We start from the raw sequence: 141,464 nt of genomic DNA on the forward strand, positions 1-141,464 counted from the left end.
AGGTACAGAGCTAAGTTCCCTCTAAGCTGCGTGGCTATCAAGGGCTGTGGGGAGAGGCACCTCTCCCCCAGCCCCGGGCTGCTGAGGTGAGAGAGAGCTGGGGGGAGTCCTCTCTTCCTGCAGCAGCCCCAGGGCGACCTGTACCCCAAACCCTCATGTCCAGCCCCACCCCAGAGCCTGCATCCACAGCCAGAGCTCTTACCTCCCCCACACCCCAAATCTCTGCCCCAGCCCCTCCCACTCTGAACTCCTCGGCCCCACCCCCGCCACACATCCCCTCCATATCGGTGCACATCACAAAATTCATTCAGCACATGGATGTAAAAAAATTAGAGGGAACATTGGTCAGGCAGATAGTTCATAACATCCGCCTTTGTGGCAGGCCCCTGTCAGGTTAGCCTGGCATCAGCCTGTCTGAGCATTGATACAAGAGCTCTCACTTGTGTTACAAAACTGGAAGCCTCCCACCAACCTCAGGGCCCTGCTGTGCCGTGAGCCTTGTGTTGAACAGACATGTGCGGTGGGAGCTTTGGACAGGTTGACTGGACCTTGCTGCCAGGGGTTTCAGTACAGACATCAACACTGAGCTCTTGCGGAAATCACACCCATTACGAGAGACAATCCCTGTCTCAGCAGTGGGAGGGGAAACTGAGGCACCTAGCAGTCAAGATTCATTCAGCAGAGCTGGGGCTAGAACCCAGGTCTCCTGAATTCCAGTCTAGCCCCCTGCCCATCTCAGAAGGAAAACAGCTCTAAGCAACCATGGCTGCTGCCATATTGGGGATTGAATGAAGGACCCCTAGAACTGAAAGCTTTTAAGCTCCCTAGCTGGGGCTGTAATAGGCTCCTTCCCAGTCACGTAGTGCTAAATGTTACAGCGCAGGAGCCCTGCAGAAATTATCTCAAGTGAGTAATTGTCACATGAGCAATTCTCCAAAATCGATCTTGTGTGTGACATTCCCAGAAGATAAAGCACCCACATTCGAAACCAAGCTAATATCTTACCCATCAGATTTATCTAACTGAGAAGTCGTGCAACAGCAGTTATGAGACTTCAACCCAGTTTTAACAAACACATCTCGTATCCATAGCACCATGATAAAGTTTGCCCTGTGGACATGTGACTGTTTAGAAATGTGATCTCATCAAGTTTTCAATTTTATGTGATATCAGTGGGGGTGATTTAGATTTAAAGGCTCTTTTAAACTCGATCCATATTCCTAAAGTGAGAAATCATCATATCCGTTCAATGAAACTATTTAAGTATAGCTGGTGGCCATCCAGTATTTATTTACGATGCTGCAGTGGTCTCCATTCAGGTGTAAATATTTGTCAACAGAAATCGGTACCTGAAAGAGAGATCATGTAGCATTATCAGAGCACTTTAGCAATACTCTTTGTAGCTCAGAATGCTGAATAGCTACTTCTTCATAGACTAGGGAATAAATGTGATTCTTAGATAGCCTCGTGTGGTGACTATTAGGAAGTGTTGATTTTTTTAACACGTGTTCTATACCCTGATGCCAATAATATCACTGAAAATATTATGAGACAGGCACTGTGAGTTACAGCAGACACAATTCAGCCACAGAACATATGACTTTTGGAACATGGCTTTCCAAATTGCTTTATTGCTGGGAATTAGTTTAATAGACCAGAGAGAGAGAGTGAGACGGGGTCCCTGGGGTGCAAACTGGACTGAGGCCGTGGAGCCTTCTGACACATCACCCTGCGCTGACATTCACACTGATGCGGATGCCAAGTTACAAACCTCTGATAAGTATCAGAGGGGTAGCTGTGTTAGTCTGGATCTGTAAAAGCAGCAAAGAATCCTGTGGCACCTTATAGACTAACAGACGTTTTGCAGCATGAGCTTTCGTGGGTGAATACCCACTTCATCGGATGCAAGACTTGCATCCGATGAAGTGGGTATTCACCCATGAAAGCTCATGCTGCAAAACGTCTGTTAGTCTATAAGGTGCCACAGGATTCTTTGCTGCTTTTACAAACCTCTGATAGACACTTCAATTACACAGACATCCACATGGAGGGACACACCCAGCTGAGTTACATGGATGATCTCCCAGCCACTCATGACTAAGGCTATGTTTTAATTAAGAATATTTTTAGCAAAAGTCATGGATAGGTTACAGGCGGTAAACAAAAATTCATGGCCTGTGACCTGTCCATGACTTGTTTGAATTAGGGGTATATAGTACTTGTGCTGGGGGGCCACGGGTGTTCTTGGGGTGGCCCAGAGGCACCACAGATGTTGATGAGCCAGTAACAGTGTCTGGTTACTCCATTGTTGTACCTGAAAGACTGAGTGTGAGTGTTTCCAACCACAAAGTATTTCAATAACATATACAGCATTACTTCATAACCTCACATACAATGTGAGCACACACAATCAGGGCCAGATTAATGCAGGGGCTTTGAAGGCTAGACTTTGGCCACTAGGCACCAACACACTTTCCTCAGAAGAGAGACTGTTTACTATCAACACTGGCCCATTAAGAGTCAATGGAAAAAATTTCTTTTCAAAGATTTCACCAAGAAATTCTTTCCTTTTGCAATATCATTCACTGCAACAGGTTCTTTCTGAGCTTTATTTATGTCCAGAACCAACTTTGGCACAAACAGACAAGTCACCAAACTTCTTCTGAGTTTCACATACATCCAGAATCACCTCTGGCCCATCAGGAGGATTTTCATACAACCCCCTTTCAGGTAAACTGCTAGACTGCCTACAAGCTCCCACGCTACAGCCAATTCTTATGAACTAAACTAAAATTTATTAAAACACAAAAGAGAGTTAAGAGATCAATATACGTACAGACATGAGTTCAATCCACTGAGGTTCAGATTCATAGCAGAGCTGGTGAGCTTTGTAGTTGCAAAGAGTTCCTTTAGAATTCAGTTCATGGGTCATAGGCCAATGCCCAAAACACACATTTAGCATAACTGGGACCTCAGTCTTGCGACTCAAACTTCCTCTGATGAAGCCTAAACAGATGTGAGATGACAGAATCAGGACCCAAGGATCTTTTATACAATTTCAGGTCTTTTGACAAGTTGGGATTTCCTTTTGGGGGAAAAAAAACGGTAATTAGGATGACTTTGAAGGAGGTCAGGGCCGGTGCAAGGATGTTTCGCACCCTAGACAAATCTTCCACCTTGCGCCCTCCCCTGTCTCTGAGCCCCCGCACTGAGGTGCTTCCCCGTGGCAGCTCCCCCCCTCTGCCCTGAGGCCCCCCCCGTGGCAGCTCCCCACCTCCCACCCTCCGCCCTGAGGCACCCCCTGCCCCAGCTCACCCCTGCTCCGCCTCCCACCCCGAGCACGCCGTGGCTGCTTCACTTCTCCCACCTCCCAGGCTTGCAGCGCCAATCAGCTTAGACGCCGCACGCCTGGGTGGCTGTTTAAGTGACGCAGCCACGGGATGCTCGGGGAGGAGGAGGCGGGGCAGGGGTGAGCTGGGGCGGGGAGTTCCCCTGTGTGCCATCCCCCCCTTACTTGCTGCAGGCGACCCTCCCCGTGCTCCCCTGCCCCAGCTCCCTCTGCCTAAATGCCGGCGGTGACCAGGGTGGCCGAAGCTCCTGCCGCCGCGGTCGCTGCCGAAGAAAATGCCGACCCCAAATCCTAGCACCCTAGGCGACCGCCTAGGTCACCTAAATGGTTGCACCAGCCCTGAAGGAGGTCCATCATTGGTACTTAGTTATACACATTAACATACGGCCATTTGCTTGTTCCTTCATCATTCACAGTACATTTCAAAGAGAGATTAATACCAAGATATCCCGTGTTTACAATTCATTTAAATGCTAGGCTGTTCTTTTGACCTCTGAATTATCAGAATACAGCATAGACAGGGACTGTTGATTACATTGCTGACCCTTACTCATACATAACATCACAAAAATGCAAACATTATCTCCCCACTTGTCTTTTGAGGGTTATTTAGTTTGCAGGATGTTTAACCCTTGTTGCAGAGTTGCATCGCCGGTATGAAGCATACAAAGAGGTATGCAGCTACTTCAGATTTATGAACAATCTGCATCTCCTTTCTGCATCAGAACTACGTGATTCAGCTGTTAAACTACAAAACAAATAGAGTACCAACTTACAAGAGAAGCAGCAAAGAATCCTGTGGCACCTTATAGACTAACAGACGTTTTGCAGCATGAGCTTTCGTGGGTGAATACCCACTTCTTCGGATGCAAGAAGTCTTGCATCCGAAGAAGTGGGTATTCACCCACGAAAGCTCATGCTGCAAAACGTCTGTTAGTCTATAAGGTGCCACAGGATTCTTTGCTGCTTCTACAGAACCAGACTAACACGGCTACCCCTCTGATAACTTACAAGAGGATTTTGCAGATGAATTGGTTCCATTTAGGGAGTTCACAAAAAATGAAATGTCAAAGACACTACTTCAGGTTTTAAGACCACGGAGTCTGCAGTCTGTATTTCCCAATGTAGACATTGCCTTATAGATTTTTTTTGACACTGCCAGTAACTAACGCTGGAGGGGAAGATGTTTTTTATTAGCACCAATTTTGAAAACTAAGCTGAGGTCAAGCATGGATCAGATGAGCCTGAATAATTTGGCTTTAATGTCAATAGAGTACGACTTGATGTAACTGAAATCCAGTTGACTAAGCATCAAGGATTTCTCAGCCCTGAAGACCAGAAAGAAACTAATATAGCAGCTGTTTTAGGTAAGAAGTAGGATATTTTGAATTAACTTAATATTCTACATGTTTTAAGACTGAAATGTAACCACACAGAACCGCTTTATGGTAATTAAAAGGCAAGTTTAGTAGAGCGTTAATACCCTCGATGCCATAATTGTGATCATTTTCTTTTAAATTAGGAAAAAGACTTGTATAAAGGAGGGCCCCACACACAAAAAAAAATCTAGTAGCCCGGGGCCCACAGGAGAGTTAATCTGGCCCTGCACACAATCCAACAGGATATTAGTGCTCAACAGATCAAGATTTTGAAAGTGATGCCCCACAAGGCATGCATTGTATAAAGCATATCATAATTATAGGAAAGTGGTGAATATGAGGGAACCGCCGAGGGACAGTGTCACAGTGAGGTTTCATTGAGATCAAATGGAAAGCTCTGAGAACAGCCAATATAATTTTCAAAAGCTTTGGCTCGTTAAGAAATATTAAAATGATTTCTCAGACCATTAAAGAAGCCTGGAGTACCCATCAAAGCCAAGAAAGCTGCCGGACGTGTGATGGAACTGTTTCCTGTGATCTTAGCTGAGGGGTGGGCGGTGTTCCACTGAGACTTTACGGGACACATGGTTATTGAAAACGAATTTAACTAGCGGTATAGACAAATCAGAACCAAGCCTCCCTCATGACTTCTCATCCCAGTCCAAATGCCCACTGCATAGCTCCATTTCCTCTTCCTGGGCCCTGGTTTGAACAGAAAACTGCTTCTCTTGCTTGCCAAAAGTCACAGGCCCAGCAGCTGAAATTCATTCTATACGCAGCAGATCTACCAAGCAGACACTGACCTGACATCGCACGGCTATGCTGTTTCAAGGGTTCTGGGCTGTATTTTAGAAATGGCCCTAAAATACGGCTTTATCGCGGCTGATTCTGTTTTTATCTGGGACCTGTTTCTTTTGCTTGGGCTGTCTGGTGTTTGTTTTTTTTTCTTTTCAGTGCTTAAAAACTGCTAAGGCTAATTACAGAAAATATATTCAAATGTTTGCAAACTACAGCATATGCTGGTGCATGTCGGCAGGTAGACACTTCAGTCAGTCAGCTTTGTCACATGTTTTGGTAAGTGAAATAAATCAAGTTACATCCACAAATGTGCTTTCTGCATCACTGACATTTTTCCAAACCATGATGGGCTGACTCCAACCTCTGCGGTCCACCACAGCCAGCCTCCCTAACCAGACTGGATTCCAGTGGTAGGGGAAGATTGGCACAAATTGACCCACAATCCCACAGAGGAGTCCGAATTCAGCTAATGGAGTTCACGAGTGGGCAGGGCCAGATGGGAAAAGCCCAGGGAGCTGATTTCATTCACAACATCTGTTGGAAAGACCTCAGCTAGGCAGGTTCCTGGGAATGCCCAGCTGGGATGTCAGCCTTCCCTTCCCAGTGGCTGTACTGCATCTGTCCTCCCTCACAATATAACTGACCCAAGAGGTATTTGAGTCTCTCATGCTCCAGGAAATGAATGTGACTAACTCAAGAGTTGTAAGTTTGAAAACTTTCCTTCAACCAAGGGCTAAATCATCCTTGCTCCAATTACAGCATCCTGAAAAAGCCAAAGGCATTCAGACAACTCCAGTTCTTTGTATACTTTAATAAGAATCAGCGCATCTGTGATAAATAAAGTGGGGGTAGAGCTCCCTTTGATGGACACCCAGCCAGCTAGCTGTAAAATCCCTCTCAGTAGCTGTTCTTTACTTGCTTTACCTGTAAAGGGTTAAAAAGTCCCCCAGGTAAAGAAAAAAAAAGTGGGCACCTGACCAAAAGAGCCAATGAGAAGGCTAGAACTTTTTAAAATGGGGAAAGAAACTTTCCCTTTGTCTGTTGTTCTCTGGCCTGGAGGGACAGAGCAGCCATGTTATAAGCAGCTTAAGGCTTTGGCTACACTTACACTTCAAAGCGCTGCCGCAGCAGCGCTTTGAAGCGCTAAGTGTAGTCAAAGCACCAGCGCTGGGAGAGAGCTCTCCCAGCACTGTCCGTACTCCACCTCCCTGTGGGGAATAATGTACAGCGCTGGGAGCCGCGCTCCCAGCGCTGGGGCTTTGACCACACTGGCACTTTGCAGCGCCGCAATTTGCAATGCTGGAGAGGGTGTGTTTTCACACCCTGCTGCAGCGCTGCAAATTTGTAAGTGTAGCCAAGCCCTAAGCCAAGTATGATCATAAGCCATCAGATCGTGCCTAAAACTACTTATCTTAACTCCAAATGTGTAAGTAGATCAGAATGTTTAGCTAGATGCGATCAGGTTTATTTTCTTTATTTTGGCTTGTGGCTCTCTTCTGTGCTAACCCCTAATGCTTTTGTTTGCTTGTAACCTTTAAGCTGAACCTCCAGGAAAGCTGTTTTGGGTGCTTGATTTTTGTAATTTGTTTTTTGAGATCTAGCAAAAAGCCTAAGTTCCAGATGTATTTTTTCCTTTTTATTTTTAATAAAATTTAAGAACAGGATTGGATTTTTTGGTGTCCTCAGACATTTGTGCCTGTTTGATTAGCTGATAGAAAACGAAGGAAATTAGCTGTGGCTTTCTCAGCTCTTCCCCAGAAGAAGGGCTTGAGGGTACCCCACAGGGAGGACTTATCAAGTGCTCCTTCCTGGGTTCAAAAGGGGTTTTTTTGCATTTGGGTGGTGGCAGCATTTACCAAGCTAAGGTCAGAGGAAAGCTGTAACCTTGGGAGTTTAATACAAGCCCGGAGTGGCCAGTATTAATTTTTTTAAATCCTTGCGGGCCCCCACCTTCTGCACTCGAAGTGCCAGAGTGGGGATTCAGCCCTGACAGCATCCAAGATTGGGATCAAAAAAGGATTTGTAAATTCTAAGGCCAGAAGGGACCCTTGTGATTGCGCAAACCCCCTGGATAACCCTGTCCAGAAACCTGCCCCACAATAATTCCTACAGCAAAGCCTTTAGAAACCAAGCCCACCTCGATTTAAGCATTGTCACCAATGGAGAATTCACCACCCCTCTCAGTAAATTGTTCCCATGTTAATTTACACCCTTTTTTCCAGTGTGAATTTGTCCAGCTTCAACTCCCAGCCATTAGATTGTGTTAGACCAGTGGTTCTCAACCTGCAGCCCAGTCAGCACACAGCTGTGGTCCATGTGACATCCCCAGGGCTCTACAGGTTGGGTACTGTGTGGATGCGGCCCCCGTAACACATGGGGAGCTGCATAGAGAACCACTGTGTTAGATCTGTCTCTGCCAGATTGAAGATCCCATTATTAAATATTTGGGCCCCATGGTGACGGGGTGCTCAGCTGGCGCCTCCTCCTGGCCGTTCAGGGGGAGACTACCACATCCCATGGCTGCACACGCTGTCTCTCTGCCTCTCTGGGTCTGCTGCTGCCTCTGCATGACTCAGCCTCCCCCTCCCCCCCGCCTAGGTCTCTACACGCGTCTTCCCTTGCCAGGGTGCCAAAGTCTTCCTTCAGCAGTGCCCGCCAATCATCCCCTCCATTCCCTCAGCAGCTGGCAGGGGAACCTGGGCGTCCCCTCGATTCCGGGTCCCAGCTCAGGGATCCCCTGGCTTGCAGGCAAGGTTTGGTCCCTTCTAGAATGTTCTGACTTCCCCCGAGCCCTTCCCTTGCCATCTGGCACCTCCCCTCACTGGGGTTCGCCAGCCTCCTAAGGGAGTAACGCTGGGCTACCCATCTCTGCAGCCCCCAAACCCTACTCCCTTCTCCCAGGGAGCACCCACAGCCTTCCCCAGCAGCCAATTTCCCAGGTGGGGGGCCGGGAGCAGCCTGCAGCCCTTGTCTCTGCCTGCCCAGGGCGCGCTGCCCAGGGCAGGTGGAGGGTCCGGGGCTCCCCACAGCGGCCCAGACTCCCTGAGTGGCTCTTACCACAGCCTGGCTCTGTAGGGTGACCAGACAGCAAATGTGAAAAGTCGGGACAGGGTGGGGGTGGGGGGGTAATAGGAGCCTATATAAGAAAGAGACCCAAAATCAGGCCTATGAAGTCAGGACATCTGGTCACCCTACGGCTCTGGCTTCTGGCCTGGCCAGGGGCGGGGCCTCAGGGACGAGGATGACCAGGGGGTGGGGCCTTATATCAAGGAGGGGCTGACCTCAGCCCCCCACACCGGGAAATGGCGCTGCCCCTGAGCCTCAGGCAGGGGTGGAGCAGCACCACAGGGAATCCGGGGGCTGGGATTTGAACTCTGCCCCACCCAATTTGGGACAGGTGGTCACCCTAGGCCCAACAGGTGGAGCGGGACCAGCTGTTGTCAGGCTCCATCCCAGCTGGGTTCCCGGCCTCCCCTACCCCTGCTCTGCTCCTTACCCCTCCCGGCTGGCTCACTGCTTCCCATCGGTCCCCGGCGCCGAGAGGGGCCTGGCAGACAAAGCAGGACCCCGCTGCCGGCCACGCTCAAAGCCACACGAGGTGGTTACTGTTGCACCACCTGTAGGGGTCTGTCGCCATCCCTCCCTGTCAGTCTTGGAGGAAGGCCACGCCCCCTTGCTACCACGTGTCTCTAACGGCAATCGTTAATAAGGAATTAGCAGTCTCAGCATCTGATCCTCTGGGCAGGGCAACATGCAGTCTATAGGGCTCTGGCCTTCTGGGCAGGGCAGAGCAGTGGCCAAATGCGGGCCTCTTGGTCTAAGGTGGGTAGGCAGCTGCAGGGGGTAGGGGGACCCGGGCCCTCCCTACTCCAACGGGTCCCAGCCCAGGGCCCTAACAGTGGTGGATGGTCCCGCCAGTGGGCCACCCAACTCTGTCCGCATATCTATTCAAGGGACACCATCATAGGGCCTAACCACATCAGCCACACCATCAGGGGCTCGTTCACCTGCACATCTACCAATGTGATATATGCCATCATGTGCCAGCAATGCCCCTCTGCCATGTACGTTGGCCAAACTGGACAGTCTCTATGCAAAAGAATAAATGGACACAAATCTGACATCAAGAAGTATAACATTCAAAAACCAGTAGGAGAACACTTCAGTCTCCCTGGACACTCAACAACAAACTTAAAAGTGGCAATTCTTCAACAAAAAACCTTCAAAAACAGACTCAAACGAGAAACTGCAGAACTGGAATTAATTTGCAAACTGGACCCCATCAAATTAGGCCTGAATAAAGACTGGGAGTGGCTGGGTGTAGCAGGGTGGACCCTGCTCCTGCCCTGAAGGGGTTAAAAACAGCCCTGGGATAGGGCTCTGGCAGGAGAAGACAGCCTTTAGCCTGGGCTGATTGAAGAAGTGGCTGCAGCTGGGGCCACGCCCCAAACTGAACAAGGCCTTATAAAAAGGCCAGGGAAGCCAGAAGCCCAGACAGTCTCTCTCTCTGGCCATAGAGAGAGATGGGCCTAGCTGCTGGGAAATAGAGACCAGATACCTGAGTGCAGCAGGGCTGGGGAAGGCTGAGGAGCCAGGGAGCTCCAGCCTAGAAAGCCCCAGGCTGTGGCCTAGCAGTGGGCCAACAGGTACTGGGGGTTGCAGGGGGCAACCTAGGGGTAGGCCAAGGCAGCAGGTCCAAACCCTCCTTGCCAGTGCTGAGTGGCTGATACTGCAGTCTGCCCCAGAGTGTGGGGCTAGACAATGACTGGCAGTAGCCAAATACTGAGGCAAGGTGGGGATAGAGGGTGAGGGTTCCCTGAGGAGAGGGGAGACCCAGAGAGAAAGGGGTTACTGCCAGGGGGCAGCACCCCATGTCAAAGGGCACCGGGTCCAGGGAGGGACACGGGGGCCTGAAGACAGGTGGATCACCAGCCTGTAGAGGGCGCTCCGAATGCTGGAACAGAGCTAATTCCCGGAGTCACCAGCAGGAGGCGCCGCGGAGAGTGAGTCAACCCGTTACACTGGGTCACTACAAAAACTAATTTCCCCCCTGCTGATACACACACTGTCTTGTCAACTGTTTGAAATGGCCACCTTGATTCCATTGAACTCATTAGCATGACAAAAGCGATTTTCCTCCCTCTTGTCAGCTGTTGAGAATAGCTCACTTCCACCCGGTAAGGCAGCTCCCATCTTTTCATGCGCTGTGTATTTATACCTGCCTACTGTATTTTCCATTCCATGCATCCGATGAAGTGGGTTTGAGCCCACGAAAGCTTAACCAATTTATTTGGGCATAGTGTCTAAGGTGCCACAAGGACTCCTTGTTGTTTTTGCTGATACAGACTAACACAGCTACCTCTCTGAAAACAGGTCCTGAGCTCCTTCATACGAGCCTTTGTTTTGGGTCATGTGTGCGCCTAGGTTTTGGGTGGAGGTCGCTTTTATTTCAGCCACCTGGCTTCAGAAAGGAGCTTTAATGGCTTCATGCAACTATCTTAACCGTAGGGCAGTGGGGTGACATCTCCAGTTTCAAAGGGATTCACGCTAACTTGTAAAACTCCCATCTGAACTTAGCCCATCATCCCCATACCGCCTACAATGGTAACTGTCTAAAGAACAGAGACAGGAAGAAACAAAGAGAGTTTAACGAGTTGCAGATGATACAGTCAGCTACCTAATCTCTCATGAGGTTTTTTTACATCACACAACAAAACCGCTCCCTGCCTGATTTCCTGTCGGCCACTGCCAGATCTGATGGTGCAATAAATTCTCTCCTGAGAACTTAGACTTGTGCTATAAATAACTACTTTCTTTTCCAGTCCATGTCCTTGGGCCAGTGCCACCTCCAAATCATAAGCACTAGTATCTGTTCCCAATATGGAAGGGGCTTGACACGTGGACAGGGCAGGACAGAAGCAGTCCCCAGAGCCATTTTTAACTCTGAAAATGCTGCGTCACACTCTGCTGACCCCTGGAATGGTGACCCCGTCTCACCCGACCTATGCACTGGTTTTGCACTACTGGCACATCCACAAATAAACCTTCTATTATGGGAGCAGAGGCCTACAAAACCCAGCACATCTTTAAGAGTCTGTTGGAATTGGCCAGCTCTGTTCAGCCTCAGCTTCCTTTCCATCCGTGGAAATTCCCTCCTCACTGATTGTGAGCCTGTGACAATCAGGGTCCAGATGCCCCAGTGGGAGAACAGGGAGTCTGAAACCCCCCAAATAAGCAATTGAATCAACTGATAATATACAACAGGGGTAGGCAACCTATGGCACAGGTGCTGAAGGTGGCACGCGAGCTGATTTGCAGTGGCACTCACACTGCCTGGGTCCTGGCCACCTGTCGGGGGGGCGGGGTGCGGGAGGGGGGCTCTGCATTTTCTTTAATTTTAAATGAAGCTTCTTGAACATTTAAAAAACCTTATTTACATACAACAATAGTTTAGTTATATATTATAGACTTACAGAGAGCGACCTTCTAAAAATGTTAAAATGCATTACTGGCATGCAAAACCTTAAATTAGAGTGAATGAATGAAGACTCGGCACAGCACTTCTGAAAGGTTGCTGACCCCTGATATACAATATTCCTGTACAGTAAAAGTATATCGAGAAAGGTACTGTAAGCATGCAGACTCACCCCTGCCGTGCCTCCTGCTGGTGACTTCTGGGAATTAGCTTGTTCCAGCTCCGAAGCGCCCTCTGCAGGCTGGTGATCCGCCTGTCCTCTGGCCCCGTGTCCCTCCCAGGACCCCAGTGCCCCATTTACCTGGGGTGCTGCCCCCTGGCAGTAACCCCTTTCTCTCAGGGTCTCCCCTCCCCAGGGAACCCCCACTCACTAACCCCACCTCACCTCAGTATCAGGCTACTGCCAGTCATCGTCTAGCCCCCGCGCCCTGGGGCAACGGCAGTATCAGCCACTCAGCACTGGCAAGGAGGGTTTGGACCTGTCGCCTTGGCCTACCCCTGGGCTGCCCTCTGCAACCCCCAGTACCTGTTAGCCCAATGCTAGGCCACAGCCTGGGGCTTTCTAGGCTGGAGCTCCCCAGCCTGTCCCCAGCCCTGCTCCAGTCATGTACCCTGTCTCTAGCTCTCTACAGCCAGGCCCTTCTCCCTCTACAGCTAGAGACTGCTGGGCTCCTGGCTCACAGCCTTTATAGGGCCAGTTGAGTCTGTTTGGGGCATGGCCCCAGCTGCAGCCACTTCCCCCAATCAGCCCAGCCTAAAAGCTGCTTTCTCCAGCCACAGCCCCCTCCCAGGGCTGTTTTTTAACCCCTCTGGACCCGAGCAGGGTGATCACCCCACTACAGGTACCATATAAAAACTGGTGACACACTGGCTATGCATGTGGTGGATTCTCCTTCCTTAGAGGTTTTCAAGGCCAGGCTTGACAAAGCCCTGGCTGGGATGATTTAGTTGGGGATTGGTCCTGCTCTGAGCAGGGGGTTGGACTAGATACCTCCTGAGGTCCCTTCCAGCCCTGATATTCTATGATTCTATGTCATTGCGGGATGTGTGTGTGGGCTGTGTACAAAGAGTTATGTCTGTGTGCTGGAAATATGTTCTTAAAGTGTGTTTTTGAGGTCGGGTGTGAACCTAGCCTGCCCTAGACATACGAAAGTAGATTCCCCATCTGCCCAGCTCACAGGCAAAGGGCAATGACAGGAGATTGATGGGTCAGGTGAACAAAGCCATTGGAACGAGACCTGTCTCTTTTTTTGCTTGGTATCACCGACATCTCTGTTTTCTGACACGATGATGAGTGGTTTATAGGCTGCAGTCCGCCCCAGTGAACGGGAGCTAGATAGTGACTGGCAGTAACCACTGAGGGTCTGGGAAGGACTCGGGGGGCCAGCGGCAGGCAAGACACCAGCCAGCAGATAGTGCCTGTGACTCTTAGGCGGAGCCCACCCCACCAAGCAAAACACCTGTGCCCCACCCTCTCTCTCTTCACTAGGATCTGGCATCCAAACTTCCTGCTTAGGGAGTGCTGGTCAGTTGAGGGTGACCAGTGCTTAATTTGTAATGAAAGAGGTGCCGGGGCTCAAGCAAGTTTCTTACTTTCATAGCTGATGTGACAAGCCCAGAGGTCCCAGGGCTCTGAACTGCCCTGCCTAGAGGTGCCGGGGCTCAGCCCAAGCACAAATTAAGCACTGAGGGAGACCCCCTCATTCAGGCAGGCCAAGGACAGTTCTGCGGCCCTTTACTCACACAATAAGGATGAGAACATTTCATGATCCCCACATTTAATACTTCGGTGATTTGTAACCCAACAGTCTGGTCCTGAAGCCGTCCCCTCTCCCCTGGCTCATCACTAGCTGTCAGGGGAGAGAGCATTCAGGCCTTGCTTACAAATCATCATTTGGAATGATTGGTTAGGCCCATATAGCCGAGACGAATGTGCCGAGATTGTCATAAACAACAGCTGTATGAGGAAGCTAGTCTTTGTTCATACTTTTCAAACCCATTCTGCTTTCCCAGGGACAAGTCTTTTCTCATATACTGTGTACGCCTTTAAAGTAAGAACATAACAACGGCCGCACTAGGTCAGACCAAAGGGCCATCCAGCCTAGTATCCTGTCTACCAACAGTGGCTAATGCCAGGTGCCCCAGAGGGAGTGAACCTAACAGGCAATGATCAAGTGATCTCTCTCCTGCCATCCATCTCCACCCTCTGACAGACAGAGGCTAGGGACACAAAGCGTGGATTAATGTTTGAATTTCAATTCAAATTTCCAACCAACAACTAAATTGGCAACACTGCATGTAACTGGGGGGGAGTGTTGGGGAAATTCTGTGTGTGTGTGGTGGGGCGGGGGGGGGGTGTCATTGTCAGTCCAGACTGGGAGTTTTGTGGCTGGCTTTCCAACCTGCCTGGACTCTGCAGCTGAGGCAAGAGCAAAAGATTTGATCTCTGACCAAAGGTCTCTCTCATCCCCTGCCAAGAAATGTCCAGATGTTTTTTGCAAACGCCCAAGCTCCTCTTTTAGGTCTTGTGTAAATCCCTTGTGGCCATCGGTGATTTCTGAGAGCACCTCCATTATTTGTTCCCTTAGGGGCAAACGAAACACCAGCTCACAATTTTTTTCCCTTGAAAACAGGATCCCAGTGTTACCAATGTTTTTACCTCAGTGGCTAGGCACAATTCAGGACCCTGCGGGTTGTTTCCACTAGGCGGAGAAATTGGTGGTGGAGTCAGGGGTTTCTCTGGTGCAATCATGTTTATTTTACAAAGTCCTGTTTCCCTGAACACAGAAGAAATCAGACAACAGGAGAAAGTTTCTTTGCTCAGAGCTCCACGCCTCTTTTCAGCCAGCACTTTTCCCCAAGAGCTCTCTCTTTCTCTTAGCTTTTTCTCAGGGCCATGATACCAGAGCTTCTGTGGTTGTGTCTGGTGCTTCCTTCTTTGTTTCCTTCTGCGGTGTTTGTTTCCTGGGCAGCCTCACTTGTGCCTGCATTTTGGGTGGTGACATGTTCTCATGCATTGCAATGAGGTTTAACACAGCCCATAACACATAAGTCAGCACAGAAGCCAGCCCTGTGTTGCCCTGGCACTCTGCAAACTCTACTGTTTCGCTGCCTGATCCTGCTCTGAATTAGAAGCATGGGTCCTACCGCGCTCCCAGACCCTGAGCAGGTGGATAGGAATGTCCCTGCAGACTGCCTCTGAGATCTGCCCTTTGAAACTTTTCCAAAGCCGTGGTACCACCCACTCCCCTCTGCTGTGACACTGACACAAAACTGAACCCTCTGTGGGCCCCTGCTGGGCTGGACTGGCTGAGCAGAACTGTTTTTTTCTTCCCATGTTTTCCCTCATCCTGTGTGTATCTGCCTCTTGCCTCATGCTGAGGTTGTCAGCTCTCCAGGGCAAGGACTGTCTCTTTGTGGTGTGTTTGCACAACGCCTGGCCCAATGCAGTCTACCATAATACTCCTAATAGCCATAAAAATGTACAGCACCTTGCACCATGGGATTGTGGGCCATGAGTGGGGCTCCTAGGTGCTACCATAATACATCTATCAGTAGGGCCAGGGTTGTCTGGAAATTGCTGCGATTGCCGCTCCCTCTTGCCCCCTTAAATCACCCTCCATTTCTGGAATCGCCAGCCAGAGGCGACGTGTGAGTGGAGCCCCCCAGATTTCTTCCAGGAGACACCTGACTCCTCCCCAGGGCGCAGGGCAGAGGCTAGGGGTTAGCTGATATTCAGATTCGCCACCAACGTCTCCCACACAGGCCTGGGCTCAGCAAAACTGCCCCGGAGTTTCCCTTGGGCTGGCAGGGCGCTTGGCAGCAGGAGGCCAGAGCTCCCTCGCCACGCTGCAGAGTGGACGGCACTCACACCTGCTCTCGGCAGCATCCCCAGCACCTCTCCCCCCTCCTCATCTTCCCTGCACACAGCCGGCCTGGCCCTAGCTAGGGGGGCATTGACTAGCATCTCCCTGTTTATAATTCATGAGTGGCTTAGAGGGCATTCATGCAACTCAGCTGGGTGTGTGTCTCCACATGGTGACGGCTGAGCGATCACAGCACCTGGAGGGGTTTGCGGCTTGTCACTAGCATAGTATTGTGAGAGACAGCCCAGGCTGAAGAGTTTAAAGGGACTTCACGGACCTACAGGCTAGGTTGTACCCCGGGGGGATGGCACACCGACCAGTACACATTTTTTCCCCCTATTGATCTTGTTCCAGTCCAGCTACTGTGGAAGCGAAGATGTTTGAAAGACAACCGTCGCAATTCCAGAAAGTAACATAATTACAAGAAATAATCCTAACCTGAGGTAAAATGACTCCATTATTAAGAACTTTAAATTTCAGATAATGGTGAAAACAAAGTTTGCAACGGGTCACGTAAGCTCTGAAAAAGACTCTGATGGGTGCCAAACCGATGCTTCTGGCTTTCTGCCAAAGGTTATTCACATCGAACCATGAGAAAGTTGACATTTTACCAATTCAGTTTTAGAACTAACTATCTCAGCTAATCAGAAACTAGCTTATACGTATACATTAAATCCTACTTTTAAGAGGCCAGGTACGGAGTAGCCAGAGCACACGACAGCGTGTTCGGTCATTACTAAACCAATGAGAATATACTTTTTCCAATAATACTGCAGGGGGGGAATATTCATGGCTCCAGTCTACCAATGCCTCATCGGCGGTACATTAGGATGGGGTTAAATAAAGCTGCCCTGAGGGATGCAGGGATAGAGGCAGCCAAAGGTCTCGCAACCGCAAATGGAAGCATAAAAAAACAAAACAAAGCCTGTGTGTCACCACATATTTTGCAAACACCAAAAGACACGGGGGGGAAGGGGGAGGACTGGAAGAGGAGGGGAGAGACCAGGTCATGTTCCGGGGGAGAGAAGTGATTGAACACTAAGAGGCGAGGAAGGGTTATGGGGCCTCCCACAATGTGTGTGTGGTGAGCGGGGAGGGCTGGGGGTTTCCAAGTTTCCTGCCTTTAGCAGGACAGCAGAGAATCCTCCCATTTGGCTCCCGTGTGCATGGGGGGGTGCATTTCCCTGGAGGCTGTCCCTGGGGGTTGAGGTCGTGGGGATTTTCCAAGCCTATGGGGGGCGGGATAGGGGCTGTGGGGGGATTTCCCCCCTTATGTTCTCCCTCTTGCTGACATGCAGCAGGTTTCAGCCTGTGCCCTGGCCACTCGGCTCGGGGCGGTAGGACTGCAGCCAAGAGGGGGCATATCCCGCGCAGCTTGGGGCTGGAGGAGACGCGGCGAGAGGGGTTGTTCCCCCTCTTCCTTCGCCGCCTAGCCCCGGCCGCTCGGCCCGAGGCAGGGGGAGCCCGTCACCAGGCGAGGAAGAGGCAGCGGAGCAGAGGGCGCAGCCGCTAAATCATCCTGCCCTACATGCTCCCTACAAGGGGGGGGGGCCACCAGAGCCCATACCGTGGCCCTGCCCCCTCCCTCCCTCCAAGCCTCCGCCCTCTCGCCGCCCCCTTCTCCACAAGCCCTTGCGCCGCCCCTCCCCGAGGCCCCCCCATGCTGCCCCTTCCCCTGATGCCCTACCCCCGCCACGCGCTGCCCTTCCCCCCGAAGCCCCAACCTCATGCAACCTCTCCCCCCCCCAGACCCCGCCCTCTCACTTGCTCCCCTTTGCCCCCTCCCCCCCGTCACTCACCCTTATGGCCAGTAATAAGTGATGTGGCCCCTGCTGCCCTAGCAGCGTGAGATTTTTCCAGGGGCCCCCCAACGGGCTGGGGACCTTGGGCACGGCCCCGTGGGCCTGTGTGTTAATCGACTCCCCCGCTCTAGCCCTCAGGGCCCAGCTAGGGTTGGCACCTGTCTAATCACACAAACCCAAACACCCTTGCCCCGCCCCCTGCCCCGAGGCCACACCCCTGTCCCGCCCCCTCTCCGATGCTCCACCTCCCCCCTCACTCCAGCCCCCTCCCTCCGTCGCTCGCTCTCCCCCACCCTCACTCACTTTCACCAGGCTGGGGCAGGGGGTTGGGGTTCGGGAGGGAGTGAGGGAGGGGGCTCTGGGCTGAGCCTGGGGCAGGGGGTTGGGGTGCGGGAGGGGCTGAGGGGTGCAGGCTCCGGCTAGGCGGCACTTACCTCAGGCAGCTCCTGGAAGCGATGGCATGTCCGGCAGCAGTTCTGCGTGCTGCCCCCGCAGCTCCCACTGGCCATGGGTCCCTGTTCCCAGCCAATGAGAGCTGCAGAGTCGGCGCTCGGGGCAGGGGCTGCAGAGACCTGCTAGCCGCACCGCTGCTTAGGAGCTGCTGCCAGACAGGCCAGTTGCTTCTGGCAGCGGCACGGAGCCAGGGCAGGCAGGGAGCCTGCCTTAGCCCCGCTGCGCCACCAGACTTTTAGTGGCCTAAAATCTCCCAGATTGGCTTCAGTAGCCTCTGGGCCATTGAGCCCGATTCCAGGAGACTCCTGGCCAAACCGGGAGGGTTGGAAACCCTCTGCCTAACATCTGCCTCCCTTCCCCTGCACGCAGCTGTCTCTTGTCCTTCCCAGCAGTACACTGCTGGCTCGAGGCACCTGGCCATCTCGCTCCCGCTTGCAGGCTCAGTGAAGTTCCCTCACGGCTAGAGCCTCTCCCCACCCCTCCTGCAAGCCGATTCCGTCCTGTTTTTCCACCTTGTGCTTCGGCTCTTCAAAGCCGCTTCCTACCAATGCCGAGGGGAGAGTTAAAGAATTCAGCAAAGATGTGCTCCATGTGGGCGGAGGGACGTTATTTTGTACCGTTTTGCAGCCAAGGGCTTGACCATGTGAAAAAAGGACCACACAGGCAGGCACAGGAAAGGTCCACGGCGGGATGTAGCAACGGAAAACAGAAAACGAAGGGCGACGTGACAGCAGCAAAGCCCCAGCTCACAATTGCTGGTGTGCGTACGCGGCAAAAGGAAAACCAGAAATACAGGGAAAAGATAGCACGAGATCGGGTGGAGGCTGGTGGCAGGGCAAATATCCCTTTAGAAAAAAACAACAGACTATCCCAAAATGCGAGAATTCCTAAACGAAATGGGGGCTTTATCCCACAAGCGAGTCCATCTTCCCCACCCGCCCATCTTTGAAGAAAACAAGCAACAACTGAGCGCTGAACAGAAGGATCAGACAGTAGCTGTCATTCTGGATGACTATACAGACAGCCTACACTGGCACGTTGCAAATATTCGAATACAGCGCATGCAGGTTTCAGATGGTTGCCCAGCTGCCACCAAGCTCGTCGAAACAGTGGAAGTAGGACATGTTAACTACGCTCCAGTTGCACAAGCTGTTACAAAGACTCTGGTACAACATGAAATTGACTTGTCAAATGCAGGGGCTTATGGGGCAGGTAATGCAAAATCCCTGCGGCCGTCGTTCAAAGACAGGTTAAGTGGCGTTTTAACCAACGGCATTCCTGTGACCTTCTGGGCACACGTTACAGCTTTGCCAGGCGAGTGCTAGCACCGTTTCTATACAGAAGTGGATGCTCTGTGTGCTCTAATAAACCTTCCACTCAGACCTGCTCGCTTTAGAGACTGCCTTATCATCCAAGAAGTTGAAAGCCCGACACTACCTCTGGAACCAGTTGCAACAAGGTGGAATACTCGGTTTAAAGCCATAGACTATGACAACCATAGTGTGGAGTACGACAAGGGGTTCATTGCTCAGAAAATCGACATGGAGGACATGACGGCCGTTTTAGAGGAGCTACGGGTTTTATTGCAGAGTGAATCACTTGTGGCAAATTTAATTTATCCAGCTCCACTTGTTCAGACACAACTTACGTTTGAATCACAGTCGACATTATCAAGAGCAGTGTACAACCTTGCATCTGATTTGCCGGCAATGCTTCTGTTCAAAGGACGGCATGCACTGGACAATCCCAAGTGTCATGTTTTTCAAAGCTGTGCCGAGTAACTGCAGGGTACATAAACACAGACAAACAGCCAGCATAGGTTGGCCACAATGTGAAAATCCTCGATCTCAAGCAAGTTTGTGTACTCTCCCACCACTGCAGTGACTGGGAACGGAGTATTTCACTGCTGCGCTTTGTACCTGTGGGTGAGTGGGCAGTTTATTTGAGCATTGTAAATGAACTTCCTCGTCCCAATGACATTTCTCTCTCCAGTTTTTGGTAAAAGCACAGACAAACGTTTGCCAAAACTTAGCCAGATTGCTCGTGGTCTTTTCGTGATCCCGTGCAATTCAGTTGACGCTGAATGTGGTTTCTCCAAATTTGGAGAACGGCTAACCCCACCATGTCATTGGAAAGTGCGACGATGTATGGCCAAATGAGCGGTAATGTGCCCTAAGCGTGTGTCAATGAATATTTGTATGCCAATACGGGCGATAAACAATAGAACGTTAGTTTACTTTAAGCAGAAATGTAATTATGGCAAATTTCCCTGTGCTGTTAGATTATTTTAATTGCATAATCTTGCACGGCAAGAATGTCGTTTTGTGTTTATAGTGATGAAGATGATCACTTAATAAATTCGTTATGTTCTAAAACTGACAATTTCGGTTGTCAAAAACAATTTCAAAAGCGTCTGTAAACATTGTGACGCAGGCTATTGCATTTTGGTGCTATCAAGGGTTACATGTTGCTCGGGTTTGCCGATCCGTATATTTTCTGTATTAATATAATGCTTAGCTGATATTTCCAAAATATACAGCTTTGAAAAGCTGAAATTCCTTTGTTTTCATTGCTGCAAAAACCCTGGGCCCTACCTCTCAGCAACGAAAACGTACAGCACTGTTGTATTAATTTAGATGGAACATATGGGCCAAGGGTATCAACACAACCCAGTCACTGTCCAACATTAAACAGTGTCCGACAAGGTTTGGAGTTTGGTATACAGAAATGTCAGCCTGCTTCGTCCCATGGCAAACACGTCATTCAAAACTCTTGTAACCTTTTATTAAAGATAAAGAAAAGAAGGAAAAGCAGTGATGGCAGTTGCAATGTCAGATATTAAATAAGGCTTTCGTTTTAACAATATTCCTAGTTCCCCTTAGCAGGAGAGAGTTTTAGAAGGAAAAACTCCCTTCTTTGACAGTTTTAGATTGTTTGGAGTCTTGTTATAACTTCTTGGTTCCAGGATGAGAGAGAAACAGAGTGGGTGAGGTCATATCTTCTGTTGGTCCGATAAAAGATATTACTTCACCCACCTTGTCAGTCACTTGGACGGTGTTGAGGATTCAGCTGGCACCAGCAGAGGTCACGGTGTCAGCTGGGTCCCTCCCTCTGGCCCTGTTTGCTCAGAACATAGATTTAGGGTGACGAAAGTCCAGAATCCCAGGAAACAGTGGGGAGGGGGGGGAGGAGAGTGGCTGCTGTGATGGTCTTCAAATATTTGAAAGGCTGCCATAAAAAAAGATGGAGAAAAGTTGTTCTCTCCTGCCACAGAGGGCAGGACAAGGGGCAGTAGGTTCAAACGACAGCCCAGCAGATTTAGATGAAATCTCAGGAAAAACTCCCTCGCTGAAAGAGCAGTAGGAGAATGGAACAGATGCCCAGGGAGGCTGTGGAAGCTCTTTCACTGGAGACTTTCACAAGAGGCCGTCTTGGATGATTTAGGGTATGGCTACACTTACGGTTTGCAGCGCTTGTAGTTTGCAGCGCTGGTCATCCAGCTATGCAGGGCCAGCGCTGGTGTGTGGCCACACTCACAGCTACCAGCGCTGGTGTGTGGCCACATTTGCAGCGCTGTTGGGAGTGATGCATTATGGGCAGCTATCCCAGCGTTCAAGTGGCCACAACGTGCTTTTCAAAAGAGGGGGGTGGAGTGGGGTCTAGTGTGACAGGGAGCGGGGGGCAAGAGAGAGGGGATTTTTGGAGCCAACACTGTGTGTTTAGCTTCCTGCATTGAAAAATCAGAACATGTTTCCGACCCCTTAGTCTTAACTCTTAATTGCAAACAGCCTGCAGCCAACATGACTCCCCGCTGTTTCACTCCCTCCCTGCCTCTCATTTGATTGTTTACAGCCAGGTACAGATGATCACAGCAAACAGGAGCTCTGTTTGTTTTTTAGATAAGCAACGGAGCTCCGATCGGAGCTCGTTCATAACAAAACAAAGAGAGGCTGCATAACAAAACAAAGAGAGTAATTTATAAAAGCATTCTGGGATACATCCTTATACCCTGGAGGCCAATCACAGCGCTGGTGTGTGGCCACACTTGATGACCAGCGCTGCAGCACCAGCGCTGGAATCCTTATTCCCCATGCTGAGTGAGGTGTACGACCAGCGCTGCAGCCAGGGAGTTGCAGCGCTGGAAGTGCCCTGCAGGTGTGGCCACTTACTAATTGCAGCGCTGGTGGAGGCTTTCCAGCGCTGCAACTCGCCAGTGTAGCCATACCCAAAGACGCAACAAATCCTGCATCTTAGACTAGATGACCTTGGCCGCCCCTTCGAACTCTGTGTGACACTCACTCCAGTAGCATCCATCTATGCTTCCGTATCTGCCCTCAAAAAGTGTTTAATAGTCCCGCCCCTCATTATTTTGTCCACCAATCAGGCAAGGGCACCCCGGCAGACTGGCACGGCGTGGCTTCGGCTGGGGGTGGAGAGGCAGCTGGCAGAATTTCTGACCCACCAATTTCAGTTCATTGGCTTCCGGATTTACATTTTCTTGGGCGTCGGGCACGGACTTAACCCAGTCCCGGAGTTCTATCAGGAGCTGTTTTGTGTCGGCTAATTCCGGTTTTCTGTCCCCGGGGTGTGCCTCTTCCCACCAGCTTTTGTGATGGTAAATTATTGGAACGTCTTAGGAACGTCCTCGAGCTTTTTACAGCTGAGCTCACAACCGGAATAAATACGCAGGCTCAATGATGACAACAGTGGGGCCCACGCCTGGGGAATAGGCGCCGACCCCGTGGGTGCTTCGGGGCTGGAGCACCCATGGGGGAAAATTAGTGAGTGCTCCGCACCCACCGGCAGCCAAGCTCCCCCGCGCCCCACCTCCTCCTCCTCCTCTGTCTCCTCCCCTGAGCGTGCCGCGTCCCCGCTCCTCCACCTACCTCCCAGCGCTTGCCACCACCAAACAGCTGTTTGGTGGCATAGCAAGCTCCAGGAGGGAGGGAACACGGCAGGCTCAGGGGTGGGGGGAGCAGGGCCGGGATTTGGGGAAGGATTCGGAATAGGCGCAGGGAGGGGGCGGAGTTGGGGCGGGGACTTTGGGGAAGGGGCAGGGCTGGGGTGGAGTTGGGGCAGGGCCGGGGGCAGAGGGGAGTCAAGCACCTGCCGGCGTGAGCGGAAGTTGACGCCTGTGGCCTGGGGTGCTACCGTAATACACCTAAGAACAATAAAAATGTACAGGGCCTAGCACAATGGGTTGCAGGGCCATGACCTGGGTTCCTAGGCGCTACCATAATACACCTAATAAGCAATACTCACCACATCGGCACGGAAAAAGAAATGTAACTTGGCTGCTGCCAGCTGCCTCTCCAGCCCGGGAGAAGCCGGGCCGGGCCAGTTTGCTGCCATGCCCTTGCCTCTGAGCACGAGGTGTCGGGGGAACTGAACTGTGGGCAAAAAAATCAGAATCGGCCATTTTGTCTGCAATTCCCGAAGGCATTTCCCGCCCCTCCAGGACTCCTGCAAGACCCTCACAGCTCAGTTGAGTTCTCTTTGGCCTGCGTAAGGGCCAGGTGCTTTCAAGCCATCCCCGAGCCGTAGCCCCACGCCCTCAGCTGGGAGGCAGCCAAGCAGTCACGGGAGGGGCTGGGACCCTCTCCCCTTAAAGGGCCGGTCAGCCTGTGATATACCCGCCTCCCCCACCAGTGCCTTCCTCACCCCCAGGGGACGCTCTCCCACCCACACCGTGAGCCAGGGCTCAGTGTGCCCCCAGATCCTCCTCCTTTCCTACCCGGCTGGGGATTTGAGTGCCGAGCTTAGCCAGAGGCTGCTGCTGCTCCCAGCCCCCAGTGTGCCCCCCCCAGCTCCAGTCTGGAGTGGGTCTGCCCGCTCCAGCTGTGGACAGGGAGCAGAGGGGAAGGGGATGAGGGGCTCATGCGCCGAGTGGGGCTGCTGGTATTCGGGCAGGTATCCTGGGTCACTCATCTCCCCCCGTCCAGCCTGGGGATACCCACTCCCCCTCTCCATCCCAGCTCAGGGAGACCCCTGCCCACTACACAGGACCCAGGGAGAGCCCCACGGACCATCCCGCCTCCCCCCGGCTCCAAGCCCCCGGGGGCTGCAGGACATCCTGTCTGTCGCCAGCACTGCCAGAAGGAGCCCCGGGTCGACCCAGCGCTGCTGCTGGGATGCAGAGCCGGCAGACGGGTGCTGGGGTGTGAGAGGCCCTGGGGCTGGCGGATGGGTGGGGGGGTGTCAGGGCTTGGGGGCAGGGGTGTGGGGTAGATTAGGGAGACGAAGGGCCTTAAAGCCTGTCGTGGATTCTGCATGGCAAACACCCGGCCAGCAGCATCTCCCGCCACGGGACCCTGGCTCACAACCCCCTGACCCCAGCCGGGCAGGATGGCCCAGGGGGAGACGCCGTCTCCCAGGGAGATCCCAAGCCACTTGGGCCTTTGTAGGTCCAAACTACCACCTGAGCTTTCACCCCAAATGGCAGAGAGCTGCTAGCCCAGAGGCCTCTATTTACCCACGGAGCAGGTCCAGCCCAGGCCGTGCACGTCGCTCGCAGGCAGCTCCAAGCCCGAACGTTGTCCACAGCATGTCCCCCGGTTAACACTGTCTGGCCCCTCGGCCTGCCATGGGCTGGGTGTCTCTAGACTGCCGCGTGGGCCGGCAAGCTGGCTGGCTTCCACGGTTTCCTGCAGCACGCACGAATCTGTCTCCATCTGCTCCAGCCACGGCTGGAATGTGCTGAAGCCCAGCCAAGAACCACAGTGCCCTACGGAACAGGCCGGGGGTAGGGGCCGGTCCCTTTCCATAGCGTGACGACAGCCAGAGGGCTCAGCTGAGATCAGGGGCCCACGGAGCCGGGCGCTGCCCAGACCCCGACCGAGAGCGGGGGCCCCATCGCGCGGGTGCTGCCCAGACCCAGAGTCTGAGACAGTCCCTGCCCCAGAACACTCACAAACAGATCTGATGGCAGAGGGTGGGGGACAGATGGGGTCTTCTCCTCACTCACGTGGGTGTCACAGGAATAAACCAATAGTGCTTGCGAGGTGCTTAGCTACCGCTCCGCTGGGAGCCCACCAAACCACGACAAGAACGCTAGGCAAGCCGGTGAGCTGTTCCGCTTCGGGCTGTTTTCCTGGCTTCCGGCTCGACGCTGGGTGTGGTCACCTACTCGTGGGATGGGGAGGTGAGCCCGACACCGTATCTGATCTGGCTGGGGTGCTGCCAGCCTCCCTCCAGGGTGGCAGACGCCAGTGCTGCGATCTGACCTCCTGCCTGGGCTGTCTTCACCTTCTCTCCCCAGGGGCATTTTTTGTTTCCCACCTTATAACAGGGGCGTGGCCTCGTCCCGCTTCGGCGCCTCCTACTGGCCCATCTGGGGATTAGCTCGCCCCCTGGTCTGATGCCCCGTCCTGCAGTCACTGAGCTTGTCGTGCATCCTAGCTCCCTTCCAGGTGCAACCTCTGGCTAATTGGTCTCTCTTGCCTATATTAACTCCTCCAGGACTAGCGTGGGGGTGAATGGCACCTGTTCCCTGACAGCACCTGTTCCCTGACTGTGGGGTGGCTGCCTCACATCACCCATGACAGGCGTGGAAGAGGAAGCTAAGCAGAGAAGAGGCCATCACCACCACGTCAGAGACAGGGCAACCGAAGCCAAGAGAGAGGCAGCGATTGAGCCCCAGACGGCATGAAGCCAGGACTTCCCCAGCCATTTCCAGCCCCACCAGACCAGCCTTGGAAACCTCATCACAGGAGCTCCTTCAAAGCCGGTGGAAGAACTGGTGGCTCACTGGGCACTCACAACCTCCCCGGTCTTTGCTCCTCACCGGTAACGCTTCTCCAGCCGTTGGCCTAATGACCTATGGCCCAAAGTCAACACTAGAGACTTGGGCGTGGACACCTGCTGTTACCCACACACTCTGGAACACCCCACCTTTACCCTGCCATGGGCTCAAGGCGTACCCCAATTAATTTAAGCACCTTGAGGTGTACCCAATTCCTAGGGCTCAGGGCGTACTCGCCTGTGGGTTTGCAGGGCCTTTTCCCAGTGAAAGAGCCTTACACAGTAATATCCTTAACCTCTATTTATTAACAATCACCACACGCTAAGCATACAATGCTCACCCAGCCTGAGCACGCAGGCGGACTTTCCTTGTTGGCCAGGCGAGGTCGGGCTCATCTGGGTTCTGGTCACGGTCGTGCAGAGGATTCTAGCAGTTCTGATCTTGGGCTGTGTCTTGGAGATGAGTTTTTCTTCTTCATCGTCTTCCAGCTCTTCCCTTCTTTTCCTTTCTTTCCCAGCTGGTCTCCTTCTTGGACCCCAGTTTATATCGTGAAACTCGAGTCCCGCTCAGCTCTCCCTGAACCATTTTCCAAAACTATTACAAAATAATTCTTTGACCAATCCTACCCCACTCCCTTAGGTTATTTAAATCTGGCAAAATTATTTATGCAACAGACAAACAGTGAAAAAAACCAGACGGAAACCTTTCAGATCAATGACAGTGAAGTAGGGACCCTAAAGAAGGAGAGATTTCACATTCACACTGTTGATAAGTGATTCCTTGCCAGACAGAATGTCGTCAAACCAAGTTTTCTTTAAACATCTTAAGATCTGTTTCCAGAGGCGTCAACTTCCCCAGTTCACGGAGGGGCTCGACCACCGCTCTGCCCCAGGCCCTGCTCCCACTCCACCCCTTCCCCCAAGCCCTCACCCCACCACACCTCTTCCCGCCCCTGCCTGGCCCCCTCCTCTCCCTCGGCCCCAGCGACTCCTGCCCACCGCTGAACAGCTGAACACTGGCAGGCAAAAGACGCTGGAGGAGAAGCTGATCTGCAGGGCTGCCGGTGGATGTTGAGCACCCACTAATTTTATTGCATGTTGGCACCAACGTCTGCTTCTTCGTCTGGTGATGGTGGGCATCGTTAGGACAGGAGCCTTCGAAACAGGCCCATTCTACATTGGTTTAATGGAATTTAGGTAGACTGTGAGGATGTGACTTTCTGCTTTTTAGCTCATGGCTGCTGCTGTCCTACTGTAGCTGCAGAAAAAGGCCTCAGGCCTTACATCTGAGACTGTTTGGGTGACTCTGGGTGACCATCTCAGAGGGACATCAGCCAGCGCCTGGTCGTGTTTGGGGCACCCAGCTGAAGACACCTGATGTTCCAGAAGCGCTGAGCACCCACCACTCTGGGAATCAGGCCCAGGGCCACCCGGGGGGGGGCAAGAGGGGCAATTTGCCCCAGGCCCCCAGGGTCCCCCACGAGAGTTTTTCGGGGCCCCTGGAGCAGGGTCCTTCACAGGCTCCGGGGGCCCAGGAAAACTCTCGCAGGGCCCAGGCCCCCGGAGCTTCTTCCGCTCCAGGTCGTCGTTGGCAATTCGGCAGCAGGGGGTCCTTCCACTCCGGGACCCGCCACCGAAGTGCCCCGAAGACCCGCGGCGGGGGGTCCTTCCAGCACTTCGACGGCGGGTCCTGGGGTGGGTCTTTGGCAGCGGAGGGGCCTTCCGCCCCCGGATCCGCCGCCGAATTGCCGGGTCTTCAGCAGCGGAGGCCCCCTGCTGCTGAAGACCCCAGGCCCCCCTGAATCCTCTGGGCAGCCCTGATCAGGCCCTTTTCAGGCAGCTCAAGCGGGAAACCTGCATAGACTGGATACACCCAACCTCACAAGCTGCCTGTTGAGAATCTTGGCTGCTGTTAGCATCACAAAGCCCTGGGATGCAGCAGTGGAAAAGTCCTGTTAAGCCATCTTGCTCCTGCCCCTGTCTGGGATTGCTCTCTGCAGTACACTTGCTCCAGATTTCCCCAGGGGAAGGCCGCCCCCACGGTAAACGGCGTCTCATGTGCTGTTTACCGTGGGGGCGGCCTTCCCCTGGGAAAATCTGGAGCAACTGTGGGGAACGTTCCTCTGGCACTCAGCGAACATTCTCCCAATTCTGCCGTGCATTCTTCAGTTCCCACTAGCTCTGAACCACCCATGAGTCTTCCTTCCAGCCTTCCTGGAATTTGCAGATGCATTTCCATCACCTCCCCAAAATACCACACAGGATTCCTCTACACTCTGTTTTTCCCCCACCCCAGCGGTGACAAAGTGGGGATTTTCCCTTGTTAGGTTGTACGTGAGTCTTACTGTTTGAGTTTTACTGTTCTGCATGAATAAGGTGTGTGCCTCAGTTTCCCTGTGTGCTGCACCAATACCCCGGTGGTGGGAATAGGAGTGTGTGATTTTGGCTGAGACCTCTGGGGTGGGTGAGGCTGCTCCAGCTGTCTGCATGGATGGTATGACTGGGGCCCTTCGTAACCCGAGACCCAGGAGGGGGACGCAACCAGGTGATGACCAGGTGCGTCTTTGCCCAGGAAACGAGACAAAGCCAAGGAGGAGGAGCAATGAGGGTGTCTGAGGTCGGGTTGCTGGAAGCTGGGCAGTCTGCTTGGGGGGACTGGAAGAGGGGGAGGCCATGCCGCCTGGCCCAGGACTTCCCAAGATGGACTTAGCTGAAAGTCACTGATTTCTATGCTAACGAGTTCTGTTCTACACTGTGTTCCTGTCGACTAATAAACCTTCGGAGGGGTACCGAAAGAAATGACACCATCTGCTCAAGAAACTCCCTGCTATAGCACAGGAACAAATCTACAGGGACACCCCCCTAGAACCCCAAGCAGGGGTATTCTATCTGCTACCAAGATCCACAAACCTGGAAACCCTGGACGCCCCATCATCTCGGGCGTCGGCACTCTCACAGCAGGATTATCTGGCTATTTGGACTCTCTCCTAAAACCCTACACTCCCAGCTATCTTCGAGACACCCCTGACTTCCTGAGGAAACTACAATGCATTGTTGAGCTTCCTGAAAACACCAACCTGGCCACCCTGGATGTAGAAGCTCTTTACACCAATATTCCACATGAGGATGGACTACAAGCTGTCAGGAACAGTGTCCCTGATGAGGCCACGGCACACCTGGTGGCTGAGCTTTGTGACTTTGTCGTCACCCACAGCCATTTCAGATTTGGAGACAACTTATACCTTGAAGTCAGTGGCACTGCTATGGGTACCCGCATGGCCCCACAGTACACCAACCTTTGTATGGTTGTTTTAAGTCAGCGCTTCCTCAGCTCTCGTCCCCTAGCGCCCCTCCTCTACTTGCGCTACATTGAGGACATCTTCATCATATGGACCCACGGGAAGGAGGCCCTTGAAGAATTCCACCTGGATTTCAACAATTTCCACCCCACCACCAACCTCAGCCTGGACCAGTCCACATAAGAGATCCACTTCCTGGACACTAAAGTGCAAATAAGTGATGGTCACATAAACACCACCCTATACCGGAAACCTACTGACCGCTGTACTTACCTACATGCCTCCAGCTTCCATCCAGACCACATCATACGATCCACTGTCTACAGCCAAGCTCTAAGATACAACCGCATTTGCTCTAATCCCTCAGACAGAGACAAACACCTATAAGATCTCTATCAAGCATTCTTAAAACTACAATACCCACTTGGAGAAGTGAGGAAACAGATTGATAGGGCAAGACAGGTATCCAGAAGTCACCTACTACAGGACAAGCCCAACAAGGAAACTAACAGAACACCACCTCGCCATCGCGAACAGCCCCCAGCTAAAACCTCTCCAGAACGTCATCAACAATCTACAGCCTACCCTGGAAAACGATCCCTCACTCTCACAGACCTTGGGAAACAGGCCAGTCCTTGCTTACAGACATCCCCCCAACTGGAAGCAAATACTCACCAGCAACTACACACCACACCACAGAAACACTAACCCAGGAACCAATCCCTGTAACAAACCCCGTTGCCTACTCCATCCCCATATCTACTTTGGCGACACCATCATAGGACCCAACCACATCAGCCACACCATCAGGAGCTCATTCACCTGCACATCTACCAATGTGATCTATGCCATCATGTGCCAGCAATGCCCCTCTGCCATGTACATTGGCCAAACCGGACAGTCTCTACGCCAAAGGAGAAATGGACACAAATCAGACATCAGGAATGGTAACATACAAAAGCCAGTAGGAGAACACTTCAGTCCCCCTGGATATTCAAACACAGATTTAAAAGTAGCCATCCTTCAACAACAAAAAATTCAAAAACAGACTTCAAAGAGAAACTGCAGAGCTACAATTCATTTGCAAACTTAACACCATCAATTTAGGCTTGAATAAAGTGGCTGGCTCACTACAAAAGCAGTTTTCCCTCTCTTGGTATTGACACCTTCTCCTCAGTTTTTGGGAGTGAGCCACATCCACCCTCACTGAACTGGCCTTGTGAACGCTGGCTCTCCACTTGTGAGGTAACCCCCTTCTCTCCATGTATCAGTATATTTATGCCTGTATCTGTAATTTTCACTCCATGCATCTGAAGTGGGTTTTTTGCCAAGGAAAACTTATGCCCAAATAAACCTGTTAGTCTTTAAGGTGCCGCCGGACTCCTCGTTGTTTTTGCAGATACAGACTAACATGGCTACCCCCTCTGATGATAAACCTTCCGTTTTACCGGCTGGCTCAAAGTCACATTTGATTGCGGAACTGGGGCGCAGGGCCCTCGGGCTTCCCCAGGAGCCCCGCACGGGAGGACTCACTGCAGGAAGCGCACGGTGGGGAAGCGCCAGAGAGGTGGCCAAGGCTCAGGAGAAAAGCAGTGAGGTGGAGAGGTAGTGGAGAGGGAGCCTGGAGCACAGGACCTGGGGCAAGACAGCAAAGCCAGGCCATGCTAGGAGCCAAAGTCAGGCCCTGTCTAGAGCAGACGCTTGCTTAGAAGTTCACCGTCTGGCACATGAACTTGGCGAAGGCACGGCTAGCAGGGCTGGGAGCCAGGAGCTCCTTAGGACTAGGCCCTAGGTGTTCGTGTAACCTCATCCCAGAAGGTTAGCCCAGGTTCACCCCGGTCCAGAGTGCAGTCATAGGCGGCAGGTTTGTATAATTTTTGGTGGGGCCCAAAATGGTGGTGCCCCCCCCCCCGCTCCCGCCCTGTAAGCTGATATAAAATGAAGCTACAACACGTCAGCGCCACAAGATTACAAGGGTCAATTAAAAGTGGAAAGTCAGAAGCAGCACTTGCCTACTTCAATAGACGGTATTATATTTTGTTGCACCTGTTGTGATGAAGTGGGAATGTTCTTAATATTTTCTCTGAATACTGTGTGGGTGCCTCAGTTTCCCCTGCAAGATGCTACCTGAAGGTGTTGGGGACAAAGAGATCAGGTGGCCTCCCTGTCCGGAAGAGACACAGAGGCCAGAGGAGGGAGTGTCAGTTTGGAGCTGGCTGGGGAAATGGGGAGAGACCCAGAACTTGGTTCTGGGCTCCCACCCCGCAAGATGGACCTGACAGAGGGGTTCTGTTTTCTGTACCAACAAGCTCTGTTTAAACTGTGTTCCCGTCATCTAATAAACCTTTTACAGTCTGGCTGAGAGTCACATCTGACTGCGGAGTTGGGGTGCAGGGACCTCTGGCTGCCCCAGGACCCCGCCTGGGCGGACTCACTGCGGAAAGTGCATGGTGTGGAAGGGCATGCTGAATGCTCTGAGGTCAGACCCAGGAAGGTGTAAGCTTCTTGCCCTGGAGACAGTCTGCTCAGAGAGGAGGCTCCCCCAGAGTCCTGACTGGCTTTGAAGGAGTGGTTCCAGAGCATCCCAGCATCCCCTTCCACCCCATGCACTTCCCAGAAGTCTGCACAGGCACTAACACTCCCTCCTCTGGCCTTTGTCAAGAAGGCTAACAGCATTTTGGGCTGTATAAGTAGGGGCATTGCCAGCAGATCGAGGGAATGATCATTCTCCTCTATTCAACACTGGTGAGGCCTCATCTAGAGTACTACGTGCAGTTTTGGGCCCCACATTGCAAGAAGGATGTGGAAAAATTGGAAAATCCAGTGGAGGGCAACAAAAATGATTAGGGGGCTGGAGCACATGACTTCTGAGGAGAGGCTGAGGGAACTGGGATGGTTTAGTCTGCAGAAGAGAAGAATGAGGGAGGATTTGATAGCTGCTTTCAACTACCTGAAAGGGGGTTCCAAAGAGGATGGATCTAGACTGTTCTCAGTGGTAGCAGAGGACAGAACAAGGAGTAATGGTCTCAAGTTGCAGTGGGGGAGGTTTAGGTTGGATATTAAGAAAAACTTTTTCACTAGGAGGGTGGTGAAACACTGGAATGGGTTACCTAGGGAGGTGGTGGAATCTCCTTCCTTAGAGGTTTTTAAGGCCTGGCTTGACAAAGCCCTGGCTGGGATGATTTAGTTGGGAATTGATCCTGCTTTGAGCAGGGGGTTGGACTAGATACCTCCCGAGGCCCCTTCCAACCCTGATATTCTATGATACTCTAAACTGACCACCAAATTTAAGTTGCGTGTTTTTCCCGTCAGGTGAGGACTCTGGGGCAGGGCTGGGGATAAGGAACTTGGGGTGCAGACAGGCTGCCCCAGGGCTAGGGCTAAAGAGGACTCCCCTCCACCCTCCCTGGCAGCAGCAAGCTCCAGGGGAGGGACCCCTCCTCTCCCCCGCAGTTCACTGCACATGCTCCTAGGGTCCCTCTCAGGTCCAGAAAGCCCACTCGCCTCCCCTATGGTGGGTACCAAGGGGGGAGGTTGCCATCACATATGGCCTCCCCTGCTGCCACCCCTCACCAAGCCTCACTGGGGATGGGGCTGCCCCTTGCCCAGCATGGTGCAGGAGTGGGGACTGCAGGGTGGTAGCTGGGGAGGGGCAGAGTATCACAAAATTCACCCAAGCCCCAGCTGCACAGGTCTAGGAAGCTCCCCTCCCCAGTGGTGTAGCCAGGTTCTAACATCAGGGGGAGCGAACACGTAAAAAAGATGCCAGCCAACATATCCAATTACTAATCAGGTAGTTATATAACAGGCTATAACAGGCTGCCCTGGACCCCATCACCCCCTGAAGCACAAGGTAGGGGTAGGCACCACCATGTTGTGCGACAAACACTTGACAAAATTACTGGACTTAGTGATGGACAATGCGGGCAGGTGGGTATTATGTCATTCAATCATTCAACCCATAAAATTGCATACATTTTGCCTCAGTGAAATTAAATATCCAGAGAATTACTGGGCCTGTGATGATGATGATGACCAGGGCTTGCTCACCTGTGGCTCCCTGTCCCTGTGCTGTGGAGGCACAGCCAGGCAGGTCTGCATCTGCAAGCAGGCACCCTGCCTCAGGTGCAGCTCCCATGGGCCCTGATAGCCACTAGACTGGGAGCCTCCCGGCCCATGGAATGGGCTGGGCTGGGAGGCGGAAGGCAAAGTGGGAGATTGTAGGGAGCTTTGGAGGAGGGGAGGCAGTGGGGGAGGGGAGTGGTCTGGCACAAAGGGGAGGGCTCTCTGGAGAGGAGTGACAGGGGCACAGGGGTCATTGGGAGTCTCTCGAGGGGGCAGAGGGTTGTGTGGGTCTCTGTGGGGCAGGGGGCTGTGATGGGCGGAGCCAGCTGCAACCTGGGTCTGCTCTGCGGGGGGTGTTGCTATAGTCCCCTCAGGAAGCCACCCCCCCCGCGTCCTGTGTATTTTATACCAGCCCCGGGGTGCCCATTGCTGCTCCTTTCCCCGCCCACGGCTCCATCTGTCTGTCCCCACAACCCCCCAGCTGTGTCCTGGTGTGTGTCTGTCCCACAACCCCCTGGCTGTGTCCTTGTGTCTGTCTGTCCCACAACCCCCGGCTGTTTCTGTCTGTCTGCCCCCACCACCCCCGGCTGTGTGTGTCTGTCCCACAACCCCCTGGCTGTGTCCTTGTGTCTGTCTGTCTGTCCCACATCCCCCCGGCTGTGTCCGTGTGTCTGGCTGCCCCCACCACCCCCGGCTGTGTCTGTCTGTCTGTCCCCACCACCCCCGGCTGTGTCTGTCTGTCCCACAACCCCCCGGCTGTGTCGGTGTGTCTGGCTGCCCCCACCACCCCCAGCTGTGTGTGTCTGTCCCAGAACCCCCCAGCTGTGTCTGTTTGTCCCCACCAACTCCCCCCCCGGCAGTGTCCTTGTGTCTGTCTGTCCCCACCACCCCCGGCTGTGTCTGTCTGTCTGTCCCCACCACCCCCGGCTGTGTGTGTCTGTCCCACAACCCCCCTGGCTGTGTCCTTGTGTCTGTCTGTCTGTCCCACATCCCCCCGGCTGTGTCCGTGTGTCTGGCTGCCCCCACCACCCCCGGCTGTGTCTGTCTGTCTGTCCCCACCACCCCCGGCTGTGTGTGTCTGTCCCACAACCCCCCTGGCTGTGTCCTTGTGTCTGTCTGTCTGTCCCACAACCCCCCGGCTGTGTCCGTGTGTCTGGCTGCCCCCACCACCCCTGGCTGTGTCTGTCTGTCCCACCACCACCCCGGCTGTGTCCTTGTGTCTGTCTGTCCCACATCCCCTGGCTGTGTCCGTGTGTCTGGCTGCCCCCACCACCCCCGGCTGTGTCTGTCTGTCCCCCCCCCCCCCGCTGTGTGTGTCTGTCCCACAACCCCCTGGCTGTGTCCTTGTGTCTGTCTGTCCCACAATCCCCGGCTGTGTCTGTCTGTCTGTCTGCCCCCACCACCCCCGGCTGTGTCTGTCTGTCCCACAACCCCCAGCTGTGTCTGTTTGTCCCCACCAACCCCCCCTCCCCGGCTGTGTCTCTGTGTCTGGCTGCCCCCACAGCTCACCGGCTGAGTCAGTCTGACAGGCACAGACTCTGCTGCTGCTCTGCCCAGGGCTCAGCCGCTGCCGGTGGCTCGCTCCCCCTCCCTGCTGTGGAGGCGCGGCCAGGCAGCTCCGGCACCGCCCCGGCAGCTCCCATTGGCTGGGGTTCTCGGCCAATGGGCTGTGAGCCCAGTTGCTGCTGGGGCCTCTCCCGGGAGCTGCCGCTGCGGTGAGAGCGCCCGGCATTGCGACGCGGGGACCCCCCCAAAGCACAGGGCCTGGGGCCCAAACATTGGTGGAGTTGGGCCCAGCTTCAGGATTATTGGTGGGGCCTGGGCCCCACGGGCCCATAGAACTCGCCGCCTATGGGTGCAGTGCAAACACACTCCTGGGAGGTGGCACAGGGACACAGCGTCCCCAGGTCAGACCAGGATGGGAGGACAGGACGGTGCACCCGGAGGTTTGGTACGAGGCCTCAGGTTGGAAACTAACCTCCGGAGTGTAATATGCGACGTGTTTGTAGCAACGGGTACAAGGAGAAGTCATGGGAGAGACACCTTTGTCCAGCGGCGAGGGGGCAGCTGCGGACTGAGCTGGTACCAGTGTCGTGGGCACACATGCGTTGGCGTACCTGAGTGCTCGGGCTGTGCTTCGTCGGCATTAAACCTGGCCGAGCGCCTTCACCGCCCAACCGAGGCCGCAGCCTTTCTGTGTAGTGCTATGGAGGTCTGCTGGGCCGGCACCCGGAGACAACTGACAGCGCAGAGTAGGTCAAACCTTGGCTGCCAAGGAGAGGGCTCCAAGCCTTGCTTACCTCTCCGTCTCTCCCCCTTCTCCGGGCCTGCCAAGCCCCAATCCCTCCTCCCAGGCCCAGACACCGCACCCATCCCTCCAGACCCTTCTGTGGCCAGTTTCCCCTGGCTTCTCTAGGCCCCTCCCGTGGAGTCTGTTTCCAGTCAGTTCCTGGCTGTCTCCTTCTCCAGATGCAGCCTGTGGTGTTAATTGGCCCATCTGGCCATTTTAACCCCTTCCAGTCCTGTGGGTGGGGTGGACACCCCATCGCACCCCCCTGATAAAACGGGGGACTCTATCCTGGAGCGCCGTGACTCGGGAAAAGACCCCGGGGGCCGGGGAGGACAATGAGAGGAGCGGATAGCGGAGGTGCCGGCTGAAAGCAATAAGAGCTGGCCAAGAGAAATGAAATCATGAGCTGGAGACATCTCAAGAGACATCGGGTGGCTTCTCAGAAGACGACTCGCCGGCAGACATAAAATCTTCGATGCAACAGACGCTACAAAGTCTCTGGCTAGACCTGGAAAGTCCAGCTGCAACGTTCCCAGCCTGGCCTGGCAGGACAGATCGACAAGGAAACCGGCTGGACTGCTGGGAGTTATCCAGGAAATAGGGGTGGCTATGAAAGCGTTGATCATCTGGGTACTTGCTAACAGGCCAGGGCATCATCTGTGCCTTTCCTAGCCCCTAGGACACGTACAGTAGCCAGACTCCTGCTGGGATCGTTGGACTGCTCAGATCCAGGCCGTGGGTTGAGGGGAGAAGGCTGGGGCCAGGCTGCTGTACTGCTTGCAGGGTTAAGGAAGCCACCCCAAGGAGTGGGCCATGTACAGCGTGTGTGTGGGGGGGTAAGGTTTCTGCCACAGGCTGGGAGTGGTAACTTCTCACAGGCAAGCCCAAAACCACAACCGATCCGGATTGTTACCAACCAAAGGGATGGGGAGAGGGTGAGCCTCTATGGGGAACATCCTTAATAATAATAATCCGCTCTTACAGCCACAGATCTCAACATGCTTTACAAAGGAGATTGGTACCATCACCCCCATTTGATACCTGGGGAAACTAAGGCAGAAAGCAGGGACGTGACTTGCCCAAGGTCAGCTAAGCCAGGAGTCCTGAGTATCAGACTGTTGCACTACCCACTAGGCTCCTGTAACAAAAAGGAGACTTTTGCTGTAATATTTTTATGAACTGTCTGTCTGACTCTGTGCCTAACCCCTTGGCATCGCTACCCCTTGGGGCAGGGAGCAATGGATTTACTCCCTGGGACATGAGAGATCAGGACTAGGTGTTTGAGGCATGTAGCCACTGGGGGTACGTCTACAAAGCAATCACACACCCGCGGCTGGCCCGAATCAGCTGACTCCAGCTTGGGCTGCGGGGCAATGAAATTGCAGGGTAGACATTTGGGCTTGGGCTGGAGCCCGGGCTCTGGGACTCTCCCGCCTCATGGGATTTCAGAGCCCCGGCTCCGCTGCAATTACACAGCCCCAGAGCATGTGCCCCACAAGCCCAAGTCTGGAGAACCAGGCTCGGAGACAGTCGTGGAGCCCATGTGGCCTGCCCTGGTGGGACCACGTGGCTGCTTCAGGTCCAGCACGCGGCGGGGGCTAACCCCCAGAGACCGGACACAGATCAGGCACTTAGCAGCGACTCCTGGCTCTTGCGTCAGCTAGGGCTGTCCAGGTCAGGGCTTGCGCTGCTCTCAGCTGTGCATGGCTGGGACGGGAGGCGGGAGGGGACTGGCTTGGCAGCTCTCATTTAAGGCTGGATGGTACCTGGCAGATTCCTGGGCTGGATCCTAAAACTCTGGCTCTTGTCTTCACCCCTCCCTCTCCCCCGGCCTCAACAGCTCTAGGGCTGGGGGGTTGAAGGTGAGATCTGGCCTGAATCGTGCAGCCCTCGATGGAGCCCGTGCGCAGGGCCTGGGCGGGAAACGGGAGTGGGGACAGGTGTTCTGTGGAGAGGAGCAATTGGGAGGGAACAATCACACAGCCAGGAGTCTCCTTGGTCACACATGCACACACAGCCCCAATTCTCCCCTGGTCTCTCACTCACACACACACACAGCCCCAATTCTCCCCTGGTCTCTCACTCACACTCACACAGCCCCAATTCTCCCCTGGTCTCTCTCTCTCTCACACACACACACACACACACACAAAGCCAGGAGTATCCCCGGTCTCTCTCTCTCTCTCACACACACCCACCCACCCCGATTCTCCCCTGGTCTCTCTCACACACACACAGAGCCCCGATTCTCCCCTGGTCTCACACACACACACACACACACACACACACACACACACACACACACACACAGAGCCAAGAGTCTCCCCCGTCTCTCCCACACACACACTCCTGCCCACTGCATGCCAAGGTGAGAGGCATGAGTGGGCAGGAATGTGTGTGTGAGAGACCGGGGAGATTCCTGGCTCTGTGTGTGTGAGAGACCAAGGGAGAATCGTGTGTGTGTGTGTGTGTGTGTGTGTGTGTGTGTGTGTGTGTGTGTGTGTGTGTGTGAGAGAGAGAGAGAGAGAGAGAGAGAGAGAGAGAGAGAGAGAGAGAGCGCGACCAGTGGAGAATCGGGGCTCTGTGTGTGAGAGAGAGAGACCGGGGAGAATCAGGGCTGTGTGTGCGTGTGTTTAGAAAGCAGGACCGGTGCATGTTAGGCACGTGGCTCCCACTGCAAGAGGAAGAGTATGTTGACGTGTGTGCAAACAGTGTGTGCGATGGAGCCTGGCCATGTGGCGCACAGCTGGACAGTTTTGCTGAGTCAGCCTGCTGCTCAGCATCCAAGATCACTGACAGCCTCTCCGCTGCCCCGCGGGCACAGGCACCTCCGGGGGTGGGTAGCGCAGTGAGGTTGGCACTGGGTGGCAAGGGGGGGAAATCAGGGGCGAGCTATCAGGGCGCACTGGGGTCGGTTTGGTGTAGAAAATGCAGTGGGGTTTCTTAACTTGGGTTGGTGTCAGTCAGTCAGGCCCCGCCCCCGGTTCTGTCTCCAGCTCTGGGAGGGGAGTGGGGTCTAGTGGTTAGAGAGGGGAGCTAGACGCCAGGCTCCTCTGGTATGCCCACCTCTGGGAGAGGAGTGGGGGTGGGGGGGCTGGGAATCAGGACCCCTGGGCTCTATTCCTGGCCATGATGGGTGACCTTGTCCCCTGCGTATGTCTCAGTTTCCCCAGCTACCAACTGAGGCTCTGTGGTCAGCATGGGCCGTTCCTCCTGCCTCGGGCCACCTGCGTGTGACCATCCCTGACCCCGAGGTGGCATCCAGATTCCAGCAGTGGCTCCTAGGTCGCTTGCCAGCAGGCAGGACCCAACAGCTGTTCTCAGCTTCATCTGGACTCTGAAGAGCACCCCACCCCCAGAATCACTGATAGGAAACCAGGCAGCTTCCAGACAGAAAGAGTTGCATTATATAGAGTAAAAAAACCACCGCAACCACCAGCCAGCCCCAACCCCTTCTTGTGTAACCCCATTCCCTTCGCAAGCTCCGTGGGCAGCAGAGCCAGAGATGACGCACGACAAGGGCCAGATGGTTCTGATAATGCAGCTGCACGTGGCCAGAATGCAACATCAGCCAGGGAGTTTGGGGGCTCAGGGAGAACCCCTCCCCCTCTCTTTGCCATCTTCAGCCAGGGGCCCTTTTCTTTGTTTCTTAAGGGACGGGAAACCAAGGAAGAAATTGAGCCCCATGAACTAGCCAGCTGTGGGAGAGGGAGTCTTGCTGAGTAGGGAGAGCAAGGGGGGTTGAGAATCAGGACTCCTGGGTTCTTTTCCCTGCTGATCAGAGCAACAGGTTGGGATTCAGGATGCCTGAGTTCCAGCCCCCGCTCTAGGGCGACAGTCTAGTGGTTAGAGCAGAGAGATCAGCTGTCAGGACTCTAAAAATGTACAGCACCTTGCACCATGAAGGCCTGGGATAGGACTGCTCTGGGGCTCCTTGGTGCTACCGTAATACATCTAATAGCAATAAAAACATACAGCGCCGGGCACCATGGGAGCTGCCCCGTGCTTGGGACCTGTAGAGGTGCAGACTCACCCCCTGCGGCGCCTCCTGCTGGTCGTTGTCAGGAATTAGCGCTTCCAGCTCTGGAGCGCCCTCTGCAGGCCGGTGATTCACCTGTCCTCTGGCCCCCATGTCCCTCCCTGGCCCTGGTGCCCTTTTACCTGGGGTGCTGCCCCTCCCTGGGAAACCCCCACCCTCTATCCCCACCTCGCCTCAGTATCAGGCTACTGCCAGTCATCGTCTAGCCCCACGCCCTGGGGCAGACTGCAGTATCAGCCACTCAGCACTGGCAAGGAGGGTTTGGACCTGCTGCCTTGGCCTACCCCTGGGCTTCCCTCTGCAACCCCCAGTACCTGTTAGCCCAATGCTAGGCCGCAGCCTGGGGCTTTCCAGGCTGGAGCTCCCCAGCTCCTCTGCCTTTCCCCAGCCCTGCTCCAGTCAAGTACCCTGTCTCTAGCTCCCTTCAGCCAGGCCCTTCTCCCTCTACAGGCAGAGGGAGACTTCTGAGCACCTGGCTCCCAGCCTCTTTATACAGGCCAGCTGCGGCCTGACTGGGGCATGGCCCAGCTGCAGCAACTTCCCAATCAGCCCAGCTTAGCCGCTCCCACCCACAACCTTCCCCCAGGGCTGTTTTAAGCCCTTCAGGGCAGGAGCAGGGTAAGCACCCTGCTACAGGGCCCCTCGTGTGACTGTGGGGCTTGGTTCCGATCCTTAGTCCGTTCACGTCTCCGGGCGGAGTTCCTCTGGGCAGCATCCGCTGGCTCCCTTGACGCCTTCGAGGAGCAGTGGGCGCTGTCCGGGGTTCTCTGCTCGGTGTCCCTGTCAGGCTCCCTTCTTATGACCCTTTGACCGCACTCCTGTCCCTGTTCTTTTATTAGTTGTCCCCCGCAATTAGTGGGTTTCTGAGGCTCTGTGGCACCTCCCCTTAGGCTGGGGGGGGTTCCGTTAGCATGGGGCGGGCTCGCCCGCCCCATTTCCTGGAAACCCAATAGATACAGGGCCCCTCGTGTGACTGTGGGGCTTGTTTCCGATCCTTAGTCCGTTCACGTCTCCGGGCGGAGTTCCTCTGGGCGGCGTCCGCTGGCTCCCTTGACGCCTTCGAGGAGCAGTGGGCGCTGTCCGGAGTGTTCTGCTCGGTGTCCCTGTCAGGCTCCCTTCTTATGACCCTTTGACCGCACTCCGTCCCTGTTCTTTTATTAGTTGTCCCCCGCAATTAGTGGGTTTCTGAGGTCCTGTAGATCCTCCCCTTAGGCTGGGGGGGGGGGATCCTTTAGCATTGGGCGAGCTTCCGCCCGCCTGGTTCCCAGAAACCCAATAGATACAGGGCCCCTCGGCGCCATTCCAATACAAATCAGTCATAGCAACGGTCGTTTCTGAATCTCGGCTGCGGTTTGGGCAGGCCCTGCCCTGTGCAGCGACGAGGATGATGATGGCCCACGATGAAGATCTTGAGCAGCAGCCGTCCTCCGCGACTCGGCGCAGGCATCTCCCCGGTGGCAATGGGGCTGCAGCGGCTGCTTTGCGACCAAGGGGCACAGGTTGGTCCTTCAACAGAAAAGCCTCAGGGCAAAAGGAAAAAGCAGGTCCACTGCCCGTCACAGGCTGCTACCCCCAGCCCCGGAGCTCATCACCCACCCGCAGTGGAGATCAGGAGTTACTGAGTGCTGCAAAAAGCAGCAAGAAATACCCCTGGCCAGTGGCCACTGTGACCGCATTTGAGAAGCGCCACACTAGGTCATGTTTCAGGCTACGATTTAGTCACGGGTATTTTTAGGAAAAGTCATGGAGAGGTCACGGACCAGAAACGAAAATTCACGCCCCGTGACTGGTCCATGATTGGTACTATAAATACCCCTGACTAAACCTTAGCTGCCCCCAGGGCGCTGCTGCTCTGCTGCAGCTGCGGAAGTGTCACAGAATCCGTGACTTCAGCAACCCTGCATAACAGACCTGCCGCCTTAATTGGGATGGTCCCGTGGGACTTTAAAGTTCATGTGTCATGACCCCTGGGGCATGAACCCAGCCCCACAACGTTCATAGGAGCACCCGCCCACCAGCCGCCGGCCTGCTAGCCGTGGCTTCTGGGCCCCTCGAAGCCCAGCCCTCCCCGATTGGTGGAATCCCACCCGACTGATGCCAGCAGATGTGCTGGAACCTGTGTGAACAACTGGGCTCCACCCTGCTCCTTGATTTCCTGGCATCCAGAGCTGGCTTGACGCCTGGCTTCTGACTGTAGCTCCCGATATCCAGTTTGCCTCCTGCTTCTGATGTGCCAGTGTCCTAATCTGAGACTATGGTCTCTGGCTCTGAGGGTGATGGCTGGCTGCCCACAACCCAGCCATGCACGAGGAGTCTATGAGCTGAAAAATTCTGTTTTGCAGCTGAGCCTCAAATAAATTATATTCCCGGATTTTTCAGACTAGCAGCCAATGAACCAATCAGTCCGTTAGTCTCCTGGTTCTAGTTAGAGCGAGGGTGGGAAATCTGCCCTCGGGGACACAGACAAGACAGACAGACACAGATGCCTGCTAGCGTGTCTCCTGTAATTAGGGGTTCCTAAATACAGATGTGTGTTTAAGCCTCTTGTTCTTTTAAGATCCTTTTCTCTTATATTCCCCCTGGCTACTAAATTCACTGCTAGAGACATAGCTTAAGTTTCATAGTGTATACGGCCGGAAGGCACGCCGTTACGGCCCAGGAGCAGCAGAGGGGGGTTTTGTCAGGGAGCTCACCCGGTGAAGGAGGAGCTGTTACGTGACCGTGGGGGTGAGTTTTTAGTTTTCGTGTTGCTGGGTGCTTGTTTGCTTGCCAGGTGTCTGCTCGAGATGAAATTCAGTGTCAATAAATGCACAGTAATGCACACAGGGGAAAACATAATCCCAGCTTTACATACGAAATGATGGGGTCTAAATTAGCTGCTACCACCCAAGAAAGATCTTGGAGTCACTGTGGATAGTTCTCTGAAAATATCTGCTCAACCTGCAGCGGCAGCCAAAGAAGCGAACAAATGGAAAGAGACAGATAAGAAGACAGTAAATATCATATTGCCACTAGATAAATCCATGGCACGCCCACACTTTGAATCCTGCGGGCAGTTCTGGTCACCCCATCTCGAAAAAGATATATTAGAATTGGAAAAGGTACAGAGACGGGCACCAAAAATGATGAGGGGGATGGAACAGCTTCCATATGCAGAGACATTAAAAAGCCTGGGACTGTTCAGCTTGGAAAAGAGACAAGTAAGCGGGGATATGAGAGAGACCTATAAAATCATTATTGATGTGGAGAAGATGAATAAGGAAGTGTTATTTACCCCTTCACATAAGACAAGAACCAGGGGTCACCCAATGAAATTAACAGGCAGCTGGTTTAAAACAAACAGAAGGAAATACTTCTTCACCCAATGAACTGTAAACCTGTGGAACTCATTGCCAGGGGATGTTGTGAAGGCCAAAAGGATCACTGGATTCAAAAAAGAACTGGATCAGTTCCTGGAGGACAGGTCCACCAGTGGCTATTAGCCAAGATGGTCAGGGACGGAACCCCGTGCTCTGGGTGTCCCTAAACCTTGAACGTGCCGAACCTGGGACTGGACAACAGGGGATGGATCACTTGATAATCACCCTGTTCTGTTAATTGCCTTTGACGCCCCTGGCACCAACCACTGCCGGAAGACAGGACACTTGGCGAGATGGACCATTACTCTGAGCCAGGAGAGTTATGTTCTAGATTACATCACATCCATTAAATTAACCTCTTGTCCAAAGACAGTCAATGAGTAAGTTGCAACGCTGGGAAGTGAACTCAGGCTCCCCAAGTCTGCAGCCTTAACCACAAGCCTTCCCTTCCTTCCGTCGGGTCTGGGAACAGCCTCCCAGGCTCTGCCCCTCTCTGGGAAGAGGTGTGTGGGATCACATCCAGCTGCACTCGGGGCTTTCTCAGCAGAGGGGAACCTGCTCTGAAGGACGTCTGGGTCTCCCGGAACCGGTCGGCGTCACACTCAGACCAAAGGAGCTGGCTAGCAGGGGGGGGGGGGTCTTGAGATTAAGGCCCCGGCCTGGAATGCCGATGACTCATTTTCCCTTTGTGTCTCCGTCACTCACCACATAACCTGGGGCATGTCCCTTCAGCCCAGATCCCAGGACCTGGTTCTTAATTATTAGTATTTTTATCTCTATTGCCCAGGAACACCAGGCAGGGACCATGACCCCATTGTGCCAGGCACTGTACATTTCTATTGCTTTCACAGCTCACGAGGGGATATTGACCCCAGCTCAGGAAATCACAGCCTCTGCAGCTCAGCTCCCCTGCTGGGAAAGGGAGACTCCCACCCTTTCCCCCACCTGGCCCGGTTAGGCTGGAAGAGCTTGTCTGCAGGGGGAAGGTGTCCTGGCAGGAGGGAGGGAGGGAATTTAAAGTGCTGGAGCTATTCTGAGATAAGTGTGTCCGGGGCGGGGGTGGGGTGACTATTTCGGAATAGCTACTCTAGGCAAGGCCTCAGCGCCCTCCTCTGGGGATGGGCAAGGGTGCTAAATTGATTGGTATCCTTAAAATGCTTTGTGAGAACATAAGAACGGCCGTACTGGGTCAGACCAAAGGTCCATCTAGCCCAGTGTCCTGTCTTCCCACAGCGACCAATGCCAGGTGCCCCAGAGGGAATGAACAGAACAGGTGATCATCGGTGATCCATCCCCTGTCGCCAGTGGTGCAACTGGAAATCATTTCTTGCTGGTACTGCATTCATGGGAGGGACACGAGGGGCAGTACGTGACCTCCCCACATGACCATCCATGTAGCACCTCCCTGTTCCCCCCAGCCTGGGTCCCCCATGCTCTCCCGTCCCTCCAACACCCCTCTTTGTATATACAAACATCAACATGCTTAACTGCTTACTTTCCCCCCACATATGTAGTATTCAGTCTGTTTATACGGAATATGGGCGTTGGGTGAGGCGCCATTTCCGCGTATGTCTGACTTATTCAAAGACAAATTTTAAGTACAGCTGTATCCCAAACCGCATTATGACATTGCACCCAAACATTGCATTTCAATGGGCGATTCAACTTCCTTTATAAGAACAGAACAGACTCCGGAAACTCTTACCAGTCCACAAAAGTGGTACATACTCATGCAAATAATCCCATTGTCTACAGGACTAGGTCCCAAGTTTGTAAATTGTTCTCGGTGAAACTGACAATGCCTGAGCTGTCAGCTCAGAAGGAGCGTCATTCGAATAAAGGTGGGCAGATGTGTGATAAGTCTTAGCTCCGTTGTTAAGATGAGGAACATATTTTCAGCAAAGTTCTTGGCAGATTCCTGAGGTTTAAGGCTGTCAGTGTGCAGCATTATAATCTTCACTTATAGTTCTCTCACCCACAATGCTGGAAAATGAGGCATTTGTTTTCTTTGTTTTGCTGCTCCAGTTCCAGTTAACAAAATGTATGTTAGATTAGACTGGCTGCAAAGAAGAATTCTGTGTACACTGGGGACAACACATAATTCCCATCAGGCTGCAGAACTGGGCTGACGTCAGAATCCAAACATCCTCTGGTCAGCGTAAGCAGAGCTGAGCCGGACTCGATGTGATGCAGTATGGATGTCATGTCAATGGTGAGAAACAGAATCAAAAACATTCTTTAAACAGCTTCCACCCCCACACCCTCCCCCTCTTGAGGTCTCCCGACCCAAGCCTTTGTTTAAGTTTGTTGGCATATGTATTGTGCTGCTAAAGCCATTTAAAGAATGAATGTCCTCCCTAGCCATATTCTGTTCCTTTAAGGAGCAGAGAGCAGCCCCTCACCCTCCAAAGGGGCAGGTGGACTAGCCCCAAGTCTTTCCGGTACTCCATACCTGCTAAAAATTTATTGCCGGTACTGCATACTGGAGGGTACTTGCACTCCTGCCTGTCACCCATTCCCAGCTTCTGGCAAAGAGAGGATAGGGCAGGGATGGGCAAACTTTTTGGGCCGAGGGCCACAGCTGGGTATGGAAATTGCATGGCGGGCCATGAATGCTCACACAATTGGGGGTTAGGGTGCGGGAGGGGCTGAGGGCTCCGGCTGGGGGTGCGGGCTCTGGGATGGGGCCAGATATGAAGAGTTCAGGGTTTGGGAAGGGGCTCTGGGCTGGGGCAGGGGATTTGGATGCGGGAGAGGGTGACAGCTCTGGCTGGAGGTGCAGGGTCTGGGGTGGGGGGGCAGGGATGAGGGGCTTGGAGTATGGGAGGGGGATCAGGGCTGCGGAAGGGGATTGAGGCATGGGGGGGAGTGAGGGCTCTGACTGGGGGTGCGGGCTCTGGGGTGGGGCTGGGGATGAGGGGTTTGGGTTGCAGGAGGGTGCTCAAACCACTGTGCTATTCCTCCCCCCTCCAAGGTAGAGGAAATGGCCAACATTCTCCAGTGCCACTCCATTGATTTTGATAGCTGGGGCACGTAACACCTCATTTGGAGAGGGCTGATAGAGCACTTTAGTCTTCTTGATATTACGAGCGAGACCAACACATGTGTAAGCATCGGCAAACACATTCAGGATAGTTTGAAGATCTTTCTCAGAGTGGGCAAAGATTGCGTTGTCCTCTGCATACTGAAGTTCCACAATAGATGTTGTGGAAATCTTACTCTTGGCTTTCAGCCTAAGCCTGAAACACTTTCCATCCCTCCTGTAAGTGATTTCAACGCCAGCTGTAAACTTCCCAGCAATTAGGTACAGAATGACAGCAATAAAAGCCGCAGACATGGTTGGAGCGATGCTACAGCCCTGTTTGACTCCAGTTTGTGCTTTGAAAGGTTCACTCTGGGAGCCAGTGCTGCCCAGAACAGTCGCTTTCATGTTATCATGAAGCAATTTTAGGACATGGATGTATTTATCAGGACATCCAATCTCAGAGAGTCCAGTCCAGAGGGCACGGCGATTCACTGCGTCAAAAGCTTTAGTTAGATCAATAAAAGCCATGTACAGTGATCGGTTTTGCTCCTCACACTTTTCTGGCAGCTGCCGTGCTGTGAAGATCATATTTGCAGTTCCACGACATGGTCGGAAACCACTCTGTGACTCCAGTAAAATTTCTTCTGACAGGGGCAGAAGGCGGGTTGCAAGGATCCACGCCAGAACTTTGCCTGCAGTGGCTAGGAGGGAGATATCATGATAATTTCCACAATCCACTTTATCCCCTTTCTTGAAGAGGGTGACAATCAAGGCACCCCTCATTTCACTGGGTATCTCCTCCTTTATCCAGAGTTTAAGGATAAGCAGGTAAAACTGCTGAGTTTGCTCTGGTCCACCGGTTTTGAAGATTTCAGTGGGGATCCCAGCTAGACCTGCTGCCTTGTTGTTCTTCATCTGCATGGTGGCATTGTGCACCTCATACAAATTGGGAGGGTCTCCAAGCTTGTCCCTAAATGGTCATTGAGCGATTTGCTCAAGGACTTCATCTGCCACCATAGAATTACGGTTAAGGAGATCTTCAAAATGTTCTTTCCAGCGAGAATTGATGGCTTTGTTGTCCTTCAGAAGTGTGCTTCCGTAATTAAGATACATTATAGCTCAAAGATATAGGAATAGGGATTATAAATTCTAATTCTGTAGTATGAGACAATATATTCATGTCATGTTTAAGAAAAGTTTTGTACATGAGTTCCAATAGTTCATGGATTAGGGACCCATCTTATGGGGTTCTAGGGGCTTCTGTAGAGATTATTTAGGTTAATCTTTCTATCTACCCAATGGGACTCAGTGCTCAGTCTAGAAGATACCATCAGAGATGCTTAGTTTTGCAGTTCTCAGACTGTGGATTTGTGTCTCCAGAGATAACATGCTTGTTAACGGCAAAAATGTTTTTAAATAAATAATATATAGAAATGAGAAATAACAGACCTCAACCCTATGAATAGAAGATTGTTGGGGGCAGAATAGTTCTGCACAAGGAGAAGAAGTCTGGAGATAAATGTGAGAAGGGAGGGACATCTGCTTGTTTTGTTAAAATATTATGTGTTTGCTGCTGAAGAAAAAAATCCCAAATACATAACGTTGTTGTTTTAGTTAAATAAAACAAGTTAAATGTCTGTCTGGTGATGTTCTCCTGATACAGCCTGGCAAGAAAATCCTCCAAATATTAATGATTAACCTGTTGAATTGGCGATAGTTCACCTCCCAGTGACTTCATAAATATCGGCGTCAGTTACCTTTGGTAAGAGAAATAGCCAAATAATCATTCGTTTTCTGATATAGCTGTAAAACGAATCTGAAAAGTTTTCAAAATAAACCACTGCTTAAGGTACTGTGTGTACCTTCTAAAAACGAAACTACATCTATCTCTGAGTTGTGAAGACTATGTATTAAGGTTATAACAACCAACAAGAATGCACTTGTATGTAGAAATCCATGATTAAATCGAGGCTCCCTGACTTGTGATTTAAATCAAATCCACCCGCTTTTTCGCTGTCTCCAATTATGTGATGTAAATAAATGGGCCTCTTTTTCATGTGACTGTTTCTCATCAGACTCTACCCGTACTTTATCATCTTCCATCCTCTCCTCCTTACTAGGACACAGAGAATCTCCATTAATAGATCCTCCCCTAAGGGATGTCGATGTCGGCTTTCCCCCAGACCTTAGTTTAAAAACTGTTCTACCAACTTTTTAATTTTACGTGCCAACAATCTGGTTCCATTTTGGTTGAGGTGGAGCCCATCCTGCCTATCAGCGGCGGCTCCAGGAACCAGCACACAAAGCGCGTGCCTGGGGCGGCAAGCTGCGGGGGGGCGCCTTGCCGGTCCCTGTGAAGGCGGTAGTCAGGCAGCCTTCGGCGGCGCGCCTGCGGGAGGTCCCCAGTCCTGCGGATTCAGCGGCGCGCCTGCGGGAGGTCCTCTGGTCCCGTGGATTCTGTGGCAATTTGGCGGTGGGTACGCCAAATTCGCAGGACCGGGGACCTCCCGCAGGCGCACAGCCAAATCTGCAGGACTTGGGACCTCCTGCAGACAAGCCACCGAATCCGCGGGATCAGGGACCTCCCGCAGGCAAGCCGCCAAAGCTGCAGGACTGGGGACCTCCCGCAGGCAAGCCACCGAATCCGTGGGACTGGGGATCTCCTGCAGGCAAGCCGCTGAATCCGCGGGATCGGGGACCTCCCACAGGCAAGCTGCCGAATCCGCGGGACCAGGGACCTCCCGCAGGTGCGCCGCCGAAGGCAGCCTGCCTGCCGTGCTTGGGGCGGCAAAAAAGCCAGAGCCGCCCCTGCTTCCTGTATAGACTCCTCCTTTCTTAAAAGGTTCCCCCAGTTCCTAATAAATCTAAACCCTCCTCCCTACCCCATGGTCTCATCCACGCATTGAGACCCTGCAGTTCTGCCTGTCTAACTGGCCCTGCGCATGGACCTGGGAGCATTTCAGCGAACGCCACCATGGAGGTCCTGGACTTCAATCTCGTACATGGGCAGTGGGTGAAGCTTCCCCTGGGGGAGGTTAGCTCCCTGTCCCGCCTCTTCCGCCCCCAGCCACACTCCAGGCACCCCCGCTTGGCCCCTCCCTGCTCAGCCCCCCCCCCACTGCCATGTTCCTCCTCACCCCCCCACCTGTGGCGAGTTCCCCCCAGCCTGCCATTTGCCACGTCCCTCCTGACTCCCCCGCCAGACCCTCCCCCTGCTGCGAGACATCCCCCACCGCTCGCGGGGGTGGAGAGTGAGGAGGGACGCTGCGAGCGGCAGGGACCTCCGGAGGTCAGGGGTGGAGTAGAAGACGACTTACCAGGCAGGCAGCAGCAGGCGGTGGGGGGCTCGGCGAAGAGCCAGAGCAGGGAGGGGAAGAGGCACGGCCATCACGGTCCTGGTGTCCACCGGTGGCTGCACCTTCCCTGGCCTATTATACCCACCGCCCATGATCAATTACCCTGAATATCTTAGAGCATCATCATGGCAGGCTTTCGTATTGGGCCATGCCTGGTGCCCGGACTCATGTCTCTCCATGGAGCACAGGGTGGGGTTGTATCCACCGCCCCATCTCATAGCTGGCCCACTAGAAGATAACAGCCTACTGCAGCCACCGGCGATGGGAGCCGCTCCTTTAGCTTCGGCAGCAGACCTGCTCTGCTGGAGATTCAACGGCTGCCGAAATCCCACGCAGGGACTAGTGAACCTGGGTGATAAAGCACAGGTGGGCCCCACCCCAGAGGCAGCATCCGGCAGCAGGCACTGGAGGCGGAGAATGGTTTCTGGCTCAGCCACTGAAGGGACCCGCCAGGAGTCCTCTTCATTTCTCCCTCCTGCCCTTTAGTGCCCTCGCTCTGTTTGTCTGTGCAGCACGTGGTGGGTTCCCACGGGCTAACATCACATCATAATAGCAGCTGACTTCTTGCTTGAGAATAACTCCGGGAAGGCAGGCAGGGAGCGGTGGGAGTAGGTGGGTGGGCAGGGACAATCCTCTTGAAATCAAAAGGGCACCGAATACTCTCAGGCGAGCGCTGGGTGCTGAGGAGCTGATGACAGGCTAAAGGGGACGAATATGCTGCCATTGCAAGGGCGGCTGCTGGGTTAAATTTAGGGTGGCGGCGAAAGCAGGAATGTTCCCAGGGTTTTGTTTCTTTCTCACGTTGCTTTGCTTTTCCCCCACTCAGAACAGGTTTGGGGGTTTTTCCCCCCTCCCTTCCTCCTTTATGGGAAGTCACTTCCCTCCTTGCTGCAGCTGGAAAGGCAAACATCTGGCCGGCTCGGGAAAGTGGCGAACGAACAGGACGCCCAGCGGCCGGTTTTCATCATCCCCCCAAGGGAGGAGCGGAGCTTCCTCTCCAGTGCGGTGGATTTCTGCACCGCTTAAGCGGAGGAGGAAATTCATATGATTGTTCCGGGCACTGCACAGACCCCAACCAAGAGCAGGGCCAGGGGGAGGTGGAGCCTTCTCAAAAGTGGGGGGCCAGGAGCCCCACCCCCTCCATGGCCCCGCCTCCTCCTCTTCCGCCCATAACCCTGCCAAGCCGGAAGCCGGAGCGGGCCAGGAGCGGTGGATCCTCCACCTGCCCAGGGCGGGGGGCCCGAGAGCAGACCCTGCCCGTGTCCCCACCCTACGGGCCCCCCGCCCTGGGCAGGTGGAGGGTTTGCGGCTCCCCACAGCTGCCCACGCGGTTCTTACCTCAGAGCCGCAGCCTGGCCATGGTAAGAGCCACCCGAGCAGCTGTGGGGAGCTGCAGACCCTCCACCTGCCCAGGGTAGGGGGCCCGCGGGGCAGGGACACGGGCCTGGGGCTGCTCTAAGCCCCCCACCCTGGGCAGGTGGAGGGTATGTGGCTCCCCACAGCTGCCCGGGCTCCCTGGCTAGGCTCCTGCTGCCGGCCTAGCCATGGGGTGGGAGGGGGGATTTGGGGTGGAGAGGAGGAGCAGGGGCGGGGCCCATGCCGAAAAGTGGACAGGCCAGGCCCATCCACTTTCAAAAACTGGGAGGGCCAGGGCCCCCCTGCCCTGCTCAGGGCCCCCATTGTGGCAGGGGACCCGACCGAGATCAGGGCCCGGTGATGGGGGGGTCCACCCCACACAGGACTGGAAAGGGTTAAGATGGCCAGGCCAACCAGTTAGCTCCACGGGCTGCACCTGGAGGAGCCAATTGGCAGCAGGAACAGCTGGGGCCTGTATAAAGCCAGGACGCTGGCAACCGACGGCGGCTGCAGGGAAGTAGGCTGCAGTCACCCCCTGGGAGGCTGGCAACCCAGGAAGGCAGGAGAAGGCTCAGGGGAATAGCAGTGCAGCCCCTGAGCTGGAACCCGGAGTACAGGGCAGGCCTGGGTGCCCCTACCAGCCACTGGAGACGCGGCACAAGCCAGGCAGAGGCGGCAGACTGCCTGGGAGGCCTGGAAAGCCTGTGTTAGGGCTTCCCTGGAAAGGGGGAGTACGTAGGGTGACCTGGCCGGAGGGCCGAGGAGGCTGCCGTTCCTGGAGTGAGAGGGGTCCACGGAGTGGGAGAGATCCTGCCGGAGGGGCCGGGGGCACAAAGGCTGGCCAGAGCTAATCCCCAGGATGGCCAGCAGGAGGCGCCACTAGCAGTGAGTGCACCCCGAGGCCAGGGCACTGTACCGGGCACGGGGCTCCCCCCCGAGGCCCGGGCCCCCCCGACACAGGACGTGAGACAGTCCCGGCCCAAATTGCTTCCAGTCCGAGTAAACAGGCAAGAGAGAAATACCAGCCCCATTTCACCGCTGGGGGAACCGAAGCTCGGAGAAGGGGAGGGACGTGCCTGGGCCGCACGAGGCGTCCGTGGTAGAGCTCAGCCTTGAGCCTACAGCTCCCGAGGCCTCGCGGGACGGCACTGCCTCTCGTCGCTCCTTCCACCTGGAGCAGCTGCTCCACAGATGGGGTCAGCGCGTGTGGGGCAGGTGACCGCTCGGGTGGGGGGGCACTTCTGATTCTAACGCCCCTGCCTTTGGCACCAGGGGGGCCGGTGATGCCAGGAGTAAAGAGGGACGTGTCAAAGGGACCCACTCTGCTCAGGAGCAGGCAGGGTCCTCTCCCCCCTTTCAGCTGCTGGCCATACGGCTTCTGCTTTAACACGGGATTCTTTTTTAAACCCAGCCGTGTCCCATTAAGGCCAGGCTCTGTGCCAGCAACGCCGCCCCAAGCCACCGGGTGCTCTGTCTCCTGCAGCTAGACGCTGCCTCTGTATTTACCCCCAGCATCTCCGACAGCAGTGCTGCCTCACTCCAGCCTCAGCGAAAGGTCTGGGTTTGGAGGGCCCGTCCCCGCCCGGGAGCAGGCGAACAGAGCCAGCCGATCTGGTTCGCAGCTGGCACAGCTTGTGCTGCTCTAGTGATTTCGAGGAAGTCACTCCGATGCCTTCAGTGGGTTCCTACTAGTTTGTACATGTGTATTTTATTAAAGAACCAAGGATCAGAGCAGCAATGCTGTGGGGTCGAGCGGCTAGAGCAAAGGACTGGTTTTCAGCTAGGGTGACCAGACGTCCCGATATTTGGGGCTTTTTCTTATATAGACTCCTATTACCCCCCAACCCCTGTCCCGATTTTTCACACTTGCTGTCTGGTCACCCTATTTTCAGACATCTGGGTTTTTCCTGTCCCCAGTTTTGGGCTAGAAGGGGCGTGGGGTCGAGTGGTTTAGAGCGAGGGGAAGGGGAATCAGGACTCCTGGGTTCTATGCCTGGCTTGCTTTGTGGCCGTGGCCGAATCCTTTCCCCACCTGTAGTAAAGCAGCGCTAATGGTCTGACCCCTCGGTTTGGAAGTGTGTCAAATCCTCTCCGGCCAGCTGCAGTCTGGGAATGTGCTGAACGCGCTTTGCCAGCTCCGGTACACACCCAGGGGAAGCCCTGCTCCTGATCCACGAGTAAGCCCCATTCCTGGGAACCAAATTCCCAGCTCCCACATGCAGCTAGGGCTACAGCTGGGCAGCTTATCAAGGCACTTAGCCGCAAGAGCCCATCTGCTGGGACCGCAAGTAAAGACCTCTGGATCTCGGGAATTGGCTTCCGTCAGTTATGACGTCCCTTCACTTTCATGCACTGAGGGTGCCATTGACACATTTAGGGTTATATTTTTCTAAAAGGGCTCATGATTTTGGGGGCCCAACCGAAGACCTCCGAAAGGGGCCTGATTTTTAGATATTTGGAATAACCCCTAGCCCTCAGAATCGGTTGATCTCAAAGAGGGAGAAATTCAGAGATGCTGTGGAGGCAGGAGCGGCGCCAGAGTTTCTGGCGCCCTAGGCAGAATTCGGGGGGTGGCATTTTGTGCGTGCCCCATGGGGCGCGCGGGAGCTTCCGGTTCCACTCCCATCACGCCGCCGAAGGACCCTCCGCCAAAATGCCGCAGGCGACAGCGGCAGTCATTGAGCTGCTCAATTGCCTGCCGCTGTTTTCCGCGGCACAACGTCGGCAGAAAGTCCTTCTTCGGCGGCGCGACGGGAGCGGAAGTGGACGCTCCCATGTGCCCTGTGGGGAGCGCACAAAATGCCACCCCCCGAATCCTGGCACCCTAGGCAACCGCCTAGAGTCGCCTAATGGAAGCGCTGGCCCTATGTGGAGGAGAAGGGCAAGTTGGTTCCTACGGTAGGAGACCTGGAGCACGAACAGGACGACTTTGTGGGCCCAGCTATGACCGCTCGGGGGGAGAAGGTACCTGCCCACTCAAGGGTTGCAGTCTTGAGGGGAGGGTTCGTGAGGGGGTGTCCACCCCACACAGGACGGGAAGGTGGCTAGGTAGGCCTTAACGCCACAGGCTGCACCTGGAGAAGCCAGGGAGTAGATCGCAAACAGGTCCTGCTGGGCAGGAACAGGCAGGGCCTATAAAGCCAGGAAGCTGGCAACAGACAGAAGCTGCAGTGCCTGGAAAGGGCAGCCACTCCCTGGGTGTTGGAAGATGGAGGGGGTACACCCAGAGAAGATGGGGGGATGAGGAGTGGCGGGAAGGAGCAGGGAGGGCAGAGAGACTACAGCCCAGAACTGCTGGGTTGAGGGGTCCGGGTTCCCCTACCCGCCCCTGGGGAAGTGGCACTGGCGGGGCAGTGAATGGGAAGACTGGAGGATTCTCTGCAGCTTGAAGTCCTCAAACCACAATTTGAGGACTTCAGTAACTCAGACATAGGTTAGGGGTTTGTTATAGAAGTGGATGGGTGAGATTCTGTGGCCTGCGTTGTGCAGGTCAGACTAGAGCATCATAATGGTCCCTTCTGACCTTAAAGTCTATGAGTCTATGAGACCGCCTGGGTTACTGTGGGAGCGACAGAGAACGTGAAGGACCCCGGAAGGGGAAACCATGGCCGTGATCGAGCCGGAGGGCTAAGTCATAGAGGTGGCTGCGGTTCCTGGAGGGAGCGAGGGGCTGCAGAGAGACGGCATGACGACGGGCGAACTGTGGGAAGGGGTGTAGCACCTGGCAGAGCTAATCCCCAGGACAGCTAGGGGGAGGCGCTAGCCAGTGGTGAATAGAGCACCCCATGACACTGGCTCAGACCAATGGTCCATCTAGCCCAGTGTCCTGTCTTCCGACAAGGCCCACTGCCAGATACTTCAGAGGGAATGAACAGAGCACAGAAATTACCGAGTGATCCATCCCGTCATCCATTCCCAGCTTCTGGTCAGCAGTTTAGGAACACCCAGAGCAAGGAGTTGCGTCCCTGAGCATCTTGGCTAATAGCCATTGATGGACCTGTCCTCCAGGAACTGATCCAGTTTTTTTTTGAACCCAGTGATACTTTTGGCCTTCACACTATCCCCTGGCAAGGAGTTCCACAGGTTGACTGTGCGCTGGGTGAAGAAATACGTCCTTCTGCTTGGTTTAAACCTGCTGCCTATTAATTTCATTGGCTGACCCCCGGTCCTCATGTTATGTGAAGGGATAAATAACACTTCCCTGGTTACTTTCTCCACACTGTTCATGATTTTCTAGATCTCTGGCCTATCCCCTTTGTTGTCTTTTTTTCCAAGCTGAACAGTCCCAGGCTTTTAAATCTCTCCGCATATGGAAGCTGTTCCATCCCCAGCTGCAAAAAATAACTCTTCATACTATAACTTTTATGGTGCTACTATAACTTAGCTGGTCCGCTCTCTTGGGACATCTTTCTGCTCTGTCTTTGTACATCACCTGGCGCAATAGGGGCTGGCTCCTCGGTGCTAACACAAAATTAGGAATAATGGACTACAGCGTCAGGAAAAGGAAGAGACCCCAGATGTGCTGAACCCCTGTCCTCTCCTCTAACCACTAGTCTCCATTCCCATCCAGCCCCAGAAGGGGAACCCAGGCATCCCGCATGCCAGCTGGCTCCTCTCACTGCTCGTTCTCTCCTGTTGAGTCTCTTCTGGCTGCACATTGCGCAGAGCGACCAGGCTGCAGTGTGTTTCCTGATGGCTTCACGCGCCCCAGGGACAGAGCGAATGGAAAAGCGTGACCAGCTGAGCCTGGTTTGTAGCTTGCTTGTGATCTCAACCCTGGCGTGTGCTGACAGATCTGTGGCGATATCTCTGTGTGTGCATCACTCACATAGGCGGAGCTGAATGGTTCATTCATAGACCTAAGGGACTTTGATAAGCTCGGGGACTTCCTTGCTTAACGAGATCCTAATCAAAGCTCAGACAAATGGCTAAAAGCCAAGGACATTTACAGGAAACAAACCCCAAAGAGTTCATTAGACTGGGCCGTGGCTGCTATGAGGTTAAAAGGTGGCGGCACTGCACTGAGAATTCGAACTGGGCTGAAAATCCTCATCCACCCACCCTGGAAAAGGTCAACAAAAACAATTATTTTTGAACAAGCTTCTCAAACCCCCAAAATGTTCTTTTTGCAGCAGCCAAAAGGCAACATTTGTTCAGTTTAAAACAGATACCACAAACTCAGCTATTTTCAATGGCAAAAAAATAACACACTGAGGAAACAGAAGTGGCTTTCCCAAGGTCAGCCAATGGCAGACCCTGGAATAGAACCCTGGGTTCTTGAGTCTCAGGCCACTAGGCTACGCTGCCTCTCAAACAGCATATGATAAAGACTGCTCCCAATGATGCACACAAGGTGGGGCAGCATTAAGGTTATGGGGACATCCTTAAACCTAGGGCCTGGTAACAGCTGTCTTTGCAAGCTCGATAAGGTTCTTTTAGTGTCACTTTTGGGGGATGTGATTAACTACAACAAAAGGAAAGGGGGGGGCAGAGAGGAGGGACTAAGACTCCCCCACCTGCCAAGCAGGAGATATCCAAGAGGCAGGTTAGAGGGTGAGGCGGCCATGTTTGTTGTGGGCATGGGGTTCTGAAGCCAGGAGCTAGGTGGGAAGATTAGAGGGTGAGGCAGCCATGTTTGTTGTGGGCGAGGGGTTCTGAAGTTTTTCTGAAGCCGATATGCTGAGGAACTAAATGCAAAGGCCATATTCATGGCAGAACCAGAGTATGGATCTGGGGTATCAAGCCAGTGAGTCTAGAGCTGGACAAACAACAGATTTTTTTTCAGTCCACTGGCAATTTCAAAAGGTCAGGAGGAAAAAATCATTTGGAGTCAAACCAAACATGAACATTTTCAACCAATTGAAAAGTTGGGGGAAAAATGAGGTTTGGGTCAAATGCCACATTTCACTTGGACAAAATGTAATTTTTTTTTGCAAACTCTGACTGAGTTGGCAACTCTCCCCGTTGCACAGAGCCCAGCTAAAGTCTCTTCAGGGGCCCCTTTGCATCCTGTTCTATTATCTCCAAGCCCCTCCACCAACACGAACGCCAGCAGCAGTTGTGTGATCAGTTGCTGGCTGATGATATCCAGGGCAGGGCCTGGCTGTCAGCTCTGGGCTGAACTGCAAGCCAGCGCCCAGCAAGGAAAAAGCCCCATCATTCCTTCTGCAGATCCACCCAGTCCCTTTCATAGACAAATTAGAGGATTGGGCCAAAAGAAATATGATGAGGTTCAACAAGGACAAGTGCAGATTCCTGCACTTAGGACGGAAGAATCCCATGCACTGCTACAGACTAGGGACCGAATGGCTGGGCAGCAGTTCTGCAGAAAAGGACCTAGGGGTTACGGTGGACGAAAAGCTGAATATGAGTCGACACTGTGCCCTTGTTGCCAAGAAGGCTAATGGCATTTTGGGTTGTATAAGTAGGGGCATTTCCAGCAGATCGAGGGATGTGATCATTCCCCTCTACTCAGCACTGGTGAGGCCTCATTTGGAGTAGTGTGTCCAGTTTTGGGCCCCACACTACAAGAAGGATGTGGATAAATTGGAGAGTCCAGCGGAGGGCAACAAAAATGATTAGGGGGCTGGAGCACATGACTTATGAGGAGAGGCTGAGGGAACTGGGATTGTTTAGTCTGCAGAAGAGAAGAATGAGGGGGGATTTGATAGCTGTTTTCAACTACCTGAAAGGGGGTTCCAAAGAGGATGGATCTAGACTGTTCTCAGTGGTAGAAGATGACACAACAAGGAGTAATGGTCTCAAGTTGCAGAGAGGGAGGTTTAGGTTGGACATTAGGAAAAACTTTTTCACTAGTAGGGTGGTGAAGCACTGGAATGGGTTACCTAGGGAGCTGGTGGAATCTCCTTCCTTAGAGGTTTTTAAGGTCAGGCTTGACAAAGCCCTGGCTGGGAGGATTTAGTTGGGTTTGGTCCTGCTTTGAGCAGGGGGTTGGACTAGATGACCTCCTGAGGTCCCTTCCAACCCTGAGATTCTATGATTCTATGATAGCAGCTGATCAGGAGCCCTGAGCACCATCCTGCAAAACCCCACTGCTCCGCCAATGCACAGCCTGAGGAGCAGGAGATAAGCTATGAAATGGCTTGGGGAAATTGATTGGCATAACTAGGGAAGTAGAGACATTCTGCTCTAGCTCCACGGGTCAATTTCTGTGTGTAAACGGGGGCCTTTGGCAGCCCAGGCAGGAGAACAGCAGGGGGCGCTACAGCCACTCGGGACAAGCGATCTGCTTGCGGGCAGGCCCGGGACACAGGAGTGGCCAGTTAGCCCGCAAGGCTTATAATAATTATTTTATTTTAACATCTTTAATTACAGACAGTAAAATAGCTCGAGAGGCGGCGGTGGGGGGCGGGCTCCTGGATCCGGTGGTGCGCACGGAGACACCCAAGTGCTTTGGACGCATCTGCTGTTGGCTTGCGCATGTGGCACAAAAGGCCGGTCGCGCTTCCTCGAGGAGGTGCCCGACGCTCCCCAGGCTGAGAGAAGGGGGCAAAGGTGGGGGTGGGCAACTGGGGTAAAGCACCCCACAAAATCCAGTCTGGTGCCCCCCCCCCACTGCCCCTGCTACACACACACACCCACACACTCCTGGCATGAGTTGGAGGCTGGGCCTCTGCCAGCCCAACACCCGCACACCTATTGCTTATCTGTAAGGCTAAGATTAGGTCACAGATTCCAGGACTTCCCGAGACCTCCGGGACATTTTCCGCTTCAGCCCTTGGGCGGTGGGACTTCAGCTGTCAGCCAGCAGAAGGCCCCCTGGAGCTCTGAGCCACCATGGGGGGGGGGTCCCACATCTCCCAGCCGCCGCAGACCTCCCCCCTGACCTCCCCCGCAGCAGGGCTCGGACCCTCATCCCACCCGTCAGCCCCATTTTGTCACAGTTCTGTTGAGCGAAAGCCAGGGCCGGGTCACGGGCTTCTGTGAATTTGTGTTTATTGCCTGTGACCGGTCCCTGGCTTTTACTAAACAAACTGTGACAAACTCTTAACCTTACTTCTTTGTGGTGGAGGGCTAGAGGCAGATGCCCAGGGAGGAGGAATGTCTCATGGGAAGGGAGGGGCGTATGCTGCCCCTGTCCTCTGTAGCCGGGAGCTGCGATGAGAGACCTCACAGGGGACCTAGATGAGGGGGACCCCGGGGTGAGAGCGCTCTTGTGAGATTGGCAGCTGGTGGTCCTGGGACCAAGACCCCGGCACCCAGGGGTCCAGGATCCAGATCCTGGCAGCCAGGGGTCGTGGGACTCAGATCCCAGTATTAGGGAGGTCCTGTGAGACTGGCAGCCAGCAGTCCCGTGGCCCAGATCTCAGCAACCAGAGGTCCCGGGGCCCAGGTCTTGGTATTAGAAACCTCTTGTCAGACTGGCAGCTGGGGGCCCTGGGACCCATATCCCAGCAGCCAGGGGTTCCAGCCCCACAGATCAGGGGTCCTGGGGCCCAGATGCCAGCAACCAGGGGTCCCGGGGCCCAGGTCTCGGCATTAGAGACCTCTTGTCAGACTGGCACCTGGGGGTCCCAGGCCCAGCTCCACCGAGCACTGAATGCCTCCAGGGATGCGCTCAGGGATCCCTACTGTGCCCAGCTCTCGCCCCACCTCTCTGAGCTGACACAGGGAGTGCCTCCGAAGCTGGTGACAGCAGAGCCCTGCCTGCCCACCCTGGGTTTCTGATGCAGAGGGAGAGGATGACTACGGATGGGACCACCCCCCCACGCCGACACCTTGCTTCTGCTCGTGACCTGATCCTAACCTCTGACCCCACCAAGCCCCCTCACCTCTCCTGAAACCCCCAAGCCTAGAGACCACCCAACAGAGACACGCCTCAAAGCCAGAGCACTTGGGGAAGGGAGGGGAAGCCTCCGCGCTCCACCCTGCAAGCCAATACCGTCTGTCGGGCGAGATCGGGCCGCAGACAGAGACTGGCTTGGGCCCAGCGGCCTCTCTGCTCCGGGCCGGAGGCTGAGCGAGCCCTGGGAATAAATACAATCTTTCCAATATATTAAAAAAAAAAAAAAAAATACTCCTGCCTCTCGGCTGTGCGGCACCAGCTCACGGCAACACTACAAATGGGCTCGGCGTGGGGGGAAGAGAACCACAGCAACCCCCCCTCCCCGCCCTCGTGATGGACGCTCCGGCACCTGGGCAGTCCGGGCTGATGGTGGAAGAATGTAAAAAGGCCGAGGGGCCATCTCTGCCTAACATGAGGGGCCTCCAGGCGGGGGCGGCGGCGACAGGGCAAGTTACATCATCCCCAGCTGGAGGAGGGTGTTGGCATAGGCCATCGGTTTGACGTTCGGGTGAGGCTGAAAGAGAAGAGGTGGCCAGGTTAGGGCCCGGCGGGGCTCTGGGGGTAGCCCTGTCCCCCCTCCCATGGTATCTGCAGATTCCCCCACCCACTCGGGGAGCAGAAGCACAAACCAAGAGGCTGTAGGGAGACTGCGACGGGGGCGCTGTCCTCTCTCAAGCAATGTCCCAGTGTGGCACTAAGGGGCGCCATGCTGCAGAAAGCAGGGTGGGGGGCGCTCTCCCCAGCAGTCAGTGCTGGCCCCAATCGCCTGGAGCAGCAGTAGGGGTTGCTGTGCTGCACGGAGTGTTTTTTGGGGTAAATCGGTAATATCAAGGTCTTGATTGCTTGTGGTTGTCAGAGGCGAAATGGGATCTTCCCTCCACACACAAGCTGGGGCATCTGCCTCTTCCCAGATACATTCTAATTGGATAAATATGTCAGGCCCAGGGTTTCTGTTCACTTCCAGCCCTGAACGGGTGTGGTTTTGCTGACAGCTGTTGGCAAACTTCTGTGCTTGACCCCAAACACAACTGTGCTTCTGCGCTGGGGGAAGTGATTGTGACGCGCACACACGCTGAGCCATTAAGCACTTAGGAATCTCAGATGCTCCAGATGGGTAGTAAATTAATGATTACAGGGGCTCACCAAGGCCCCAGTGCAGAGCCAGGGGGCGCTGGGCAGATGCCAATGCCCAGGAAGGGTGTCAGGAGGCACTGGGGGGGGGGAAGGATTGCCCATGCCGCTGGTCAAAATGTAACTGGGGGCACCACCACAGACACGTGGATCACGACTCTCGACTGGGGATTAGAGCTGGGTGACACATTGATTTTCCCGTTCAGCAGCTGAACCAAAAAAATCCAAAACCACTTCCGTTCAGATTGACCAAAACGAAAAGGGGGGGGGGGGGCGTGGAAGGAAGGAGGGGAGAATTCCATTTTGGGCAGAATTAAAGGGTCCGTTTTCTGGTGGGTTAATGGATGTTTTCACTCTATGTTTCTGAGGGTATGTCTACACTACCCCCCGGATCGGCGGGCAGCAATCGATCCAGCGGGCGGGGGTCGATTTATCACATCTAGTTTAGACACGATAAATCGACCCCCGAGTGCTCTCCTGTCGACTCCTGTACTCCGCCGCCGCCAGAGGCGCAGGCAGAGTTGACGCAGGCGGTTATTCACGTAGCTGAAGTCACGTAACTTAGCTCAACACCCCTCCCCCCAGCGTAGACCAGGCCTAAACTATTCAACTTTCTGGAATATTTTTTACCTGTTATTCTTTTCAGCTGAAACTAGTAACCAAATTTGACCTCAATTTGCAAACAGTTTCGCTCCACCTGAAACTGCATTTTTCACGCAGAACTGCCCATCTCTCTTAGCCAGGGCCAGGGCTCCTGCCCCTTCTCGAAATCAGACCCTTTGGGAGTCTCAGATTGGGCCTTGAATCACTAGGCACCTTGGCAAACATAACCCCGGAGGGCCTGTTCCCCCCACAGTTATGGGACACTTGTCTGCCCAGCTATTCTGAGAATCGGGTCCTGTCCCTTTAAGACCCCTCAGCCCCCACTGCCCCACAGGAGGGGTTTAAGTGCATCCTAGCCTTTGTCTCCCATGGTTCATTCCCCTCAGGAGCCTTGCTGCCAATGGCTGACTCCCCCCTCAGGCAGCAGGGCTGGAAAACTCCCTTTAGCCCAGAGATCCTGTGGCTGGGATGAGGGGACCCCACGCCAGTGCAATGATTTCATTGCAGCGAGCAGCAGAGACAGGAGAAGGGTAAACATCCCCTCACAGCCAAGGGCTGATGAAACTTCAGCACAATTCCTCCTCCCAGGGAGGAGGGTTAACACTGCAGCTCCCAAGCAGCTGGCGCCTGGCTGCTGATCGGCCTGTGTCCAGAGCATCCGAGGGAGGCTGACTCCATGGGCTGGGAGATTCGGAGGGGCACGTGGTGGGCACGTTTTTCCAGGATCCGGCCTCGTTCCAGTGACAGTGGGCCCCATTCCCAGCTCCCCTGTCCCTGTCCCTGGGGAGAGGGGCAGGGGGCAGCTTTAAGCCCTCTCTGCGCTCCCCATATTCTGGGCCCCTGGTGTAAGACCAGCCCTGAAGCTGCTGTAATTAACTCACGTGCTTTGCCCCTATGGGCCCTGGAGGGCAGAAAACAGCAAGTGCGCCGTGTGCTCTGAGCATAAACCTGATCTCCCTCTTCCGCACTCCACACCTGCTGGGGAGGCCCCTTGAGCGGGGGAGGTGGGGGGTGTTTCTGCCCCCCTCAAAGGCCTCTTCATGTTGCCAGAGCGGCCTATAGGGCCCCGGTCTGTCTGCACACTGCAGCACAGGGTGGTACGGGACAGGACAAGCTCAGAGATTTCACCACTGCCCCCACCCCGCCGCCCTGCTGCCCCAGGTCTGGTTGCTAGGAGCTGGGTCTGGACGGGCAGGGAACCCCAAGAGGCAGACGGAAGGAGCAGGGGAAGGCCTGGGATTGTCTGCCTAGCCACGGAAACAGGCCATGCCCATGAAACCGCACCCTTGGGCAGCGCGACGGCCGGAGGGAGTTGCCCCAGGCGGGCAGGCCCACAGGGGCGGGTGCAGTCAGTGCCCAGAGGCCCCGACGGGACAATCCAATCACTCACCACGGCTGTGAACTGGTGGAATTCGGGGCGCAGGTCCGACCCCCGCAGGTGGATGTATGAACCTTTATTCCCCATCTGGTCGCTGGGGAGAGAACGCACAGAGGGCTGGTCACGTCCAGCCAAGGAAAGGGGAATCCCATCCCCCGCCCACAGAGACCTCCCTGACCTTTACCCAGTGGGCCCGGACCACCCCTGACTCTGCTGCTTCGTGGGAGAAAACCACCAGACCTGTCTGCTGCATCTGCTTCAGGAGTAGGGCGAGCAGCGCTCAGCACTTCCATTGAAACCTCAGAGGCTTCACCTGCAGGGCTGGGACCCCCAGGGGGAAACCGAGGCACAGAGCAGTACCGTGCCCAAGCACTTGCTGAGTTGGAAATAGAACCCTTGAGTCTGACTCCCAGCCGCCTCCCCTGCTCTAACCACTAGACCACACTTCCCTCCCAGCTCTAAATACTAGGTACCGCTGCCTTTTACAACACGTGCGCACAGCCTGTTAGCTGCTTGCTGGCCGCTCTGCTCCCCTTTCCCAGGCAATGCGCCCTCCCCGGGGGCGGAGGTGGGAGATGCAGACGTTAACCAGGCTGGCTTTGCTCCTGCACAGAAAAGAGCAGCCTGGAGCCCTGTGCTGTCACCCCTGCAGCTGGGCTAGGTCAGTACCGTACCATGACTTGAGACCTCCTGGAGAAAGCCAGAAACTGCCGGGAGCAGGGCAGACGGCTCAGCAGGGGGTGCGCTCCCTGCTGGCCACACTGTCCCAGTGCGGAGCTGCAGGGGGCGGGGACTCACCCGGGGGTGCTCTCCCCTCACGCTCAGTGCTGGCCAGTGGTGCTAGGGGGTGTAGGAAGCGTGGACAAGATTGAAACCTGAGATCCTGACCTCCTGGGGGTTGTTAAGAGTCGACAGCACTTCTCACAGGAGCTCAAAACTCGGCTTCCTGGGAAAATCTAGCAAATTCCCTCTGGCCCTAGGATTCTTTACTTCCTGACCTAACCTTGTCGTGTCGTGTTACTGCTGTTAAACAACCGCCACGCCCCAGAGGTGGCTGCATCTCAGCAGCAGGTGAGCCATCCCTATACAAGCAGTGGCCATGTTCCACCTCAGAGGTGGCTGCATCTCAGCGGAGGGGGAGAGGGAGCAGTGATCCCTGGGGTTGAGACTTCACGATCCGAATGCAGCAGGCTGGACAAGCGGCAGGGGCCCATACAGGCCAGGCCCTGAAGAAAACAGAGACGTACCCTGCTCATTCCATGGCGTGGCCAGCCAGGGGTCCCCAGGGCACGGCCCGGAGCACTCACCAGTAGTTGGGTGCCGAAAAGACGGTGATGCACTTGCCCTCGTGCGTCACCTCGTAGCCCTCGGGCTTGACCTCGTGGCTCCGGATGATGTAATCTAGCTGGTTCCGTTCCAGGAAGCTTTTCGTGACGTCGGGCCCGAACTGACAGCTCACGCCGCGCTTGCTGACCGACCGGCCGTTCTGGAAAGGCGGGGGGAGGGGATCCCGACGGAGTCACCGAACATGTCCTGACGCGGCTGGGCGGGGGGAGGGGTCTGCACGTGGTGTGGGGAGCAGAGATCCCACAGACGCAGGCTCACAATGCAGTGTGGATGCCCTCACCGACTCCCAGATGCAGCTTAACTCCCTCCTGCCTGCCAGAGATTTGGGCTGGCGCCAGGTGCTGCAGACAGCCCTGGGCAATCTCCTTTTCACCTCCGCACCGATAAATCTCTAAGGGGCGACGGGGATTCAATTTCCACGTCCCTCAGCCTCACAGCAAACGCGCTTGTGCCAGCAGAGACGGGCAAGCCCCTGCCACACCTCTGAGCTGAGCCCACCAAACTTACCTACCCCAGCCACTGCCAGAGCAGCAGATGGTCCCTCCTCCCCCCGCAGTGAGCTGTCAGCTGGGGCGGAGAACCAGCATCAGCTGCCAGGCGGTGGGGGGCCCCACCCAGCTCCCTGGATGCCCCACGCCGGTGAGGGCCAGCAGAGGCCGCTCTGAGTGAGCCCACCCGGAGCAGTGACCCGCTCGGCCTGTGATCGGCGCTTCCGTGCAGATGTGGGGGCAGAGGACAGCGGCTCGGCGCAGAGCCCGCACCGGGAGCTGAACTAGCCGCACGCCCGCAGTGCGGAGGATTTCACTGGCACTCACCTGAGGCTGCGGGTCGGACCAGAGCAAGTCGCACATGGGACCTGCCAATGAGGAGAAAGCACACGTCACTCCACGCAGGGTGCGCTGGGGAAGCGCCACCCTCGTGCGAATCCTACACCAGCTATCGGCTGTGACTGAGTGAGCCTTCCTCCCCCCGCCCTCCCCGGCTCAGTCCCCTGGGCCCCTCCAGCCCGGACCCTCCCCCCACCCTCCCCAGCTCAGTCCCCTGGGCCCCTCCAGCCCAGACCCTCCCCGGCTCAGTCCCCAGGGCCCCTCCAGCCCACACCTCCCTCTCCCTTAGGGGAGGATTTATTAAAGTGGACACTCTGTATCAATGGTTCTCAACCTTTCCACATTGCTGAACCCTCTTCAGGAGTCTGGTTTGTCTCGCGTACCCCAAGCTTCCCCTCACTCACAAAAATCAGACATCAAAATACACAGGTGCCCCAGCGCACAGTTACTGACCAATTGCCGGCGTTCTCGTTTTTACTATCTAATGATAAACGAAGGCGACTGGACTATGAATACGGCACTTTCATTTCAAATGTGATACCTGAGCCTGGTTTCCCCTCGTGAGCCTGGTCACTTCCGGAGGCGGTGGAGCGACACCAACAATTAGGGTTTTCTCCCCACTGAGTCTCTTCCTGCTCTTTGGCTTGGCTGGCAGTCAGGGCAGAACACGAGACTTCACTGATATGTTAACCCGGAAGGTAACAGACCATCCGAAGCCTGGTTCCCACGGTCAGTGTCCTCTCTCTGTACTAAACACCAGAACTGGGCGAGTGAGGAGTCATTAAACATCATTCGCAGACCACGGCCTGAGGCTAGCTCAAGAAGATTTTCTTGCTGGCCGGCAGAGCGCTAACATCTGACAAAAGGAATGGGTTTTTTACCAACCTGAGCCGAGTTGTGTTGAATGTTGGGGAAATGACTTGAATGCAGATGTTTACTATTATTTCTTTAATTTTGTTCTGCTCAAATTTCCCCTGTGCAGACACCAGTGACATATGCGTGACGCGGTGGAAAACAGGTACAGTCGCTGCCTCCACATCTGGACTTCCAGAATTTCTTGATAAAAGCATTCATTTTGCCATAGAGAGTCAGAATGTTAGTGTCACGGCCTAGCGTGGACAAATTTAGATCATTCCGCTTGCTGAATATATCTGTGAGGCAGGCAAGTTGCGCTAACCACACATGTTGTCAAACACAGAAGCAAGAGGGGATGAATGATCAGAAAGAAATGTGAGCTTCCGTGCGTAATTCAAACAATCTGTTAAGTACTTTTTCTCTTGAAAGCCAGTAAACCTCTGGGTGAAGCAACAGTTGCTGATGTTCGGACTCCACCTCTTTGCAAAGAATGGGAAACAGGCGAGCATTGAGTGGCCTGGACAGGAGAAAGTTGACAAGTTTTGCCAGACTCATTTAAAACCTCATGCAGCTCAGAACTCATCTCTTTTGAAGCAAGCAGATGGCACAGTGCAGGCTATGCAAGGAAGGTTTTTTTTGTCCTGATTCTAGCTTATTAAGTCTGTTCACCCTCCGGGTCAATGCAGCAGCCCCGTCAGGGCAGATGAATCTGCATAAATTCCAACTCAATTTGTGTGCAGAAAAAACAAGTCAATTAAACACGTCCTCTCCAGTTGAGCGGGCCCTGGGCGGTGTGTGAACACCCCTGCCCCCTTTTGGGGAAGCTAGCCCCCCCAGCCTTGCCCCTTTCGCCGGAGGCCCTGCTCCCCCTCGCCCGCTGAAGCCCCAAGTCCCTCTCCCCCATGGCAGGAGGAGCCCCGGCCGGCTCGCCCGAGCACTGCCCCGGCCTGCCGGCCAGCCCAGACAGCTCCGAGCCACCAGCCGTTTTGAGCCCCGAGCTCCAGGCTGCCAGCTGGAGCTGTGCCCCCACCAGCTTCAGGGGAGGGGGGGCGGGGCCTCAGGGCGGAGTGTGGGTGGGGCCACGGCCTAGGTTAGAGGAGGCATAGCCTCCCCTGGCCTCTAATACCCATCAACACCCATGGAGTTGGCCTTTATCCTTTTGCAAAACGGTACGTGCTCATTGATATCAGTGGTTTCAAGTATCGAATGTGAGCAGCTGAACTTCTCCGCTGATATCCGTGGACTCATCAAGCTGAAGAGCAAATGTTTTTGCCATTTTAAGTTTCCCTATAAGCTGAGAGACAATATCCTCAGCCACTTCTTCACTTCTACAGCACATGGTGTCATTTCATCAGGGTACTTTCTTGAGTGTATCGGCTGCTTTTTTTTAAAATCAAGCATGTTTTCTGCAGGCGCCACAGCGGCAGGCAGAATCAGATTTCCCGCAATTGTGTACATCATCTTTGATTTTGCTACAAGAAGGGAGACCGCAGATGAAGCTTTGAGTGCATCTGTGGAAGCAGTTGAAGCTTTTTTCATTTTAAGCTGGTAAGTCTGGACCTCAGAAAGCTTTCTTTGAAAAAAATTCTACTGACTTACCCGCATGCACAGGGTGTATCTTCAAACGCCATTGCAAATGCACCGGCTTCATACTGTTAACTGATAGTTTCTCCGCAAACGAAACACAAAGCTTGAGGTGGATCGTTATGTGTAGATGTGCATCCAAAAGCAATATACTCCTCGCAGATCTGAGGATGGCGTTTTTGCAGTCATTTTCAATTTCCTACAATTTTCACCATCGCAACTTCCAGCTCATCATTTAAAAAAAAAAAAATCTATGCACTTTTACATCACAGCCGCATACACACCATGACAACTTCAGCCTCATTAACGTGCCTGAATGCCTCAGTGACATAAAACGCATGTCTAATACAGTGCGGATACACAGGTTACGTTATAGAAAGCAGTCTAAACAAGTCATTGTCTGTATGAAACTTTAGTTTGCATTGACTTCGCCAGTGCTTTTTATGCAGCCTATTGTAAAACTAGGCAAATATCTACACGAGTTGACGTAACCCCTGGGAGACCTCTCTGTACCCCTGGCTGAGAAGCACTGCTCTGCACCCTAGTAAAGAGGAGAGGGCAGAAGTTGGTAAAGTACAGGCAGGAGCTGAATAGAAACAATCAAATGAAAGAGAGTCCCATTGAATTACGTCAGAGGAAGGCAGACAATTATATACTAACGCATTCTATAAGTAATTGTGTACCTGTGCTAGAAGTCTAAACACTAAGATGGGAGAACTAAGGGGTGGCCTTAAATGAGGATATTGCTATAACAGGCATCAGAGAAACTTGGTGGAACAATGCTAACCAATGGGACACAGTCATAACAGGGTACAAAATACACAGGAATGATGAAGTAAGTCGCGCTGCTGGGAGAGTGGTACTGTATGTGAAAAGAAGCAGAGTCCAACATAGTAAAAATCTTCAATGAATCAGACTGTGCCACAGGATCTCTACAGACAAATTCCATGCTTGAACAGTAAGAGCATCGCTTCAGGAATATACACCAACCATGTGACCAGGATGGTGATGGCGAAATGCTCAGGGAGATTAGAGAAGCCCCAAAACCAACAAATAAGGGGGGATTCCAATAACCCCCCATACGGACTGGGTACGTGTCACTTCAGGACATGATGCAGCTAGTCCCGGAACCCACAAGTGGAGAGGCAATTCCTGATTTAGTCCTCAACAGAGTTAGCGGAACCATCCAGTAACAGCAACCAGAAAATTATTACATGAACATCCTTCTAGGGGGGAAATACCAAAAACCCCACATTTCAATAGCATTTGACTTCAAAAAGGGGAACTAAACAAAAATGAGAAAGTTATTTAAATGGCCATTAAGACAGAGAAATGCCTGCAAGCTGCAAGGAAACTATTTAAAAACACCATAACTAAATGTAAACAATCAATCAATCCACACAACATACATACATACAAACTGTAAAAGCAGCAAAAAAAACAAAGGCCACTATGGCTAAACAGCAGAGTGAAATGGCCATTAGAAGCAAAAGGACATCCCCTTTGGGAGTCAAATCCTAGTGAGAAAAATAGAAAGGAGCATAAACTCTGGCAAGTCAAGTACAGAAGTATAATTAGGTCGGCCAAAACAGAATTTGAAGAGCAACTAGCAAAAGGCACAAAAATTGGCAGCAAGTTTGTTGTTGTTGTTGTTGTTGTTTTAAGTACATCAGAAGCAAGGAAGTGGGCCGAACAATGAGTGGGGCCTCTGGACAATTAAGATGCTAAAGGAGCACTCATGAAAGACGAGGTCATTGCGGAGACGCTAGTTGGATCCTTTGCATCGGTCTTCACCACAGAGGATTTCAGGGAGATTCCCACACCTGAGACATTCTTTTGAGGTGACAAATCTGAGGAACTGTCCCAGATGGAGGTGTCGATAGAGGAAGTTTTGGAACAAACTGATAAATTAAGCAGTAATAAGTCACCAGGACCAGGTGATATTCACCCACAACATCTGAACGAACTCAACTATGAAATGGCAGAACTACTAACTGTGGGATGTAACCTATCGCTTAAATCAGCCTCTGTACCAGATGACTGGAGGGGAGCTAATGTAATGCCAATTTTTTAACAAGGCTCCGGAAGCAATCTTGGCAATTACAGACCAGTAAGTCTGACTTCAAGACAAATTTCCTAATTTTCAGGCAAATTAGTTGAAACTATAGTAAAGAGCAGAATTATGAGACACACAGATGAACATGACATGGTGAAGAAGAGTCAGCATGGCTTTTGCAAAGGGAAATCACGCCTCAATCTATGAGAATTCTTTGAGGGTGTCAACAAGCATATGGACAAGGCTGATAGAGTGGCTATAACGTACTTGGAGTTTCAGAAAGCCTTTGACAAGGTCCCTCCCCAGAGGTTCTTAAGCAAAGTAAGCAGTCCTGGGATAAGAGGGAAGGGCCTTTCATGGATCAGTAACTGGTTAAAAGACAGGAACCAAAGAGTAGGAATAAATGGTCAGTTTTCACAGAGAAGAGAGGTAAACAGCCAGGTCCCCCAAAGATCTGTAAGGGACCAGTGCTGTTCAACATAGTCATACATAATCTGGAAAAGGAGGTAAATATTGAGGCGGGGAAAGTTTGCAGATGATACTAAGGTATTCAAGACAGTCAAGTCCAAAGCAGGCCATAAGGGATCTCACCAAACTGGGGGACTGGGCACAAAATGGCAGATGAAATGCAATGTTGATAAATGCAAAATAATGCACATTGGAAAAAAAAAATAATCCCAACTATTCATACAAAATGATGGGCTCCGAATTAACTGTTACCACGCAAGAAAAGAGATCTTGGAATCATTGTGATTAGTCCTCGGAAAACATCTGCTCAACACGCAGCGGCAGTCAAAAAAGCGAACAGAATGTTGAGAACCATTAGGAAAGAGATAGATAATAAGACAGTAAATATTATAATATCGCTCTATAAATCCATGGTACGACCACCCCCAGAATGCTGCCTGCAGTTCTGGTCACCCCATCTCGAAAAAGATTTCTTAGAATTGGCAAATGAGGAGAGATTAAAAAGCCTGGAACTGTTCATCTTAGAAAAGAGACAACTAAGGGTGGGATTTGATAGTGGTCTATAAAATCATGGAGAAAATGAATAAGGAAGTGTTATTTACCCCTTCACGTAACATAGGAATCAAGGGTCACTCAATGAAATGAATAGGCAGCTGGTTTAAAACAAACATAAGGAAAGTACTTTACATAAAGCACAGTCAACCTGTGGAACTCATTGCCAGGGGATGTTGTGAGGGCCAAATGTATAATTGGGTTAAAAAAAAAAGAGAGAGAAGTTCCTGGAGGACAGGTCTATCAATGGCTATTAGCCAAGATGTCCAGGGACGCAGCCCCATGCTCCAGGTGTCCCTAAACTTTTGACTGCTAGAAGCTGGGACTGGATAACAGGGGATGGAACGCTATATTATTGCTCTGGTTGTGTTCATCTAGCACCAGCTACTGTCGGAAGAGAGGGTACTGGGCTAGACAGACCACTGGGATGCCCCAATATGGCCACTCTTATGTTCATTCCCTCCCCAAAAAATATTGGCATTTCATCCAAAAAAAAAAAAGAGCTTTTTGGTTTCCCAATGGAGATCAGAAGATTTCCCAAGTCACTTCACCTCTCCTGGTACATAAGAATGGCCATAGTGGGTCAGACCAATGGTTCATTCAGCCCAGTCTTCTGACAGTGGCCGATGCCAGATGCTTCGGGGGTATACACAGAACAGGGCAGCTGGAGTGATGCACCCGTCTGCCCCCTCCCATCCTCCAGCAGCTGGCAGTCAGAGGTTTAGGGTTGTGTTCCTGACCATCTTGGTGGAGAGGAAGGAGGGACCAGTGGTTAGAGCACTAACCTAGTACTTGGGCTACGTGGCCAATTCACTGCTCTGCCACAGACTGGTCTAAGCACCTTATCGCCATCTGTAAAACGGGATTACAGCACTGCCCTGCCTCTCTGGACGGTTATGAGGATAAATATGGTAAATATTGTGGGGTGATGAGATGAGACAAAAACCTGAACGAGGCGGAGTGACTCCCCGGGACTTAGGATCACAGAGAGTTGTAGTGCTTTAGAGACAGGCTGGGCACTGAGGCCTTTTCAGGCTAAACGTAGGACGTGGCAGGCGGTGAAACTACAGGAGGGTGAAGGATCCAAGTGGGCCCCCGAACGTGCTTTTAAAGTGCGCCTCACTCTCGAAGGAAAAGTTAACAAAAAGAAACAAAGCTTCCGGCGGGTGGGAGAGGAGAAAGCGGTGGCATGAGACATGGGGCTCAGGGAGCCTGTTCTAAGCACACCCAGCCCCTGGGGATACGAACAGATAAGGATCCATCACTCAGGCCATGGCTACACTTGCAAATTTGCAGCGCTGCAGCAGGGTGTGAAAACACACCCTCTCCAGTGCTGCAAATTGCGGCGCTGCAAAGCGCCAGTGTGGTCAAAGCCCCAGCGCTGGGAGCGCGGCTCCCAGCGCTGTCCGTTATTCCCCACAGGGAGGTGGAGTACGGACAGCGCTGGGAGAGCTCTCTCCCAGCGCTGGCGCTTTGACTACACTTAGCGCTTCAAAGCGCGGCCGCGGCAGCGCTTTGAAGTGCAAGTATAGCCATAGCCTCAGCATGGAAAGCTGCCAATTGGGAGGGGAGGGGTGTGACTATGTAACAGTGCATAGTAACAGTGGCTGGAACAGTGGAGCTAATTGAAACTGCTGGTGAAACTGTTACCAGAGCTGAATCTGAGCCAGGACACCCCTGGTTAAATAAGCCAGTCTTGGGAAAAGCAGTCGGTAACCAGTTTGTTTTGTCCTTAAAACAGCATTTCCTGCAGTACAGTGCCCCCTAGAGCGCTGGTGCTGTATTGACTCAGGGCAGCTACCTACCAGCCCCACTTCCTGCAGCACGGCGCCCCCTAGGGCACTGCTCCTGTACTGATTTACAGGGGCAGCTACCTAACACCCAGCCCCACTTCCTGCAGCACAGCACCCCCTAGGGCACTGCTCCTGTACTGATTTACAGGGGCAGCTACCTAACACCCAGCCCCACTTCCTGCAGCACGGCGCCCCCTAGGGCACTGCTCCTGTACTGATTTACAGGGGCAGCTACCTAACACCCAGCCCCACTTCCTGCAGCACAGCACCCCCTAGGGCACTGCTCCTGTACTGATTTACAGGGGCAGCTACCTAACACCCAGCCCCACTTCCTGCAGCACGGCGCCCCCTAGGGCACTGCTCCTGTACTGATTTACAGGGGCAGCTACCTAACACCCAGCCCCACTTCCTGCAGCACGGCGCCCCCTAGGGCACTGCTCCTGTACTGATTTACAGGGGCAGCTACCTAACACCCAGCCCCACTTCCTGCAGCACAGCACCCCCTAGGGCACTGCTCCTGTACTGATTTACAGGGGCAGCTACCTAACACCCAGCCCCACTTCCTGCAGCACGGTGCCCCCTAGTGCACTGCTCCTGTACTGATTTACAGGGGCAGCTACCTAACACCCAGCCCCACTTCCTGCAGCACGGCGCCCCCTAGGGCACTGCTCCTGTACTGATTTACAGGGGCAGCTACCTAACACCCAGCCCCACTTCCTGCAGCACGGCGCCCCCTAGGGCACTGCTCCTGTACTGATTTACAGGGGCAGCTACCTAACACCCAGCCCCACTTCCTGCAGCACGGCGCCCCCTAGGGCACTGCTCCTGTACTGATTTACAGGGGCAGCTACCTAACACCCAGCCCCACTTCCTGCAGCACAGCACCCCCTAGGGCACTGCTCCTGTACTGATTTACAGGGGCAGCTACCTAACACCCAGCCCCACTTCCTGCAGCACAGCACCCCCTAGGGCACTGCTCCTGTACTGATTTACAGGGGCAGCTACCTAACACCCAGCCCCACTTCCTGCAGCACGGTGCCCCCTAGTGCACTGCTCCTGTATTGACTTACAGAGACAGTTACCTAACACCCAGCCCCACTTCCTGCAGCACGGTGCCCCCTAGTGCACTGCTCCTGTATTGACTTACAGAGACAGTTACCTACCACCAGCCCCACTTCCTGCAGCATGGCAGGGCTCCCTTCCCCTTGGTCTCCCATCCAAGCACTGACACGGCCTGGCTCTCCTTAGCTGGGGGTGGGATGAGACATATTACAGCATGCGACATAAATCTACAATACCAGCTCCCTGACCCTTTTCTCTGATGTTTCTATCCAGCTGAAACTGCACCACCCTCCGGACTCCCACGCAGGGTGCGTCACAAGCGCCGTGGACTGGAGGCAGCCCCGGGTGACTTTACCGAAGCTGGTGGGTTGACAGCAGCGATCAGTTTGCCCCAGTGCGTGACTACAGAGCTGAACATTAACTCAGTCCAGTTTCCAAAGGAAAACACTCCACTCTGCAAGCCAAGCAGTCCCTCATGGAAATGAGCAATGGAAAGTCTGCAACACATGTGATCACTTTCCATTCAGTGCAGAGTCCGTCCTTAGTCTGTGTTCTCTAAGTTGTTTCAAAGACCCAAGCTGCCAGATTTCCCTCAGCTCCCTAGGAAAGGGGCCATGTTATCTGGCCAAAACGTAATTCCTTTACATTCCTCTACATTCCTCAGTCCTGCCTCTTTAAACAGCACATGTTACTTCCTCCAGATTTACACCCTTCGATTGGGTTCGAGGCAACTGATCCAGGGGATCCCTCAGTGGTTTCCACACCTTGCTGCATCACTGACACCAGCAGGCCTCTGATAAGCCCGGTCCCATGTCAAAAGCAGCAGGGGAGGAGGATCTGGTGCGAGATGGCCAAGCTGGGGACAGGGGTACGGTCATGCCCAGCCCCCGAGCGTTATGCAGGCCAGTTCCCCACTGACGTAAACCAGCACAGAGCCATTGTAGTCACTGAGGCGACACGGATTAGCACCAGCAGAAGTGCCCATGTACTACAGGGACGGGTGCTTCACAAAAACAGGAGACTCTGCTGTACCGTGCGATCCAAGGGGTCTTCCCGTCACTCCCCATGGGCCAGGATCTGTGCACCCAGAGGACCGTCCCACCCCACCAGTGCAACCTCTAGCAGCAGGAAAAGCCCGGCCCGAGACAACACCCACCCCGCGCATGGCGCGCCTTCCTATCCTCACCTGAATCCGGAGGCTGCCGATTCCTCTCGATCTTCCGGATGTCGTCCAACGTGACCCCGTCTTCACTGAAGAGCCCGCCGTGCATTATCTGGCAGGGAGCACAGCACAGGTCAGGGGTGGGGAGAGGGCGCTCGGATAGGTCAGGCCCTAGCAACGAGTTGGCCTTAAGCTTCCACACCGCCCAATGGGAGTGGGGCAGGAACAGCGGGGAAGGGGAGTAAACGGCAAGGGGGCCCATCGGAACCCTAACACACTCAGTGCCCTCCCAGACCAGCGCCGAGGGAGGTAACGGAGGGGCTACAGCAGGGATAGGCAAACTTTTTGGCCCAAGGGACACACCTAGGTATGGAAATTGCATAGTGGGCCATGAATGCTCACAAAACTGGGGGTTGGGGTGCGGGAGGGGGTGAGGGCTCCATCTGGAGGTGTGGGCTCTGGGGTGGAGCCAGAAATGAGGAGTTCAGAGTGCGGGAGGGTACTCCAGTCTGGGACTGAGGGCTTCAGAGCGCGGGAAGGGGATCAGGGCTGGGGTAGAGGGTTGGGGCATGGGAGGGTGTCAGGGGTGCAGGCTTTGGGCAGTGATTAGCTCAAGCAGCAGCATTTCCCCCCTCCGGCTCCTACGCAGAGGTGCGGCCAGGCGGCTCTGTACACTGCCCTGTCCGCAGGTGCCACCCTGCAGCTCCCATTGGCCGCAGTTCCCGGCCAATGGGAGCTGCAGGGGCAGTGCTTAGGACAGGGGCAGCATGCAGAGCCCCCTGGCTGCCCTTATGCATAGGAGCCAGAGGGGGGACATGCCACTTCTTCCGGAAGCTCGAGGGCCAAATTCAAACGTCTGGGAGGCTGGATGTGGCCCCCGGGCCGTAGTTTGCCCACCCTTGGGCTACAGGTAGATCCAAGCTATGGAGGTGCATAGGATTACACATAGGGCCTTGGCTACTCTCCATGCCCACTGCCAGTACGGACATGTGTGTGTCCCCCCCCGCAGTGCTGCATTCTGCTCTCACCAACACTTTGCCATTGATGCATTGCGCCAGGGGCAGCCACTCAAAGACCTCGCTGAAAAGCGCAAACATCTGGGCTGTGTATTTGGCTTTCACTTCCCCCTCGAACCCGTAGATCTGGTTCATGTTATCCGTCTCGTGATTCCCTGGGGGCCAAAGAGATGGGGGAAGGAGGAAAAAAAACAAAAAATCAATCAATCAACGGGGGACCAGCTGGAGAAAGGAGAGCCGCTGTCACCCCTTTCCCAGGGCAGAGGGAGGGATGGGGTGTGAGGAGTTCACTGCAGCAGTGTATTAATAAAGGTCAGTGTGGCTGATCCCCAAGGAAGGCCCCTGGTTACTGGGCTGATTTGACAGCTCTGCCATTCCCAGGCTTCGCGAATGGGCCGCTCACAGCCAGCGGTAACAAGGGGGAAGGGGTGAGTTTTACTGCTTTAGAGATTCACCGATGCCAAGGCCAGACGAGAGCATCTAGTCTGACTCCTGCATAGCACAAGCCAGAGAACTGCCCCCAAACAATTCCTTGGAGAGCTTAGCCATTGGAACTGGGCCCACTGGAGCGAGACGGAGGGGGAAAGGAGGTGTCACCTCATTAACCCTGCACTACCTGGCTCCCTCATGCACTTCTGAGTGAAAGTCAAGCGGTGGCTTTTAACCTGAAGTTAAACCTGGCCTCCCACACTCTAGTATCTAAGCACCTCTTAATCCTTAATGCATTTATCCTCCCAGCTCTGCGGTGAGGCCAGGGAGGACTAATATCCCCATTTGAGAGATGGGGAAATGGAGACGCAGAAGGCCTAGGGGACTTGCCCCAGGTCACACAGGGAATCTGTGGCAGAGCTGGGACTTGAACTATTGCGCCATAACTACTGGGCCATCCTTCCTTCCTCTCTGGATGCTCTACCGAGCCCCAACTGGCTTGTGAGCTGGGACGCTTTCCTGTGTTCATACAGGACTGGAAAGCAGCTCCCACACCTCCATCTGTTTAGCTGAAAGAGAAGGTGAAGGGGTGACGATCACAGTCTGTAAGTACCCACATATGGGATCACAGGCTCCTCGATCTAACAGACAACAGTCTAACAAGAACCAATGGCTGGGAGTTGAAGTGAGACAAATTCCGACCAGAAATAAGGAGCTAATTTTTAACCGTGAAGAGAATCAGCCCATTGCACCAGTTTACCAAGGGCTGGGCTGGATTCGCCATCAGTGGCCATTTTAAAATCAAGACGGATGGTTTTTCTAAGGGCAGGTCTACATTACGGCGACGCTCTGAGATTGATCCACAGGGCGGTCGATTTAGCGGGTCTAGTAAAGACCCGCCAAATCGACTGCAGATCGCTCTCCAGTCGATCCCTGTACTCTACCCCCAAGGAGAAGAGTAAGGTAGGTTGACGGGAAGTTTTCTCCCGTCGACGTCCCCGCGGTAACTCGACCTAAGATACGTTATTCACGTAGCTGAAGCTGCGTCGCGTAGCTCGACTTATCGTGGTAGCGTAGACATAGCCTAAGATACTGGCTCCAACAGGAATTGCTTCAGGGCAGCTCTCTGGCCCGTGCTATAAGGGGGGGCAGACCAGATGATGCCTTGCAGGAAGCGATCAATGAAACAAAGCACTCTGGGACTGGCAGCCCTTAAATGTGGATCTCGCGGCTGCTGCTCAGTGGAGGGCCTCTAGCTGGGGTAACTGCTCCTCTCACAAGAGTCACCCAGAGCCTGGGTTGGTTGGCAAAGTTCAGCTTCTCAAGCATGCGGAAGGGTGAGAGTGGTGGCACCTTTCTCTCGTTCCTGGCAGGGAAGAGGTTAATATTGCTGCCCAAGGGGAGTGGCGATAGCTGCTATACAGGAGCGATCGCCCTGAGAAACTTGGTTCTTTTGTGGACGGGGGTGTCAATTTCGCTGGGTTTAGCTCGAAGCAGATTTTGCGATTGGGCTGGTGAATTTTCATGGCCGTTTGGTTCAGCTGAGTTAGCTTTAGGGGAGGGGTGCACCCAGGTCTTTTCAGATACGCAGGCTTAGATAGAACCATGAAATATCAATGGTTCGGAGACTGTGACCCACCCAGAGACCGACTGAAAGGGCGCGAGATAGCTGGGAAAGGAAAGGAAAGGAGCGAAAGCCGGAGCATCCAGGAAATTCTGCATTTCCATGATGATCCCCTGCAGCTGGGGAATCCTAGAGACAGCAGGTGGATTTGGAGAAGCCAGTTTTGCTAAGAAGGGGAACTCCAACTCTGGGTCTCAGCTGCAGGCTGGGGAAGCACCAGGAAAACAGTCAGCGGAGGGGACAGTTTGGGGAGTTCTTGCCCCGCCTTGAGTACAAAGCAGGGCTCTCCAGTGGCTTATTCCCCCTTCCCCACCCCCAAGGTGGGATGGGACTGCACTTACCACGGAGTAAGTGGAAATGATCCGGATACAGCAGCTTAAAACCGAACAGCGTTAATATCACTTCCACGGAGAAGGAGCCGCGGTCGACGAAATCCCCATTGAATATCTGCCGAGGGGGCTGCGCTCAGGAAAAAGGGCCCAGGCATCACTCTGGGATGAAGAACACTGCGATCCACCTTAGGTACTCCTGTGCCCCCCACACACACCCTCCACACTACTGCAGTACTGGAGCAAGCAACCCTGGGAATTGCCATTTTACAGAACCAAAGCACGGAGAGGCTAACGGATTGGCTCAAGATCACACAAGGACTTAAACCCTGGTCTCCAAGCCCTAGGCTGGCAGCCCTAGCCACTGGGCCGGGCTTCCTTCCCGCCCTTCCAGCACCTTTCCTCTCCCCAATGCTGCTTTTCTGGAGCCTCTTTCCCAGCCCCACCCAAAGGCCTGACAGATGGTGGGTGGCCCTCCTCCAGCTTCTCTCCCCGGAACGCATCTCAGAGGCATCCCAGCACACCCCAGCACCAGTGTTGCCTCTAATTTTTCCCACCCATGTGCGGAATGAATTTTGTTATGTACACCAATATGGAGGTGATGTGTGACACACCACAATTCATGTGGTGGGGGTGGAGCCAAGGGGTTCGGAGTGTGGGAGGCACCTCAAGGCTGGGGCAGAGAGCTGGGGCACTGGGGCTGTGGGCTCTGGGGTGGGCCCGGGAATGAGGAGTTTGGGGTGCAGGCTGTCTCGGGGCTACAGCGGGGAGAGAGGACTCCCCCAGCTCTCTCTCCCCGCAGCAGCACCTGGGCTACGGGGGAGAGGTGCCTCTCCTGCAGCAGGTCTGGGGCTGGGCTGGGGTCAGGGCACCTCTCCCCCGGCCGTGGCAGGTCTGGGGCTGGGCTGGGGTCAGGCTGCCTCTCCCCAGGCCGCGGCAAGTCCAGGGCTGGGCTGGGGCCAGCGGGGAGAGGCGCCTCTCCCCACCACGACAGGTCCAGGGCTGGGGGAGAGGCATCTCTCCACGCCGCAGCCCTGAGTACCTGCGTGGCACTTAACAGGCTGCTGAGCGACTGTGCAGGTTAGAAGGAATTTAGCCCAGCACCACCAAGATGTAGTTTTAACTCATTCCCGACTCGTGCTCTGTTGTCAAACTCAACAAAGAAATTACCTGCCCCAGCACGGCAGTCAGGAATGGGAAACAATGGGAGAATAACCTCTATGCCGGTCAGGACTGTTTCCCGCACAGTACAAATGTGGAAACCGAGGCACAGGGAGGGGAAGCGATACATCCCAACGCTGGAACAGAACCCAGGTCTGTCTCCTAGCCCTGTCACCTCCTGTTCTTACAGAGCGCCTCCATCCGCACACGTCACATGCTGGATCAAAGGGGGAACCAGCAAAGGATACATATGGGTTCGTTTCAGACGGCAGCCCGTTGAGTTCAAATATATTCAGCAAGTCGTAATACTGCCCGTGGGTGTCTCCGCACACGGTGACCTTCTCTGTCTGGAAGAAGAAAGGCCGAGAGAGGAGAAGAGGAAAAGGAGACAGAAGACAAGTAAAACTCAAGCCAGACAGAGCTCCTCTCCGCCTGCAGAATCCCAAAGCACTTTGCAAGAGTGGCTTCAGCCCACCGTGGACACACGGCCACCTCTGAGGTGGGACTTGGCAGCTGTTTACACTGGGATCCCTCACCCAGCACAGAAACTCAACCACATGTGGGGTGGAGCGTGGCAGCTATTCATACAGTGATCACTTCCCCATCCACCTCTGGAGGGGGCATGGCAGGTGTTTAAACAGAGACTGCTCACTGTTCTAATAATTGGGCCTATAAATTTACCCTAATTGCAAGGTCAATTCTAAAAAGTGAGTATATGTTTAATAACCTATAACGATGACTGTTGATGGGAAAAGGTGCCAAAGGAAGACAAAAAGTCTGAATCAGTCTAAACCAAAGGCCTACTGACATAATTCAATGATTGTGTTACGATAGTGCCTGGTAAACAAGTGTGGGACTAGAAATCAATGAACCAAAATTGGTGTGTCGGAAAACAGGCTGAATGGCAGATAAAATAATGAGAAGTCGGGTTATTCCAGCCATCACGCCCTTCCAGGGTCCTCCAAAAGAGACTTCAGGGGAGGAGAAAGCTGGCAGACATGGGAACAATTTACCAAGAGTTGTGGTGGATTCTCCATCACCGACAAGTTTTAAATCCAGAGCGGCTGGTTTCCCAAAACATCTGCTCTAAGAATGACTGTGGGGAAGTTTGCTGGCCTGGGTTATGCAGGAGGTCAGACTAGATGACCACAATGGTCCCTTTTGGCCTTGGAATCTATGAAACCATGAGGCTGGCTGACTCAGACACATGCTTCACCATCATCTCCGCTACACCCATCATCTCCTGGGACCCTGGAACATCTTCATCCCAATCCTGAGACATATCCTGACCAGCCCGGACCAGAGAGAGGACGTCAGACGACATCGTCACCTCCAGCAGCTCCGGCTAAACCCTGAATGCCACCTTGGATGTGAGACTTTGTCTCCTTCCTCCAATGTGCCCTTTTCCTTTCCTACTTTATTTCTTCTCTTTCCTGTGTCTCTCCATTTTCCTTCTGTCTAAGGGTATGTCTATATCACCCGCCAGATCGACGGGCAGCGATTGATCCAGCGGGGATTGATTTATCGTGTCTAGTCTAGACGCGATAAATCGACCCCCGAGAGCTTTCCCCTTGACTCCTGTACTCCTGCGCCACGAGAGGTGCAGGCAGAGTCGACAGGGGAGCAGCAGCAGTCAGCTCACTGCAGTGAAGACACCACGGTAAGTCAATCTAAGTACGCTGACTTCAGCTACGTTATTCACGTAGCTGAAGTTGCGTAACTTAGATCGATCCCCCACTAGTGTAGACCAGGGCTAATGAGAGTCTGGCTTAGCCAGCCAACACTGCTGTAAGCCTGGGACCAGAAAGAGGCAGCCCAGGGCAAGGCCCTAAACAGCCCGATGCTAGTACAAGTTTGCCAGGTCTCAGAGTGGCTGATCAGACCGGGGGCTGGGCCTGAGTTTTTCCAGCAGCGAGCCTGCAAGTGAAAGTCGACCGCAGAGACAGAAGCTGCCTTTTCTGTCTTTCCTCTTGTGGCTGTTTGTCTGGTCTCCTCTTATCTTTCAGATTGTAACAGCGGCCGCTCAAGCGCATCTCAACTAACTTTGTCTCTTTTCCCCAAAATGTATAGTAACTACCATCTGTAACGCCACCTAAAAGACTGGCAGAGACGGGGAGTTTCTTTCTAAAATCTGTCCAGCTAAAGGGAACGGGAACAAGGGATGCCGTTAAAATGACAGCTTGATTTAATAGTTACATTTCAAACTGTTTTTCCTTATTTTCTGTATCTTGAATAAAAGATTAAAATGACGTTTAATAATGTGCTTGCCATGGTGCTAAGCCGGCTGTGGTCCCCACACGTTGTTTAACTCTGTTTAATGTGGGACAGTTGCAGGGCCAGGTTAACGCTTTTGACTCGTTGGGCCCATATGCTCCATCTAAATTAATACATCAGTGGTGAAATGCAACCACCTCTGGGGTTGGACATGGCAGCTGATTAACAGGGCACAACAACACTGCACGCACTGAAGACACAAGGAGAATACTGGGTCCAGTTTGACCAGCAGGAATTTAGGGAGACAAGGTAGGTGAGGTAATATCTTCTATTGGACCACCTCATCTCTCTAATATCCTGAGACCAACACGGTTCAACTACACTGCATCCAGGAATTTAGGGAGGCTGGAATTGCATGCATCTGAATCAACGATAACGACATCACCATGCTGGGGCAAGGAAGGAAGTATGTAACTCAAGGGGAAGACAGTGGCCTATTTCAAACAACCCCACCCCTTTGCAGGCTCTGACCCTGGGTACAACAGCAATGGGTGGATCAAAGGACAGACAGCTCAGAGCCTCCCACTGCAATCCCGAAAGCTGTTAAACAGCTGTTCAGCCAGCTGCAAACGCTCACAGATTAGGGTTGGACACCCAGCGACGGATTCCCCCTCCCACTCCACTGCCCCATGCTGCAGCAAGGGGCCATCCCAGTGGCTTAGCCGGCCAGGGATGGATCTCCACTGGTCCAGGGCCCCATACAGGGTAGCCAGGCATGCTCCACGGTAGGTGAGGTCAGATGTGGGAGGAGACATGGCATGGATTGTACAGCTTCCCATAGGCCGTGCAGGCAGGCCATGGCTCGAGTTACACCACAGGTGTTTTGGTCCCCAAGCAGCCCGTGGGGGTGGCGTATGAAGCCACCGGAGCTTCTGCTCACCCAGCACTGCGGGTTTGGGATCCAAACCCGCCCCCTGGTTAAACAAAGTACATCCCAGGACCTGCCACCCCAAGGCTGCAGAGAAGGATACCCACCTCTTTTAACGTGGTTTCTACTAGAGTGGGAAGTTTGACGAGCACCTCCTTCACCTGCACCAAGATCTGCCCAAGGGGAAAAGGGAAGAGTTAGCAAGGGCAGGACGGGGCAGGAAATGAACAACACAGCCCTGTCTCCAGATACAACAGGTCCCCGCCCTTCGCCAGCGTCTTGCTGGGCGAGTCCCTGGCCTTGCAAACAAGGGGCCTGACACACAGGGTGGACAGTTCAGCTCCCAGCATGCAATGTGCCATCTCCACGACTTGCAAGCACTGCATGCTGGGAGGTGTAGTCTTCGTGGCTCCCTCTATGTTACAGGGTCACACTGGCTGCAAGCTGGCTCCATTTTACACCCTGGACTCCTGTCAGCCTGCCGTGGCAGTCTTTGTCACCCACAGCCGGGAAAGAGGATGCCAGCTCCTTCCGAAGAAGGGGGCGAAGGATTCCACACATGAGCCTCCTGCCCTATGGCAGGGCAGGTGGGCAATTACCTGATAGGCACATTTTCTGTGGAGTTTCTTTTGATCCTTGTACCATTGCATTAACTCCTTCATGAACGCTAGCGTCACCTTCCCGTTGTCCAGCTTGGGCCCACTGTACTCGTCCTCGATGGCTGGCAGAGGCGGAGACGAGAGGAGAGGAGAATCACTCGTTAGCAACAGGATGGCACCCAATAATCCAGAGCCCTGCAGGCACTGCCCCATCCCCCTCCGCTGCTTACACGGGCCGCCCGCTACCACCCTACACATCCCCAGCTGCACAGGAATCCTATCTCCTTCGTGCATCAGCTCCGAGTGCTTAGAGCCAAGGCTGCCAAAGGAAGAGTCGTCAGGGGACTGATCCTGCCAGAGGCAAAGTCCCCTTGATTCCCACTCCAGAGGGTGCTCGACACATCATGGGATGAAGCCCCATCGGCTCAAACGGGCCCTGGAACCAAAGACATTCATCTGACAGAGGGACAAGCCACTGATCAAAAAACCTCCATGAATTGTGCAGGGGAGCCTGGCAGAGGAGACTGAGCTGGCACAGGCAGAGAAGCGGATTAGGTGCATGCTTTGGGCACTGGAGCTGCTCTCAGGTAGAAAGAACTGATTCCTACCACAAGCACAAAGCTCTGCGGAGCGGATGGATGGTCCTGTAGCCATTCGCTCGGTAAAGGGGCCGGCACTTGGAATTTGTAAGCGCTCTTCTTCCCAAATGCTGAACAACAAGGGCAATTACCCACTGGAACCAACTCCCAAGAGAAGGGGTGGATTCTCCATCTCTCGACGGCTTCAGGTCAAGACTGGACGCCTTTCCGGGAGAGACACTTAGCCCACCACAAGGTTAAGGGGCTCAGCACAGGGGTAGCGGGATGGGTGTTACACAGCAGATCAGACTAGATGACCTAACAATCCCTCCTGGCAATAAAATCGAGGAATCTGTGCCCCCAAAGGGTCAGAATTTCAAGAGCTCTCAGCACCCAGTAGCACGAGCTCTTCAAAAAACTGGCCTAGGTGATGATTTGCTATGATTCTTGAGTCATCAAATCACGTTTCCTTGTAATTTTCCAGCTGGAGGGCTATTTATAGACGCCCTGGGACCGTTGCTTTAACTGCTCAGCTTTTCCTAACGGCTGCTTCCTAGCTACCTCTTGGCCTTTCCCCGTATTATTTGTATGACTGCAGCACCCTGGAACCCGCCCCATTCACTCAGCTCAGCAAGACAGGAATGCCGGTCCGATTCCAAACAGCGCGTCTTGGGTTTACACAGGCGCTGACTTTTATCGTCCCGCACGACACAATTCACTTATGGGTGAGGGATGTTAACCGCAGTTTGTGGAGTCAGCTCTGACTCAGAGAACCAAAAAGTCAGAGGTGAAGAACCCCAATAAACCAGAGCTAATCCAGTGGCTCCCAGCGAGGGGTCTGCCAGCAATACATGACAACACATCTACTATCTACTGCAGACACACCCCTGAAAGCAAAGAAGTGAAAAGGGGTGAAACCATCAGCGGCGCTCTGGCCCCTTTACACAGAAGAGCCGAAGTGGTGCAAAGGGGCCTAACCCCACCCAGATCCAGCCAGGCCAGGATTCTCCCCGGCGCAGGCACTGTGAAAGCCAGCTGTAAGGCTGTCAGCAGAGGACCCTCTCAGAAGCGCTGGCATAAGGGGGTGTTGGGGTCAGGACGCAACCTATAGTGCTGTGATTTAGGCCCCCAGGACTATCTAAGATATGCTGGCTTAAAGCCACCTTACCGTCCCCCCCACTCTAAGCTGTACCCTAGCTCTCAGCAGACCCCCCAAAGGCACCCAGAGTGTGTATCTTCTACTCCTCCAGCCAGATACCACCCTCCACAGCCATGTCTCACCCTCGTCCCCCCAAACACACCCTATGAAGGACACGGTCAAGTCACGGATTGTATAAATCTGGCACTCTCTGGTTGGAGGACACACATTCCTGTCTTACACGGCCGACTGAGTGGGTTGACACAGGGCCAAGCTGACAAATCTAAGGCCCCAGAATGTCTGTAAACAGCCCAGAAGCCAGGAGGTTACGAGGAAAAATGATTTGGGTGATTCATCCAAAAAAACAAAAGGGGGGGAGGCAAAGCCTAGCCACCTCACCTGCGTGGTGTGTGAAATAGATGGCTTTGATCCTAGAGCCTGGTTCCCCGAGCCACCAGACTACCTGGGCCTCTTCCTGAGACATCTGAAACATCAAGGGGAAGAGGGAGCCTTTTGCTCTTACAAATGAAGCAAACTGGATCTAAGTCGCTGACAGAAAACAGCCCACAAAGCTCTTCCGGCAGAACCCCTTTTTACGAGCTTGGCACGGCACTCACTCCGAGGGGCTAACCAGTCTGAATCTGGTTTCCAGAGTCGGGAAGCCTGTGTCCCTGCCACAGATGACGCAGGCCCTTCTGATACTAGCAGGAGAATGGGGGAAGAGAGTTACAGCCCCTGATCGGGACCTGGCAGAGCTGAGTTTAGTTCCTGCCTCCGCCATGAACTCGCTGTGTGCTCTGGGGCAAGAATTTTCAGAAGTGACTAAGCAGGTTTTCATTAAATCAGCAGGAGCTGGGTGGCTCAGTCCCTTAGGGCTGGGTTTTCAAAGATGTTTAGGAGCCTAAAGATGCAGCTAGGTGCTTAACTAAGGTGGGATTTTCCACGGTGCCTGGGCAGGTGAGGTGCCAAAACCCCCATTGATTTCACCTGCTTCGGTGCCTCTGAAAATCCCACTAGGTGCCAATCTGCCTCTTTAGGTGCCTAAATCCCTTTGAAAACCTGCCATAAGGGTCTGAGGCACCCGAGTCTCGATGACTTTGGATGTTTTACAAATGGGATTAAGGTGCTTTTGAAAGATTTATCCCTAATCTTTCTGGGCCTCAGCTCTTCATCTGTAAAACAGGGATAGCGATTGTTCCTTTGTCCCTCGCCTTATCTATTCAGACTGCAAGCTCTCCTAGGCAGGGACTAACTCACTGTGTACGTGCACTGCCTGGCAGAACGGGGGCGCTGATCCCTAGCACATGTTACTGTATAGATAGATTCAAAAGCAACCGGGGATTTCCCAGCTTCCAATCCTGGGTTTTAGTCATGAATCAGCAGCCTTTGTGGTCAGGGTAACACCACCCCAGGATGAATCTGCCCCAGTTCTCTGCAAGGATGCCAGAGGCACATGGGAGAGTTCGGCTTTGTCGGAATCATACACACATATTCCTCTCCAGCAACGTCCTTGCAGTCTCATGGCAATCACACACACGAAGTGTGGTGCGTGTGATCGTGGCGTGTGATCCCAGATTAAAACTACACGGAGCAGAGGCAACACAGAGGCCAACTAGCTATTATGTTAGGCCCAGAGACGCATCTTTTGGTAGCTGCGTTCATGAGACATGCATCATTCACGAGGCACTTATGGCAAGATACCCATGCAACAGGAAGCAAGACCAGATCGTAGTCTCCTCTGACTTCCTGTACAGCACATACCAGAGTATTTCCCCTGTACCGAGCCTAATCACTTGTGTGTGACTGAGGTGTCTTTCAGCAAGGCAGCCGGGCTGGAGAACCCACCACTTTCCTGAGCTGTTTGTTCCAGTGGTTAGTCACCCACACTGGTAAGCATTTGGCTCTGATTTCCAGCTAGAATTTCTCCAGCTTCACCTGCCAGCCATTGATCCCTGTTCTGCCTTTCTCTGCAGATGTCAGAGCCCTTCATTCCCCCGGGATGTTCTCCCCGGGAAGGAGCTTAGACACTGTAATCAAGTCACCTCTCAGTCGTCTCTTGGATCAGCTACCCAGATCGAGCTCTGTCCGGCCCTGGCCCGCATTTCTCCAGCCCTCAGATCGGTTTCCTGGCTCTTTTCTGCACCCTCAACAATTCTGCAACATCCTTTTTTAAAATGCAGGCACCGGAGCTGGACGCAGGATCCAGCGTCGGCTCACCAAGGCCGGGTACAGAGGGAAATGCCCCTTCCCGCTATCCCCGTTTCAACATCCAAGGGTCCCATTAGCCCTCTGTGCCCCAGCGCTGCTCCGGGAGCTCGTGGTAACTGCCCCTCCTCCAAGTTAGCCAGTTCTCCCCCAGCACCCCTGGAATCCATGTGACTAGAGAAGCCAGGCCTGGAGCCCCGCAGCCCAACTCACTCATGCTCTCTATGTCCAGGGAGTCGACCACGGAGCGCTTGTGCTCGTCGCTGGCGATGGCGCGCTCAAACGCCTTCTGCTTCACGATCTTGTTGCACTCCTGATACTTCATCTTGGCATCTTTGTCGTTTGGCTTCACCTTCACCACCTGGAAGGGAGAGAGCACAGAGCCCGTCACAGGCCAGCGTCAGGCAGGAAGGAGAAACGGAGGGGAAGGCAGACAAAGGGGCATGGCAAGGAGAGGCCCGGGGAAGTGTGAGACTTGGCATTAGGCTGGGAGGCAGGACTCCTGGGTCCTATACCCAGCTCTGGGTGGGGAGTGGGGTCAAGTGCTTAGAGCAAAGGGGCTGAGAAGCAGGACTCCTGGGTTCTATTCCCAGCTCTGATGGGGGAGTGGGGCCTAGTGCTTAGAGCAGGGCAGGCTGGGAGTCAGGACTCCTGGGTTCTCCTAGCTCTGTAGTGCTGGGCACCCCGCTTAGTCTCACCCACTGAAAACACGGTGACCCCCTTAATAGGCACCGTCATTATTGAGGGAGGCGGGGCCTGCACCCTACCTAGTGGCACTATAATGCTGCTGGGTGAACCATGAGCAGGCGGGACCTGGACACACATGGGGCAGAAGTTAGGGGGCTATTTTTCTGGACATCACCGCACTTGTGTGTCCCAAACAATGGGACCTCTCCCTTTCCCCGGGGGAGACAGTTCACAGTCTAGCCTGACCAACGGGAAACATTCCCCAGGACAGGGGCTAAAGATCCCTTTGTTTAGTTCATCCCAGTCCTACCTGTCCCCCACCCCGTTTCGACCCATCACCCTCCATGGCTAGCTCTGTTCTCAGCTACACCCAGCTGACGTTACCAACCAGGTGTTGGCAAAGGCAGAACTTGAGCCAGAGCGTTGCAATGCCGGAGGGGACCGCGGCGCTGACGCTGGGTTCCCCACACCGGGCCCTGCTCACACTCACCGTCTCATAGTCGCGCAGGGCGGCCTTGAACTTGCCCAGGGCCATGTTGCTGGTGGCCCGCCGGTAGTAGCCTTTGATGTACTTCTTGTCCAGCTCAATGGCCTTGGTGGCGTCGGAGAGCGCGTAGCCATAGCACTCTGTCCGCAGGTAGGCCAGGCTGCGGTTGCCGTAGTAGATGGCATTGGCGGGGTTCAGGTCAATGGCCTCGCTGTAATACTTCACTGCGTTCTCGTAGTCCTTGCCTGGGGGGGAGCAGAGCGGAGACGGGGCGTCAGCGGGATGACCAGGCCCGAGCAGCTCCGGGGGACCCAGGAGCATTTTGCAGGGGTAACAGATCCATTCAGGGGCAGCAACAGCAGCAGGAGGCGGCCTACAGGCGTGGGCTGTTCCCGAGCGCTCTCTGACGCGCCAGTCAGGATCGAGGGCACAAGTCAGCAGAACTGAGGCTCCCCCCACCTCCCCCAGCTTAGCAGTGACAGTGAGGGCACTCGCCCCCGACTCTCCTCAGGGCACTGCCAGCTACCTCCCCCAGTGGTGCCAGCAAGGACTTCCAGAGGCGGTGCACCTGCCTGCCCCAGCCACGGTAAGCCAGCAGGGCCCCTTTCCCACTCCTGCGGCGCCTCCCCACTGTAAAGGTGGCACCTATGGGTCCATCGTAAGGCCCAGCACTCACAACAGCCCTCAGGCACCCAGGGCTCCCCTGCACCTCTCCAGAACTCAAGCCGTCCCCGTAGAGGCTGGTCCCCAACCCTCAGCGATTTTTGCCAGAATGTGGCCAGGGGCCCCTCCCGACCCTGAAGCAGAGCCACACTCAACAGCATGTTGGGATTGGCCCAGCCCCACAGTGCTACATCAGAGGCCCAGAGAGGAAGGCAGAGCTTAGAAAGCCTTTGTCCACCCCCAGCCCCCTCAGAGCGGCATTCTTAAGTACAGTGGAATAGAGAGAGAGAGCCTGGAGCAAGACCTGAGGCCTGAAGCACTGTCAGCAAAGCCAGGCCATGCTAGGAGACAAAGTCAGGCCCTGCCATCAAACAGACGCTTACAAGTTCACCGGCCAGTACGTGAATTTGGCAAAGGCACGGCTAGCGGGGCTGAGACCCAGGTGCTCCTGAGTACTAGGCACTGGGTATTCGTGTCAACACATCCCAGAAGAGAAGACTCGCCCAGGTCCACCCCAACTGAGCACAAGATAAGATGGTTTGACAGAAGTGATGAATAGGGATGTTTTGTTCGAGACAGCAACAGCAAGGTACAAGGGGAGGTAACCAACAGATGTCAGGAAGCAAGGAAGGTGGTACATAAGTTGTTTGTTCACCATACAAATATCAACATACCACCCCTTGATTCTTCATGCTGGCTTAGGGGACAACTTGACGTTGAACATGCTGGCACCTTGCCACGGGCATACAAGCAATGCACCCATGCAGTGTATGGGACGCTGATAACGTGCTTTGGAGACAGTAAACCTGGCCGAGCCTTTCTGCCACCGAACCAAGCCCGTGGGCTTTCTGGGTAGTACTACTGAGGTCCTCTGAACCAACTACCTGTGCAGAGATGGGACAGCACGCAGCGAAAACTCACACACACGTAGATGTGCAAAGTGAACACGAGTTCAAAAAGGACAGTGGGGAAACGTGGTCTGGAATCTGTAAAGTGGACTAACACTTAGACTTGATGCATTAAAGACCAATGAACTAACTGCTTTAATGGGAACCATTAGAAAATTGTAATGAATTTCTGTTGCGGAGACACAAACGTTCCCAATTGCTGCAAGAGGTGGGAATCCATTTGGAGGAGGAGCCGTTGCTTTTTTGAACACTACTAGGCTCTTGGGAATAACGTTACTCAAATGATTACTCGGGTAACTCAAAACCATCCTGCGATGTAGGAACATCACGGGGAATTGCACCTGCCGGAGTGCTTTCAATGTAAACTGGAGAGAGGGGAACACAAGTTGCAAAAGTAGCTGCACTCAGACAAGTGTGAAAACTAATGAAAGGAAAACAAATTAAAGTAATTATTGGGACCAATTCGGACGATGCGTACAAAGGTGTTACAATCTACCTTCCCTGGTAGAGTACTATAAACTGTACAGGAATGGACGGGTCTGAGATTAAACACAAGCCACTATGGCAAAGATTAGAGAACCTGGCAATTAGTTATATATATAAAAAAATCAGAATAGTTAAAATAAAGTCACATTAAAAAAGAGGGGGCCACTGCAGTGGGGGAAACGAACAAGTAGATAGATTTGAGGATACTGTGTGTGATACCTGTAGCTGTAACCACCCATGCTTGGGCCAGGGAAGAACAAAAGAGAAGTAGAAAAAATCAAGAAGGAACACGGACACTGCAGAAAATGCAAGATGACTTATCAAGCAATGGATTTCAGAATGCCCTTCAAAGCAGCATGGGGTTACAATAAATAAAAAAGAATTTACTCTTGGCCAATCCAGAGAACGATTGGGTTTTAGTAATTCCACAGCAACTATGACATTGATTGGAGAGCTGGATACGTGAATCTCTTGTAGGGGGACATCTCAAGTTAGAAGAGGCTATAGGCTGGTGGCCAAGGATAAGGGAAGACGTGGAAATGCATACACACGACTGCTTAACATGTGCAAAGCAAGATCCTGCACAACGAATGCATCAGGCTTCGAAAGGGCTGTTCCAAAGCCTGCAGGTGGATTTTGTAGGGCCACTGCCTATAACATCTAGGAAGAACTGATTTCTGTTTGTCATTGTGGATAGTTTCAGTAAGTGGGTGGAGGCATTCCCCACAAGAAAGGAAGGTAGCAATGTCACCGCAAAGCCTTAATGAGAGAAGTATTTCCTAGACGGGGTTTACCTCACAGTGTCGATTCTAATCATGGGCCAGCATTTATTTGACGTGTACCGAAGCACGGGAGCTCGGGCTGGTATTCCCTTACCATTGCATATCCCATACCACCCTCAGGCCAGAGGACAAGTAGAAAGAATGACTAAATCTCTTAAAATTGAGTTATCTACGGTATGTGATGAACTAGGCACAAATTGGGATCCAGATCTCCCATGGGTGCTCATGAGAATCCGTAGTCGCCCAAACCGTACAACTGGGTTTAGCCCACATATAATACTGTTTGGAAGGCCTATACCTGCATGGGAAAATCTATGCTATCCCCCAGATTGAGAAACCATAGCAGTATTGGCCACAAAAACCTGGATGAATAGTGTTAAATATTGACTGGGCCCAGTCTAGGGGTCAGCCTCAGCACAAGCAGCTGTGCAACAGCAAAAAGTGACCCAAGTCTTTCATGAAAATAGTGGCAATTAGGAACTAACTAATGCAGGGGCAGGCAACCTATGGCACGTGTGCCCAAGGCGGCACGCGAACTGATTTTCAGTGGCACTCACACTGCCGGGTCCTGGCCACCGGTCCGGGGGGCTCTGCATTTTAATTTAATTTTAAATGAAGCTTCTTAAACATTTTAAAAACCTTATTTACTTTACGTACAACAATAGTTTAGTTATATATTATAGACTTATAGAAAGAGACCTTCTAAAATGTTAAAATGTATGACTGGCGCGCAAAACCTTAAATTAGAGTGACTAAATGAAGACTCGGCACAGCACTTCTGAAAGACTGCCGACCCCTGAACTAATGGTTAAAACTCTCCCACCACCCAAAAAGAAATGGAATGGCACTGTCCACATCAGACTATAAATAAACTGGGACCATCACTGTACCCGGTCGAAAGAGAGAACCAACCTCGGTGGAAACACGCCATGCAGTTCAAAGAGTTCAGGGCTTAAACTGTATGTTACATCTCTTGCGCTTGTTTTTACAGACGATCTCTAAAGATAACCATCTACAAGTAAAATGGAATCTTTTCAAATTGGTATGGAGTTTTATTAAATTTGGACCTAAGGGCCGTATCGGCACCCCAGGCATTAAAACAAGTAGCCTGGAATCAAATGACAACCTATCCTGTCAGACAGTTAACCGGAAAAGCATGAATATGGTGGAAAACAGACAATGTACTAACTATTTGGTGAAATAATAGATACACAGCAATATGGAAAATGGAACAGGAAGGAAAGAAAACACTCTGGATGCTGGGCCCAAAGGCTGGATGGAAAACTGCCAGGCCTATAATCCAACCAAATCCTAGATTTTTTTTTGATTTTTTTTTTTATTTTTTTGGAAATCCCATGACAGAGGATGAAATTTTGGTTGAATTGGATGTGGAGTGCTGGCAGGAAAATGGCTTTTTCAATAGAACCAATGGTGCCCTTTCCAATGTACCTCAATCAAATAAGGTTTACAATACATTCAATTAAGCCGCTTAAAAAAAAAAAAACACCCCAAAAGTGATTGTTTTTGTTTTCACAGGTCATGAAATTAATCTGGATACAAGGACTGCTGAGTGTAATGGTAGCGATCCAATGTGCAGAGGACTGGCTAACACCCAAAGACTAAACCAGACATTTCGTGACCAGAGAATTTGGGTAGAAATTTCAAATAATCCCATGTACTGGAAGCGGCCAGCCAAACTCATCCTGCAGGAACTGTTCTAAATGTAATATGTGAAACAGAAGGAAGACTGTAAAAGCAGCAAAGAGTCCTGTGGCACCTTATAGACTAACAGACGTCTTGGAGCATGAGCTTTCGTGGGTGAATACCCACTTCGTATGCATCTGAAGCTCATGCTCCAAAACGTCTGTTAGTCTATAAGGTGCCACAGGACTCTTAGCTGCTTTTACAGATCCAGACTAACACAGCTACCCCTCTGATACTTGACACCATAGAAGGAAGACTGTAGTCGGGCTACATCAAAGACTGGCCGAGGAGCCGGCAGCAGAGTTCCAGGTGCAGGGCGTTAGCGGGGAGCCCAGGCCCGGGGCGGAAGCTGGGATGCCAGCTGCTGTATTTGGAACACTCACTCGCCGGCTGGCACCCCGTTCTACATGGAGCAACCTGGCATGGACAGATGCCCAGCCTGGGCATCCCCACCCATCACCTTTTAAATGAGGTCACTGATCAACACAAAAGGTCAGTGAAATCAGGAGAGGGCACAAGCTACTACAACCCACTGAATCCAGCATGGAGCTCCGGCCCAGACTGTCCCTTCACTATGGTGATTCCTCCAGGGCTTTGTCCCCTTCCTGGGGTTGAGATCCTGTTATCCAGGAAACTTCTCCCTGATACTCACCCCTTGCTTTGCTTCATCCCCTTGCACTGCAGTAACGTTCTCTGCCATGAATGCAACTAGGTCATTATGTACCACTCCCCACCTGTGGTCATTTGGCCAAACTAGGCAAGTTTCCCTCTCTCAGCCTTTCCCTATAAATCCGTTCCCCTCCAGCCCCTTGACTGTTTGTTTGCTTTTCTCTGAAATCACTGCAGTCTTATTGACACCCTCTTAGCACGGACGCCTCCAGAAATATACCGTATATTTTAAAGGGCTGTGAAGGAAACCCCCTAGTGGCCAATTCATTGCAAGTCACAAACCAGAAGTTTTATCAAACCAAAAATACGAACCTGGATAAGATGCTGTATGTAACCCTTCAGGACTGAAAATCAATTACTTGATCACATTTTAAACATAAAATGAATTATTTCTCCCCTGCCAAAACAGTACTTGAAACACGAGAACAGGGGTAGGCAACCTCTGGCACGTGTGCCAAAGGCGGCACGCAAGCTGATTTTCAGTGGCACTCACACCCACCGATCCAGGGGGCTCTGCATTTAATTTTCAATGAAGCTTCTTAAACATTTTTAAAACCTTATTTACTTTACATACAACAATAGTTTAGTTATATATTATAGACTTATAAAAAGAGACCTTCTAAAAATGTTCAAATGTATGACTGGCATGAGAAACCTTAAATTAGAGTGAATAAATGAAGACTCGGCACAGCACTTCTGAAAGGTTGCCAACAATACAGCAGTCACTTGGAAGGCTGGGTCTCTGATCCTCTCAGCATTTGTGATATATCTTGACTTTATATATATCTTGACTTTAGCAAAGCTTTTGATATGGTCTCCCACAGTATTATTGCCAGCAAGTTAAAGAAGTATGGCTTGGATGAATGGACTATAAGGTGGACAGAAAGCTGGCTAGATTGTCAGGATCAACAGTAGTGATCAATGGCTCCATGTCTAGTTGGCAGCCGGTATCAAGCGGAGTGTCCTAGGGATCGGTCATGGGGCTGGTTTTGTTCAACATCTTTATTAATGATCTGGATGGTGGGATGAATTGCACCCTCAGCAAGTTCGCAGATGACACTAAACTGGTGGGAAAGGAAGATACGCTGGAGGGTAGGGATAGGGTCCAGAATGACCTAGACAAATTGGAGGATTGGGCCAAAAGAAATCGGATGAGGTTCGACAAGGACAAGTGCAGACTCCTGCACTTAGGAAGGAAGAATCCCATGCACTGCTACAGGCTGGGGAACTGGCTAAGCAGCAGTTCTGCAGAAAAGGACCTGGGGATTACAGTGGACGAGAAGCTGGATATGAGTCAGCAGTGTGCCCTTGTTGGACAAATTGGAGAGAGTCCAGTACAGGACAACAAAAATTATTAGGGGGCTGGGGCTCATGACTTATGAGAAAAGGCTGAGTGAACTGGGGTTATTTAGTCTGCAGAAGAGAAGAGTGAGAGGGGATTTGATAGCAGCCTTCAACTACCTGAAGGGGGGTTCCAAAGAGGATGGAAATAGGCTGTTTTCAGTGGTGGCAGATGACAGAACAAGAAGCAATGGTCTCAAGTTGCAGTGCGGGAGGTATAGGTTGGATATTAGGAAACACTATTTCGCTAGGAGGGTGGTGATGCACTGGAATGTGTTACCCAGGGAGGTGGTGGAATCTCCAACCTTAGAGGTTTTTAAGGCCCGACTTGACAAAGCCCTGGCTGGGATGATTTACTTGGTGTTGGTCCTACTTTGAGCAGGGGGTTGGACTAGATACCTCCTGAGGTCTCTTCCAACCCTGATAGTCTATGATTCTATAATACCTCTCTCTTGTACAGCACTTTTTATCCCTAGATCTCAAAGCGTTTCCCAATCCTTAGTGTACATACTCCCACAACACCCCAATGCGGCACAGCCCGGAGAGGCAAAGTGACTTTCCAAGGTTACACAGGAAGACTGTGGCAGCACAGGGAACTAGGCCTGCATCTCTACAGTCCTAAACTAGAGTGCCACGATCAGTGGGCCATCCTTCCTCTACACACGTTTAACCTCGACCATTAGACCATGGAACTCAAGGGGACCAGTCACAACGCGTGGAACTTTGTGTGTGCAGTATAGGGGCTTCACTTCTAGTAAAATCATACCTGATCACGTGATCTCACCAGACGCTAAGCCAGGTGATATACTTTCCTATTTCTGCTCTCCATATTTTTGTTAGACACGAGTCAAAGCATTTTTTAGAAGTGCTACCAGCAAGAGCCAAATCGCTGACTGATGGGGAAGAACCTGATCAGGTAATTCCATCCTTGCATGTTCCTCTGAAGCAGCTGGTGCTGAGCACTGCGGAGAGATGGGAAACTGGAACTACCCCCCATTGGGTCTGATCCAGTTTGGCACGTCCTCTGTTCCTAGAGTCAGTGGCGGCGACAGAGTGTGTTTAAGTTCCAGGACAGGAAGTGCAGACTTCCTCATAGTCCTCCATCCTGCCTCGGAGGGATCATATCTAAAGGTAAGAGCGGTACCTGGGGTTGGGGACATGACTTCCAGCCTCCTCCTGAAGGGCTGCCTGCAGAGAGGATGGTTAAAGTGATAAAGAAATGACTGACCGAGCAAGGAAGAAAGGAGGCTCTCTCCTGCTGAAAAGCTCTCCAAGCTGGGGAGATGGGGTCTCTTTAGCACAAGGCCAGCCAGACACTCCCATGGACAGAAATTCAGGCCTAAGGACAAGCAGCCTTAACGAGCTCACACACATGGCCTATTCCAAGAGGGTCGTGGTTGCTCTCAGACTGGACATTAACCCCTCCTAATACAGAAAGAGGGAAGTTAAGCAAAGCAACAATCAAGTTAAAGTATTTCTTCAGGCAGCTCCCAGCTGGCAGGGCACAGCCAGGCTCTTCCTGTTTATGCCAAAGAAACAGGCCAGGCTGCTTCTGAAGCATTCAGAACCAAGCCACAAGGTGGGAACCTATGGGAACCAGTGCCCTGTTTGCGACACCCATCCGCAATGTCTTCCCTCTCCCGCCAGTTGCTTGCTCCAATAATGTATTTAATCTCACTCACTATTAAGCTCGGCTCCACAAATCCTCCCCTGAGGGAATATGCCCTCTGTTGCATCAGACGGTACTTCCCTTTCCTCACCTCAGGACTTGTCTACACATGAAAGTCACTCTCGAATTAGGTATGGTGTGAATTTAAAGCAGAACAGCCATTCAGGAATAACTCCATGTGTGCACGCGCTTATCCAAGATCAAGAGGGCCTTGCTCTGGTTTGGCTTAATCCATTTCCAAAACAGACTAAGCTAATTTGGAAAAAGGCACTCTTATTCCAGAATAAGAACTTGTCTACGTAAGATACTTTGCAATAAGGTAGGATGTGAATTTAAAACAGAATAGCTACTCCAGGATAACTGTGCGTGTGGATGGTCTTATTCTGGAATAAGGATTTGTCTACACAAAAATGTTGCACTGGTTTAACTTATATCTGATTTTAAACCAGTTTAGTTAAACCAGTGCATACTGCCGTGTGGATGTTTGATTTAAGAGGGGCTTACTTCTGGTTAATTTAAACTGATTCTTAACCAATTTAAGATCAACTGAAATAAGCCTGGTTTAAATGGAAATAAGTGTGTCCACACACAGGGTTTTCACTGGTTTTATTTTAAACTGATTCAACCATGGAGTTATTCCAGAATAGCGCCATATGTAGACAAACCCTCTGACACATCGTCTCCTCTAACACTAACTCCATCAACAGATCAGATAGTTATGCTAATCACTTCAGCTGAACACTTTTCCTCCCACCCCACACACACATCCTGAGGCCCTTTGCTAGCTCAGCCTCTCTTACTCTGATTTAATACCCCAGTGATGGGTATCAGGGAACATCTACACATCAAAAGTGAATCACTAAGTGTGCCAGCACAGTTACAGCAGTACAACCCTATTGTGTGGACACACTTACATCAGTATAAATATGTGCTTAGACCAATATAGTTTATTCTCCTAAGTGATCCTGGTGTAACTGCTTCTACATTAGGGCTTGCACTGGTGTAACTATTTCAGTTAACAAAAAACAATCACTTCCCAAGTCACAATAATTATACCCATAAAACTTTCCTGTGTAGAGCAGACCTCAGCAGTTAGAAGAGGGAACCTGGAACTGGAACTCCTGGCTTCTACTCTCAGATCTGCTACAGACTGCCTGGGTGACCCCAAACAAGTCACCTCCCCCGCCCCATGCCTCAGTTTCCCCAGCTGTGAAATTAGGATGCCCAGGGGGATGTAGCGGCGAATTAACAAATCCTTGCAAACTGCTTGGAGATCCTGGATAAAAAACAAGAGAAGGGGGAAAGCATTCACTCTGAAACCATAATGCCCTTTCTATTGGCACCCCTGCAAACGGAGCTGAGTGTGTAGGGCAGTGTGCTTCCACTGCTGGCATGAGGCCTCTGCCCTGAACGTAACAACAAATAGCAGCGATGGTGATAATCCTGAGCTCTTCTCCAGCACTTTTCAGCAGTAGATCTCAGAATGCTGTACAGAGCAGAGCAATATCATTATCCCCGTTTTACAGATAGGGAAACTGAAACGCAGAGCAGGGATGCATCCTGCTCACAGTCACCCCACACACCATTGGCAGAGCCAGGAACACAAACCAGAAAAGCAGACTTTGACTCCCTCAGGGAACTGATGGGCAGGATCCCGTGGGAGAACAACATGATGGGGAAAGGAGTCGAGGAAAGCTGGCTGTATTTTAAAGAAACCAGGAGAGCTGGCTGTATATTAAATCAGGAGAGTTGGCTGTATATTAAAGAATCTTTATTGAGGTTGCAGGAAAAAAACATCCCGAAGTGTAGAAAATACAGGTCTGTCGCAACTTATGCACATTTAACATGCGCGATTTCAGCTTTACGCTGAAGGGCCGGAGTCTGAGGGGGTGGGCATGGCTTCAAGTGAAAGAGGCGTGGCCTCAAGATTTAAAGGTCCTGGGGCACCAGCTGTGGCTGGGAGACCCAGGGCCTTTAAATCACCCAGGGGGCTCCCAGCTGCAAAGGCAGCTGGTAGCCCCTGGAGCAAACTAAAGGGCCCGAGGCTCCAGCCACCATGGAGCACCAGGCCCTTTAAATGCCAGCCCCAGCCCGGCTGCCAAAGCTGCGGGCGGGATATAAAGGGCTCCTCCAGACTCCTCACCGCGGCAGGAAGCCCGGTGGAGCCCTTTAAATCCTGCCGCAGCTCCGGCTGCCAAGCTGCAGGCCAGCATTTAAAGGGCTCCTCCAGGCTCCCCGCGGCGGAGGGAAGCCCGGTGGAGCCCTTTAAAACCCGCCCGCAGTTCCGGCAGCGGGGCTGGGGCCAGCATTTAAAGGGTTCCACTGGGCTCCCTGCGGCAGCGGGAAGCCTGGTAGAACCCTTTAAATCCCGCCCGCAGCTCCGGTGGCCGGGCCGGGGCGGCATTTAAAGGGCTCCTCTGGTCTCCCCACGGTGGTGGGAGCCAGGAGGAGCCCTTTAAATGCCACCCTAGTCCTGCCGCCGGAGCTGCAGGCGAGATTTAAAGGGCTCAGGGATATAATTTTCAGTATACGCAGTTTTCGCTTTACACGATAACTGCAGAACAGAACACCCGCGTATGATAAGACTTACCTGTAGTAACTAAGGCAGGCGACCAGCTTGGCTTAACAGTGAAATCCTTGCTGATTTTAAACGCAAAAAAGAAGCTTAAAAGAAGTGGAAGACTGGACAAATGACCACGGAGAAGTATAAAAATATTGCTCGGGCATGCAGGACTGAAATCAGGAAGGCCAAATCACACTTGGAGTTGCGGCTAGCAAGAGATGTTAAGAGTAACAAAAAGGTTTATTCAGGTATGTTAGCAACAAGAAGGAAGTCAAGGGGCCAGTCAGCCTCACCTCAGCCCCTGGAAAAATCATGGAGCAGGTCCTCAAGGAATCAATTCTGAAGCACTTAGAGGAAAGGAAAGTGATCAGGAACAGTCAGCATGGATTCACCCAGGGCAAGTCATGCCTGACTAACCTAACTGCCTTCTATGATGAGATAACTGGCTCTGTGGATGAGGGGAAAGCAGCGGACGTGTTATTCCTTGACTTGAGCAAAGATTTTGATACGGTCTCCCACAGTATTCTTGCCGGCAAGTTAAAGAAGTATGGGCTGGATGAATAGACTATAAGGTGGATAGAAAGCTGGGTAGATCGTTGGGCTCAACGAGTAGTGATCAATGGCTCCATGTCTAGTTGGCAGCCAGTTTCAAGCGGAGTGCCCCAAGGGTCGGTCCTGGGGCCTGGTTTTGTTCAATATCTTCATTAACGATCTGGAGGACGGCATGGACTGCACCCTCAGCAAGTTTGCAGATGACACTAAACTTGGAGGAGTGGTAGATACGCTGGAGGGTAGGGATCGGATACAGAGGGACCTAGACAAATTAGAGGATTGGGCCAAAAGAAACCTGATGAGGTTCAACAAGGACAAGTGCAGAGTCCTGCACTTAGGAAGGAAGAATCCCATGCACCGCTACAGGCTGGGGACCGACTGGCTAAACAGCAGTTCTGCAGAAAAGGACCTGGGGATTACAGTGGACGAGAAGCTGGATATGAGTCAGCAGTGTGCCCTCGTTGCCAAGACGGCCAACGGCATATTGGGCTGTATTAGTAGGAGCATTGCCAGCAGATCGAGGGAAATGGATATTCCCCTCTATTCGACACTGGTGAGGCCTCATCTGGAGTATTGCGTCCAGTTTTGGGGCCCCCACTACAGAAAGGATGTGGACAAATTGGAAAGAGTTCAGAGGAGGGCAAAGAAAATGATCAGGGGGCTGGAGCACATGACTTATGTGGAGACGCTGAGGGAACTGGGATTGTTTAGTCTGCAGAAGAGAAGAATGAGGGGGGATTTGATAGCTGCTTTCAACTACCTGAAGGGGGGCTCCAAAGAGGCTGGATCTAGGCTGTTCTCAGTGGTGGCAGATGACAGAACAAGGAGCGATGGTCTCAAGTTGCAGTGGGGGAGGTCTAGGTTGGATATTAGGAAACACTATTGCACTAGGAGGGTGGTGAAGCACTGGAATGGATTCCCTAGGGAGGCGGTGGAATCTCCTTCCTTAGAGGTTTTTAAGGCCCGGCTTGACAAAGCCCTGGCTGGGATGATTTAGTTGGGGACTGGTCCTGCTTTGAGCAGGGGGTGGGACTAGATACCTCCTGAGGTCCCTTCCAACCCTGATATTCTATGATTCTAGGAGTTAATCCCCTGCACTAATGACTAGACCCCACAAGTCTCCCAGTTCTATCCATCCCACATAAGGCATGCATTTTTAACAGTGACGGTAAACCACCTTTGGAGCAAGTTACCAAGGGTCGTGGTGGATTCTCCAAGATGGGATGGGTTTACATAAGAACAGCCACACTGGGTCAGACCAAAGGTCCATCTAGGCCAGTATCCTGTCTTCCGACAGTGGCCAATGCCAGGTTTCTAAGAGATCTGCTCTGGGAATTATCTGGGGCAGTTCTCTGGCCTGTGCTGCATGGGGGGGGGGGGGGGGTCAGACTAGATGATCTGTTCCCTGCTGGCCTTGGAATCCATGACTAGAACGCAGGAGCCCCAAGTCCCACTCCCCTTCTCTAGCCACTAGACTAGGCTGCCTCTGGCAACCTACCACCCTCTCTGCTCCCCACATAAGACTCACTCTCTGGTAGCCCCTCCCCCACAGCTAGCAAGACCCTCCCACCATCATCCCTCCCACATGCCCCTTGGTTCCCCATCTAGCTGCCCCCTCCCTACAATGGCTCCCTGTGTGCCAGCCCCCTCCCCGCTATGACTCTCCGCTATGTCAACCCATCTGGCAGCCCCTCCCCCAATGGTTCCATATCTGGCAGCCCCTCCCCCCCGACTCCCCCAATGGCTCCGTATCTGGCAGCCCCTCCCCCCCAGCTCCCGCCAATGGCTCCATATCTGGCAGCCCCTCCCCACCAGCTCCCGCCAATGGCTCCATATCTGGCAGCCCCTCCCCCCTCGACTCCCCCAATGGCTCCATATCTGGCAGCCCCTCCCGGCTCCCCCAGTAGCTCCTTATCTGGCAGCCCCTCCCCGCTACCTTTGAAGAACTCGTTGGCCTGGCTCTTGAGGGCCTCCGCCCGGTCCAGCGCCCCGGCCTCCCCCTCCCGGGGGGGCCGCCCGAGGCCGCCGCTCTGCTCCGCCCGCTCTCCCTCCGCCATCGCCGGGCCGTAAAGCGACCCTGGCAACCGCGCGCACCCAACCGCCCCGCCGAGCGCTGCCGCAAACAGCAGGGGGGAGGGGCCGCGAGGGGTGTCGCAAACGTGCGCGCACGCGCGCTGAGGCGCCGGGCCCCTCTGTCAGCGAGGGGGCGGGGCTCGGAGCTCAGCCATAGAGAGGCGGGGGGAGCGAGGGAAGGGCGACTCCGCACCATAGAGTCCAGGGAAGGGGGGGGGCTAGAGTGGCCATGCCCCCCAAGGCTCCATTGGGCAGTGCCCAGTGGGACGTGATTGGGCATCACCTGGGCTGGGGGGAGGGGCATGATTGGGCAGCACCCGGGGGAGGAGGCGTGATTGGGCGGCACCATTGGCTGGCACCAAGGGAGGGAGCAATGATTGGGCAGCACCTGGGGGAGGAGGCGTGATTGGGCGGCATCAGGGGGGCACATGATTGGATGACATCAAGGTGGAGACACGTGATTGGGCAGCATTGGGGGACCAGGCCAGCACATGGCATGGTTATGACTGGGTGGCACCAAGGGAAAATCTCTGAGCCCACATGGGGGGTGCCCGCCCTCCCCGAGTCCTGTCCTGGGGCGCGTGGCCATGGGGCCACAGGACCTCAGCAGGTGCAGCGAGATCCAGCGTGCGGCCCCATCCCAAAGCACCTGGCTTTGATGAGTGCCATGGGCTCGGAGCTGATGCAGAGCAGAGCTTGGGGCTGTCGTCCCCTGAATGAGCCCCCCAAGCCTGAGAGCTCTGCTGAGGACGTGCGGCCATGCTGAATACTGCAAGTCCCCATCTGCTGCACGGGATCATTCCCCCACAGCATCTATTCTGGAGTAATAATAATATCATCCCTAGCTCTTATCTAGTGCTTTTCACGGGTACGTCTCAAAGCACTTTGCAGAGGAGGTCAAGATCATCATCCCTATTTTACAGATGGGGAAACTGAGGCACAGAGTGAGACAGTGACTTGCCCAGGATCACCCAGTTGTGGAGCCAGGATCAGAATCCAAGTGCCCTGAGTCTCAGTCCAGTGCTCAACGTGCTAGGCCACGCTGCTAGATATCACTGGACCTGCCCCTGGGGCTCTGACCGCAGACGTTAGGCTCTTTCCATGATCATCTAGACCCAATCGTCAGGTGCTCAGGGTAAACCTGCATCTTGACCCGCCTCCCCAGGAAGTTCTCCAAGGGGAGCGTTTTCAGTAGCGTGGGTCATTTGGGAACCATCTAGGGAGCTGAGAACCCAGAGCTGGTGGTTAGCCACGGTCATGTTGTGCGAGGGACCAAGAGAGGGGTGCAGGGTAAGAGGTTCTGGCAGCTGCTCCTCATTACCTTCTCTGTGGCTCATGCATCCTGAAAACAGTGCACAGAGCCAGGGTCCTTTATGCTCATTTTGAGGGTAGAGGTCTGGTCTACACTACAGAGTTAGGTCGACGCAAGGCAGCTTTAGTTGACCCAACTATGGAAGTGTCTACACTAAAATTTTGCTCCCGCCGATGTAACTACCCCGCCGCACCGACTTAATAACTCCGCCTCCACGGGCAATGTAAAAGAGGTTGATGCAGTGTCAGCGTAAAGGGCAAGTGACGAGGGGGACGGAGTGCAGAGGAGCGAGCAGAGGGCGGGGTCTTGGGGGGAGAGGCAGAAAAGGGGCGGGGCTTTGGGGGAATGGGCGGCAAGAGGGCGGGGGCTCTGAGAGAAGGGCCAGGGCCTTGGGAGAAGGGGCAGTGCAGGGGGCAGGGCCACAGGCGCCAACTTTCCTTGGTGCCAGTGGGTGCTTGTGCCCCGCGGTCCAGCCCCGACTCCGCCCCCTCCCTGTCCCTCTTGGACCCCTCCCCAAATCACCGCCTCTTCCCCGAGCATGCCACGTTCCTCCTCCTCCCCCCTCCCTCCCAGCGCTTGCCGCGAGAAACAGCTGTTTCGTGGCGCAAGCACTGGGAGGGACGCAGGAGAAGCAGAACACAGCAGCGCGCTCAGGGGAGGAGGTGAAGGCAGAGCGGAGGCGGAGGTGAGCTGGGGCGGGACGAGGTGGGTGTTCCACCCCCGGAGCACTCACGGAGTCAGCGCCACGGTTCGAGCACCAGTGGCCCCCCACTTTTAGGAAGCTTCCACCACTCCTAGTACAGCTGTGTCACGGTAGCCCTTCAGTGTAGCCACTACCTGAGCCAATAAGAGGGGTTCTCCCAATCAGCATAGGTAATCCACCTCCCCGAGAGGCGGTAGCTAGGTTAGTGCTGTCTGCTCCAGGGGTTCGGTCGGTGTAGCTGCATCTTTTTCAGCTTGGAAAAGAGAAGACTAAGGGGGGATATGATAGAGGTATATAAAATCATGAGTGATGTCGAGAAAGTGGATAAGGAAAAGTTATTTACTTATTCCCGTAATACAAGAACTAGGGGTCACCAAATGAAATTAATAGGCAGCAGGTTTAATTTCTAGTGTAGACGGGGCCAGATTCCCAGCTGCACTGCTGTTCAGGGAACAGAAAGCATCTCTGGGGAGAAGCTGGTAAGCATGTTTTCTTTCATAATGCGAACGTGCCGAAACTGAAAATGATGCGCGCCACGCTGAATGGAAACCGCAAATTGGCCACTGTTTGGGAAATAAACAGCAAGTAGGGGGGAGGTATCAGTGTGGAATAGGCTCCCCAGTTGGAATGCTGCGCTATCCGCAAACACAGGGTGTGGTCTCTGTTGAAGGTCATTCTCACGTCTTTCTCTTCCCACGCACTTGAGTTGTGTTGGTGTTTTTCGGGAATCAGGGCCCGCGGCAGAGCTAGTCCCCAGATAGCCTCATCAGCGCAGCTGGCCGGCAGCAGGCTGCCTGACTGGCTACAAGCAGCCAGCAGGCTGGCTCTTAAGCCAGCAGCCTCTTGGTGGCTTCTTAATGCTCCTGTCTACCCCTGTGCCTGCTCCTGTGTGACCAGGTTGCTCCTGCCCCGGCCTTGCACCCAGCCCGGCCTCTGTCCTGCCCCTGCCTTGAACCCCTGGTTGCCTGTTACCCTGCTCGCTCCAGTTCCTGCCCTCCGGTTCGACCCTTAGATCTGGATACTGGATAGTGACTCTGACTCTGACCTCAACCCCAGAGAAAGAGAATTCAGCGCTGGGGACGGGCAGGGCCCTGGGGGATTCTGGGGAATGGGGAATGGGGCACTGGGGATGGGCAGGGTCCTGGAGGATTCTGGGTAACAGGGAATGGGGCGCTGGGGACGGGCAGGGCCCTGGGGGATTCTGGGGAATGGGGCGCTGGGGATGGGCAGGGCCCTGGGGGATTCTGGGTAACAGGGAATGGGGCGCTGGGGACAGACAGGGCCCTGGGGGATTTTGGATAACAGAGAATGGGGCCCTGGGGACAGGCAGGGCCCTGGGGGATTCTTGGTAACGGGGAATGGGGCACTGGGGACAGGCAGGGGGGTGGGACCTAGCATGAGTCTGTCTCAGAGCTGTGATTGGAACCCAGGAGTCCGAGTGCTTGCACCACTGCCCCGCGCTTTCCTGATGCTGCGCACAGACTCCCCTGCAGGCTGGGCAGGATCTACTCTGCCCCAGGGCCCCCCTGTTGTTTCCAGTGTCCTCAACACAACCCCCCCCCCCCCGCCCCAGCCACACGGACACCTCTGCCCTGTGACGGGATGTGAGCGCGGCATCCCGCCTGTCCTGGCCCCGCAGCGTTCCGTCCCGGGCCAGAACCAGGGCGTGGAGGTGGGTGTGTTCATATGAACCCACTTGGAAAAGCCAGCGCTAGCGGGTGAAGAAAGAATTGGTACAGGGAGAGAGATGGGGGGTGGGGGCAGGAGGAAAGGTGTTTTCAGTGGCTGTTGCTGGATTTGAACACCAGGTGCCACTAAGCGTCCGCCAGCCAGGGCTCAGCCCTTCTGTAGGGTCCAGCAGAAGTCACTTCTGCCAGAGGGCGTCTGTGCCTGAGGCGTGCAGGGCAGAGTGTGAGCATGGGTGTGATGGAGCGTGAGTGTGAGCATGGGAGATGGTTTGTGTGCATGTGTGTGAGAGAAAGTGTGCATGTGATTGTGTGTGACAGCTTGTGTGTCTGTGTGATGGAGTGTGCGCGTGTATGTGTGTGAGATACAACAGGTGCGTGATCGAGCGTGTGCATGTGTGATTATGCATGCAAGAGCGTGGGGCTGATTATGTGTGACAGCTTGTGTGTGTGATGGAGTGTGCTCGTGTATGTGTGTGAGATACAACAGGTGCATGATCGAGCGTGTTTTGTGCGTGATTGAGCACGTGTGGGTGTGATCATGTATGCTGTGAGAAAGTTGTGTGATAGAGCATGTGTGTGTGAGCGTGTGTGGCAGAGCACATGCCTGTGACCATGGGTACATGTCTACAACAGACCACGCCAGGTGTCCGTAGTGATGTGGCTAAAGAAAAGGCGACTGGCTTGTAGCGTCCCCTGCACCCTCCCAGAGCAGCTCTTGGGCGCTGGCTCCCAGCTGGGAGGGGGCCGAGGACGCGGGTTTGACCTCTTCTTTCTGTTATTCGTTTGCAACAGAGGGGCAAAAAAGGCCAAGTTAGCCGGCTTCTACCACAGCGACAGCTGGGGACCCGAGTCGGGAGGCCCCTGTCGGAGCCATTGCATGTTTAGTGAAGGAAAACATCCTCCCTTATCCCTGCAGTGAACCTGCCGACCAGAGTGGGGCGGGGAGGGTGTGTGTGTGGGGGGGTGTTGGTTTGGGGGCTTTGTGCAGTTTAGCGAGGGGAAATTATCAAGCTTGGAAGGAAAAGTCAGTTGGCAGTCTTGGAAGTGTGGAGCATCTACTGCTCCTCCATTTTGTGTGTGTGCGTGTGTGTCCTTTTTGTGTGTGTCTGTGTGTGCGTCTCTAGATATCTATATAGCTGTGTCCGGGTGGGTGGGTGTCTGTCTGTGTATCCATGAGTGTCTAGATATCCGTGTCCATATGTATATCTAGATATGTGTGTATCCCTGTCTCTGTGTATCTCTGTGTGTCTAGATATCTGTGAATCAGTGCGTGTCTGTGTATCCATTATCAGAGGGGTAGCCGTGTTAGTCTGGATCTGTAAAAGCAGCAAAGAGTCCTGTGGCACCTTATAGACTAACAGACATATTGGAGCATGAGCTTTCGTGGGTGAATACCTGTTATATCCTTGGGGCAGCCGGTGTAGGAAGCAATCACTTGAGGCCAGAGAGCAGGCAGCTATCCAAAACCTCCATTTTATTTACATATCTACAGAGAGCTTCTCAGCCGGTTGAAACCGGTTGAGCTAGCCCATAATAATCTAACTCAGTTGCCATAGCAACAAAACCATGACAACCAAATACACAACATATTCCTCCCCCTCTAATAAGAACATCCCCTAAATAAAACACACACTAGACTAGAGAAGGAGGATAGACTGCCTCCATTCCCGGCTAAACCCTGGGGATTATTTTGCCCCATCACCGTGGGTTCGCCCTAGCTAAAGATCTAGCCGATGAGGAGGCCTTCTGTCTCTAGGTGGATTACGGCGAACTACTGGTGTTATTGCACCCGAAAGCACTAGGGGCTCAGGGTCCGCAGCACGAACAGGTGAGGAGGTGGTATCAGCTCGTGCTGGGCAAAGGGGTATCTCAGCCGCCGGCAGTAATGGAGGAGAACAGTCAGAAACAGGTGACTCGTGATTCGATCCCTCACCAGAAGAGGTGAAGTCAGACCCCTCAACTGCAGATGGGTCCTGAGGACTGGCATGACCTGGCAACAGCTGATCTACATGTCGCCGCCAGGTAAAATTCTCTGCAGTCCGGACTGTGTAGGAAACAGGTCCTGTTTGAGTGATGACTGTGGCCGGAACCCATTTAGCTCTGGAAGTATAATTCCGAGCCAAAACTGGCTGTCCCGGGCTAAAGGTTCGGTCTTTTGCTCTGGGTGCCCGTCTGATGACTTGATATTGCTGCTGATGTTGCACAATTTGTCGGGGTTCAGAAGGTTTCAGCAGATCAAAGCAAGTGCGCAGCTGTCGTCCCATCATTAGAAAGGCCGGAGATGCGTGGGTCGTAGCATGAGGTGTGTTTCTGTAGGAAAGTAAAAAGGTATCCAGACGCTTTTGAATGGAGTGTTGTCCCCTTGCTGATTTCAAAGCATTTTTCATTGTCTGCACAAATCTTTCAGCTAATCCGTTGGTGGACGGATGATATGGTGCTGACGTGATGTGGTGTATCCCATTTGCTTTCATAAAATTTTGAAACTCCTGAGAAACGAACTGCGGTCCGTTGTCGCTCACAAGTTGTTCTGGCAGACCAAAACGACTAAAGAGTCCTCGTAGTTTTTGGATAGTACTCTCTGCAGAAGTGGACTGCATTATAGAGACTTCTGGCCATTTAGAATGGGCATCTATTGCCACCAAGAACATGCTTCCTTCAAGGGGGCCAGCAAAGTCAACGTGAATACGTTGCCACGGGTTTTCAGGCCAGTCCCATGGGTGTAGGGGTGCCCACTGGGGTGCATTCCTCACACCCTGACATGACATACAAGCTTTTGCCTTCTCTTCAATAGCGCTGTCCAGTCCAGGCCACCAAAAATAGCTTCGTGCAATTTCCTTCATGCGCACTATTCCACAGTGACCGGAATGTAGCTGTTCTAACATCTGTGATCTCAGTGGTGGTGGAATAATGACACGTCTCCCCCACAACAAACAACCAGATTGGACCGATAACTCCGTCCGCTTGGACATGTAGGGAACAAGGTCGGATGAGACCGGAGAGGTTTGTCGAGATGTTCCATGCATCACCAGGTCCATAACGTGGGACAATACTGGGTCAACGCGAGTTGCCTTCTTTATCTGAGTAGCAGTGATGGGTGTATTCTCTACCTGTTCAAAGTAGAAGATTTCCTTGTGGGCACTATCTTGGTGTTTGACCGGCAAAGGCAACCTTGAGAGGCCATCTGCATTGCCGTGTAGAGTGGATTTCCGATATTTGATTTCATATGTGTGTGCTGAAAGTAACAATGCCCAACGTTGCATACGACTAGCAGCTAATGGGGGAATGCCTGTGTAAGGTCCAAAAATTGATGTCAGAGGTCGATGGTCTGTGAGAAGAATAAATTTTCGCCCAAACAGGTACTGATGAAACTTCCGAATTCCAAAAACAATTCCTAATGCCTCACGTTCGATTTGGGCGTAGTTAGTTTCTGCTTTGCTTAGAGTGCGTGAAGCAAAAGCAATAGGTCTCTCTTCTCCTGAAGGCATAATATGTGACACGACTGCTCCCACTCCATAAGGGGAGGCATCGCAGGCCAATTGCAGTGGTAAGGATGGATCAAAGTGCGTAAGAACTTCAGAATTTAGCAATGCATCCTTAGCTTTGTTAAACGCAACATCACAGGCTTCAGTCCACTTCCAGGCCTTGTTCTGCCCAAGGAGCTCATGAAGTGGTTTTAGCAGTGTGGCTAACTGTGAGATGAACTTTCCATAATAGTTCAGGAGTCCTAGAAACGAGCGCAGCTGGCTTACATTTCGAGGTGGGGGAGCCTCCACAATAGCTTTAACTTTTGCAGGGGCCTTATGAAGACCTGCAGAATCAATGATGTGACCCAAATATTCAACAGAGGGCTTGAAGAATTCACACTTGTCTTTGCGAACTCGTAGGCCATACTCTTCCAGTCTTTGTAGGGTAGCCTCTAAATTCTTTAAGTGATCCTCTTCATTTCTTCCAGTGACCAGGATATCATCCAGATAGCACTGAACTCCTGACAAGCCACACAAGATCTGGTCCATAGCCCTCTGGAACAGGGCGGGAGCAGATGTTATTCCGAAGGGTAGACGACAGTATCGATAAAGCCCCTTATGAGTCACAATAGTCAACAGCTCTTGGGACTTTTCATCGACGTGCATCTGTAAATATGCTTGACTCAGATCAATCTTACTGAACTTTTGTCCCCCAGCCAGGCCCGTGAAGAGGTCATCGATGCGGGGAAGCGGGTATTGCTCTGCACACAACACTGGGTTGACAGTGACTTTAAAATCACCGCAAATCCGGAGAGAGCCATCTTTCTTCATGATTGGAACGATAGGAGTGGCCCATGAGCTATGGGTAACTGGTATTAGGACTCCATTGGTGACCAGGCGCTCCAGGTCTGCTTCAACTTTTGGCCTCATGGCATATGGCACAGTTCGGGCTTTCAGATATTTTGGTGGACTGCCAGGTTTAATGTTCAATGTCACAGTGATTCCCTTCATACTTCCCAAATCATCTCCAAAAACAGCAGCATGTTTCCTTAGTATAGGGGTTAGACTGGTTTCTTCCTTAGTCAACCGGTGCACTTCTGCCCAGTTCAGTTGAATCTTCCCAAGCCAAGACCTACCCATTAAGGCTGGGTAGTTACCTCTCACCACAAACAGTGGCAATTTAGCCACCTGTCCATTGAGCTCCACCTTAACATCAATAGTGCCCAGCATAGGCACAGCTTCTCCCGTATACGTCTTCAGAACAGTTTTTGTTGCCTTAAGTGGAAGATGCTGTAGCTTTTCTTTATACACAGTCTCGGAGATCAGTGAGACGGCTGCACCGGTGTCCAGTTCCATGCGTATACGTTTGCCATCCAATAACGGGGTTACCCAGTATTCATGTGAGCCCATTGCCAAAGACAAAACATGCAGTGGCACTTCCTCTTGCGATGAGGTGTCACCTTGATCATCCTGGGTCTGCTCTAGGGTATGCAGGGTTCCTCTTTTTGTCGGCCAGACCACAGGCCTCTTTTTCTTTTGTTTACAGGCACACTCAATGTGTCCCTTTTTGCCACAGTGTCGACACACCAGGTCCTTACACCAGCATTCTGATGCCTGGTGACCCGGCTTACCACAGCGGTAACATTCTTGAATCTGCACAGTTTTGTGGGTCGGTTCTTGTGACACTTTTTGCACCCTAGGGGGTGCACCGATGTATTGTGCCTCCCTTGTAGCCAGTTCCATGGAGACAGCAATATCAACAGCCTTCTGTAAGGTAAGCTGAGCCTCTGTCAGTAGGCGCTTCCGTATAGCTTCACTGTACAGGCCACACACTAACCTGTCACGCAGGGCATCATGTAACATTTCTTTAAATTCACAGTGTTCTGCTAGCTTTTTTAAAATGGCTACAAATTGTACAACTGTTTCATCTTCCTTTTGGTCTCTTTTGTGGAACCTATATCTTTCAGCAATTACCAGTGGTTTTGGGGAGAAATGAGACCCCAGGATTTCCACAATGTCACTGTAAGATTTAGTTGCTGGCTTAACAGGGTGTAGTAAGCTGTGTAGCAGGGAGTAGGTTTTAGCCCCTACAACACTTAAGAATATTGGCACCTTCTTCGCTTCTGTAATGTCATTTGCAATAAAAAAAAGCTCAAAACGCTCAGTATACACATGCCACTGCTCTGTATTCTCATCAAAAGGCTCCAGGGGCCTGGTCAGAGTAGCCATGATTTTTAGTTTCACTTTCACAGTCAGTGCAAAGAAGCAGCTTTTTTTCTTTGTTTGGTCTTTACCTTGACTTCTACTTCCTTCTGTTACTGGAGCAGCACCAGGATCCCACCCTCGTCGCCAGTGTTATATCCTTGGGGCAGCCGGTGTAGGAAGCAATCACTTGAGGCCAGAGAGCAGGCAGCTATCCAAAACCTCCATTTTATTTACATATCTACAGAGAGCTTCTCAGCCGGTTGAAACCGGTTGAGCTAACCCATAATAATCTAACTCAGTTGCCATAGCAACAAAACCATGACAACCAAATACACAACAATACCCACTTCGTCGGATGCATGTAGTGGAAATTTCCAGGGGCAGGTATATATATGCAAGCAAGAAGCAGGCTGGAGATAACGAGGTTAGTTCAATCAGGGAGGATGAGGCCCTCTTCTAGCAGTTGAGGTGTGAACACCAAGGGAGGAGAAACTGCTTTTGTAGGTGGCTAACCATTCACAGCCTTTCTTTAATCCTGAGCTGATGGTGTCAAATTTGCAGATGAACTGAAGCTCAGCAGTTTCTCTTTGAAGTCTGGTCCTGAAGTTTTTTTGCTGCAGGATGACTACCTTTAAATCTGCTATTGTGTGTCCAGGAAGATTGAAATGTTCTCCTGCCGGTTTTTGTATATTGCCATTCCTAATACCTGATTTGTGTCCATTTATCCTTTTACGGAGGGACTGTCCAGTTTGGCCAATGTACATAGCAGAGGGGCATTGCTGGCACATGATGGCATATATCACATTGGTGGACATGGAGGGGAATGAACTGGTGATGGCGTGGCTCACTGTCAGTGCTGACCCCAATGCAGCACTAGGGGGCACTGTGCTGCAAGGAGCGGGGCTGGGGTTCAGTAGGGGGCACTCTCTTGCTGTCAGAGGCTAGGACTCTTCAGCTTGGAAAAGAGGAGACTAAGGGGGGATATGATAGAGGTCTATAAAATCATGAGTGATGTCGAGAAAGTGGATAAGGAAAAGTTATTTACTTATTCCCGTAATACAAGAACTAGGGGTCACCAAATGAAATTATTAGGCAGCAGGTTTAAAACAAATAAAAGAAAGTTCTTCTTCACGCAGCGCACAGTCAACTTGTGGAACTCCTTACCTGAGGAGGTTGTGAAGGATAGGACTAGAACAATGTTTAAAAGGGGACTGGATAAATTCATGGTGGCTAAGTCCATAAATGGCTATTAGCTAGGATGGGTAAGAATGGTGTCCCTAGCCTCAGTTCGTCAGAGGATGGAGATGGATGGCAGGAGAGAGATCACTTGATCATTGCCTGTTAGGTTCACTCCCTCTGGGGCATCTGGCATTGGCCACTGTCGGTAGACAGATACTGGGCTGGATGGACCTTTGGTCTGACCCGGTACGGCCATTCTTATGTTCTTATCTCTCGAGTGTGGATTTTTTATCCCCCTGAGGGACATAGCTATCCCAATCAGGGCTGGCTCCAGACCCCAGCGTGCCAAGCGCGCGCTTGGGGCGGCGTCCCGCGGGAGGGCGGCAGGCGGCTCCGGTGGACCTCCTGCAGACGTGCCTGCAGAGGGTCCGCTGGTCCCACGGCTCCGGTGGAGCATCCACAGGCATGCCTGCGGGAGGTCCACCGGAGCCGCGGGACCAGCAGACCCTCCACAGGCACGTCTGCGGGAGGTCCACCGGAGCCGCGGGACCCGCGACCGCTACAGCGCCCCCCATGGCGTGCCGCCCTGCTTGGGGCGGCAGAAATCCTAGAGCCGCCCCTGATCCCAATATACATTTCTAGTGTAGACGGGGCCAGATTCCCAGCTGCACTGCTGTTCAGGGAACAGAAAGCATCTCTGGGGAGAAGCTGGTAAGCATGTTTTCTTTCATAATGCGAACGTGCCGAACCTGAAAATGATGCGCGCCACGCTGAATGGAAACTGCAAATTGGCCACCGTTTGGGAAATAAACAGCAAGTAGGGGGGAGGTATCAGTGTGGAATAGGCTCCCCAGTTGGAATGCTGCGCTATCCGCAAACACAGGGTGTGGTCTCTGTTGAAGGTCATTCTCACGTCTTTCTCTTCCCACGCACTTGAGTTGTGTTGGTGTTTCTCGGGAATCAGGGCCCGCGGCAGAGCTAGTCCCCAGATAGCCTCATCAGCGCAGCTGGCCAGCAGCAGGCTGCCTGACTGGCCACAAGCAGCCAGCAGGCTGGCTCTTAAGCCAGCAGCCTCTTGGTGGCTTCTTAATGCTCCTGTCTACCCCTGTGCCTGCTCCTGTGTGACCAGGTTGCTCCTGCCCCGGCCTTGCACCCAGCCCGGCCACTGTCCTGCCCCTGCCTTGAACCCCTGGTTGCCTGTTACCCTGCTCGCTCCAGTTCCTGCCCTCCGGTTCGACCCTTAGATCTGGATACTGGATAGTGACTCTGACTCTGACCTCAACCCCAGAGAAAGAGAATTCAGCGCTGGGGACGGGCAGGGCCCTGGGGGATTCTGGGTAACAGGGAATGGGGCGCTGGGGACGGGCAGGGCCCTGGGGGATTCTGGGGAATGGGGAATGGGGCACTGGGGATGGGCAGGGCCCTGGAGGATTCTGGGTAACAGGGAATGGGGCGCTGGGGATGGGCAGGGCCCTGGGGTATTCTGGGGAATGGGGAATGGGGCGCTGGGGACGGGCAGGGCCCTGGGGGATTCTGGGTAACAGGGAATGGGGCGCTGGGGATGGGCAGGGCCCTGGGGGATTCTGGGTAACAGGGAATGGGGTGCTGGGATGGGCAGGGCCTTGGGGGATTCTGGGTAACTGGGAATGGGGCACTGGGGATGGGCAGGGCTCTGGGGGATTTTGGATAACAGAGAATGGGGCCCTGGGGACAGGCAGGGCCCTGGGGGATTCTTGGTAACGGGGAATGGGGCCCTGGGGACAGGCAGGGCCCTGGGGGATTCTGGGTAACGGGGAATGGGGCACTGGGGACAGGCAGGGCCCTCGGGGATTCTGGGTTACAGGGAATGGGGCACTGTGGCTTGGCAGGGGGGTGGGACCTAGCATGAGTCTGTCTCAGAGCTGTGATTGGAACCCAGGAGTCCGAGTGCTTGCACCACTGCCCCGCGCTTTCCTGATGCTGCGCACAGACTCCCCTGCAGGCTGGGCAGGCTCTACTCTGCCCCAGGGCCCCCCTGTTGTTTCCAGTGTCCTCAACACAACCCCCCCCCCCGCCCCAGCCACACGGGCACCTCTGCCCTGTGACGGGATGTGAGCGCGGCATCCCGCCTGTCCTGGCCCCACAGCGTTCCGTCACGGGTCAGAACCAGGGCGTGGAGATGGGTGTGTTCATATGAACCCACTTGGAAAAGCCAGCGCTAGCGGGTGAAGAAAGAATTGGTACAGGGAGAGAGATGGGGGGCGGGGGCAGGAGGAAAGGTGTTTTCAGTAGCTGTTGCTGGATTTGAACACCAGGTGCCACTAAGCGTCCGCCAGCCAGGGCTCAGCCCTTCTGTAGGGTCCAGCAGAAGTCACTTCCGCCAGAGGGCGTCTGTGCCTGAGGCGTGCAGGGCAGAGTGTGAGCATGGGTGTGATGGAGCATGAGTGTGATGATGGGAGATGGTTTGTGTGCATGTGTGTGAGAGAAAGTGTCCATGTGATTGTGTGTGACAGCTTGTGTGTCTGTGTGATGGAGTGTGCGCGTGTATGTGTGTGAAATACAACAGGTGCGTGATCGACCGTGTGCATGTGTGATTGTGCATGCAAGAGCGTGGGGCTGATTATGTGTGACAGCTTGTGTGTGTGATGGAGTGTGCTCGTGTATGTGTCTGAGATACAACAGGTGCATGATCGAGCGTGTTTTGTGCGTGATTGAGCACGTGTGGGTGTGATCATGTATGCTGTGAGAAAAATTGTGTGATAGAGCATGTGTGTGTGAGCGTGTGTGGTGGAGCACATGCCTGTGACCATGGGTACATGTCTACAACAGACCACGCCAGGTGTCCGTAGTGATGTGGCTAAAGAAAAGGCGACTGGCTTGTAGCGTCCCCTGCACCCTCCCAGAGGAGCTCTTGGGCGCTGGCTCCCAGCTGGGAGGGAGCCAAGGACGCGGGTTTGACCACTCCTTTCTGTTATTCGTTTGCAACAGAGGGGCAAAAAAGGCCAAGTTAGCCGGCTTCTACCACAGCGACAGCTGGGGACCCGAGTCGGGAGGCCCCTGTCGGAGCCATTGCATGTTTAGTGAAGGAAAACGTCCTCCCTTATCCCTGCAGTGAACCTGCCGACCGGAGTGGGGCTGGGAGGGTGTGTGGGGGGGGGTTGTTGGTTTGGGGGCTTTGTGCAGTTTAGCGAGGGGAAATTATCAAGCTTGGAAGGGAAAGTCAGTTGGCAGTCTTGGAAGTGTGGAGCATCTACTGCTCCTCCATTTTGTGTGTGTGCGTGTGTGTCCTTTTTGTGTGTATCTGTGTGTGCGTCTCTAGATATCTATATAGCTGTGTCCGGGTGTGTGTGTGTCTGTCTGTGTATCCATGAGTGTCTAGATATCCGTGTCCATGTGTATATCTAGATATGTATGTAGCTCTGTCTGTGTGTATCCCTGTCTCTGTGTATCTCTGTGTGTCTAAATATCTGTGAATCAGTGCGTGTCTGTGTATCCATTATCAGTGGGGGAGCCGGGTTAGTCTGGATCTGTAAAAGCAGCGAAGAGTCCTGTGGCACCTTATAGACTAACAGACATATTGGAGCATGAGCTTTCGTGGGTGAATACCCACTTCGTCGGATGCATGTAGTGGAAATTTCCAGGGGCAGGTATATATATGCAAGCAAGAAGCAGGCTGGAGATAACGAGGTTAGTTCAATCAGGGAGGATGAGGCCCTCTTCTAGCAGTTGAGGTGTGAACACCAAGGGAGGAGAAACTGCTTTTGTAGGTGGCTAGCCATTCACAGCCTTTCTTTAATCCTGAGCTGATGGTTTCAAATTTGCAGATGAACTGAAGCTCAGCAGTTTCTCTTTGAAGTCTGGTCCTGAAGTTTTTTTGCTGCAGGATGACTACCTTTAAATCTGCTATTGTGTGTCCAGGAAGATTGAAGTGTTCTCCTGCCGGTTTTTGTATATTGCCATTCCTAATACCTGATTTGTGTCCATTTATCCTTTTACGGAGGGACTGTCCAGTTTGGCCAATGTACATAGCAGAGGGGCATTGCTGGCACATGATGGCATATATCACATTGGTGGACATGCAGGTGAATGAACCGGTGATGGCATGGCTCGCTGTCAGTGCTGACCCCAAAGCAGCACTAGGGGGCACTGTGCTGCAAGGAGCGGGGCTGGGGTTCAGTAGGGGGCACTCTCTTGCTGTCAGAGGCTAGGACTCTTCAGCTTGGAAAAGAGGAGACTAAGGGGGGATATGATAGAGGTCTATAAAATCATGAGTGATGTCGAGAAAGTGGATAAGGAAAAGTTATGTACTTATTCCCATAATACAAGAAGTAGGGGTCACCAAATGAAATTAATAGGCAGCAGGTTTAAAACAAATAAAAGAAAGTTCTTCTTCACGCAGCGCACAGTCAACTTGTGGAACTCCTTACCTGAGGAGGTTGTGAAGGCTAGGACTAGAACAATGTTTAAAAGTGGACTGGATAAATTCATGGTGGCTAAGTCCATAAATGGCTATTAGCCAGGATGGGTAAGAATGGTGTCCCTAGCCTCTGTTCGTCAGAGGATGGAGATGGATGGCAGGACAGAGATCACTTGATCATTGCCTGTTAGGTTCACTCCCTCTGGGGCACCTGGCATTGGCCACTGTCGGTAGACAGATACTAGGCTAGATGGACCTTTGGTCTGACCCGGTACGGCCATTCTTATGTTCTTATCTCTCGAGTGTGGATTTTTTATCCCCCTGAGGGACATAGCTATCCCAATCAGGGCTGGCTCCAGACCCCAGCGTGCCAAGCGCGCGCTTGGGGCGGCGTCCCACGGGAGGGCGGCAGGCGGCTCCGGTGGACCTCCTGCAGACGTGCCTGCAGAGGGTCCGCTGGTCCCACGGCTCCGGTGGAGCATCCACAGGCATGCCTGCGGGAGGTCCACCGGAGCCGCGGGACCAGCAGACCCTCCACAGGCACGTCTGCGGGAGGTCCACCGGAGCCGCGGGACCCGCGACCGCTACAGCGCCCCCCATGGCGTGCCGCCCTGCTTGGGGCGGCGGAAATCCTAGAGCCGCCCCTGATCCCAATATACATTTCTAGTGTAGACGGGGCCAGATTCCCAGCTGCACTGCTGTTCAGGGAACAGAAAGCATCTCTGGGGAGAAGCTGGTAAGCATGTTTTCTTTCATAATGCGAACATGCCGAACCTGAAAATGATGCGCGCCACGCTGAATGGAAACCGCAAATTGGCTACCGTTTGGGAAATAAACAGCAAGTAGGGGGGAGGTATCAGTGTGGAATAGGCTCCCCAGTTGGAATGCTGCGCTATCCGCAAATACAGGGTGTGGTCTCTGTTGAAGGTCATTCTCACGTCTTTCTCTTCCCACGCACTTGAGTTGTGTTGGTGTTTCTCGGGAATCAGGGCCCGCGGCAGAGCTAGTCCCCAGATAGCCTCATCAGCGCAGCTGGCCAGCAGCAGGCTGCCTGACTGGCCACAAGCAGCCAGCAGGCTGGCTCTTAAGCCAGCAGCCTCTTGGTGGCTTCTTAATGCTCCTGTCTACCCCTGTGCCTGCTCCTGTGTGACCAGGTTGCTCCTGCCCCGGCCTTGCACCCAGCCCGGCCTCTGTCCTGCCCCTGCCTTGAACCCCTGGTTGCCTGTTACCCTGCTCGCTCCAGTTCCTGCCCTCCGGTTCGACCCTTAGATCTGGATACTGGATAGTGACTCTGACTCTGACCTCAACCCCAGAGAAAGAGAATTCAGCGCTGGGGACGGGCAGGGCCCTGGGGGATTCTGGGTAACAGGGAATGGGGCGCTGGGGACGGGCAGGGCCCTGGGGGATTCGGGGGAAAGGGGAATCGGGCACTGGGATGGGCAGGGCCCTGGGGGATTCTGGGTAACAGGGAATGGGGCGCTGGGGATGGGCAGGGCTCTGGGGGATTCTGGGTAACAGGAAATGGGGTGCTGGGGACGGGCAGGGCCCTGGGGGATTCTGGGGAAAGGGGAATGGGGTGCTGGGGACAGACAGGGCCCTGGGGGATACCTGGTAACTGGGAATGGGGCGCTGGGGACAGACAGGGCCCTGGGGGATTCTGGGTAACAGGGAATGGAGTGCTGGGATGGGCAGGGCCCTGGGGGATTATGGGGCACTGGGGATGGGCAGGGCTCTGGGGGATTCTGGGTAACTGGGAATGGGGCACTGGGGATGGGCAGGGCCCTGGGGGATTCTGGGTAACTGGGAATGGGGCACTGGGGATGGGCAGGGCTCTGGGGGATTTTGGATAACAGAGAATGGGGCCCTGGGGACAGGCAGGGCCCTGCGGGATTCTTGGTAACGGGGAATGGGGCACTGGGGACAGGCAGGGCCCTGGGTGTAGCCCTGAGGATTAATCTGTTGGTCTGTATAAAATGTCTTTTTGATAAAAGTGTGTAGGCTGCATAGATTAATAGGAATTTGCAATAGCTGTAACGCAAGATTCCTAGAAACTTCTAAGCCAGACATCCTGGCCTATTTCCTCTGTGACGCTGAAAGCAACCTTTAAGACCCTTACTCAGAAAAGTAATAATAGGAGACAAACCTACGCAAATGTCTAGGGACTTTTTGAATGTCTGCTAAACTTTCACCTAGTTAGGGTAAAAAGGAGGGTATTTTTTACCACAAATGTAACACGTACACCCGCAAGCTACTATATAGCTGTCATTAGTACGCACACAAAAGGTCAGCCAATGAAAACAGGTACCCTCACCTTTCCATGGGGGAAAGACAAATTTGGGCATAGGAGGAAGGATTTCTCCCTATAAAAGGTGTGACAATCCACCATTAGACAGGCGATACATCTCTCTGTTTCCTTATCATCTCAACCTGCTTCGAAGCCTCTTTCTCCTATGAAAGCTGTCAATACTAAGTCGTAGTATTAATTCTTCTCAAAGTTGTGAGTATGAACATATTCTTATTTCTGCTAGATTATTTAGGTTAAAAAGAGGGTTTCACTCATAACCAGTTTCTTTGTAACTTCCTCTAGCAGAGGTGTGAAATTTACTCTAGCGCTTATTTGCTACAAAGTGCATTTAGAACTGTGTAATATCATATCATATCTCTTAAAAAACTGTGATATTTTGTAACTTTGTAATCTCAAACTGCTTTTAACATTTTACATTTACTTCTTGTTTCATTGATTTTAAATAAAAGGTCTTGTTTGACTAATTCTGTCTCAGTATGGTTTTTCTGTCACATAACCCAATCTCCTTGTATAAATTCTGTGAAGCCTGATTCAAGACGAACTTTATCTTCTGATCACATATATTGGCGAGCCATACCCATATTATTAATATCTATCAATTATTACTAACATTACTAATTAATTAGAAAATTAATTATTAAATAAAACTAAATTAAGTGGATAAATTCCACTGTCCCTACTAACCCTCCCCAAATCAGGCTACATGGGGGATTCTGGGTAACAGGGAATGGGGCACTGTGGCTTGGCAGGGGGGTGGGACCTAGCATGAGTCTGTCTCAGAGCTGTGATTGGAACCCAGGAGTCCGAGTGCTTGCACCACTGCCCCGCGCTTTCCTGATGCTGCGCACAGACTCCCCTGCAGGCTGGGCAGGCTCTACTCTGCCCCAGGGCCCCCCTGTTGTTTCCAGTGTCCTCAACACAACCCCCCCACCCCACCCCAGCCACACGGGCACCTCTGCCCTGTGACGGGATGTGAGCGCGGCATCCCGCCTGTCCTGGCCCCACAGCGTTCCGTCCCGGGCCAGAACCAGGGCGTGGAGATGGGTGTGTTCATATGAACCCACTTGGAAAAGCCAGCGCTAGGGGGTGAAAGGAAAGAATTGGTACAGGGAGAGAGATGGGGGGCGGGGGCGGGAGGAAAGGTGTTTTCAGTGGCTGTTGCTGGATTTGAACACCAGGTGCCACTAAGCGTCCGCCAGCCAGGGCTCAGCCCTTCTGTAGGGTCCAGCAGAAGTCACTTCCGCCAGAGGGCGTCTGTGCCTGAGGCGTGCAGGGCAGAGTGTGAGCATGGGTGTGATGGAGCGTGAGTGTGAGCATGGGAGATGGTTTGTGTGCATGTGTGTGAGAGAAAGTGTGCATGTGATTGTGTGTGACAGCTTGTGTGTCTGTGTGATGGAGTGTGCGCGTGTATGTGTGTGAGATACAACAGGTGCGTGATCGAGCGTGTGCATGTGTGATTGTGCATGCAAGAGCGTGGGGCTGATTATGTGTGACAGCTTGTGTGTGTGATGGAGTGTGCTCGTGTATGTGTGTGAGATACAACAGGTGCGTGATCGAGCGTGTTTTGTGCGTGATTGAGCACGTGTGGGTGTGATCATGTATGCTGTGAGAAAGTTGTGTGATAGAGCATGTGTGTGTGAGCGTGTGTGGCAGAGCACATGCCTGTGACCATGGGTACATGTCTACAACAGACCACGCCAGGTGTCCGTAGTGATGTGGCTAAAGAAAAGTCGACTGGCTTGTAGCGTCCCCTGCACCCTCCCAGAGGAGCTCTTGGGCGCTGGCTCCCAGCTGGGAGGGGGCCGAGGACGCGGGTTTGACCCCTTCTTTCTATTATTCGTTTGCAACAGAGGGGCAAAAAAGGCTAAGTTAGCCGGCTTCTACCACAGCGACAGCTGGGGACCCGAGTCTGGAGGCCCCTGTCGGAGCCATTGCATGTTTAGTGAAGGAAAACGTCCTCCCTTATCCCTGCAGTGAACCTGCCGACCGGAGTGGGGCGGGGAGGGTGTGTGTGTGTGTGGGGGTGTTGGTTTGGGGGCTTTGTGCAGTTTAGCGAGGGGAAATTATCAAGCTTGGAAAGGAAAGTCAGTTGGCAGTCTTGGAAGTGTGGAGCATCTACTGCTCCTCCATTTTGTGTGTGTGCGTGTGTGTCCTTTTTGTGTGTGTCTGTGTGTGTGTCTCTAGATATCTATATAGCTGTGTCCGGGTGTGTGTGTGTCTGTCTGTGTATCCATGAGTGTCTAGATATCCGTGTCCATGTGTATATCTAGATATGTGTGTAGCTCTGTCTGTCTGTATCCCTGTCTCTGTGTATCTCTGTGTGTCTAGATATCTGTGAATCAGTGTGTGTCTGTGTATCCATTATCAGAGGGGGAGCCAGGTTAGTCTGGATCTGTAAAAGCAGCAAAGAGTCCTGTGGCACCTTATAGACTAACAGACATATTGGAGCATGAGCTTTCGTGGGTGAATACCCACTTCGTCGGATGCATGTAGTGGAAATTTCCAGGGGCAGGTATATATATGCAAGCAAGAAGCAGGCTGGAGATAACGAGGTTAGTTCAATCAGGGAGGATGAGGCCCTCTTCTAGCAGTTGAGGTGTGAACACAAAGGGAGGAGAAACTGCTTTTGTAGGTGGCTAGCCATTCACAGCCTTTCTTTAATCCTGAGCTGATGGTGTCAAATTTGCAGATGAACTGAAGCTCAGCAGTTTCTCTTTGAAGTCTGGTCCTGAAGTTTTTTTGCTGCAGGATGACTACCTTTAAATCTGCTATTGTGTGTCCAGGAAGATTGAAGTGTTCTCCTGCCGGTTTTTGTATATTGCCATTCCTAATACCTGATTTGTGTCCATTTATCCTTTTACGGAGGGACTGTCCAGTTTGGCCAATGTACATAGCAGAGGGGCATTGCTGGCACATGATGGCATATATCACATTGGTGGACATGCAGGTGAATGAACCGGTGATGGCGTGGCTCGCTGTCAGTGCTGACCCCAATGCAGCACTAGGGGGCACTGTGCTGCAAGGAGCGGGGCTGGGGTTCAGTAGGGGGCACTCTCTTGCTGTCAGAGGCTAGGACTCTTCAGCTTGGAAAAGAGGAGACTAAGGGGGGATATGATAGAGGTCTATAAAATCATGAGTGATGTCGAGAAAGTGGATAAGGAAAAGTTATTTACTTATTCCCGTAATACAAGAACTAGGGGTCACCAAATGAAATTAATAGGCAGCAGGTTTAAAACAAATAAAAGAAAGTTCTTCTTCACGCAGCGCACAGTCAACTTGTGGAACTCCTTACCTGAGGAGGTTGTGAAGGCTAGGACTAGAACAATGTTTAAAAGTGGACTGGATAAATTCATGGTGGCTAAGTCCATAAATGGCTATTAGCTAGGATGGGTAAGAATGGTGTCCCTAGCCTCTGTTCGTCAGAGGATGGAGATGGATGGCAGGAGAGAGATCACTTGATCATTGCCTGTTAGGTTCACTCCCTCTGGGGCACCTGGCATTGGCCACTGTCGGTAGACAGATACTAGGCTAGATGGACCTTTGGTCTGACCCGGTACGGCCATTCTTATGTTCTTATCTCTCGAGTGTGGATTTTTTATCCCCCTGAGGGACATAGCTATCCCAATCAGGGCTGGCTCCAGACCCCAGCGTGCCAAGCGCGCGCTTGGGGCGGCGTCCCGCGGGAGGGCGACAGGCGGCTCCGGTGGACCTCCTGCAGACGTGCCTGCAGAGGGTCCGCTGGTCCGACGGCTCCAGTGGAGCATCCACAGGCATGCCAGCGGGAGGTCCACCGGAGCCGCGGGACCAGCAGACCCTCCACAGGCACGTCTGCGGGAGGTCCACCGGAGCCGCGGGACCCGCGACCGCTACAGCGCCCCCCATGGCGTGCCGCCCTGCTTGGGGCGGCGGAAATCCTAGAGCCGCCCCTGATCCCAATATACATTTCTAGTGTAGACGGGGCCAGATTCCCAGCTGCACTGCTGTTCAGGGAACAGAAAGCATTTCTGGGGAGAAGCTGGTAAGCATGTTTTCTTTCATAATGCGAACGTGCCGAACCTGAAAATGATGCGCGCCACGCTGAATGGAAACCGCAAATTGGCCACCGTTTGGGAAATAAACAGCAAGTAGGGGGGAGGTATCAGTGTGGAATAGGCTCCCCAGTTGGAATGCTGCGCTATCCGCAAACACAGGTTGTGGTCTCTGTTGAAGGTCATTCTCACGTCTTTCTCTTCCCACGCACTTGAGTTGTGTTGGTGTTTCTCGGGAATCAGGGCCCGCGGCAGAGCTAGTCCCCAGATAGCCTCATCAGCGCAGCTGGCCAGCAGCAGGCTGCCTGACTGGCCACAAGCAGCCAGCAGGCTGGCTCTTAAGCCAGCAGCCTCTTGGTGGCTTCTTAATGCTCCTGTCTACCCCTGTGCCTGCTCCTGTGTGACCAGGTTGCTCCTGCCCCGGCCTTGCACCCAGCCCGGCCTCTGTCCTGTCCCTGCCTTGAACCCCTGGTTGCCTGTTACCCTGCTCGCTCCAGTTCCTGCCCTCCGGTTCGACCCTTAGATCTGGATACTGGATAGTGACTCTGACTCTGACCTCAACCCCAGAGAAAGAGAATTCAGCGCTGGGGACGGGCAGGGCCCTGGGGGATTCTGGGTAACAGGGAATGGGGCGCTGGGGACGGGCAGGGCCCTGGGGGATTCTGGGAAATGGGGAATGGGGCACTGGGGATGGTCAGGGCCCTGGGGGATTCTGGGTAACAGGGAATGGGGCGCTGGGGACAGACAGGGCCCTGGGGGATTCTGGGTAACAGGGAATGGGGTGCTGGGGATGGGCAGAGCCCTGGGGGATTCTGGGTAACAGGGAATGGGGCGCTGGGGACAGACAGGGCCCTGGGGGATTCTGGGTAACAGGGAATGGGGTGCTGGGGACGGGCAGGGCCCTGGGGGATTCTGGGGAATGGGGCGCTGGGGCACTGGGGATGGGCAGGGCCCTGGGGGATTCTGGGTAACAGGGAATGGGGCGCTGGGATGGGCAGGGCCCTGGGGGATTCTGGGTAACAGGGAATGGGGCGCTGGGGATGGGCAGGGCCCTGGGGGATTCTGGGGAATGTGGAATGGGGCCCTGGGGATGGGCAGGGCCCTGGGGGATTCTGGGTAACAGGGAATGGGGCGCTGGGATGGGCAGGGCCCTGGGGGATTCTGGGTAACAGGGAATGGGGCGCTGGGGATGGGCAGGGCCCTGGGGTTAGGGGTTAGGGTTGTGTCCATTTATCCTTTTACGGAGGGACTGTCCAGTTTGGCCGATGTACATAGCAGAGGGGCATTGCTGGCACATGATGGCATATATCACATTGGTGGACATGCAGGTGAATGAACCGGTGATGGCGTGGCTCGCTGTCAGTGCTGACCCCAATGCAGCACTAGGGGGCATTGTGCTGCAAGGAGCGGGGCTGGGGTTCAGTAGGGGGCACTCTCCCCTCACTCTCCCAATGCAGTGCTGGGGGTGATTAAACAGGGGGTGCCCATCACTCTGTTTAGCATCTGGACTCTGCCCCATCCCTGGGCTAACACCGCCCTACCCCGCAGACATAGTCCATAGGGACACGCTGAACAGGTGCCGGGACTGGGAGCCCCTGTGCAGTGCTCTGATGCCCTCTAGTGGCCGAGAGGTTGATGGGATGGCTCCAGCTGCAGCTGGCTCTTGCAGCTCTGGCACGCTGGGGCCCCGATCTCGGTCACTGTGTGTCTGGGCAGCGCCCGGCCCGCCAGGGCCCCGATCTCGGTCACTGGGTGTCTGGGCAGCGCCCGGCCTGACAGGGCCCTGATCTCAGTCACTGTGTGTCTGGGCAGCGCCCGGCCCGACGGGGCCCCGATCTCGGTCACTGTGTGTCTGGGCGGCGCCCGGCCCGACGGGGCCCCGATCTCGGTCGCTGTGTGTCTGGGCGGCGCCCGGCCCGACGGGGCCCCGATCTCGGTCGCTGTGTGTCTGGGCGGCGCCCGGCCCGACGGGGCCCCGATCTCGGTCGCTGTGTGTCTGGGCGGCGCCCGGGGCGACGGGGCCCCGATCTCGGTCGCTGTGTGTCTGGGCGGCGCCCGGGGCGACGGGGCCCCGATCTCGGTCGCTGTGTGTCTGGGCGGCGCCCGGCGCGACGGGGCCCCGATCTCGGTCGCTGTGTGTCTGGGCGGCGCCCGGCGCGAGGGGGCCCCGATCTCGGTCGCTGTGTGTCTGGGCGGCGCCCGGCGCGAGGGGGCCCCGATCTCGGTCGCTGTGTGTCTGGGCAGCGCCCGGCGCGACGGGGCCCCGATCTCGGTCACTGTGTGTCTGGGCAGCGCCCGGCCCGACGGGGCCCCGATCTCGGTCACTGTGTGTCTGGGCAGCGCCCGGCCCGACGGGGCCCTGAACTCGGTCACTGTGTGTCTGGGCAGCGCCTGGCGCGACGGGGTCCCGATCTCGGTCACTGTGTGTCTGGGCAGCGCCCGGCCCGCTGGGGCCCTGATCTCGGTCACTGTGTGTCTGGGCAGCGCCCAGCGCGACGGGGCCCTGATCTTGGGCACCGTGTGTCTGTGCAGTGCCCGGCCCAGTGGGGCCCTGAGCTCAGTCAGCCTGTCATTTTGTCCTCCTCCAGCAGGAACCACAGCCCAGGGCCCAGTAGCATGAGGTCCTGTGCCCAGCTCCTCCAACCCAATACACCAACCCTGTGGTGAGGTTTTCATTGGCTTCCTTGGCTGCTGAGTTTGGACAATGATCAGGGACCTGCAAAGGCCCTGGCTGGTGCATGTCCTGGCCCAAAACTCCCCTACGCCCAGGCAGGCCCAGTGCCCTGGCTGGGCAGGGAATGGGCCCAATGTCCCATTCCTCACCATGCCACGCTCGGGCCGGGGGGGGACTGAGGCACAGAGAGGGGAGAGGACCCACTGCAGGTCACACAGCAGGGCAGTAACAGAGCTCCTCCATGCCTTAGCTCTGGTCCCAAGGCCATGCCCCCTCCCCCCACACCTCTGAGGGGCAATTTGTCCAGACTAGGGCTTCTGTCAGACGGTTGGTGAGTTAGAGCGGGGGGGCTGGGAGCCAGGCCTCCAGGGTTCTAACCCCAGCTGTGGGAGGGGAGTGGGGTCCAGTGGTTAGAGCAGTGGGGCTGGGAGCCAGGACACCTGAGTTCTATCCCCAGCTCTAGGAGGGGAGTGGGGTCTAGTGGTTAGAGCAGGATTGGGGAAGGCCTGGAGGCCAGGACTCCTGGGTTCTCTCCCCAGCTCTGCGAGGGGAGTGGGGTCTCGTGGTTAGAGCCAGCGCAATGAGGCACCTCCAGGTGCCAAGTTCTCCCCGGATTGATTTTGTAAGAAAGCCAAGCGAGAACACAGAGGTGTCTGGCAGCCTCAGCCTGTAGGCTCCTAGAGCTCCCCTTTCCTGGTGGGCTTGGCCCAGGGGGGTTCTCCTCACCCCCAGGTCAGATCCCCCCCACCCCCGGCTTGGTCCCTGCAGCCAATGACCAGGCGAGCCGAGGTTTGTTACCAGAGGTGTTTATGTCTCACAACAGTGATAGGTCCAGAGGGCACCGGAGGAGAGTCCAGCCCCAAAAGAAACCGGCCGCACACGGGGAAGAGGAGACGATAGAAAAAAATACACCCCCCCCCAAAGCCTGGCACCAATCCCCACCCCCACAGGGCTGCCCCCCCTCACCTCCTTCACCAGAAATCCCTCCTCTGGGGGACCCGATCCTGATCTTCCAACACCCCACTGGAGTCACTCCTGATTAACACCCATAGACTTCAGTGGGGTCGCTCCTGATTCCCAGGGGGTCAGCAAGATCCGAATCCGACCTTGCCCCAGCTCCAGGGTGTTAAACCCTGGGCTTCCTGGCTCAGAGGGGGGAGACAAAGATACACAAGGCCAAGAGCTCTCCCCCCGCCGAAGAAATTGCTCAGCTCTAATGCAAAAACAATGCAGGGGGGTTCCAAGTTCTACTGGGGTATCCCCCTGCTCCACCATCTCCCCCAGATTCCCCCCCCCCATTACAGGAGGGGAAGAGGGGACCCAAGTCACAGTATTTCTAATCCCCCCTAATTAAAAACGGGGTGCTCCTGAAAGAGGGTTGCCCCGGTGTGGACTAGCTGCCATGGGGTAGGGTAAAGACCCCAGGGATATGGGGGGCTAACTTGGATCCCCATTGCCATGTATCAGGCAGGTTGCTATGGGGGAGCAGTCAGAAGAGAGGTGGGTGGGAAGGGGGCATCAGACACCCCCAACGGTGGGGCTGGCTGGGGGGGGGGGCGCCAGGCTTTGGGGGAGGGGAGGGGCGTGTGCGCGTAACAACCCGACAACAAGGAAAACGCTAACCCTACAACAACAACAAAACGACAAGAAGAAGAAAAAAGAGCACCACAGTCTCGGAAAATGAAATCAACGAAACAAAACCAAAAACGCCGGTGCCGGGAGGGCGGGGCAGGGCCGCGGCCGGAGAAAGGGGCACACGGCCCTGCCCACCCCTCAGCCCTGGGCACGTCCTCCTCCAGGCTCGGAGAAGGCCGTCGGTCTGTGCGTGTGGCCATGTGCGGCTCTGAACAGCTGCCTGGGTGGGCGGAGCCCGTCTACAGATTGTGCGCGTGTGTGGGTGGGTGTGTTGCGTTCGCAATGTGATTAACAGTCGGTATTGAAACATGGCACCCCACGCTCAGCCCCCTCTTTCCCCTCCCCCACCCTGCTTCCCGATAGGGTTGCCAACCATTCTTGATTGTCCTGGGGTCTCCAGGAATTCAAGATGAATCTTTAATTAAAGATTATGTCAAATGATCAAACCTCCAGGAACACGGCCAATCAAAATTGGCAACCCTACTTCCCGGCAACTGGCATCGGGAAAGATAACGCCGGAGGGGCAGGCCCCGCCGGGAAATACGCTAGGAAGGAGGAGGTAGAGGAGGCATGTCCATCATTGCTTAAAGGGAACATCTGGGGGGAAAGAAAAAACAAAACCCACTGCCATTAAGGAAAAAAAACGGGGCTTGAATCGCGCCTTGTGCAACCATCAACCCTGGTGCCCAGCGAGTCCAGCTGGGAGCGTAGGCTCTGCACTAGCGCAAGCGGTGGCACAAGGAACCAGGGTGGAAGCATCGTCCCCTGTCCCACCGCTGCCACCATTCCTGTAAATCCAATTTAATACCAAACAAGAGATTTTCCACTGAAGCAAGTCCCCACATCTCGGTATGGTAAAGGAAAAACAAACAAACAAAAAAACCCACAACTTTCATTCCCCCCAGCTTTTGTTCAAAGAATTCTAATCATGGTGAAACTTTCCCGCTAAGTGGCTTTGAAAAGGGGATCAGTGAAAACAGATTTTAAATATCGGTTTAGTTCAATTTCCACCCCCCAGCAACCCAAGGGCTGGAGAAGTGGAACTGATTAGGTGGGAAAACAGAGGTTTGTGTCACACAATAATTACTCCGCCTTAACTGCACCGGGGTAATTAATGCAGTACAACGCCCCCTAGGGCTTACCCTGTATAGGAAGGGGAATATGCTTCACGGGTTTAACTTAATCCAAGTGTAATTGCATCCACATTCGAGATTGGACTAGTAGAACGCTACCAGTAAAAACCCAACCTGACATATTCGTAAGGCTGGACGGGGCTGCTGCGATCAGCTGGGCCCGTGGTTTCCAACCTGTGACAGACTCTTAAAACATTTCAAATGGAGATGCAGACCCCTCTGGGAACCAGGCTGCGGACCCCCAGGGTCGTGCGGACCACAGGTTGAAAACCACTGTTCTAGTCTGATCGATTCGGCCCTGTTTGAACGAGAGCAGAGCTTTTAGGAAAACATCCCATTGTGACTGAAAAAATTGTTCAAAGCGGGCAGGGGAGTCAGGTCTTGCCCCGGCCGAGTGGAAGGAAAGGTGGGGGTAGGGGAAGGAAAGAAACGCAGTGGGAAGGGGGTCCAGAGCAGGTTTTGAAACCCTGCTGTGGGATTTCACTGGGATCAGAACAAGATAATTTCCCCCGCCTACATCCCTCATCTCTCAACGTACTCGACTTTGCAGCCCCGATTCTGTCCCGATCCTGCAGCCCCTCGCCCCGTCACGCCCAGTTCGCCATCACCCACCCTGCTCATGTCGAGCACAAGCCATCGTGAGCTGGCAGCGTGCGGTGCAGGGGGATGGGGAGCTGGCACCGCTCCGGGGCGTGTGGTATCCGCAGGGTGGGGACACTCGGCTGGCGCTGCTCCCCCTTCCGGCGTCAGCATGAGCAGAATTGGACCCGAGGCTGGACTCTGACGCTAGAAGGCGGCTGGAGAGTCCCTTGCTCCCAGATCAACCAGAAACAAAGCTAAAAATAACCCATTTGAAAAGAGAATTCTCTGCCCCCCCCCTTTGCCAGAACATCCTGGAAAGCCAAAGGAACACACCCGGTGCAGGATGGATCACCCCCATTCCAGGACTGCTCCCGGAAAATGGGGTCCCCTCTTAGGCAGAGCGAGGGGGCTGTGGCTACAGACTGTGGGAGCCGCCAGCTGGAAAATGACCATTCAGAGCCTTGAGGCTCAGACGGGACAACTGGTTTGGAAACACAATCCCAAGTGGCCGAAAGTCCGGGGAGGGGTGGAGAGGAGGGGGTCCCTGCTTAATTGGCCTCTGCAGCATTTGCACTGCGGCTACTAAAGCCACCGTTTTGGCCACTAAAAAAAAAAAATGGAGAGATTTGGGGTCCTAGGGCCAAATTCTGCCAGGGGGAAAACAGCTGCCAGTTGGCGATTGATGGGGTGTCGTCCCTTGGGCCCCCCATTGTGCTCCCTCCCCCCACAGGGGGCAAGAGGAGACGGCATTGCTGAGGTAAATGCGGCAAGAGGCACCAGGAGGATTCTGGGTAAGGACTGAGGAGGCGGGAGGGGGAGTATGAGCAGCCCCAACCCCCCAGGGTGGTCCCAGATAGGGCAGGGAAAGATGGGGGGGTCCGGTGAGGTGAGCGGAACATAGGGAGAGCCAATCCCGACTCCCCCCGACCGCTGGGGGGAAGGGACCTCACCCTGCACCCTTCCCTGAGCAGGAAGGACGAGGGGGACTGTCCGTACCCCATCACCAACCCCGTCAACATCCCCCGGCTATTGGGATCTGCCCCAATTGGGGCCAAGATCCAGCCACGCCTGACAGCCTGGCTCCCTGATCCAGACATGGCTCCAGAGCACGGGGGAAGGGGGGGGGGACTGCCCCCTCCCCCATTTGGTTGGCTTCTATTGCAATCCCCAGTGTCACCCCTAGGGGGCAGATTTCCCCCAGCACCATTAAGGGGCGGCCAGCATTAAAGGGAGATTCGCCCCTCCTCACACCCCAGGGCAGGGCTGGTGAGCTCCCCTCCCTGACGCACCCCAGTATTTCGGGGGGGAGGGAGGCCTAAGGAACAGAATGCCCGGTTGGGGGGGGGCAGGGCTGAGGTAGGTAGCATTCTCTGAGCCCCACAGGGGAAGGCGAGCAGGTGAGTGTTGCTGGTGGGGGGATGGCGGGGAGAGGCAGGTGCCTCCCCCTGGAACGGACTGGGGTCGGGTTTGGTTCCGTTTGTCCCATCTGCGGAGTGGGAGCGGCGGGCGGGGAGCCCGACCCATCAGGTGGCCTGGTCCAGCTCCCCCAGGAGCTCCTCGCCTGGCTGGAAGTGCCCACCACTCTGCTCCAAGGCCTCCTCCTCACCGTCGTACAGGGCCAGCTGGGAGAGCGCTGGACCATCCACCACGAAGGGCAGCATGTCACCCAGTAGGGCTGGAGGGGGCGGGGTGCAGGGTGTGAAAGATGGGGGGTGGTTAGGAGAGGACAGGGGGAAAAAAAAGGAGAGGGAGAATTAATCTCATGTGGCAGGGAGTTCCGCTGGTTAACAAGGCAGGCGAAACAAAGCATGCCAGCCAAGGAGTGCAAGGAGCGAGCCAGTAAGTGTGCTGCTGCCCTCTGCTGGATGCAGCCAGAATTGCTTGCCTGTGTATGCCCTCTACTGTTACGGCTGATTCTCCCGTAGCCCCAGAGGCAGGGGGCTAGGCCAGTCCCCGCTGGGAGCAGTGTCTGCTGCGACCTTACCTAGGGCAGCAGGTCCCTCCCCGCCCACCTCGGGGCAGGAGTGGCTCCCCGGTGGGGCAGAATCTGCAGCGAGGTGCCTCCTGGGGGGACAAGATGGGCTGTGGGTGGTCGGATCTGCTGCCCTGCCCCCCAGGGATGCCCCAGCCTCCCCCACCGTGACTCAGACTGAGCCCCGCCCCCACGCCGTGCAGCACTCACCCATTGGTTCCTCCAGGGCCAGCAGCTTCCGCCCTAGCACCATGCCACCCCGGGGAACCCCGGCGTCCAGCCCCTCCTCCACACTCAGCAGGAAACCCTGGGGGGGGGGGGAGAGTAGTGCAGCTGAGAGGATGGGGGGGGGATCACCCAGCCCCATCTCCCCAATTCCCATAGGCTGCCCCCCATCCAGCCCCCTCCCATTCCCTCAGGCTGCCCCCCACCCAGCCTAACCCCAATCTACCCCCTCCCTTCCCATTCCCCCACCTGGCCCCCTTGCCAAGCCCCCCAACCTGACCCCTTCCCCCACCCTTTCCCTGATACCCCTGGCCTGCCCCCCACCCACTCTGCCCCATGTCCCTGAATCTCTCAGACCAGTCGTCGGTGGTACCAGGTTGAGGGAGGGCAGCAGGAAGCCGTCAGGTTCGGAGCCGTGGGCGCGCTTCAGGGGCGCTGCCTCCAGGAAGTCGGCCCCTTCTTCCTCCAGGTTCAGCTCCAAGGCCCTGGAGGGTGGGGGGAGAAGCGGGGCACGTAAGGAGCTGGCTGGTACTGAGCTGGCCAGACGGGTGCTCCCTGCCCACCTCACTCCTGGCACAGGAACAAGGGGGACCCAGGCCAGAGAAACCTCACAGGGACCAAACGGAAGCAAAGCATTTACCTGTGGGACTACCTGCTGCAGGAATTTACTAGTTAAAATTTGGATTGGGGGGGTGCCAGGCCACATGGGTCTGATCTGGGGTGGCAGAGATGGGGGGATACCAGGTTCATGGCCCCTGTGGTTCCTGCCCCACCCTGTCCCCTTTGCCCCACCCTCTCACCTCTTCCTAGCCCCCAGTTGTGAGGCAGGGTGATCCCTGCGGTTGCCTCCTGGGGGCGCTGTTGGTGGTGACCCAGGGCCTTCCAGCTCCATGGGCTCCTCCTCTGGGGGCTGGAGGGACCGGGGCTGGCTCAGGCTGGTCTCGCTGCCCCAGCGGGGCAGGCCGGGCAGGTTGGGTTCGCGGGCAGACACCCCATGGAAGCTGCTGGAGCGAGGACGCGGTGGGGGTGAGGCAGATGGCGGCGGGGGGCCTGTTCCCCTGGCCGCGGCAGGATCACCCCGCTTCTCGGCCAGCCAGGGGGGCTGGTCGGTGCTACTGAGCTGGAAATCGTCGTCCATCGAGATGTACGGAGCCAGCATCTCCAGGTCGAGCGCTTCGTAATCCTGCAGGGGGAGTGCGGTATTAGCAGCAGCAGGGACCCCTCGCCCAGCACCAAGATGCAGCCACCTCTGGGGCAAGGCACAGGGGCTGCTTATATAAGGACCGGGGTGGGATCACGCGTGGATCCAGGAGTCAGTAACTGGGTCTGACTCTCAGAGGCGACTCCCTGGCTGTGTCCAGTTGGGGAACTGCCTGCCCGAGGGGTGCAGGAGCAGGGGCTGGGAGCCCCTGGGGAACAAAGACCTCGGCAATAGGGGTCACTGGCTCCCCCCCACCCAGTACCTGCAGCGCCGTCTCCACGGCCTCCTGGGTGGAGGCGAAGAGCTTCTGCACGTTCTCCATGTCAAAGAGCAGCTCGGCCTGGGGGGAGAATGGGAACACGGCTGGGAGCACAGGCCAGCGGGGAGCCCCCTCTTCAGAGCACCTGGCCCCCGACAGTGCAACCCCGCTCCCCATCCTGCACTCCCCCAGCCCCTCCCCCCACCAACACAGCCCCCACCCCCATTCTGGCCTCTGCCCCCTTTCCTGCAGCCCTCTCAGCCCCTCCCCCTATGGACACAGCCCACTGCACCCCAGTGATGCAGCCCCACCCCCACTCCACTCCCGACAGACCCCCTGCAGCCCCCATGGACACAGCTCCCTGCCCCCCATCCCTCCTCCCCACTTCCCCTCCGAGTCCCCCACTGACACAGTCCCCCTACTGCCCCCTTTGCCCCTCGCTGTTCCCGTCGCCCCCCATTCCTGAAAACCCCACCCCCATCACCCCTGCTGCCCCCTAGAAGCACAGCCACTGCCCCCCATTCCCCCTCACTAGCCTCAGACACATCCTCTGTCCCCGCGATGTGATGCAGCCCCTCCCCCCATTCGTGAGCCCCCCCACACTAGCCCAGCCCCCTTGTTGCCCCGCAGCAGGCTCCTTACCGGGGCGGCGCTCTTGGCAGAGTCCTGGGGCGGCCCGCCGGCCTCGAGGGGGCGGGGGGAGGACCGTGCCCGCGGGGCCCCCTCCCTGTTGGCGCGGGCTCCGGGTGGGTCGAAGATGGGTCCCAGCAGCCGCTGCAGGTCGGGGCTGCAGAACCGGCGCGGGTCGCGCTGCAGCTCCACCTCGCTCACGTGGGCCGGGCGCAGGAAGGCCAGGAGCCGGGGGCCGTGCCGCTCTGGGGGGAGCGCAGGGTCACTGGGGCGACCGGCCCCCTGCTCTCTGAGCGGTGCCCCTCCCGGCCCCCGGCCCAGCCTCCCCCAAACACCTCACGCCACCTCTGTCACCCCGCCCTCACCGCCACAGACACCCTGCCCCCCCTGGCCTCCTCCACCCTGCCCCAGCACCCAGAGACCCCTAAGCACCCCGTACCGTGCCCCACCTCTGTCAGCCCGCCCCGCGCCCCACCTCTGTCACCCTGCCCTCACCGCCACAGACACCCTGCCCTGCACCCCCTGGCCTCCTCCACCCTGCCCCAGCACCCAGAGACCCCTAAACACCCCGTACCGTGCCCCACCTCTGTCACCCCGCCCTCACTGCCCCTGCCACTCTGCCCCACGCCCCACCTCTGCCGGCCCTCATGCCCCCCAGCCACCTCCACCCTGCCCCAGCACCCAGAGACCCCTAAACACCTTATACCAATGCTCCACAGCAGGCTCCTTACCGGACCCCCACCTCGCACCCCACTGCCCTTTGACACCCTGCCCCACCCCCACTAAATCCCGACACCCAGCCCCATACCCCACTGCTGCCCCCCTGCCCACCTCTGCTGCCTTGCCCTCACTACCCCCCAACGCCCTGCCTCATGCCCCACCTCTGCCACCCACCCCCACTTCCAATGTCCCGCTTCCCCACTCCCCCCAGCACCTCGCCCTGCACCCTCTCCCTTCTGCCAGAAACCCCACTGACACCTCATCCCATACCCAACCAACCCCCCAACCCCATACCCCACCCCACCACTCCACATGGCTCACTCCCCCGGCATCCCAGAGACCCAGCACACCCACCCCATACCCCACTCCCCTCAGGAACTAACTGGAGCCACACTGCTCCCGTTCCCCATGCTCCGTACCGAAGCTGAGGTTGAGGATGGTCTCCCCGGTGTCTGGCTCCAGTTCCTCAGGGCTCCCGTTGGCCTGGCGAGCAGGGTCAGGCTCCGGTGGCAGGCGCCGCCCCTCACCCTGGCGTTCGGTCTGCTCCAGCGACAGAACCACGCCCGTCTCCTCCACCTGGCTGCAAAGGAAATGGGGTCGGGGGCAGAAGTGAGGAGGGGAAGACAAAGGTGTCAGGGTCCAGCAGCTCACACCAGTTCCAGTGCTGCAGGACACAGTCGGGGGGGGCGTGCTGCTGTGTGTCATAGCCCCTATACTGCCAGCAGCTGATGGGGATTCTCCTTCAGCTCTGCTGGTGTAAGGCAATCTGGGTTGTGTCTAGGGGAGGCCAAGTGGCCACAAAGCACCAGCTACAGGATGGCCAGGAAGCCCCTGGTAACCGCAGGTTTGTTACAGCTCAGCTCCTGCCAGCACAACCAGGGGATACGGACGGAGCGGGGCCCAGTGTCACCCCTATCCCAGCCAAGCCGAGCACCCCCCCAACCCCGAGCTGGTTCCTGCATCACCCTCCCCAGCTGAGCTCCCACCCACCCACTGAGCTGAGCCCAGCTGGTCCCTGGGGTCAGCCCCTCCCCCCCAACCCTGGGCCAAGCCAGCAGGGGCCACACAGAGCAAAAGTGTCCTGATGCCGGGTGGGCCATGACCCCGCTCTCCTCGGAGCTGCTGCACGTCTCTGGGGGGCCCCGGGACACGACCCCACCCGACGGGCCCGGGCCCCTCCCCCTCCTCGACATCCCGGCCCCTCCCACCTGAGGACGAAGTGGACGCAGACGACGCTCTCGGGCTGGGAGTTCTTGCTGTTGGAGATAACGGTGGCCTGGGTCTGAGCCCACAGGTAGCCCCCACTCTTGGCCAGGAAACGGTACTGGCCCGTCACCACCTGCCCTTTGCTCAGCACTGCGGGGAGGAGCGGAGGGGTCAGAGCCGCCCGCGGGGAGAGACTGGACAGAGAGAGAGAGACGGGAGGGGACGGGACAGAGAGAAATGGGATGAGACAGGATGGGTCAAGAGAGACGGGACAAGACAGGACGGGACGGGACGGGAGTAGGGTGACCAGATGTTAAGGGGAAAATATTTGACACTCACCCGTCTGGGAGTTCGGCGGAGAGCCCTTCAGTCGCGGACGGTCTTCGGCGGTATTTCGGCGGGGGGGTAATAAACCTGGCCGCCAAAGACAGAAGCCCCCGCCGCCGAAATACCGCCGAAGACCGTCTGCGACTGAAGGACTCTCTGCCGAACTGCCGCCGAAGACCAGGAAACAAAATATTAGGACAAATGGCGTCGCGACCATACTCTGGTTGGGACGCGGGAGAAACTCCTCAAAAATCGGGACAGTCTCAATTTTATCGGGACGTCTAGTCACCCTAGACGGGAGGGACAGGAGAGAAGGGAGAGGATGGGACGGGAGAGACAGGATGGGACAGGAGAGAGGGACAGTACGGGCGGGAGGAGAAAGAGATGGGACAGGACAAACAGAGAGAGAGAGAGAGAGAGAGAGAGAGAGAGGGAGGAAGGACAGACGGACTGAGAGAGACGGCATAGTCAAATGGATGGCGAGAGATGGCGAGCTGTAGGGAAGGAGGCTCTTGCACTGACTGGGCGGGAGATACCAGGCTGGATGGGCCGTGGTCTGACTGAGGGGGGTGTGCCCCAAGCTAGCGGGCCACTGGTTGGATCTGGCACACCTCCCATATAATGCACTGGCTAGGAGGTGCGCTTTCACCCCCTGCTGGATGCAATGGGAACTGCTCAGTCATGTGTCATAGCCCCAGTACTGCTCGCAGCTAATGGGGATTCTCCTTTAGCTGCAGCGGGGGAGGGGGACTTTTCAAGAAGGGGGATCCGGGGCTCTCTCTTCCATTGCAGGGGCAGCCGAGGATGGGGAGGGGGAGGCTGGGAGTCACTTACGGGTGTGGACGCTCTTGCTGACGGCGTCGGAGTCCAGGGCGTGGATGTACTCGTAGATGGAGCAGCCCAGCAGCTCGTCGGGCGTGTACCCCGCCACCTCCGCGATCCTGCCCGGGAGACCGGGGGGGGAGCGGGGGAGTCCAGTCAGTGAGACACCCCTCCCCCACTCCCGTATCAACCCCCTCCCGCCACCCCAGCTGGATCCCACGTAGCGCTGAGTAATCCCCCGCCCACATCATCAGGCCAGGGGGTCCCCCAGCACAGGGGTGGTGCCCCAGTATCCTGGAACAGCCGTCACCCCCAGAGCCATTGCAGCATCAGCGTGCTGGGGGAGGGGGGACTTGGAGTGGGGGGCTGCGAGGGGCAGAAAGGAGGGGGCCCTGTGGGGGAGAGGACGGACAGAGAGGAGCAGAGGGGACCCTTGGGAGGGCTAAAGAGCAGCATGGGGTGAAGAGAGGGGACCCCAGGGAAAAAAGCCCGTCCCCCAGGAGAGCAAGGTGGGGGAGGGGGAAGCAGTGGGGGTGGATCAGGGGCTCCCAGGGGTGGAGTTCTGCCCTCGTGGGGGTGGGTCAGGAGTCCCTTGTGGGGTCCAGGTGGGGAAAGGGAAGGGTCCCTGGGGCAGGGCTGAGCACTCCTAGAGGTGGGGCAGGGGAAGCAGTGGGGAGGGGAAAAAGGTTCTGCATGGGGGTGGGGGAGGGGAAATCATGGGGGGAGGGAGGGGCCCCTCATGGGGACGGGGACCCCTGTGAGGCAAGGATGGGGGCAGGGTCTCTCATGGGGGGCAAGGATGGGATGGGACAGCAGGAGAGCCGGGTCCCTCGTGGGGCGGGGGAGGGCAGTGTGAGGGCAGGGCCCCCCAGTGGCCACGCCCCCTCACCTCTCGTCACAGTAGGTGAATTTCATGTCCATGCTGTGCTGGCTGAGGAAGGTGCTGCTGTCCAGGGGGGTCTCGATGTTGGCGGGGTGGGGGATGGCCTCGCAGATCAGCACCAGGCAGCGCAGCGGGGGCTCCGCATACCCCCCCTCCGCCTCCTCCGGGCCCTCCCGCGCCGGCGTGTAGGACCGCATGTGGCCGGCGCAATGCAGCACCTGGGGCGGGAGGGGGGCCAATCAGAGCCCTCTTGCTCCAGACTCCACCCCAAACTCTCACAAGGCTCCGCCTTGGAACACCACGCTGGAGGGGGTCTAGAATCCTGTCTCCATGGGAACCCACCCACCACTGTTCCAAACCCACCTGCAGCTGTTCCAGAACCCTGTTTCCATGGTGGCCCATCCCCCACTGTTCCAGAAGCCTGTATCCATGCCAACCTCCTCAGCCCCCCATTCTCGTCTCACCCTAGCGCGGCTCTAGAACCCCGTCTCTACAGCGACCTACCTACAACTGTTCTGGAACCCTGTTTCCATAGTGACCAACCACTGTCCCAGAACCACATATCCATGCCGACCGCCCACCCCTGTTCTAGAACCCCATTTCCGTAACACCCGGGTACTGCCCTAGAACCCTGTTTTCACAGCCACTCCAATACTGTTTCCATAGCAACCCGTCCACTACTGTTCTAGAGCAGAATTCCATGGCGCCCTGCCTGGACTGATCCAGAACCCAGTTCCATCTCTCCCCTCCCCCAGCTGTTCTAGACCCCTCCCGGTTCCAGACATCTCCCCTGCCCCCCTCACCTTCCAGGTGGCCGACTTGAGGTTGACGGTGCGCCCCCTGCTGGTCAGGGTGCTCTTCATGCGCAAGGAGAAGCTGCGCTCGGTCTTCACCTCCTTCTTCTTAGAGAAGCCTGCGGCGGGGAGAGGGCAGGGCAGCATCAGGCGGTGGCGGGAGGGGAGGCTGGTCCCCAGGTTGGGGGGGGGGACGATTGGGGGGCAGGGAGGAGCAGCGGAGGCTGTGGGACTGGGGGGAGGGTATTCACAAGAGTGGGGTGAGTGTGGGGGCGGTTACAGGGGCTGCGTGTGACAGTGGGGGTGAGAGGTCAGGTCTTGGTGACTGGGGCTCCAAGATGGGGGAGCTGATTGGACAGGGGGGCGTATGGGATAGTGGGGGGGGTTGGGGGCAGGTCACTGACATGGGGGCACTCACCTTGCACAGGGGCCTGGGGGGGGCGCTCACCCTGCGGGGGGATCCTGAAGGGAGGCGGAGGGAGCACTCACCCTGCAGGGGGATCCTGAAGGGAGGCGGGGGGGGTCTGGGGGAGCACTCACCCTGGGGGGGGAGAGGGCACTCACCCTGCCGGGGGCTCAGCACATCCTGCAGCTCCTCCTGGTCACAGGGGTGGATGAAATCGAAGACGCTGTGTCCAATCAGCTCCAGCTTGGCAGGGGGTGGCGGGAAGCGTGGGGGGGGGGAAAAATCACAGCCAGGGTTGGGGGGGGAGTCACACTATGCCAGACCTGCCCCCCTCTCCCCCACACACTCTCAGCACCTCCCTCGCAGCCCCCGGTCCCTGCCTACCTGAGCAGGGCGACCAGCTGATGGATTAACACTCCCCCCTACTTCTTTCTCATCCCCCCCCACCCAGCGGTGGTTGCTAAGGGGTTCCCAGAGTGGGGATGGGGATGGAGCCCCCAGCCCTGCTCCCTGTCAGCGGGGGGGAGGGGGGGCGCACGCACACTCACCTGGGTCAGCCCCAGGTGCTTGCTGACATTCTCCGACAGATAAGCCATGTCGCCCTCCTCCGTCAGCACCATGACAAAACCGTCCAGGGCCTTCAGGTAACAGGCGTCAACCTGCTCCGGCTGCCCGCGCCACTCCTCTGCCGGCCACAAGCACAGGGGTCAGGGCGGGCCCCCCACCCCGGGGCAGTCAGGGGGGGCAGGGCTCTAACGGAGGGAGGGGCAGGTTCCAGTCTGCCCCACAACCCTCCCCCAGTGATAACAGCCCCCTGCTGCCCTCCATCAGGAGCCCATCCAGCCTGGTATCTCTCTCCCTTCCCCCCACACCAGCTCAGACCCATGGGCCCCTCCGGCCCGTGCCCAGCAATGGCCAATCCCAGTCCCCTTCCTGACCCCGACCCCACCGGCGCCCTGAAGCCTGCGATCCCATTGAGCCCAGCCGGCTGCTGGGAGCAGGCACAGCTGGCGCCGCCCCTCGCCCGTCCGAGCGCCAGCAGGGAGCCGGGAATGTCCTGGCACCCAAAGGTGGGGAGGGGGCCTCACCCGAGGTGATGAGTTTGTGCATCCGCAGGTAGCTGATGGTGAGGCGCATGATGGAGGCCTTGTCCAGGTGGGCGCTGACCCCCCGGGCGAAGGGCAGGGTGTGGGCCAGCTGGTAGAACACCTCCGTCTCCTTGCTCCGGCGGCATCGCGCCGCGTCCCGCGACTTCTCTTTGCGGAGATCCGTCGTAGACCGGCTGCCGAGGGGTGGGGGACACGGCACCAGGTCAGGGCACCTGCTCCGGGGGGGACGCACATTCCCCCCCCTCCAGCCACCAGGGCAGTGCACACACACGCCAGGCCCCAGAGCAAAGCTTGACCCCTTGGTTCTATCCCCAGCTCTGGGAGGGGAGGGGAGGGGAGTCTAGTGGTTAGAGCAGAGGGCTGGGAGCCAGGATTCCTGGGTTCTATCCCCAGCTGTACTGCTGACTGGTTTGATTTTGGGAGGGGCTGGAAGGCTCCATGCTCTGACCCCACTAGCCCCTCACCCACCCACGCCAGACATGGCTCCCCTCACCCCTGACTGTACTCAGTCAAACAGGGTCACTCCAAGCCCCGTTCACCCAGCTTCTTCCAGGACCCCTCGGACTATCCCTGTGGGGCAGGGGGAACAGAGCAGGAGGCCAGGGCAGCCCCCTGCACAGGCACACCCCCCAGAGCCACCCGCAACCAGAAAGCCCCCAACACTCACCCCCCCCCCCAGCAGCTGCAGGATTGCTCAGAGCCAGGTCCCGCATGGGGTCCCAACAGACGTTAATATTAGCGGTGGGGACCGGGGGAAGGGAGATGTGGGGGAACCTCAAGGGGAGGGGAGCAGTGTGTGATGAGGGGAGGGGAGGGGAGTCTAAGCCAACTATACATAGGAAAGAGACTAGGACCATTCCCCTCCCCACCCCCAAAATCCCAGTGCCCCTGGCTCGCTCCCCACCCCAGCACCCCCCAATATCCCAGTGCCCACCTCTGTACCCCCATTATCCCAGTGCCCCCTGCCCATTCCCCACCCCGTACCCCCAATATCCCACAGCCCCGTCCACTCCTCTCTTGCACCCCAATATCCCATCACCCCCTTCCTACAACCCATCCCAGCACCCCCCAATATCCCAGTGCCCCCTGCCCATTCCCCACCCCCGTACTCCCAATATCCCAGTGCCCCCTGCCCACTCCTCACCCCGTACCCCCAATATCCCACAGCCCCATCCACTCCTCACTCCTGCGCCCCCAATATCCCAGTGCCCCTTCCTGCTCCCCACCCCAGCACCCCCCAATATCCCAGTGCCTGCTCCCCACCCCATATTCACAAATATCATGGTACCTGCTGCCCACCCCAATATCCCAATACCAGCCCCCCCACCCTCCCACTCCCCAGCTCCTACCCAAACCATCCCCCGTCTCTGCGCCCCCGGCGTCAGCCTGGCACCCCCTCCAGCCTGGCTCGCCCTCCTCCGGCCGGACTCTCCCACAATCCACCGGGCCCAGCTGCCGAGCCCACCCCCTCCCGCTCCGGCCGTGCGAGAACAGCCTGTTCTGCCTCTGTCCCTGGCCCTTTGCCCACTTCCCACCCCGCCCTGGGAGCCGGGCGCCCGGGGAGAACGTGGGGCTTTGCCAGAGGCATCCGCGTCTTAGCCGCCAGCGACGTACGGCGGGAGTGGGGCTTGGGACCAGCTGTGGGCAGAGGGGGGCACCTGGCACGGTGGGGGGCGGGGAGCGAGCCCCCAGCTGGGGATGCTCCAGTGGGGAAAAGTCAGAGCCATGGAAGGGGGCTAGAATCTGGGGGGCAGCGTGGGGCAGGAGGGCATCTACACACCAAGCCCTGCCATCGGGGAGCCGCTCACTCATGCCCCGAGATGCAGAGTTCTCTGTCCAACAGGTACTGCGGGGGGGAGGGGGGGGGCGGGGGAATGCCAAGGGAGCCCTGGGAAGGCTGTTGCGGGAGAGGGGGCGGGGAGGGAGGCGTGGCTGCGAGCTTCCTCACAGCGGTGCCCTGATGCCTGTCCCAGAGCAAGCGTGTGCGAGGGCGGGAGAAATCGAGATGTGTGGCTGCGAGCTTCCTCACAGCAGTGCCCTGACACCTGCCCCAGATGAAGCTTGTGAGGGGGAGGGAACATTCTGACAGCTGTGAGTTACCTCACCGAGCACGTGACAGCAGGTGGCCCAGCCCCACGGAACAGACAGCTCAGAGGCCAGGACACCCCCCACCCCCAAAACGCGTGTGCCCCTCGATTTCACATCCTGAATGCTGGAGCTGTGAGCTTCCCCAGAGCAGTGCCCTGCCCGGCACCCAGTGTGGGACCCCGGAGCTGTGAGCTTCCCCAGAGCAGTGCCCTGCCCAGCACCTAGTGTGGGACCCAGAGCTGTGAGCTTCCCCGGAGCAGTGCCCTACCCGGCACCCAGTGTGGGACCCCGGTGCTGTGAGCGAGTTAACCCACTTCTCCACCATCTGCCCATGAAATACAGCACCTCTGCCCCACACTTCCCCACATGGGTCCTTCACTCCCAATAAGAGGGCACCTGCCCCCCAGAGGGTACCCCAGATCTCAAAATCATGCCTCC

General features: G+C 54.6%; 2 protein-coding genes across 6 annotated transcripts in view; both read right to left on the bottom strand.

Annotated features, from left to right (window-relative positions):
* Positions 1–57,945: 57,945 nt before the first annotated feature.
* PPP5C (protein phosphatase 5 catalytic subunit) lies at positions 57,946–101,110 on the bottom strand. Its single transcript, XM_044988249.1, has 13 exons — positions 100,944–101,110; positions 87,674–87,915; positions 86,710–86,857; positions 82,576–82,697; positions 82,084–82,149; positions 79,083–79,181; positions 77,686–77,791; positions 75,304–75,446; positions 74,300–74,387; positions 64,732–64,772; positions 63,877–64,055; positions 62,582–62,663; positions 57,946–59,971 (listed from the first exon to the last, which is right to left on the bottom strand). The coding sequence occupies exons 1-13, from the start codon at positions 101,062–101,064 to the stop codon at positions 59,909–59,911; spliced, it is 1,500 nt and encodes a 499-aa protein (XP_044844184.1). The 5' UTR covers positions 101,065–101,110; the 3' UTR covers positions 57,946–59,908.
* Positions 101,111–125,824: 24,714 nt separating this feature from the next.
* HIF3A (hypoxia inducible factor 3 subunit alpha) overlaps positions 125,825–141,464 on the bottom strand; it is a 23,235-nt gene continuing 7,595 nt past the window's right edge. For 3 of the 5 annotated variants that reach the window (XM_044988239.1, XM_044988238.1, XM_044988240.1), the window contains exons 2-15: positions 138,918–139,111; positions 138,378–138,514; positions 137,988–138,072; positions 137,433–137,542; positions 136,636–136,847; positions 135,759–135,865; positions 134,600–134,747; positions 133,811–133,971; positions 132,684–132,916; positions 132,045–132,122; positions 131,382–131,764; positions 130,955–131,066; positions 130,567–130,663; positions 125,825–130,059 (exon numbers count right to left, since the gene is read on the bottom strand). In XM_044988239.1, coding sequence (XP_044844174.1) covers positions 129,908–130,059; positions 130,567–130,663; positions 130,955–131,066; positions 131,382–131,764; positions 132,045–132,122; positions 132,684–132,916; positions 133,811–133,971; positions 134,600–134,747; positions 135,759–135,865; positions 136,636–136,847; positions 137,433–137,542; positions 137,988–138,072; positions 138,378–138,514; positions 138,918–139,111 — 2,209 coding nt within the window. In that variant the 3' untranslated portion in view covers positions 125,825–129,907. Of the gene's footprint in view, positions 130,060–130,566; positions 130,664–130,954; positions 131,067–131,381; positions 131,765–132,044; positions 132,123–132,683; positions 132,917–133,810; positions 133,972–134,599; positions 134,748–135,758; positions 135,866–136,635; positions 136,848–137,432; positions 137,543–137,987; positions 138,073–138,377; positions 138,515–138,917; positions 139,112–139,605; positions 139,846–140,287; positions 140,373–141,464 lie in introns of those variants that run through there. The other 2 variants (XM_044988241.1, XM_044988242.1) reach the window with 2 other exon arrangements.

Source organism: Mauremys mutica, chromosome 15 (genome assembly GCF_020497125.1).
Source record: "Mauremys mutica isolate MM-2020 ecotype Southern chromosome 15, ASM2049712v1, whole genome shotgun sequence".
Lineage (NCBI taxonomy): Eukaryota > Metazoa > Chordata > Testudines > Geoemydidae > Mauremys > Mauremys mutica.

Excerpts from the sequence above, each read along its gene's own strand:
- PPP5C (XM_044988249.1), bottom strand. The coding sequence starts at position 101,064 with ATGGCGGAGGGAGAGCGGGCGGAGCAGAGCGGCGGCCTCGGGCGGCCC. Across the intron at positions 77,792-79,082 it reads CGTCTGAAACGAACCCATAT|ATATTCAATGGGGATTTCGT; the intron begins GTATCCTTTGCT and ends CCCCCTCGGCAG. Across the intron at positions 74,388-75,303 it reads GCATCAATGGCAAAGTGTTG|ATAATGCACGGCGGGCTCTT; the intron begins GTGAGAGCAGAA and ends GCTCCCTGCCAG.